The 144,179-nt window shown below is 36.4% G+C and overlaps 1 protein-coding gene across 5 annotated transcripts; it reads left to right on the forward strand.

The window, feature by feature from the left end:
* The first annotated feature begins 28,057 nt into the window (after positions 1-28,057).
* On the forward strand, positions 28,058-112,620 carry LOC148650461 (glutamate receptor 1-like). Of its 5 annotated transcripts, none has more exons than XM_088604282.1 (16): positions 28,058-28,533; positions 28,774-28,908; positions 45,324-45,563; positions 57,752-57,936; positions 60,974-61,027; positions 71,138-71,296; positions 72,025-72,192; positions 73,554-73,658; positions 74,571-74,681; positions 77,661-77,867; positions 81,034-81,443; positions 97,221-97,419; positions 99,709-99,956; positions 102,904-103,018; positions 104,878-105,125; positions 106,508-106,715. In XM_088604282.1, exons 1-15 carry the CDS (start codon positions 28,452-28,454, stop codon positions 105,121-105,123), a joined length of 2,664 nt encoding a protein of 887 aa, XP_088460408.1. In that variant the 5' UTR covers positions 28,058-28,451; the 3' UTR covers positions 105,124-105,125; positions 106,508-106,715. The 5 variants fall into 5 exon arrangements, 4 of the variants coding, with proteins under 4 accessions (XP_088460408.1, XP_088460406.1, XP_088460405.1 ...); XM_088604280.1 differs by having other exon boundaries at positions 28,059-28,533; positions 104,878-105,012; positions 106,508-112,620; XR_015926136.1 differs by lacking the exon at positions 106,508-106,715 and adding an exon at positions 102,233-102,347 and having other exon boundaries at positions 28,060-28,533; positions 104,878-105,012.
* The last annotated feature ends 31,559 nt before the right edge of the window (positions 112,621-144,179 follow it).

Here is a 144,179-nt window from a genome sequence, read left to right on the forward strand (position 1 = left end):
CTTGATTTGGAGACGATTGTACCGATAAATGGAACTTTTACTTGTTAACTCATGTTGGAACATTTCTGCTGTGAAATGTCTACTGCACAACCTGTACTTATTCGCTCATATACTGTACATCCCAGTACATTAGTCATTACAGGGACTAGTGAACAGGAAGGGTCGGTTTTATGACACAATTCGCACAAACTCTCACGCTTGCCCATGGTGAGCCAGTGGTGGGTGACAACATGGCAACCATACCATGTTGACATATGGCTTTATTAGTTTTGTGATACTGTCAATTGATTTATTTGGTTACTGAAATTTGATAACCGGTCTGAGAAATTGGGACTGCAGTTCCCCTTTAATTCAATTATATAAAGCCTTAATAAGGCAATGTCAAAGTCAGTCCAAAGGACTGCATCAGGATGTACAGCAGTGGCATATTTTATTTGGGATGGCATGAGGGTGGCAGGGACACCTATGGGGGTGGCATTTTTAAATGATAAATCAAATCAAATCAAATCAAAGTTTATTTATCAAATGCACGACAATACAGCGTGCAGCAGTAGTTGCTGGCAATGAAATGTCTTTTCTGCGAGCTCACAAAAATCACAAGAATCCCAAAAACGCAGAAACATAAAAATCACAAATTTGAGATTATACTGTATCATTTGCTTTCTTAAATAAAATGTGCTACTATTCCTCTCTGTATCATAATTTAATTATAATTAAAATAAAAGAACAAACACTCATATGACACAATGAGGACTGTCATTTGGCCGATTATGGTTACCCATGGTCATGATGTCATCATAGCCCCGAGCAGCATGGGAACAGTCTGCTGGCAACACTGACCATTTATAATCTCGTCTACGTGGACACACTTAAAAAAAGGAATTGAAGACTCATCTGAGTTGTTTCCTATAGTACATTTATGCTTTCTTTAGCTGGTAAATTTAAGACAATTTGGGATTTTAGGTCATGCCTAAAACGGGGGAGGGGGCAGCTGGGGTGACAAAGCCATATTTAGGTGCGACAACTGCCACCCTGTGTCCCCCTCTGGCTACACCCCTGATCTACAGTTAAATCAGAAACCAGAGAGCTCAAGTGGAAACTAAGAGGAAGTCGACTGAAAGAATAAGAGGCACTTCTTTCCACAAAATGTCGTTGGAGTTGGGATAATGTTGCTGGAGCTGATATCCTGGTTTCTTTCAAGAAACAACTTGCCGAGAGTCTCAGATCAACAAGTTTTAATAGCAACAAAATAAGACACATTATGATTGTCTGACCTCCTTAGATCATATATTTTTAGGAGCTGTATGTTGTGCCTTAAATTTAAAATGTCATGGCTGAACGGGGATAGATACACAGACAGGCAGAAGGCTATTTTTTATTGTTATATTATTCTATATTGCAGCTATATAGCATTTAATTTTCATCCCTTGCTGTTTGATATTTAACCATTAAGAAGACTGATTATCACATTTCGGTTCTTGGTAATGCTAAAAACCATTGTAGATAATGTGTTTTTTTTTCCCCCTAAATCCCGTAATGGTATAATTAAAGAATATGGGGTTTCAGCTTCAGGGATAATTGTCAGAAATACATTACCAGGCTATTAGACAGTGAGCAGTCAGAGTCAGAAATTCAGGAATGTGAAAGTGCATCAGTGAGCCAGTTCTGCAAAAGACTCCAGCAGATCCAAGTACATTCTGTATTCATATTGAGCAGAGCAATCTATTTGCAATTGTTAGGCAATATCCCATCATGCCAGTTAATGACATCCCTTTTCTTTCAGTGCAGTAATGAATGTATCTGGCATTCCTGTACAAAACAGGCCCCAGCTACAAGTTTAACTTTTTTTAGATTGCTTAGTGGGGAAATGGGATTTAGTACAGACCCACAAGTACAGCCCAGATTCATGGCAATAACGATCAAAGGTGCTGTTAAAAGGCAATGAACGTATAAAGTGCTAATATAATGCTACCAATGTGTGCATTTTAACCGCACAGTTCAATGTGCGACTTTCAAGATTTTTTTCAGCTGAAATGTGACGTTTCAGAGACGTATGCTTTCACAAAGTGTTTTTTTTAATTCATTAAATAACAAAGAAACACAAGCTGAGTTCAACCACTTACTGTACTGTACAGTACATGGTGACATGGATACAGGAAGTAGTTATTTATTCAGGTTACATATCAGTATTTCTGTTTCATTTATTAGAAACAGAAATGATTGATATCAGTCCCTTTAGCTTATCAATTCATTAATTTCACCCCAAAATACTACAGTGGTGCACTGTTGTGTTGCAGTCTGTTTATAAAACCGAAGAGCATGACACCAGCCCCCTAGAGTGCTGAAATCTGTAATGGCTTCAAATCGGAATGCAGTTTCCATAGAAACCAAATAAAAGCAATTAAATGTAGTGCAGGAAAGAGCTGATGAGCCATAATACTAGAATGGCCCTTGAAATACCAAGTGAAAGTGGCTCTTTTTTCCTCTTTACTACATTTACAAATTCCCAAAACTTTAAACAGAATATTGGCATCAGTATCCCATTGCTTAGCATGTGCTGTCTTATTTAACTTCCTCTTTGTTTCAGGAGTCTTACTTAATTCCTTACAAAATTGTTCTCACAGAAATTGTTATACCGACCCAACTATATTCTTAAAATGAATAATAAGTGTGGAATAATTCTGCCCATTATGTACAGACCATTAAAAATTATTTATATAATTCTACAGTTGCTTGAAAGCACGTGTCAAAGCATTTAATTCATTCATACACTGTAAATTCCCTTCATATACAAGCATAGAGGAAGTTTGGACATAATTTGGCTTCCTAAATGAATTAGTTTTCACTTACCTTAAAAGACCGTATTCATGCAAGTCTTTGATTTTCATGGCATATATTCTGCTCACATGTGATCATTATTTAATTGATTCAATTATATATTTTCAGATTACAGGCATTTGCATCAAATACATTGTATTAGAGATACATTCCCATCTAATAATGCATGAAAGTAGACATGCTCAACTTTACAGCAAATGTTTCAGTCACTTTTTTATTTTAGTGAAGAGTGACAATGAAGGGGTTTAATTAACAACTCTTATCAATGTCCTTAATTACTGCTAATATTCACATGTTCATTTGTACGCAATTGTCTCCTGTAGCTAGTCAATAAAACTTGTGCAGTCTCTGACGCTTGGTGTGCATGCTCTTTTGATCAAAATTAAGTCTCATCTAATTAGAATTGTTTTAGAAAAGGGGTGTCAGGTTTGGACATAGACACAAAAATTAACATTCTAAAATATTTAAACAAATCTTGTTTTACTCATTGAGCTATTTGACAGAAAATGTACCAACCTCTGGATATACTGTACAGTATTTTACTACTTTTGTATAGTGTGCACACAGCACATAAAAATAATGAAAAAGTAATATTTTCCTCTCGGTGCTATCAGTCATCAGAGTCTGACTTTCTCTCTCAGCTTTCTTCACTATATCTGGTATTCATTTATTAAAGTAATTTTCTCCTGTAGTCTGTTCCCTTGGACTTCAAAACATCTGAGCAACATTACAGCAAATGACATTCATATGGCTGCCTTTATTACTGACTTTTTCCTCATTCATCTGAAAAAAGGCAAAGAGACCCCTCTTTAACAGATGGCCCTGTCTCAATGTGTTTACAACAGAAGCCTAAACTGGTAATAGATTAACTCTGTTGGCAATTAAGAACCTATCCATAGGCGATTCAAAGTGATATTTAATAGCAAAAGAGATACATTTGCATCTAATAATGCATGAAATTTGCAAAGGCAATGTGAGTTCAATTAACACATCTCAATGTAGAATAAAGAAATTAAATTAAATATGGATGCTAACAACGAGAAGTTGTTGTATGTGACTGCTTTTTTAATTTAAACAGATATTTATGTAACATATTTTCCTATGTACAATGTGTGATGTTAGCTGGTGTACTGGGGTCACACACACTGTCTCATAAAGGAAACATGGATGGAATTATGAAATAAGTAGATGAATTCCTACACCCTGGATTGGTAAGGCTGCCAGATAAAGGAAAATGTGGCATTATTACTTTATTTGTATATAGTGCCTCTAAAAGTGGCTTCTCAAAGCGCTTTAAAGAACAACAGTAAAATAAAACAAAAATACACAAAATATACACGTTTAATATATACAATGAGAGGAGACAGTAGAAGGTGGTACAGAATACAGTAGACACAAAGAGGTACACAGAACCAGTTAAATAAAAGCCCTGTAAAACAAGAAATGACACTATTACACCACAGGCAGGACGTGTCGAAATTTCTTTGTGCTTTAATTTTGTAACAGCTCACTTTAAAGTCTCAAGGAGTAAATGTCGTCGCAAGAAGCAAATCCTGCGCTAACTGATCTGCACTGCCGGTGTAAGTGGGTTCGGTTTGGCAGAAAGCACTTTGCTCTGGGTGCTTCATGTTGTTTCTGGGACCATTAAAGACAAGCATCAGGAGAGGCAGTCGTAGCAGCGCCAGTACGCAGTTGCCTTAAGAGTTCATCCCCAGTTAGATGATGTTATCTTTGTAAAAAAAACACACACACAGACACACACACACACACACAGCATCTGTGTGTAATGCCTGAAGACAATTGTGCTTCCAAGCAGAGGTTTGTCATATTTCAGTTGCTATCACCAAAGCTCTGTCACCATGAAGGATACTGCAGATGAGTAACTACCATTTGTAGACAAACAGTCTTTCTGTCGATGAATATGCAAGTGCTTTGTACTGTATATATATAGCAATACATTTAGAACACTATTTCCTTTTTCACTGACAGCACACTCTGTGGAGGTACAAACATGATTCACGCAACAGATTAATCCTTCTTAGATACCCTCTGTGCCCACCCACGTCCTCTTTCACAGAGTCTTGATTTTGTTAGCTATGAGACTTGTGCTGTTGCAAGTTATTGATTATTCCTGATATCAGCCTATCAAAGCAATAGAAGGCTTCTGCTAATCACACTTCAGTCACAATAAAGGCACTCTGCAGAATAATACCTTCATAACAATTGTATTGTTTGCCCTCATTTTGACACTGCTAAATGTGCTGCATTATAAACTGCACATTCCTACCTTCTAAATTAAATTCTGATATTGGTACCTTTCTTTGACAGGCATTTTATTTTTTTCTTGAAAAATAAGGTTTGCGGTATGACCCTGGCAATAGTGGTGTGCATAAAAAGCTTTTTTTTAAATAATAATAAAAAGGAAAGATATTCTGAGAACGCTTTCCATTCAGGAAGGAAAGGAAAGGCAGAGGATTGTTACACATATGCTAGTAGTAAAAACCTTATGAAGTGGTCTTCAAAAAATGCAGCTTCTTCTGATTAACTCCAAAAAACAAAGTGGAAATTTTACATTTTTAGAAACATCTTTCTTTCTAATTGGACCTAAAGCGTTGTAATGACAAGAGAACTGCCACCAGGGGCCGACAAAACAGCGTCTCTACGTTACAAGATTCTAATATTTTTAAAACGATGTCGTTTTTATTTTTATTTAATTATTTTCAGCATGCACGTTCCTTCTTGATGAAAATATAACGGAAGAAGAACCAAAAAAGCAATACAATTGCTAATGTAAACCAAATATACTGTATACCAATGTGTTAATTTACTTAGCCAGAATAAAACTAAATTACACATGAAAACCTTGAGTAAACACAGTCTCTAAGCAACTTTTTGAAGTTTTGTTGCAGAATATCTCATGGATTTGAGCAATGAGTACAGGGCATGGTTATATTGTCGTGCGATACAAGACTTTTTCACGCATTGTATGGTGAATGTGTATTGTGTTTAGACAGGGTAGGGTCAGTCGTCAATAGGGAACCAAGTATTCTTTCTGCACTTTTGATTGATTGTGTTATCAACATAATGAGGCCAGGATGCTTCCTTGAAATTTTTTGTTTTGAGGAGTGTTTTATGTGGTAAGACCCCTAAGATGTCACCCAGAACAGTATATCAGCTGTTCTGCCACACATCTTCTTATTTTACCTCTATACATGAACATATTTAGAGTCAATAATGTGTCCTACAGACTAGGGTAAATACTATAATTGAACTGCGGACTTTGTATTCACAATATTCCTGGATATTCCAAACACATGTCAAAGTTTGTGGGGGGGTCAAACTAATAATTGCAATTTAACAATTTCAGTGTATCCTGTACTGTATATTCAGTGATTCTTACAAGACATAATGATGGGAATAGCAGACTGTTATGGCTCTTTGGTTCCTTATTGTCCTCTGTCTCTGTCACTATGACATACTGTACAACAGGCCAGCATAAGATAAGCACACAAGCACGCATACCGTAAATAATTAGCCTTATTTGAAACTAAGATGTAATGTTCAGGGAGGCACACAGGCCGGCAAGCAGTATTTAGCATTGCTGTCTTGAAGCTGTGTGGCCCTGGGTTCAGGTCTGGACCTACAGAACCTGTAAGCTGTTATCTGTTGTCTGTGTGAAGTTTGTATCATCTCCTCATGTTCATATGGGTTTGCTCCGGGTGCTCCAGTTTCCTCCCAGAGGCCTCAAGACCTACTGGTAGGTTAACTGGCTTCTGGGAAAATTGGTCCAGGTGTGAGTGTGTGTCTGTGGCTGTGATGGACTGGCATCCTGTCCAAGGTGTACCCTACTTTCTGCCCGTTGCTTGCCTGAATTGGATGAAGAAGCTAAAAAATGGATGGATGGATGTAGTGTTCAGACATGTAAACCTTCCACAAAAAAGCTGAATTAAAAAGGCATGAATTATGCATTGCAAATTGTATGGCACAGGGCCTTTTCTTTGTAAATGGAAAGTTCTCTAGTATCTTACCAAGTAAAGCAAAAACCAAAGTTCAGGAAGAAGTGGGAGTTTATTTGCAATGATAGACCTTCATAGCACCTTCAAGTGCTTCCAGCAGTTTGCTTTCTTGTGCACAGCAGTCACTTTTGATAACAGAAAACAAATTCGCTTGGAAAGATGAAATGCAATTGCACACTATAGCACAGGTCTACTCGTCTCTTCAGTCAGGCAGCAGATGAATTCTCCAGTGGGGTGGGGTTGCACAGTCTGCCTATATACAGTCCAGATCATTTGGCTTCATGTTTAGAGCTCTTTAGGTGCCAGGTGGGTGAAAGTAAGGATTTTCAGTGCATCTTTAATACGTTGCAAACCGGTGATTTGTTTCATATACATTCCATAATTATACACATTTAAAATAGGATATAAATATAACTACCTAGATTCATACAACAATGAAATAAGTCTCTAATCAACAAAAAACAAAACAAAAATCGTTTATCTACAGATAAATCCTGCCTGATGGTGTCATGAATTTGTTAGTGAAAGCCCCTCCTGTCTGTGCTCCACCACAGCCTATTTCAATCATCATTTGAATTAAGGAGAATTGGGACCCTATATCAGTTATCCTAGAGCCTTTTGTGAACATGTCTGAAAAACTGAATTGTATTAGTATTGGCTTTAGATGTATTAAGGCTTCACTATTAACATGTAATAAATAAGTATGTGTGTTTTTATACAGTATGTACTGTCTCAGAGAGGGCAGGTTAAGAAAATACCTCTCTAGCTAAAGGCTATATGGCTACTATACTGTATGTTAGCATAAAGACTACTTTATATTAACATGTAGTCTAAGGTTATTAGCCACAGACTACACCACCTGGTGGCAGGTAATGGGACCCCAGACTACAGAAGGGACTCTATTAGATGACTAGATTTAGCCTTTAGCCTTTTGTGTAAGCAAGAACTTTAATACAGTCACATTTGTTTAGACTTAACACGTCTTAATGCATTGAAATATTAAAACGAACATCAAAACTACAAAACCAGCTGGTCAGCCCATGTTCCTCTCTCCTCAAAAAGAAATGTCTCACATTTCCCACAAACAAAATAAGACAGTATCCCTGCCAAGAAGAACAGTATCTTTGTCTTCAGTGAAAAAAAAAACTTTTACATGCTACAAAAAATATAACACTGAGGACAAAACCTCTCTCCATCTCTCCACCTATACACCTGGGATCCACGGAAAACAAGCCAGCGAAAAAATCGTTTACAGGGGAGTTAGAACAATGCAAGTGAGACTCACCTCAAGCCTTTCCTTATTTCACATTTCAGCTGAGACATTGCATATATTTGCAGCCTGTTCTCACATTGGCATAGGTGACTATTCAGACATGTTTCTGTGCTTTTCACTATCAAATTATTTAAAACCCACACTGAGCACCTGTGCCGCGCTGTTGTCAGCAACTCTCCGTCCTCTGTCTCCTTTTATTCCTTCCTTTCCTCTGCACACTAGAAGTGTGTACAGTATATATACAGTTCACTATTATACTGTATATTTTTAGTCATATACTGTATAATATATTCACCTACAGTAAATGTAGGCTGATTACACTAGAACATCTGAACAGAGAGGACCGCTCCTGAGGTTTAATTGAATGCAAAATATAGTGTGAGCATCTGCCAGGGTCTTGTTGAACAATTCCCATCAATTGACCATTAAATGAATTTCCTCTATAGCTTTATTTCCTACTAACTACCTTTCCAGGCATTGGATATCAGGTGTTATTCCTGGTAAGGGCTGCAGTTGTCCAAATTACATTTTACTCCAGGTTACAGAACACAGATTAGGATTACACCCTAGATGTGACACCAGTCTGATTACAGTGTACTCACACATACTGAAAAATTCAAAATCCTTGATTAATCAACCAAGACTTCTACTTGAAGGTAGAAGGAAATTGGACCACATGGATACAGGATGCAGATTCACACATAAGGCCCCTGTGATGGAACAAGGTCAGTCTTAGTTAAAGCCTCTTCCTTCCACTAAAGTAAATTGGACACCCCTGGTCTGATTGACTGATTGGACTCCTGGGGATTGGAATTCCATGGGCAGGTAAGTGATCATCTGATTGGCCCTGTGCTTAACTGGGAAATTCTTTAGGAGTAACAGCAGTCACTATAACAGCACTCAGGTGCAGAGAGCAGGGAGCTGCATCTAAACTCCTACAGCTTGGGGAGGGTGAGTGTGTTAGTTGTATTCTGAATTGTAGAGAATCTAGATTGTATGGGAATGTTTATCTCCTGTTTTAACATCAGCCAGCCAGCTATCTGGCAGTCCTAAATCCAGTTTAGGCTTGAGAAATTGGAACCCTTGCAAGGATTTTGGTATGGTTGGGGTTTGGTCAAGAAAGGTGGATCAGCATTTGTTATGCTTTCCTCAGTGGAATAGAGGACAGAGGATTTGAAGATCTTTTGGGAATTTATATTTCTGCAAAGGAGTGTTTTTGGGGACTGAGTAGGCTTCCCGAAAATGAGACCAGTGGTACATCTTAGGATCCCAGAGGGGTTCGGCAAGCTAACTGTGTCGGATCACTGAAACTCCAACTATTAAAGCAAATGATATGCTGCCTCAGGGCTACAGTTGGTGGGCTGGGGGTCAGTATTCATCATGGCACCCCATTCCAGAATCAAACCCTGAACTCCAGGATTGTGAGGCAGTAGTTCTGACCCCCATCCCACTATGTCAGTCCCTGACTATGCATTTGATATTTATCTGCTCTGGCACAGCAAGTTACATTTCTCTTAAGTCAAGTAAAAATAAAGTGCACATAAATCACACAAACAGTCTGTATTACAGTGGTGTTCACTGTGCTTCAATAATGAAATTTTGCGCACTGTCAAGAATGTATTACCAGGAGAAATTAAATATTTGGCAAGTCTAAATTTTCTGAAGAACTGCTGTAAAATGCTTTGTACTCCCAGAAATGGAATAACATTAAAATAATCGTTTCCATTCCACTTATTGCTATATAAATATTCTGGAAACTGCCATTTGTTAAATTGCTGTATCAAATCTTTCAAAACTCTTATTTTATAGCCTTATTGGAAAACATAACTGTCGTCATACCTTTAGCTATTTAGAAGCTGAAAGGTACTGTATGTTAAAATAATTCCCTAATGTGATACTTACCTTTAAAAAAGAAGACATTTAAAAAACATAAAATTAAATCTCAGCTTAGTTTTTCTGTCCTTTTTTTGACAGTTTTTTTCTCTGTACTTCAGAAGTGAGATAAGAAAACCGGAGAATGTGGTATCCTCTAGAATTTATGCTGTTTTCGAACCAGAACAGAGCTTATGTGCCAAGTAGAGGAATGACACATTTTAAATGAAAAGTCGTTCTCAATTTGACTTATCGAGTTGCATAAAGGATTTTAAAAATAAGCCAGTTCTATAGGTTACTGCAGTTCAACCATTAACTGTGCTGAATTACAAATTTATCATTATCCAATAATTTAATTACAAACATAATTTTATGTAGCAGATGTACAGTATATGCATTTTAAAATTTTATTCTTTTCACTTACTGTACATTCCATTCTGAGCACAAGATGAGTTTGTCTGTAAAGAAACACTTTTGCAGTTTTTATTCCATACTTTATCATTTTTTATCATTGCATTCAGTTTGAATGCATTTGTAATCAAGGTGTGTTTTGATGTGTGTATATATATATGTATAATCTCATGTACTTCTGAAGTATATGAGATTTCTGAAAACACAAGCAGTGGATAAATGGAGACAGACAAAACAAAAGTTATAACAAAAGTTCAGGAGGGATGACAAGAGCCAAGTTCAATCAGCCTCAGCTGTCAGTATTTCACAATCACTCCTGATGCCATTTCCTCACCTATAGTATACGCTATAAATACCGTACGTGATCCTCCTTCTCTCCTCGCATGCGTCATTCTGCATCCCACCTCCACCCCGCCTCCACTCTGCAGCTGCTCCCCGGTCACCCCTCACTTGGGGGTCCCAGACTCCTTGTCCCATGGCCAGGAGGTGAGCCCTCAGCCAAGCGGGTTCGGACAAATTTTATTGTGACTAAAACACTCCATAGGCCTTTCAGTATGCTTAATTCTTGGGTGTTGTTAATCCTAGTGAATTAGTACTACAGTATGTGAGTGCTGTAGACATTACATCTGAAACTCTGATCGGTGGGCACAAAAATACTTTGTTGGGCCGTTTCTCAAACTAGACTCAGCATTGTTTTCTGGAGGACAGCGTGTCTGTCTTTCCTGCACTTTTAAGTCTATCTTATATGAAAAGTTTCAGGTTTGATTTTTGCTCCTGTCTGAATTTGTGGAGCAAATAAAGAGAACAATATTCCCCTAAAGAAAAATAAACAACACAAAATTACAGGAGGAGCAACTTTAGGAAGCTTCACAAAATGAGAGATGAGCTACAGTGACAAAAAAGACCCTACATAATATTTAATTAAACTGAAGATCCCTTGCACTTTCATGAAAGAGCCGCAGGGTGTGCCATTGAGAGAAAAGGACCACAGGGGTTTTTACAGTCACATCACCATAGTAACAACAGGAACATACTGTATAGTATGTCAAGGGTGCCTTATGAAGCACATACTGTACAGTACTCACTTTAGAGAAAACTAAGCTAACATCAATGTTTATGAAAGTATTCTATGTTTTGAATTTTTTGTCTTTCATACGATTCCAGCTCTAATGTCAAAAGGGGGAAGAACGCCCTTTTAAACTATTCATTGCCTGAACAAACTGTGGTTTGTGGTCATTTTGTGTTTTTGTTGGGTTTGGGTGTCTTAAATTTTGAATTGGACTTCGAAATCACATAAAAATGTATTCCCTCACTTTGGAAAGGTACAGCTCTCACATACCATGTGATTGTTTTCTCCTGCTTCAGGAGGTTAAAAAATAAAAGTGCAACTAAAACAGAAATATTCAAACCAAAAATAACATGTAATGGTTATTTGATAAAACACCCAACAAAGAACCAAGCTCAAGTTTGGAATTACTGTAAACCGAAGTCAAAAGCTTCACTCCTGCACTGATTTAAGAAAATCTGTGGGAGTATGAGAATGTACTTATGATAAAAAATTGGCTGAATTAAATACGCCCACGCATTGCACTGTGCGTTCTGTACTTCTATCCCCACCACACCTGAACGTGTAATGTTCTTAATATGGAGTTTCAGCGTTTCTATTCTGTATCTGAAGCAACCCAGCATTTCATGTGGAATACCAGAGGGGTTGGTTTTGTGTTATCACCATGCCTGTGTACGTCTGAGTAGTAGACCCGATTCTGAACAACATACGGTACGAGAGGACTGCTTTGAGTAATGTAGAGGATGAATTAAAATATTTAATTTGAGCTTTATCATTTATTTTAAATGGTCTTCATCAATGTAATTTCAAATGCAGTATGAGCAAAAGTGAGACTCCACTCACTCTTGAAGGCGGACAAAGGTTTTGTTCACTTGATTTTACAGGGCTCTTAAAAAGAGTACGAAATCTACTTAGCTCTGTTAAGTTTCATATAAGATCAAATGCTTTGTTCATAAGGCATTTTGTCAATTACCTTTTGTAACTGTCATTTTAATCCTGTATGTATTACGTATACTGTAGCTGCACTGCTGTACAGTTTATTCATTTCATAAATATCTGCGTGGCCTGATCACCAGACATACCTCATAAAAATGTACTGTGATGTGCAGCATTAAGACAGTTAACAGCCACCGGAGCTGTCCTGCAAGTGACACTGTGGAGAAACTCAAGAGGCCATTGTACAGGAGTGAGTGCTGATGTTTCATATTGGACATTTGCAACGGGATGCCCTCAGTGTTAACTAGTGTCTTTATAATCTCTCCATTCATTTACTGATTGATTCCTTCCACACTTGCCCTTGAAGTAGACTCTTCAAGCACCTTCCCCACCCCATAAATGCTCTTACGTGTTCTTTCTGTCATCGGCATCTCCTCCTTCAGTTTGACCTCTGTATTCCCTGCTTTTCTCCCCCACCTGAAGCAGACTCCACATTCTAAATGTTTTTCTAATTCCTTTTTTCTTCAGAGCATGGAATTAACCTCTGCTTCTGCCTTCGTTACCCACAGTACACATTCTTAGTGGGAAGAGGTTACAGAATGGCTGAGCCATAAAAGGCAGGTGTGAAAGAGCTCAAACAGAACGCTTCCCTTTTTGTTGAATGCAGTGAGAAAAGCACCATGGCTGGATCACTGGACTGACAATTTATTACCGAAAAAGAAACTAGAATGAAATATTTCACTGGACAAAATCTATAACAACTTCCATAGATTTTCCAGCTGGTTCTATTGATCTTACACTGTCAGGAAATCTTTTTTTTTTCCTACAACAGAGATGGCTTTGAGAATAACACAAAAAAAAACATTCAGAGGAACAAAATGATGTTAGAAGGCACTTCCATGAATAATAAACAGCATGAATGTACTGCCAAAATCACACATATGACATGGGTGTCAAGTGGATATAAAATGCAGGAGTAAGTAAGTGGCAATTGACTTTCCTTGTGGAAGCATGATGTTCTGAAATTGCTATTACAATTCTTCTTTTCAACTAGTAACATACAGGATTCTGTCGAACAGCTTATGCCTCCCACAGACAGAATAATGATCATAACATTGATTTAGTTCTACTCTGTTGAAAGACAGCATAAATGCATCTGATGAGACTTTCAGCCAGAATCTATTATTTTAGTTCATAGTGTTCTTTGCAGCTTTATGATACTGTATGTAAAGTAACTATTGCACATATGTTGTGAACACATTACTACATTACAGGAAGCTGGGAAAAGTTACCGGTAGTTTGAAACGCATCTTACGTTGTGAAAGTAGCACTTTCTAATGGAATGCTTAGGTGCCCAGCTGAGCCTTTGTTTGGTATTTTCCCAAAGAATCATTACATTTTATGTTGGCTTCTTCAAACCCATTCATATTTCCGTCTAGATAGCAGTTTATTAATTAAATCCTGAAGCAGCTGAACAAAACCAGTTAATTGATAGCTGCCCATTTCCATAGCAGGTACATTTTATGTGGTTTGGAAATATAGTTAATAATTTATCCAAAAACGAAAGTCACAAAACCATAACCACCTCTACCCACTGTAGGGACATAAAAAAATATCAGAGCTTACAGTATAGTCCTTTTTGCCCAGGGAATGCATGCTTAAAAGAGGGTTCTTCCTCTTTTTCACATTAAAGAATTAGAGTGGGATTCCTTTGCATATTTTAGAGTGAAGAATCTTCAAAGCATTCTATTAATTCATTTGCATTTAGAGTGCTAATGACGGTGCCTAACCCACAGTTCCTTGCTACTCCCACACTCATCTTAAACAGATTCATGCAGTACAGGAACTCTATTTTCTTTTCACTTCCTATGGGTACCACTATTTTATCAACACAATTCAGAGTTTGAAAGAGCCTCTTGAATACCAGCAGAGTTACTTTCTCACACTGAATTTCAATAGCACTGGGCTTTGGTTAATTGGAATGAACACAAAGGACATCTCTCTTTAATAATGAACTTGGTTGTGGGAGGTGCAGGTTCAGAGAGATTGTAATTCATAAAATATGTATTTTCAAGGCAAAATACTATGTACTTTTTACCCTCTGTAACTTATACACAGTATACAGTATATGTTTAGATTTGACCCAATGTATTAACCATTTTGTTTTCCTGCTGCTTTTATTATCTACATAAAGCCTTTGGACTCTATGCTGAGGAGAGTGAATACAGGAAGAGTTTTCTCTCTTCCGTTGCTATAGTTGCATTTCACTCATACAAAAGACTCGTCTGCATGAGTCAGTTCAAATTCAGGAGAACTTGCAACAAGATGGGAGACAAACAAGTGCTGATTATCTGCAGGGAGAGTGTCCCTTGGATTCCTTTCTTTTAACCCAAAAACACTGAATGTAGATAAGCAGGTGCCAAACAGTAAGACATCGTTTTATTAACTATTTTTATTTTTCATACAGTATTTGTGGGATTTATACCATAGAAGAACCTGTAATCTCCCATTCATTTTTGGAGTACGAGGAATAAGAAATCTTTACACTGCTGCATAAGTCATAGTACACCCGGTGCCCTGCATTTATTTATTATGATATTTCCCCTGTGATTTCTTCGTTATAAATGTTTGTGTCACATTATTTTCTGGCAAAATTGCAAATGAATATAAAGGGAATGGTGTATTTCTCTTCTTTATAATCATTGTGGTACATTTCAAGGGAAAATGGAAAGGACTCTCAAGGTTATGTACAGTGAAATGTCCCCTTGATTCATTCATACCCCTGCAGGAAGAGTAACAATTAACAGCAAAAACAGTAGCACTAATGTTATACTGTCATCATAACAGCACTGCAATGAGAAAATCCATATTTGTTTTATATAATTAACTGCATTCCAGAAACCAAGGGGGATTTACAAGAGTAAATCCGAAACTAATAATATGAGATCTAAAGTAAGCATCTTCAGGACACAAAGTGTCTATGACAAGGCCTCAAAGTCACCTGTATTTATGTACCATTGATATCTGGGTTGCAAGAAAGAAGCCTTTTCTGGGGACAAATCACAAAAAGAGGCACGTAAAACATGCTAGACATTTGAATGACAGTGGGAACGATATCTTATGGTCAGATGAAATGCAAATTGAGCCTTTTGGACACGTTGATGTATGTTAAGATTAAGCTCATGTTGAGAAAACACTCAGGTCCACTGTGAGGTTTTGTGGGGAGGTGTATTTTCCTGTTTTTGTTTCTCTGCAGGGCCTGGAGCCCTTGTCAAGATAATAGAAATCATTAACTCCAATATGATCTAGGACATTTTGGCCAGATTCATGATTCTTTCTGCCAAGACGCTCAAGCTCTGCTGAAATTGAACATTTAAGCTTGACAACGTCCCAGATCATAGAGTACCTCCAGATCAACAAACAAATACTGAACTGCAAGCTAAATGAATGTTCCTGACTGACCGTCTTAATATTCAGACCTCAGTTCAGTTGAGTTACTGCAATCCAAGCTCAGGATGACAGTTTACAAGTGGAAAACTGTCTGAAGGATTATTTCTACATGGAAGAATGTTCCTAAATTTTCTTTCTGAAGTGCCAGAAGAGGTGGCACCTACTCAGTGTCATCCCTGCCAGAGAAGGGCTTACAAAATGCGTAATTAGCGAATGCATGTGGCCCTCATGCTTAAGAACTTAAATTATTAATGAGAATTACTTTGACTTTGCTCTGCATTGTACTAATAAGATTACTGTATAACATTTTTAAATACAAAATATTATCCAATCTGTAAATCTTTCTGTTATTTGATATTTGGTAGTCTTTTAACTAACCCCTTAAATCTCTATTACATTTTTTATTTCATTTTGTGCTTTATTTTACTTTCAGAATTGTAAGAGCCTTTTATGATCTGTAAAATACATATATATTAAAATTCCTATCACCTGAGCGTTCATAAAATGGGAGGGGGTTGTTTGAGCAGAACTTTTGAAAAAGAGTTTAATTGGAATATCCCTCTATCAAATAGAGGAATCACAACAGGCATGTCGGAATCATGAAGGAGGGATCTTGTGCTTTGTCTGAATTGGAAGGATTCTTAGTTCACCTTCCTACATTACACTGTAATCACATAACAGCAGTAATTTCCTGCTTCCCTTTTGTGTGTTAGTGGCTTGATGTCTACCGACCTGCCAAAGATGCATGAGCATGCTGAGGTGAACCTGGGCAGAGGCAAAATAAAAAAGATCGATAACTTGCCATGTAGCTTAAACTGCAGATGATCACTTTAGGAACAGTGCAGAGTAGCTCAGGATATGCATACCAGCAGGTAGAATATTGATCTGTTGTATTCCTGTGTGACTACAACAGCAAACGCTGGAATTCTGCCACAAAAACATTTTCACTTGACATTGGTATTTTCACAGAAAATGTTCATATTATGAAATACTCTGTTATATAAAGTCCAGGCTGTCATTGTTAATACTGAAAAACTCAAGAGTGTCTTCTACGTTTTTGGCTAGCAGTATATGAATTCAACATCCATTCTTAACTTTTTCTTTCTGAAAGACAATTCTCAAAAGCTTTCCTTCATTTCGCCTTCACAGAGGTTGAGATGCTATTTTGTATTGCTTTGGATCCCCGCAATGCTGTCTTCATGACCTTTAAGTCGTTCATTTTCCTGTTTCACATTCTACCATTTCCTGGTTCAGCACAATTGCAGAATTTCCTGTGCTTCTTTTGCTCTCATATGGTGTACCTCCCAAAATAATAATTTTCTGCAAACTCTGCAAATGACGAGAAAAGTCCTAATCTGAAGTTACAATTCCATTTTCGGATGTATGCCTGAGTTTTTCCCTTTCTATTTTATTGCAATAAGTTGAGCAACATCAATCTGGTCATCTGATATGTGAGGGCTCTCTTCTGGCTTTTGGCTTTTTCAAAATTGGCATTCCTGAACACAGGCTGCAACGTTGCCTAGGTTACATGTATAAATATTGAAAGAAAGATGGGTGGATTGATCGTTCACCAGTACGTTTGGGACATTCAGGCATTTGGTGAACCCAGACGTTATTCACTGCAAAAGCTTAGGCAAACAACAGTCAAGCAGAAAAGGAGAAAGTGCCTTGAGGCATTGCAACCACTGACTTCATGGTTGACTGATCCAGGTTGTACTTAGTCTGGGGTAAGAAACGGGATGTGCTCATTTAAAAAATGCATGTCGAATGCATGTAGTTGGAAAGATGGTATTTGGTCTCTGCAGTGGTGATGGTCTGTGATGGTGTTTGCTTCATTCATTACCAACAGATGTATTAGCAAGGAAAAAGGAGCTGGTCATTGACGCTTGTGCTTGTGCATACGTTGCAGAAATAGTATACAGTAGGTGGCTGAGGTACTGAAATGGGAGCTGCAGAAATATCAATCAATTTGAGCCAGTCGAACAAGGCCAAGAAATCAAGTCACGAAACTAAAAATCATCCTTTCAAACAGGGAGATAGAAGGTAAAAGTGGTACTTGCATACTGTACCTCCACTATGTAATATGCAATACACTTTAATATTTGTTCATATTATGAAAGATATAATTATTATAGATTTCTCACTCCTAAATCTCGAGGTGGTATACCGAATAGCAATAACAACAACTATTTTATTATGATATATTATAATTTATTATTATTATTATTGTTGTTGTTGTTCAGGCTGATTGTGTTCTTTAAACTTAACACTCAGAATAGCTGCTGTGTAACCAAGTCAGAAATCGGTTCTGGCACAGCAGAATGAAAAGAATTGTCAAGAATTCTTTTGCCCCTGCTGTGGTTTAAAGATGTGTGATGTTTGCTGTGCACTGCAGATGACTTTGGTCTCCAGAAACATTTGTGGGGGCTCTGTGGTACGTAGCATGATGACATAAATAGGACACGGAAGTGTACAGCTTCTATCTAAAAGTAAAATTTCTGCTGACATCTTGTTTCATTTTGCTCAGGATGTTGGTCATCATTCAATTTTATATCACAGTTCATCAAACATTACCTTGGTTGGTGTCTCATGTCACTCTGTTTTTAAGCTTACTGCCATCTGTTGTCATTTGCTAAAACATGCAAGTTACTGACTTCTAGAGGGGTCTGCAATCAGTTCTTTACTTTCTAATGTCACTCTGCCTTTGTGCTTTATATTACTAAGATTACATCAAACCGGAAAGCTATCAAGATTAAGTTCCTTTACACAAGAAATAACAAGAATTCTCCATCGTTGTTGAAAAGCAAGCATTGTATCCACATTAAACAAGTAATATGTTGATTTTGCAGGTACAGATTTTCCCTGGTGTACAGTATGTATGACAAACATACAGTATCTGGCTAAGTAATGCAAAAAGACTGCTAACTCATATTCTTCTGCACTTTTCAGGATCGAATTGTTCAAAATAAAAAATAGATTCAAATCAATATTGTGATTATATTTAATAATAAAAATGGCATTGACTTAAAAAATATGCAGTACTTGCCCTGTGCTGTAGGAATCTGGCCCATTGCTATTTAACTGTAGCACTAAGGAATCTGAACAGTTTTTACTTAATCCCATCAAAAGCGAACCATAAAAGAAAACACATGGTTCTGTGCCCCAGGTGTTTAGAAGTGTCACAAAATGTACTATTCTACTATTGATTGAGCCAGGCCATGCATTTGACAAAGTTCAGACATTCAAAACCTTAGCCTTGGGTGCATCTGGAAAAATACTTCCAAATTTGCATGTTATGTTAAAAAAGATTGAAAATCCAGATGTGGTGTACAAATCCTTTTTATTGCCATTTATATTTTGTCTGCATCACATGAAATCATATTAGCTTTGATATTTTAATGAGATTAAAAGGAAATCCCCTGGAAAAAAAAAGAATTACAACATAAGAATTTCTTTAGGCTGTTTTTCTATTCTTTTCAATTTCTTTGTTACTGTCTGTGGAGTCTTATTATCCATTTTGCCAGCTACAGTACACTTCCCCTCAATACAGCAGCTCTCCAACAATCAGGAATTATCTCAGTTATCCTGATGATAATGTGTTGTATTTCCTGCTGTGTCCAAAGAATTTCTGCAAAGGACAAAACTGTACAAAACGCTGGGAAAAGCAGGAAAATGTCTTCTTATCTTTTAACTGTATCTGTTGTCTGCTCTGTAAAGATTTAAGATAAAGTATCTAATCACAGGCATCGGTTCTCTCCCATTCCCTGAAAGGCTTTAATTCCTCCTATAAAGATGATGAATCACATTTTATTGGTGTACTCAGAATTGGCTTCTACAACAAATAACCTTTTCATGGCCTTAGATTATTTGGAGATTTAGAATTCCTATTGCTGCCTGTTAAGAAGGTTTCTGCAGGACAATCTCAGAAATCAGTGGTTGTGATAAGAAATAATAACTTTTTATACCTTCTCATCTGTAAGCACTGATGTTCACAAAATTTGATTTTCAAAAAGGTTTTTGCTCTTTAATGTTTTATACTCCATAAAAGCACAAATAATAGATCAGCAAAGGTCTATCTCATCTTTCTTACACTGATGGTTTATTTTGTAGTCAGATCTTATCCGGAGACATTAATATCTTACCTTGATATGTACATTTTTCTGTGTCACAGGTCAGAGTTACAGTAGCTATGCCACACCGATAAGCCCTGATAAGGGCAAAGCAACTGTCCGTGGCTACTAACTGTGACTTTGTATGTGCAAATCCAAAGACTAAGAAGCTGTAAGACAGTTATGTCTCCTGTAGCATTGTGACTGGATAAAGAACTAAGCACATTTCATACTCCTAATATATTGATAGACCTAAAATCCTATTTCCACACCCAACCTCTATTACTGTACCTAGAGTGATGGCACTTCTGTTGCGATGGTGATTCATTTCACAGTACAACTATGTGAAAGGTCATGATTCAAGTTGGGAAATGGGTTGCTTGATACCTGTGTGTATCAGTTCCCACTATAAGCTGGTAGAGTGCCAGTAGAGGACCCAGACACATAAACCCCCATTACCAAGGTTAAAAAATGGACCAGTGCTGAGGTCGATTTCTGGAGTTATCAACCTTCCCAGCCCAGAGTTGGCCCACAGCCTGATGTCCTTCAATTTTCCATGGTGATTGAAACTGTATCCTTGCCGGCTGATGCTGTACTTACACTTTGATGGAGCGGTTTTGTGCATTTGTACACTTTTGATTTATGGTTTCAATCTCTTTCAAGTCCCTTGCATCTTGATTTTTTTTACACTGTTGTAGCTGCTTTAATGCAGCGTGTATTTTATCTCTGGCTTCAGTCGCTCCCTGACAAAGTCTCTGGACTGCTATGCAAAATTTACCTTGGTAATAAATATCTTCTCTGTTGTACATTTCATGATATTACCAGTGTTACAAGAAGAGGGGCTTGCCGTTTTAACGGTTTAGATTGGGCGCTCGGTCAAAAAAAAAGCATAAACAAAGAACGAAAATTGAAATTAAACTGATGCATCCTCCACATTTCCAAAACGTGAAAGCCAAGTGTAGGGTGTGTCATATTCTTCACGCCTTGTAACACTTAGCGGAATAAAAATGATAGCATGACAAATATATGTGAAATGGACTTTTGAATTAAAGCCTTAAAAATGAGGAAAAATATCATGGAAAGCTCTCTATTTGTGGAGATTGTTACACTCAAAAAAGATGCTTCCAATCCACTATTCATGATAACATAAATGGCTTCAATTAAATGGAAATTAATACATTTGTTGATTTTAAAGTGAGATTTCTGTGGTTTGTTAGGAATGCCTGTTCTTAAGTATAATCAAGATGAAATTGCTGTCTCCACCATTTATTCTCAACTGAAAAGCTTGCTGGTCTGGCACTAGTTTAGTATAGAGTCCATCAATCAGTATTACTATAGATGTGCTTTGAACACCTATGATTCCCTAGTGGAGGCAGTGAATTGAAAATGCAATTATGCAGTGAGCACGCAAGTGAGGCCAAACAGTGCAAAAGTGCTTCCAAAGATTAGACACCTGATCTCTAGGAGGAATTGGTAAAAATATAGTTTGTGTTCTCCAGTCAAAAAATCTCATGACTAAAATATGAGTTTTTAAGAAGTAAATGTGCATGTTAGGATGAAATTCTACTGCTTCTTAAGGCTGAATAAGGTGACTTTGTGTAAAGTATTCATAAACTAATATTTAAAGGGTAAGGGGTAGAGTTAGGAGAGTTAAGAGTTTAAAATGTGAAATTTGGAATGTACAGAAAAGCAATGATTTTGAAAATTTATGAGTTATATTTGATCATTTCTAACTAATATATGTAACATTAAAAATAGTAATATTGCGTGACTGAATAATCTGTGACTTCCCTGCTTCTCCAGATATTATATTGCTTTTAAACTGGTGCATTATTTGATGATAATGAATTGGTAAGGTAGTGGGATATTCTTTCTCTCAGAATCATTACTGTGTTGAACCACAAAGGAAATAGAGGAAAAATAATTACTTTCGACTAGGGCACAATGAAAATGAAACAGTTATAAGTGCAGATGGGAACCAAATCCAGCAACAGACTTGCGTATTGTCAGCATACTGTACACCAAAGGCTTTGCTGAAATTGAAAAGCAAATCAACAACAGAAAAATAGTTTGTGTTTTTGTAATAAAATATTTTGTAATAATGCTGAATCTGATAAACAGAGACAAATCCAAGAATGAAACACATTACCTATATTACAGAAATGTAAAATGTTTGTATTTTTCTGATATTCCATCCCTCTTTTAACTGCTTCTTTCAATTCAGGGCCACAAGGGAGCCACAGCCTAACAACTGCAACAAAACCAAACGAGGAAACACCTTGAACAAGATGTCAATCCAGCACAGGACACACTCATAGTCCCATATTTCCCAGAAGACCAGAATTTCCCAGAATTAACCTCCCAGTAGGTCTTTTCACTGTGGGAGAAAAAACGCACAAACACAGGAAGAACATGCAAGCTCCATATAGACAGCATCCCAGATCCAGAATTAAACCCAGGGCCCCAGTGTTGCAAGGTGAACCACTGCACCACCATGCCACCCTTCTGATACTCCATTTTAGTTTATTGTTCTTTCTTAATGACTTTAAAGAAATTCAGCATGAATAGGCTTTTACTTTATGGTATTTTCCTGAATAGGCCAAGACACCCTGCAGGATCTGTGGTTGCTGTGCTTGGCTATTCAAGAGTCACACTGCCAGATCTATCCAGCCCCATTACCTGCAGTCACCATGAAGACTCAGAGCAGCCACTGGGAACTCACCAAGCAGCCTGGAACTGAGCCAGCATTCCTCGGCATTCACCCAGTACAGCAGGCACAGGCTGCATGCATCACCCGAGTGCTCCTATACGATACCACTAAATCTAATGTTACATTGACAAATTTAAAAATGAACATTTCTGGTTTATGTATATAAAATGTTTTAAAAGTGTGTTAACATTTTATTATATAATACCTCACATATTGGTATAAAACATACTTAAGTGGTATTATTCTTCAAAACATCATATGTGCTGCGAAACACTTCAGCTTTGGGAAGAAGATTTATTTTCAACTGACATTCAGCCATGTTTGTAAACTGTAACAATTCACGATTTACATTTTCAAACTCCAGAGGTCTTACTGCTAGTTTAGCTTTTGTTCCTTCCACTGCATATTCTCCATTTCTTTCTGTTGGCAATGTTTTTCCTGTACAGTCAATCTGCTGCACTCGTTTAAAGCTCTCAAAGCTAGTAGATGCATTTGTGACAAAGGCAGACTTGAAATCACCTTTTCTCTTCTGGAAACCTGATTGTATTTCTTTTGTAAGACTCACACTTGCTCATATCATTCCTAAAACCCAGACTCTGTTTTCTGTAATGTCTTCAGTGTGTTTAAGGAGAATTCATGCAGATACCTGTATAATGCATTTCAGCATCAGGGTAAAACAAAATATATCGAATACCAATGTGTGCTGTATGTACTTTTAGGCAGTGGAGAATTATCTGCACTCTGTTGCGTTTAGCCAAAAGGTGGAAAATACAGTATCTCTGGTCCAGAAATAACTGCTTACTTTGATTATACAGCACATCATTAAATGACAACCCTGTCCTTGGCCTTTAAAAACTGTGGTGTGAATAATAAATTAGTTTCAGTATTTCTGAGAGATGCTGGTCCTGGAATCAACACCTGCCTGGTGTGCCTTCTGGGTGGAGTTTGTATGTTCCTTCTCCACGGGGCCACCGGTTTCCTCCCTTCCTCCAACAAATAGGACAAAAGCAGACTCGATAACACCTTTTTCTATTCTAGAACTCTGCTTCCATGCCTAGCCTTTTGTAAGACTAATACTTGCTTATATTATTCCCTGCAGCAGAGACAGGGCAGAGAAGTCAAGCCTCTATTTCCTATAATGCCATCCAGGTTGATTGGAGTATTGAGTTTGTGAACTATACGGGACATGGACTTCCTTGCACTCTATACTTCCAGGATAGGCACTGTGCTGCTATGATTCTTACCAGGTTAAGCTGCTTCCTGATATTTGATAGAAGGATTGATATTACAGAGTGTAATATCTGGTTTCCACCTGTAGCCTTTTAATACTGTTCTTATACAATGTTAATATTGGCATTAAAAATATTTTTTAATAGATTATTCATGTAAATGTGTCTTGTACAGCTTGTGTTTGCTGTGTTCTGAATCTGCTCCAATGCCATGTGGACATTTAATTTTTAGGAACAAGTAATAGGTTTATTCCATGCTGAAAAAAAAGAAGAAAGAAAACGCAACGTTTCGGCCTTGGAGCCTTCTTCAGGTGTGAGGTGTTTTTCAGCCTACGCATGCTGACGCAGCTACCCACCTGAATATTTAACTTTTAGGTCTTGGTTACTTTTTAGGCTTTTTGTCATAATTCTGTCAAAGCTAAATTCCATGTAAGGTTTAATCGTCAGAAAAAAAGATTTAATAAAACTTTTTTTTTTTGCTCAAAACAATGAATAAAAAAAACATATTATAGTTCAAGCCTGAAAAATCAATCGTCAAGTGTCTGATAAATGAGCTTATCCTTAATCCTTAGTGAATCTAAGTATTATAGTTAAGGATTTAGAACGTTATTCTAACAAATAACTGCAACAATAAATGAATAATAGCCTGGATTGTAATCATCCATGTGTAGAAGTCAAATGTGTTACATAACCTAATACTGTAATTACAATAATAATCAAATAAAAAATGTATGAAATTCCTGTGGTATACAAAGATATAGGTCCAGATTGGATACAGTAGGTACAGGTACAGATAAATTCAGAGACTACTTTGTGTTTTCAACTTAGTTTTTTAGTTTATTTAATTATTATTATCACTAAAATTATATTAATATTTTATTTTTAAACTAAACAATTTTATCTGAGGCTCTGTTGTTAATACTCAAAACTTGCTTGCTTAAACTGAACACTTTTATGGGACAAGAAGTTAAATGTCAGCAGAAACTACAAAGAAATGTCCAAAACTAAAATACATTGAGTGCATAGGTATTCACCCTCCTGAATTAATATTTGGTGGATATACCTCTGGCAGCAACTACAGCTGTGAGTGTTTCTGGATCTACCAGCTTTGCTCATCCAAATGGTACAAATTGTCCCCCTTCTACTTTGCAAGCCTGCTCAAACTCTGTGAAACTGTTCTGGCGATCATTGCTGGACGGCGATTCTTAAGTTTGCTGCAGATGTTCTGTTGGATTCAAGTCAGACTGAATCACGAGGACATTCACTTTCTTCTTGTTAAGCCACTCCACTGTAGCCCAGGTTTGTGTTTTGGGTCTGTGTTCTGCTGAAAATTGAATTTTCAATCAATAAATCATCTTATTTGATACAGTTCCCTTTGCAACACTTTGCCACACGATGCTTCACAGACTTCTATAGCAGTTAACGATATAATAACAATTGACCGTTGGGTGTGGAGGCGAGGCAAAACTAAAACTATCAAAAAAGACCTCTGGGCCTCGCAGGCCCAACAGTTTCCCTCATACCATGTCATGGTACAATAATTATGATAGATTGTGATTCAGTTTTGTCTCTTTATATCTTTAACAGACATAATCGGGGTTTTCTCCAATATTTGCCTTTACTTTCCTCTATAGTTTTCCCCCTCAATCTTGACAAGCTTCCCAGTCCTAGCAGAGGAGAATCAGCCCCATAATGCAATGCTGCCACCACCATGCCACCATGCTTGACAGTAGGGGTGGTGTTGACTGGTTGACTCAGAGAGTTGGGATCATGCTACAGTAGATGTAACACTTTGCAGTTAGATTAAAAAGTTCCAATGTTGCCTTTAGCTACATGTTTGCAGTGTCACTTTAACGTCACATTCCGATATTTTACACAGTTGTTCTCAGCAAAGAAGAAAACGGCAGGTACACTTTCACACATGGTAGTCAGGTACAGCTTTGCATTGAAAATACCATTTTTACCTAATCATTTCTTGAGGGCTGCTGTTCTTTCATGTGAGTGTTACTTCAGACTTCATCTTAAAAGGCTAAGGTCTACAGTAGTTCAGATTCACTCAAAAGCTATATTTTGTGTCTGAGGGCTATTCTTCTCCTTACTAGACCAATTAGTGACTGTATTACTAACACTTCATTGTCAGATACCAGAACATTACCTTTCCATCCAAAACAGACCTAGAGCTGTGGGGTTTCTCTGTCTCTTTCTTTTTAGTCAGTTCAGGCAGAGAACATTTGTCCTATAGTAATGTGACAATGGAAATTTCCTTTCTATCATTAATAAAAAACAGAACAAAACCCATAAAAGCAGATAGGAGGTATTTGCATGACAGTAGAATTACAAGGACACTTTCCTGTGATATTAAGAATGGAAACACCAGCTTTGTAAGACATATTGTGCATCAGTGTTTTTCAGTTTTGCTTTACAAGCAAAATCACAAGAGTAAAATGGAAATATCAATGTTGCAATACCCCGTGTTTTACAGAATTGAATTCTTCTTCTTAAATAATTTAGGTCAAAATGGTAGGTAATACCAAATACATCCATACTGCAGAGACATTATATGCAACTGCCTCCTATACTCATTGAAACTCACATTTTTAATCAATGTAATTACTTCATAATGCAAGCTTCTCTGTCCTCTTGACATGAATACGCAGTGACAGTGCAGACTGGGATAGACTGGGAATATTTAAAGGTGCTATTATTACAGTATACTGTATGTGTGTTCATCTTTTCTTATTGTAAAATACATGTATTTACCATGCATTACTTGGATATAGAGTATTTAGTACATTTTCTATGCGTACTAATTCAAATGACACATCTTGACATCTCCCTTTAAATTTTAGGTTCATGTGTGGAGTTTACTGGTGGTGGGGATTTAATCCATCAACTCTCAGGATTCTCCCTTTACTCAAAGCCTCACAGCAAAGAACCAGATGAACAGGCCCAGTCAGCCAAAAGTCCAGTCATGTGGCAAGACCAAAGGGGTTATGTCACCATAAAAAAATAGCATATACCATTTTTCCCACAATTGTCATTTATTCATGGCAGTTTTTGTATGTATCTTAACCCCTTGTCTTACGCAGATTTCTGAGGATAAGTCATGTTTTGAAAACTTTGTTTCTTAACTAGGGTCTTGCTTTGCAGCTGTGAGAGAGAGAACTGGATAAAGGGAGTCTACAACAGTTTATTCAGTTTATGGTTATCTATCCATCCATTTTCTAATCACTTTATCCAATACAGGGTCACAGGGGAATTCAAGCAAAATCTAAAAAGCAGCATTCACAGACTCAAGTTTAATTGTTAAAAGGCTATTGTATGGCATAAATATTTAATGGCAAAAACCCAGGGTGTAAAACATGTGAGTGGTAGATTTATTGAATAATTGATTTGAAGCCTAATGTGACCTTAAAGAACAGCAATATTGTGCCTTTTCTGGTGAACATTTCAAACCAATGGCATGGAAAATCACAGTTATAAGACAGAGGCAGGAGAAAGTGTGGGGGCTGTGAATTTACTGGGTCTTTCTAACTTGGACAAGCAATGAACAGATCCTGCTCAATGAATGTCCATTTAATTATTGTTTGCATGCTCTATTGACCTGAGAACAACAGTCGTCCGAAAATGACTAAAAATAACTTGAAATATTACTTGAATATGACAAAAATGACTTGAAATAACACTTATTTAAAGACACTTTAGCTCAAAGCTGAAGCACCTGCTTTGCTGTTTAAGTTTTGAAACGTCGACTTTTTTGTTTAATCTTTGAAACCCCGACTTTCCTTTTTGTCCCCTCACTAGAGATACAATATGATGACGATGACTTGCCATAACCAGCTGTGACAGCAGTACACTACAGTGGCTGATTCCATCATCACCATCATTATCAGGAGTAACTCCAAAGCCAACCTTTGTCGAGCAAGATATTAACTCAACTTCCTCCTTCACGGCCATGTGGTTACCTCAATCAAAATTCACTCCAGTCTAATTTAAACTTTGCCTTTCCGGTGTTCTCTTGACCAATACGGACATTTGCTTGAGTGACAGCTCTTTGATGCAATTCCCGAGGGAAAAAAAAAAAGACGACTACAGTCATTCATATTGCAAATGGTTTGGTCTGCAGGGGTTAAAACACTGTGTTCTCGTCCTCGAACAGCTTGTTAGCATATACTGTGCTGTGGCATTTCTTACAGGATTATTTTAACAGAGATGTCACAGAAAGTTACAGACGGCAAAAGATTGTTTATGAAGGAAAAACAATTGTGAAGGGATCCCCCACCTGTAAATAATAGACACCCACGATCATCTCTCCCTCTGGGAATCGCAGTTAGGGCTCCCAGCCACGGCTCTTAGTAGCCAAGGATATTAGCATTAACTGCTCACCGAGAGTGAAGAGGGTTTCACTGAGAGCTCAGCTAATCCTGCTGTCATTTGCTGTTTAGGCAGCATTGTAAGTACACCGAGACCCGAAGAGCGAAAAAAAAGAGATCTATCTATGGTTGGAATTCAGCTTTTTCTTCGCCAATGCAAAAGGAAATATGCAGCGCAGTTTTACTCTCTTCTACACCAGCTTTCTGGGGGTGTGTTTAGGTTCAAGTTTTCCAAGTAATATCAATATAGGTGAGTAAAGAAATGGTGATGTCGGATTTTAACATCTTTGTTTTTTCTTTATTGGAAGTGGTATTGATGCCTATGCCGTTTTTACTTTTTGACAAATTAGGCAGGCTTAGGGGAAGACAGTAAATGTTTATATTTGTTACGAGTAATGAAAAACGGGCTATTCCAAATTAGTTCGAAGTTATCGATATCGAGTTTTTTTTCTCTCTTGTAACATTTTGTATTTTCCTTTTTGTTATTCAGGGGGATTGTTTCCCACAAATTCACACGAATATGAAGTGTTTCGATTTGCACTATCGCATCATCAAGACATCCCCAAACTGGTACCCCAGGTGGATATGGTGCATATTGGGAATAGCTTTGCAATGACATACGCTTGTAAGTATAACTGCTTGACGAGATGCGTCAAGTTGGTAAATGCTACAATTCGTTGTCTGAGCTGTTTTGTTAGTTTTAATCGGAGTGGCCAACAGGTCTTGAATTGTTTTTAAATGACGATTTATTATAACACCCAGCCCACCAAGAATTGCGATTGATCTCTCCTTTTGGTTTTTGGTGGGGGATGCAGTGCTTTGGTCTGTGAATCTACAGTACCTGCGTGTGATGGTAGTGTTTGAAAAACTGCATTTCTGAAATTATAAACCTTACAGACGTGGGTGTTCAAACAACCGCAAGCCTAAGTGTTCTCAAAGGCTCGTGTATTTATTTCCAGTGCGAAGTAGATATTTTAATAGCGATTGTTAGTAAATTGAGCTAAAATGTATCCTTTGTTACAGTCAAGCAGTATATGACTCTATACCTACAGTACTGTATGTTTGAAAGACCTCGGTAGCTGGCTCGAATAAAAATGCGTTCTTTTTTTCTTTGGGCAAATTGATCAGCAAGGAATCGTAATTGTCTGTAGATTGGCATGCAATTTGCTTCCGCTTCTGACGGCTATTTTATTACAGTTCTAGCACTTAGCTATGATTCCCTTTGTACTAGAACAATCATTTCGACGCTGAAGCGCATTGCTGATCTGAAATATAGTATTGCAGTCTTAATACTGTATTGCAGTCTGCCCACGATATCTTGCCTTCGGTTATTTCTGTGGCAGAAGTGGCATCCTAAAATTCACCTTTTTATGTTTGGCGCACTACATTCAGCCTTATTTTTTTATTGTTACTTGCTGTATGTTCCTTTGTGTGACACGTTGTTAAAAAAGCGAATGTGATGCCCCAGTGGCAGCGAAAGTGGGCAACGTGTATTGTTCACGGTAAGGAAGACCGATCAATGCATTCATACTGTTAGAAGCTTTCGGGTCTTAACATACAGTAGCCATCGGTTTCGAATAGGTTCTCATCAATCATATGCTAAAATGCGTTTGGCTTCTGCCACAAAGTGGAAACAACGGAAAAAAGCGGTTTTCATACATTATATAATGTTGGTATAATTTCGTTGCCGTACTACACTCTTGCACGAACAAGAGGAGATGAATTTGTATGCAGGCTGCACTTGAAACGTGATCAAGCGGGGATTTTAAGTCTCCCTTTTCTTGTCTTCAGTTACAATGAAGTGACTAATATTACCTACAGTACTTTATGTATCCAAAGAAAGTACAAGTATCTTGGCTCTTGTATGTATGTTATGTAATAAGAAATGGCTACGTCTACACTAAATGCAACACGTACTGTATGGTTAATTGATTGAAAGATTTAAAACTGATTAAATCTTCTAGGCAGACAGTTGTAACCCCTGTAATGGACTTCCCAGCTAATATTATTGCTACTGTATTCCACTTGGCTGTCTTTCCTTAAAGAGAAGATGGAATTGTTCAATATACTCACTGTAACGGCATCATTTTTAAATATAATTGTTGAAGCACTTAAGCACAGTGCATACTGTATGGTATTTGTCTTATTTGTCAATGCATTGTACTAGTCAGCAACCACGGTCTTTACATACTTTCCTCAAGGCTTAGTGTGGTAATGTTTTCCAAAGTAAAGCCTCTGTCTCCATTACGTGCACTCTTAATACAGGTCAGCAAAGAGATAAACTGAAACAGAGTACCTGTTGTAGCATAGACTTACTGTGCTGCTTCATTAACTTTAATGCGTGCAGTTAATACTAAATATTCTACTGTGTAGTGTAGTGTCTATGCAACATCACTGAAGAAATGTGCTCGTGAAAAGAGATAATGCTTACAATGTCCGTCTGATTTGTTAGCTTCTAGAATCAGAGGCTTTGCAATGTGGTGCAGGCTGATTCTGTGTGTGATTCAACACTAGGTTGTTGTTAGATTCTAATACCTGGATACACACACTGAGAATCCTTAGAAACTGCAAGTACCAATGTCGTGAAATTCAAAAGTGACTGCAGTCAATGATAGATGCATAATGAAAAGTGACGTGTTTGTGTTATGCAGCTACACTGCATTCCGTACAAACTTGTGTTTCAGCCGTAGAATGAAGCCTTTCAAGCCAATGTAAGAAAACTGATAAATCTTATCACCTAATTTCACTGAATTGTCACTGCATTAATATTTTAAATCTTTATTGCACTTACAGTTAGTACCCAATTGAACAGAATCAGATTTTGAATACTATGTGAACAACACAGTAGAGGGTAATACTGAGACATGATTTCAAGATTTTCATTCAGGAATTTAAGTAGACATCAAGAATATTAGGATTTTTAATTCCCTATTTGATTTCAGAACTAAATTAAGATGAGTTCTGCTTTTTTAGCTTAATCCAAAGACGCATTAAAATAAAATATGTGCAAAGTACTACAGTATCAAGGCATATGAGGAAAACTGCTTCCAATAATTGTACAGTAAGTGAACTAATCATTAAGTCTAATCCTGCAATCCTCAGAATCTGCCATGATGTGTCAGAACAATATGAGGGAGTTCACCTCCCACTTACCTGCTCTGTAGTTACAAATTACTCAGATTTCTAGTCCAATAATCTAGATAAAATGATAATTAAATTAAAATGCAAATTTGTGTAAACTCACCAGTGATTCTACACAGTGCATCTTTCCATTTGAGTCTAACAGACTTTCTTAAGAAGAATAATCTGGTGTTATATCCGACTCTGTCAGAGTTGATTGAATTAACATTGCAGGATTTGTTGTGTATGAATGTATTGTCAAAATACAGTATGCCGTGGTTTATACTGAAAGATGTGCAGCAATACTTAAACACGTCTTTCTGGGAAGACGTTTATGAACCATGCTGTAGTGATTTATAACCATACAAACAGTAGTTTTTGCATTTCAAAGCCATTCAAGTATTTTTTCTATTGTTTTTTTAACTTAGTTAAAGTTGTTCATTTCATGCTGTGAATTTATTACTGATGGATGTGATTATTATTTACCCAGTACAGTCCTGAACAGCCTACGCTGTGTGTTTCAATTTCTTGGCTTCTTGTTCATGTTTACAAATTATAGGATGATTAAAACCATCACAAAATGTCACTGTCAAAATTCATTGGATAGGTTTGTAAGTGATAGTCACCAATATGCCCCTTAATAATTTTGGTAGTAAGTTGCATGTGCTTAAATAGTTGAAAGAACTACAGTAGTTTTAATTACTGAAATAATCATTTATTTTGATTAAAAGGTCTCTGGCAACCATTCTACATATTCATTTCTAAATATTTGTTTTTGCCTGAATTTGTGTACTTTGTTCATGTGAAAGCAGCTCTATTTGTGGGTGTTATACCATTAGATGGCAATATTGGTTGCTGAAATAAAATTGCAGACAGTAGACTGGAAATCTGTTGCTTTTCACTGGCTGTATGAGAAGAAATTGTCACCACATACTGTACACCTAAGATGGGATGCCTATGAAGGTTTATATCATTATGATTTGTTCATGTACTGTATATGTGTTTGTTTATAGTAAGTTGCACTCAAGTGCCAATTACTGAGCCTGCTTTTGAGAAATACAAGAACTTAAGGGAACTAAAATAACATCTGCAGAAAAATAATAACATGTAAATGTACTGTAGTATTGAATAAAATATTAATTCCGAATCTGTGTTTTGCACAAGAGATTTGTGGACTGTTCTAATATATTTAATGAAGAATTTAATTTTAAACCTTTCACCTCGTGTGAAATACACTGAACGGATTACTCCATGATTATTATAAGTTTGGATGTTGAAACGGTTCAGTGCTCTTGCATTTGTTATGCTGCATTGTACACTCATGACTTAATAAAAAAGCAATATCTTGCCTGTTATTTAGCTGGTTGTCTTAAAAATTAGCTTAAATAATCTTTAAGCTGCCATCAGGTAATTGTCTCCTGGAACGAGGAGTTGATTGATCAGGTTACAGGGAAAGCAGTTCGCGGAGATAAATGGTAAAGATAGTTTGTACATAGTTTGTAGATAGTGTGCTACTGTGAATATTATGTTGTTTTTATTATGTTGTTTTTGCAGTAATGTTACATTTTAGTAACAGAGTATTCACTGAAATTAAGTCTTTATTAAGAACACTTTCAAAATGTAGAGTGTCATGGGAAATGACATAGGATAATCACTTTGAACTTAATGTTCTGAGGCAATAGATTTGCTCACAAAGTGATCCCCTAAATGAGATGAGGATGAGGGAATACAGTATAAGGCTTTTGAAGAATTATTAGATGGGTTGCATTTTCAGAGGTTAAAGATATGAATAGAGTTCTTTCTGTAAGTTATTGTTTATGTGCTTAATACTGATGTCACAATTATTTTTTAGAACTAGGTCTCAGTAGTATGTCTAGCCCCAGCTTAAATTTTTCATAGAGGACAGTTAGGATGCAGAATTGAAAATACAGAAAAAATTATTGTTTTAAGACTAGGAAATGTCTTGTTTTATTGAAAGGGATGTAGTTCCTCAGCATTAAACTAGTATTTGCTCTAAATGCGTGGAATTTATACAGGAAGAACCATACACTTAAGATGGGAGAGACTCGTTCATACCTTTAAAAAGTACGAATGTACTTACTCCTGCAGTACCAATGCTGTGCCATAATATTCTATCATTAAAGTGATGCAACTGGATTTGGAATGAGTCCCACATATTTACAGTAACTTCTACATTTAGCTCCTCAATAATAAAAGTGTTTGGAAAACACTATACAAGCACCATGATGATATCCGTTTCAACAGAGAATTGCTCTATATGCTTTTATGATGTCCTAGTCTAGTTTTGGCATATTAGACATGGCTGAGCACTACAGGACATTTCCCTTAATTGGAATTGCTTTTCAAACCCCTGCAAGTGTAATACAACTACTAACAAGAAACCTGAAGGTCCATTTAAACAATGTGTACACGAGTGTGTATACTTTCAGTTTGTCAGAAATCTTGAGGAAAATATATTTGCTATTCTTTTCCTGTTATATTTGCTGTAATCCAAAAAATAAACCTTCTCAAAAGAGTTTTAAAAATAATTATTTGTGTAGTCAAATAAGAAGTGTGTGCCATTGAAAAGAAGCAAGAGACTGTTCTAAATAGAAATCACTCTGAACTTGATCCTTCCTTCTGAAGTTTCATTACATTTTATCCTTTCTAAACTTGATTTTCAGGCTTTACATTCACCACTAAATGGAGATAGCATGGTAGCTTTTAAGTAAACATGAATATCAGTTACAATATCCTCAAGCACCAAAATTACATTAACATAATCTACTATTGAACATACTGTAATTAAAAAGAAGGGGAAAATACTTTGTTACAGTCAGAAATTGAATAATTTCCAGCTTACTATTCTCTTGATATGCAAGTAAAACAAAAAAGAAATCTTAATACAATTGTGTTGCGTTTCTGGCTTTTAAACAAATGCCGTGTGTTGTCAAGAGATAGTTACCTTAGTAATATGGTAGATCACTGGTCTCTAACACATAAACAAACATCACTAACCTTGTCCCACTAGATTTTAAGGCCTTTATGACTATTTCTCAAAGACAGCAGTGCTGCAGTGCTTGAGAATGTTCTGTAGTGTGCAGCTGTAGTGTTTTCTATTCCAATTCACAATTTAATTGTTAATGGAAGAGCTACTGTACAGTATACAGTATGTAGGAACAGTCATTCTATCCTTTTCACAATGTTACAGATACAGTTTTGTGGGGGCAGTGCAGTTTTTCTTTTGAATAGTTTTTCCCCCTACAAACTGTATTTTGTACTTCTGCCTACCTCTGTCCTTTCTATACATTTCTTTTGTGGATCCCACAATACTACATTTACTTTATGCCATGTCTGTGCCTATTATAATAAATACATTAGTTGAACAAAAATAATGCTCAAATTTGAATCACCTTCGATTATCTTGTGTATTATGTTTATTTTTCGTTCTACTTTTAAGTGGTTTAAAAAGTCTTAGAGAACCAGAGTTACTAGGACTGTACAGCTGGAAATAAACAAAAGCCGTTTAGTGTACCTGAAGTAAATGTAGCCCCTAAACACTTGGTTTATTTTTGATATGCCTTGAACTGACAGCACTCTGGTTGAGTGAAGCTAGACTAATCATGACAATCAGCCTGGATCAGGACTAATAATATGCAGTGATTAATGAAATGAATTCTACAGGGGAGGTCGTTGCATTTGTCTTTCATCACTGGGAGGTCTCTTTAGGATCAGGTCAGAAGTGATCTGAGTTTTAAATTACAGTGTTGATGATGAACAGTGCATCACCACTGAAAAAAACTGAACCGAAAACAGGGTGGACGTTATTGAAAGCTAGGACCTACTGTTTATTCAATATGGTGGTCAATGTGTGCCCGGAATGACCAAAATCCTGAATTACTTTGGAACATTTGCACGGTATCTTGTAGTTTATTGGAAAAGCATAACTGATGTCTTCATGTTGATTGTCACAAAAAATATGGCATCTTTTATACCACGATTACAGTTAATAATCTAGTACTGTATATTATGCAATTTACAAAATCTGTTTATCTTTTTCCCTTCTCTTTTAAAACTGTTTTATATTTTTATCATATATTATACAGTGGCCTTTTTTGGCAGGTGAAGCTTGTGATAATTTTTGCTAGCGTGCAGATTTGTGCATGTTTTTTTTGTCATCCTGCTTAATCGAAAGCATTTAATCTATTATTTATTATCTTATAGCTTAAATCATTAGTCTCTGGAGTTTGATTTATAAATATTTATTACAGTCCTGGGAAAAGACATTATATTTAAAATTCTTTTTCAGCGTGAGGGAATTGACAGCATTTAGTGAGAGCAAGACAGGTTTCCTGGAGAGAAGCTAGCTTTTAAATATTGATATTGTGCTGTGAAAAGGTGTGTGAATGATATGTTTCAGCAGGGATTAATTTAGCATTGGGAATGGAGGAAAAAATAAAGAATTTGCCAACCACAGCACTCTTCATTGACCATAGACAACTGGCTTTTTTTTCCACACTGCAAATGAAAGTATACTGTATATCATACAACAGGTTACTGTTCTGGATACAGAAATCTCCCAACTATTTAAGCTTACATATCACTAAGATATAATCTTAGATGTAATGACAAGATGTAATCTTCTGGTGGTCTTTGTTTTGTCCCTGATGAGCATTATTCTACATCACTACACCACAGAATATTCCAAAATGCTACAAAGGGACTGTTTGAATGGCAGTAGATATTTTATGATCGCTCTTAAGGTAGGATTTGAGCACAGGGAGCGAACGTTGTCATGTAACTTCAAGGGCATCATTTAGCTTTTCGAGCATTAGTGGAGCACTACCTTAATGACAGAGGCATTATTCATTTTCGTGACATTCTGAATGTATACAGTCTAAGTTGACAGCATTTTTTTTGACATTTCTCGTTTATCCCAGGGATGCCATATAGAGACTTAGCGATTAGTCTGTCAAGTGATTAATAAGATGATAATTAGAGTGGTGGTCGGTGTGTGAGTCTGAGGGGGGGATCTGTGCCAGCTAGCCCAGAGCTTATTTTCAGATAATTAGCAGGCCTTGGAACATTGTAAGAAACAACTAATTGTCAGTGTGCTTGCTGTTGTTGGATAGCCACATCTTTGATGAGCTATGGTTTAAAGCTTACAGTATTGAATGGGGAGTAAAACTAAATACACCATGTATGAAGACAAAGATATCTGATTTATGCACCTTGTATCTGAAATAAATTATGGTTCATCAGTGCTGTTGAATTAATTTCAAAATCCATGTACTTCATATACAGTACTGTACTCGCATTTCTTTTATACTAAATCGCTGTGTTATGTGAATACTGACAATACTTGTTGCATTTTAGTTCCTCTCATACTGTATATACCTGTAGCATGTAAGTACAGTAGTAGAGTATATATCTTCATACATTTGTATGTATCTGTGTATGCTATACATACTGTAGATTCAGAATCTAAAGAAATATTCCTGTAAAGCCTTGCACAGCATGTTTGTAGTACAATTCAGTGTATAGATTTTAGTTGATAGTTTTTGTTGTTAAAATCACTTTCTAATTCATTATTCATGGCTTAATACACTGTGATGCCCACGTACTGCTTAACTTAAATGATGAAAACTGATTAGGGCAGAAGTGATGAGGTGATTGTCAAGCCTGGTGAAAATCGATAAATAAAAACACAGGAACAAAGATGTATTCTCTGCCTGAAGAGAGTAATTCCTGGTATATTGGAGAAGCTGCTCAGGGTAGGCTAGCCAGCACTGGGGCCAAGTCATCTTTAGTGATAAATCCAGGTCTGTGTGTAAAGCATCCGGCTGGACACCAACAGGTATGCTGCAGATATGAAGAATGGTATGTTAATTGTTAATTGTACAACAGACCCAAGTGTGGAGGTCTGTACTCTACTGAACTTGTCGTTGTAGTGAGTCATAGCAGCCTAACTACATGGTGCTACTGTACAGTACATTGATCCAGTCCTGGGATCTCACTTCCTGTCCTTCCTACAGGCCCAGGTACAGTACAACACCATTCCAGCAGGACCCCACATGTCCTCACACAGCTCATATACAGTAGCTTCTGTTCAAGATGAGAATGCCCTGTGTATCAGAGCCCTGTTGAGCACGAGCTTGACGCTTGATTGTCTGGGCTCTATGAGAGGAATGAGACACAATCCTCCAAGAGAGAATCTGCAGCTTAATGCAAAGCATGTACAGCATTGCAGATGCACAGACTGGTACTGTTCCCAGCTGTGGCCACACATGCTACTCTCCTGAAACCTCCTCAACAGTAGACACCCTGCTGATGATAAATGTTAATCGGCATAATGAATTTACCTTCATTTAATGTCACGTCTATGCAATAAAATGCCAGTGCTGATAATAATGTTGTGAATTTGTTGCAGTAATAAGTGATAATTAATAATTTACTTTTGATGCTCAATATGGACAGTTCATACAGTAGATCGAACAGCAGCGTGCAAATAGACTGAAAAAGAAAAGGAGGTATTTATGTTGTACACAAGGTTTAACCAATTAGATGTCATTTGTTGCAGGACGTTTCTGAGAAAATGTAACCACAATTTAGTGAGCTAGTTCTGTCTAGATAAACTGCTGAAATGTCTGTTCTTGTCTATCTATACTGTAATAATTATAGCTGCAATAAAATCTGATGGAGAAAACACATTCACTGTTTCTCTGCCTGATTGTTCTTCTATAGCCATCTTCATGTAGAGCCGCCTTCAGTATCATTCTCCTCTTTCAGTTAAAATAAATTTGCCGAAGGAATTTTTCCGTTAATTAATTACTAAGGGACATGGGCACCAAAGTACAGCTTCACAGTGACTCTTATTGCCTGTAATGGACTAGATGTACAGCATTACTTTGATGCCAGAGACATGAGATCCGTACACTGGCAAAATAAAAGTTAATTGTTATTAGTGCATGAATATATTATAGATATGGGTTTCCAATTGGAAATCAGGCAATTAAGATCGGGCTCATTTGTCATGTGCAGTGATAGGCAAGAAGCAATTTGGAATGTATGTTTTCGAGCTTCTGTACATACAGCATTATTACACGATGGAAGACTTGTGTCGTATTGTAGAGGAGCTGGAGTAAAACATTGCGAAGTTGACTGCCTAAGACTGTGAATTATGTGACTAATTATCAATACAGCAAATGTAAATACATTGTTCTGTGGTAAATGAGTCACAATTTTTAAAATATTATTAAGGAATGTTTTTTAACAGTTATCTCACCTTCCCTAAATAAGAAATGGAAAATATTTTTTTTTCTCGTTAATCATGACATGTTTTGGTTGTCAGGACTACCTTTGCGGTGTCATCCACCTGAGTCTTTGAATTTCTTCACTCTGCAAATTTTAGCAGTTGAGATTATTTATTTGAAAACTTCAGGTGTTGATTTGTCTCAGAAATCTACTGACCTTGCAATGCAATGTGTTCTTCCTTTCGGCTGTTAAGCACCTATCATTTGGGTGAAATGAAAAACAAAGTTTCTCAGGTTTTTTTGCATTGTCAATCACTGTTTTTTAGGGAAACAAAGCTGCAGGTTTTTGTTTTCCATGGATTGTGTCAGGTCTAATTTTCATGTCCTCTATTCACATACAGTAGGTCTTGGAACACACACCACAAGTTTAAAAAAAACAAATGTAGTGCAGTTCTGTTTATTTGTACGGTTCCCAATGGGAAATGGATAAACAAGCAGGAAACCAGTATTCAATGAGCATAAAAGGGTATTTTGCTATAAGGGCAGAAAATATCCAGGTGGATTGAAACCCAGTCTGTGGCTTAAGCTGAGCCCAGATCTTAAGAGATTGTGTTCCTAATGGGCAGGTGGTGGACTGAGAACAGGAGAGAGATAATGGGGCACAAAGCAGAGACACAACAACAGACGAAGACGGCTGCTACAGGCTTAAGAGACTCACCAGGGCCCTCTCCAGACGCTGCAGGGGCATCCAAAGGTTTCAAGTCCCTTGTCAAACTGGCTTAATTTAGCCTTGGACATCTTGTAAGCAAATCTCCATCTGTTATTGAGCTCCGGTTCAACCCAAAATATTAATAAACATGAAATGTTGGGCTCTTAAATCGGGAAAAAATTGAACACATTGTAGGAGCAAGGGGAGTGACTCACTGCTCCATTTAGTGGTCAACAGGACGTTCTAAAATATCATTTTAACTGTGCCAGTAAGTTCAAGGGTGTTTCATTTGTTTCTGCCCGATACTGAGCAGGGCTCACTGAGGATATTGGTAGGATTTCGGATGGAAGTGGGGAGGCAGCCTACACAGTTGTTCCATTTGGCTTTTGGCGTATTAATACTTCCTTATGATTGCTCAAAACAAGTCCTCTCCTGGTCCTTAGTCAGCAGCTACAGTAGGTCAGTTTGGGGACTGATTTGCATACGATTAATGCATGTTCTGCTATCTTGTCTAAGACAGAAACTATAAGTTTGCTATACGTTTTCTCATTGACTGTTTTCTTTCAAGTAACTTGCAGTGAACTTGTGAGAACATTGTAGATAATATGAACATTCTCGAAGGCAGCTTTTTCTAGGCATAGATTGCTGAAAAAACCTTTAATCAGGCTTTCATACTTTTTTCATTAAGCTTCAGTTTGATAATTCTGCTGCACAGAAACTCACTATCACTGAACTGATAACCATGACTGCCATGATTTCAGGACTTGCTCTGAGGTGTTTTTTCGATCAGTTTAGTCTTTAGTTGGCCAGCAAGGTCATAGAGATTAGGCTTGCCAACAAAGAGTGGAAAATAACACTTTTATCACTTTCTCCGCTTATAATATATGTATCCTTTTCAATTTTGTACATAAATCCCACCACAGAACCTTTAATTCAATGTTTAAATCTCTGATGTGGAAAATGATAGGTCTTTTACATTACCTTTTGTCAACAAAATGGAGGTTATTCATAAAAACAGACATCCATATCACCCTGTTAAACCACCATAAAGGCATTTACCTCATTTATAAATCCTTTGCCACTGTAACATGACAGTAATGTTGTACTAACAAGTTTAAAGTGCCAAAAGCTTATCTGTATGTGTCAGGACAGTCAGTAGAGGTCAGTATGAAAATAAGTAAGTGCCTAAGTCTGACTACTATGGTCATTGTAAACTGTTGTGGAAATGGGGTTTAAAATTGAAATTAATTGTGACAAGAAGGCAACAATAACGAAATTCTGCACTCAGTAATTTCTTATTCTGAGAGGGGAGTTAGTGGAAAAGGAGCTAAAACACATTTGTTATGATCCGTGTTGAGATAGTCACAGCTGGTCTACACATGATTTGTAATACAGTAGGTGAGTGAAATGGGTATTAATGTTGAAGCGTCATAATTCTCCTTACTCACTACATGGACATATACAGTAGGAGATTAGGTGTTTCTTTTGGAAACTGTATTTTTGCACTTTTGTTGGCATACACAATGTGTGCAAAAAACAACTTAGCAGCATATTATGGTAATGGAGTGGTAAACTGTTTCATTTTGTGGCCAAAATAGAATTAATTTCAGTTATGTGAATAGAAGTAATTTCAGTTATTTTAAAATATTTTTCAATTGCAGTAGGACTTTGTAAGAAAGGTTCTGAACAAGAGGGTTCTGTTGTAACAAGATTCTGCTCCTCTAGCTTGTTTTATTGTTATCAGTTATGTGATTCCGGGACCTCATTCACATATTTCCTAAAAAAGGAAACACATTGTAGGAAACATTGCTGTAACTGAAATAGAAAGACTTATTGTGCTGTGTATAAAACTAGGCAGGAATACAGGCTACAGAAGATAATCTGGTCTTTTTAACAGACTTGGACTCTTTATGAAAGGTAATTTCTGAGATTATTCAGTATTCTGAGATTATAATGATAGGTAATGTTATAAAATAATGATCAATAAAATGGAAAATTGACAAATGTAGCTAATTGTCAAATTAATAAAAAATGTGTAGTTCACAAGGAATGACAAACACCCAAAGTGAAATTGTGGCTTAACCTGCTTGGCTGAGGGCTGGCCTCCTGGCCAGAGGACAAGAAGACCAGGACCCCCATGCAGGGTGACCAAGGGGCAGTTGCAGAGGTGGAGAACGGGTGCAAGAGAGAGATAGGGATCTCGTAGGTATTTATAGCGTTTGGGAGAGGTATGGATTGTCGGAGCGATTGCTAATTACTGACAGCTGAGTCCGATTGAGCTTGGTTGTTGTCATCCCTCCCGAACTTTTGTTATAAACTCTATAAAAAGGCCGTGGAAAAAGTTATATAAACAACAGAAATGTAAAATCTTATCTAAAAATTGACAATAGAATAAATTCCATAATGTGATTGCACACCACAATACTGCAATGATCAGTAAACAAATAAAGACAATTTTACCGTCACAGGATCTGCACAAACTGTAAAAGCTTTTTTAAAATCTGACAAGGACTGTCTCTTGACTGGGAAATCTGTGTTTTGAGTCACAATTAGAAAGACAAATAATCATTTTGTGGTTTTAAACTACTGCCTAACAAAATAGATATTGGAAGTTCAGATACCCCCCTCGCCCTTTTGACAATCTTATCTATCTCAGTCAAGTGGTTTTGTACCTACAGTATATGTCATCAACAGAAATTATATTTGTGGGTAGCCGTAGAAACTTTGAGTTCTATTTTGTCTTTTTGGATCTTTTCTTTTCAGCAGTAATATCAACACATCTCTGCGTTCTCTACTTTATTTATTGGAATTGTTAGACCAATAAATGTGTTTGCATGGAGGAAGACTGTCTATTGCACATGTGAGCCCAAGCATGTTATGTGTATTTAGTCGAATGCTCCATTAAATGTGATCTTTTTCCTTGGTTGACCCGAAGTCCCACTGCGGATCCAGTTCAGACACCATGAAATGGACTGAGCATAGTCTTTGTTGATTCAAAAACCCCCGAACAGTATGTTAAATAATGCAATATGGTTCCCATGGGTAGCTGGATTCTCAAGGGAGTATGCAGGCAATTTAGAATGTGAAATACAGTCCGCAGTTGAGTTTAGTGTTCTGTGTAATATGCAAATGACTTCAATTCATGAAACAGATTAGCTTACATCAGCATGCATCAGGAAAATGACTTTAAAGACCACCTGGGGTCTAGGAAAATTTCCAAGGATTCATATTTATAAAATCGGAAATTGACAACCTTTGTCTCTGTATAAATATTTTAAATTTATAGTACAGGGACATAAGGACACACAGGTGAAAGCAGAATTTCATTGAAAGCGGGATTTCAAATCCCTGCACCCCAAAATCATTCCATACTTTGTGACACAGCAGTCTACTATATACAGTAGTATGTTTGAAGAAGCCCCAAATAAAAAAAGTGAAGAAGTGAAAAATCAATTCCTGACTGTGCTAAATGCAGTTGTCTAAACTAAAACAAACACCTATTATGTTATACATCATCCTGACAGCAGGTAGGATTTAACGTCTTTGCAGATGGGGTTCATTGTTGTAATTGCTTGTTTCACAGTTTTAAGTTTGATTAATTCACTTTCTTTTTGAGTAATTTAATTGCACTAAAAGCCCCAATCAGAACTGTTTTGCTATCCTGAGTATCGTATTATACCATCGGTCATTTTATATTGATGCTGGAAGTTATTTCAGTATTAACTCAATTAGTCTCAGAGGCCATGCTACACTAGATGAACTATTGGATTTGACATTGCACAGAAGAAGAGGTAAACTGTAAATTAGTCTCAGTTTGCGATTGGACGTGATACCCCTGGCACAAGAAATATCACAGATACAAACGTTTCTCGATACACAATCAAAACATTTAACAGGAATTCCAGTAGGCTTGAAAGTGAGTAAGTATCACGCAGAGAAAGTAAATGGCTGGCGCAGTCATGTTGGTACAGGATGCTCCTCTCAGAGAACAGATCAGAAACGGAAATGGTAAGGGAGAATAATATTGCCAAGAAAGACAGCTGTTGCTGAAGTCATTTACTGTTGGACTGCAGAAATTGCATAGTTAGGGAGGCTTGTTGACTCTGACCCCCATGATCCAACCCCAGAGAAAATGAAAAATCTTTGAGGCAGGACAACATAGATCGATCTGCATAAATGGTCTAATTGCTAATAAAAGGTGAAGCACCTCAGATTAAAGACCGCTAGGCCTGGAGATTGATGCAATTTCTCTACTGCCAGAATCAGGTTAGCCTGATCGGTCGCCTGCACCTCACTCCATTTCAATGTTCTACACGGACAATCGGCGAACTGCTTGCGTCCTGACCTCCAGTCGAGCTCAGTGTTTGGATTATTTTCATCTGTCTGTCTTCCTCTCGCGGCATGAAAGTGCGCTTCACACTGTGACTTGGGCAGAGGTCAGAGAACAGACTGGAATTTCAATCTGTTTAGTAAATACCGGGCTGCGAGTTCCACCGCAAAAACCAGGCGGAATGAAGAGGGCAAAGGAAATACCAGGACAAAATCACTAAAAAGGGAAAACAGATGGCAGATATTTTGGCTTTACAGGAAGTTCCCGCTCTTAAATACAGCAGAGTGGACCATAAAAAAACCATTGCAGTGTGAGATCCAGCCGCTAATAATAACCTCAATTAAACATCTGAAAGCAAAGTTTAGTTGCATTGATTAACCTTTGTTTACACATCTTTTAGACAACTTGTGATTTCTGTGTTTTCTCTGAATTAGAAGTTTGCTCTAGTATTACTACAATTGTAATTTTGATTAAAAAAATTTTACCACAGAAAACAAATAATACAGTACATTGTTAGCCCTAAATAAACATATTTGTGTTTTTGCTTTATTCTGATTTTGATCAAGATGTTATTAATGTACCAGCATTTTGACTAACAGATTTCAGTAGCAATTTTCCAATTTCTGTTGAGACAATTCTACAATTTCTCTTCAGAAATTCTACAGACTTTGGAGACTTTTATAACAAAAGAAACACAATCTTGGAATGACATTATAGGAAATGTATAAATTAATAATAACAACAAAAACATCATAAATAATGCCATGAAATTATAAAACACTGGAATAGTTCTGAAGTAAAATATCCTGTTTAATTATACTGTAGCTAATGAACGACAATAAATTAAATCTGTGATGTACAATCACAATGTGACCCAAAAAATTCTCAAGATTATAGGTTGTGTTCTGCTTATTCTGCTATATCATTAAGAGTCAATGACAATTGCATTGCACCTGTGTTTTTCTCCTTCCCTCCTAAAGTGTGAATAACACAGAAAAGACCCATCACTATGTCAGCTTAAACTGGCATTTAAATTTAAGAAGATATAGCAATGGAAATGACTGGATGAGAATGACACTATTCCTGTTCAATTACGCCTGTCAGACCACTTAAACCATTAGCCAGTTAGTGCTGTACTGTATTTCCTCCCTGCTCTAGTGCAGTTTCAGTTCCTCAGCTGGAATGTAAAAATAAAAATAGATCATTTGGTTTATATTTTTGTTGAAATATTATTTCTGGATTTGAAACTTTTTTTTATTTTTCAGTGTTACTTAAATTATATTTTGGAAGTTTGCTTGCCCCAGAATTTTAATGCACAAATTCACCCGGCTAATCCATAGAGAATGTCATTGTTCTGCTGATGTTATGCTGTATGAAACGCCATAAATGCTTGGACAAACTAGGTCCATTTTGAATAGAAAAATGTGGTTTTCGAATTTTAAAATAATTCAAACATGCACTGGGTGTTTCTTTTTCATAGGAAATCCTGATTAGCAATAGTCCTAAATGAACAGCATGGATTTCAACTTTAGGTACTGGTTTCACAGACCCTAGTTAACGTTTTTCACTGCGTATTACCAGGTTGAATGTTTTCTAATCATCTAATAACCTCTCTCTTTTTTTTGCAGTTTGTTCACAGTTTTCTAAAGGAGTCTATGCCATCATTGGTTTGTATGACAAAAAGACTGTAAACATGCTGATGTCTTTTTGTGGGGCTCTCCATGTTTGCTTTGTGACCCCGAGTTTTCCCATTGAAACCTCGAACCAGTTCGTCATACAGCTGCGGCCGGAGTTACAGGATGCTCTTGTCAGCGTAATCGACCACTACAAATGGACGAAATTTGTATACATATACAGCTCAGATTCAGGTAAGAACAGCGGTTTTATTATCAGGCACTGCTTTTGTTTCATGTGGTTAAAATCCCTTATCCTTGGCTTTATCTGGAAGGAACCAAATATTTTTTTCTGGTACTGTATGAATATGGTGTGAATATTTGTCCTTTATTCTTAACAGCCATTTGTCAATTCTTAGTATAAGATGACAGACAGAATAACATATTTCTGAATTCAGTCATTCTGCCTGCTTTGCTTGTACAGTCTTTCCCTTAATGGTCTATGCCTATAGGCTATTTTCCTAAAGGCATGTTTCTTGATCTGGTCAGGTGCACCTGAGGTGTAATAAATGCCAACTCCCTACAATTTGCCCTCCAATTTTTAAAGTACTTGAGCTTGCTAGAGTAATCTAAAATAGCTGTTTTCTTTCTATGTTGTCCTTTCTTTTCTAATTTTATCTTGTACAGAACACGCTTTTTACAGTTACACGCTAAGCCCTTTAACATTCTGTATACAGTAGGGGGGACTGAATTTTTTAAAAGCATACTTTTCAGATCCAAAACTATGTGTTTCCATGTGTCAGGCACTCTGCATGAAAACACAGCGGACAGAATTCAAGAATCTAATATGCAATGTCATCTGGTATAGCCCTGTTGAAGTCATTATACAGTTTTAGAATGACAATAGCAAATGTCAGGCCATGGGGATAGACAAATGTAATTTCTATTTGAACAAAGGCAATTAGAACAGAGAAAGGTACTGTATATCACAGCTACAGCTTTGTCCAAACACTCGTTTCAAGCGATGACTCATATTTAGAATCTCCCTATCTTTTTTTCTCTGAATGTGAAACTTTGGTTAGAGATTCTTACAGAAATAGAACATGTGCATATTTTGCATTGCTTGCAAATGCCATTTTGAGAATGAGATTATATTCGTAATATATATAGTTTTCCTGTCCATTTCTGCTTGCTTCCAAACCTGTTCACCTGGTTAGTAGTGCTATACAAAAATGTACTCTTACATTAGCTGTTTTTTTTTGTTAGATATAATAACTAAACCTGCTAAATTATGTATTATTCAGATTAAATTATTAGGTCAGTGAAAATAGGTTTCGAATTGTTGATTGTGAAGGAGATACAAACCTGTTTTCAACAGGAAGGGTACCCAGCTACAGAATCCTTGCCTCAATTTAGGTGGCCACTTTCCTACCTATTACACCGAAACGGAGCGAAATTGAGTTATTAGGCTGCCTTTGTTCATGTGTAGCGTAATGAATCTCTTAGACCCATCCCTAGGGATCAAAGGAAGATGGGGGAAAAAAACATACTTCATTGTTAGTTTTTCTCAGCTTATTTAGCCTTATTTATTGTGACTGTTAGCGGGGGGTTTTTTTCCAGAGAAGCTGTGCTGATTCAGTTGCTGGTAGATGATGAATGATGAAAGCTGTTGCCTTAGCTTAGGAAGTGACAAAGGTCGATATCCATGGAAGGAATGTTCAAGCGCATCAGTGGTCAGAGCAATCAATCTCCATAACCACTGCAATAAAATACAATATAGGACGAAGATCAAACGATTGCTCTGTAGGATCCTTCATCTCTTCAAAAGAAGAAACATTATTTCTTCCACTCCCTGTTAAATATTTGATATTTTATGAGAGTACATGAGCTGTAACAAAGATGTTTGGCATGTTTCTGACACATATTACAATGTTCATCTTGTATATATTTTTAAAGACAGGGCAGTCCAGAATTATTATCCGTTTTCTAGGTTGCTATCATGTGCCTAGGAAGGTAAAGCCAATTAGTTGTCTTAATTGAGGCTTATCACACCATCCATTCCATTTTTCCTGCTGTTGTCGAACTTGACTTTTCCCTCAGCCTGTAAAATAAGTTATTGTTTTATTATCTCCAGCAAACTAGTTTTCTTCAGGAGGGTCTGTGCACGTCCTTATAGGAGGGTGCTGCAAAGGACAGAATGCTGTATCCAGTACAAATAATATTTCTTATTTTGAAAAACATTTCAAACAGTTTAATGTAGTATCAGGGAACCACAGGGTCTCATTCACTGAAAGGAATAATATGTCTCTCATGCAGTAAGCTTGCTGTGTATTCAATACCCCTCCAGTGATTACTAACAGCATCATTGCTAGCCTAGCACACAGATAAGAGACAGTGAAACGACACGTGGTTTCATTTTTGAGTAATTTACATGCGCCTACTAAAGGTGTTTTGCGCCTACTGTTCCAAGGAGATGAGTAAGACACAAAGGTTTTCACGAAAGCGTGCTAAATACACTGTGGAAATTGTTAAACTGGAATGTACTGTGGCTGGTTAAGGCCCATCCATTCCTGATGAGCTCAAGACAGAGGTGCTATTGTATCCCCAAAAAATGAGCAGAAGAGCAGACTGACAATGGTTATGTTTTTGTCTCTTTTTATTTCTTTCTTGGTTATTTTCTAAGTTTATCTTAGGTATTGCTTTTATATATTGTGCTGTTGCTTGTATTTTATCTGAAAAAAGGAGAGGAAAGAACTCAGGAAGACAATTATGGGCATAATGTAGGGAACAAAAGAAATAAATAGGGCACATATTCTTAGAATTAAATACCAATTTAATTTATAAAACATTTACCCTATGCATTTCATTTATAAAACAATCAGCATATTCATGAAGTCAAATACCACTTTTGCATACAAACCGTTTGATAAATGAGTAGGGTTAAAACTACAGCTCCTGATAAAAAACAAATACTGTTTTTAAATATAATAACATTTTCATTAGTGCAAATGAAGGTGGGATATGTATGTATGAGTATGCTATCCTTAAAATGTGCAAGGGTTTAAAAAATCAACGTGGATAAAGTAAATGAACATATCCTGCACTGACTTGCAATGAAAATCACAAGCATGAAAAGTGAATCATATTCCATTTAATCATTGATATCTTACAAAATGGAAATGGAAGTAAAGATGTACTGTAACTCATCACTAAAAGAGCATTTGCTAAAAAAAAATGATAAGAGGGAATTTAAATGGAGCAAACAAAATATTTATAGGATTTTACTGATGTTTAACCAGTGGATATAAATTCCATGAACAACTGTTTTCTCTGTTTTCACTGTGCGGCTGCACAAGATCATCTCTTTCACACTACACACTATTGTACATGAAAGATTTAGTATTGATTCCTATTGTAGTATATGTGTACTGTACCTTGGTGGATGTCAGTGCGTTGTGTAATCTTCAAACACAATACAACTGTCCACTGTAGAGTATATCTGGCAAATCAGCAAATTCACAAAAGCAAGCTTCTGTATCATGTAGAGTGTTTCTCACCTTATGGATTTCTCAAATCTTTTCAATTTTAGCATTTACTATAAAAAGTCATTATTTTACAAGTTTAGGATTTATACACTAAACTTTAAAATCTGTGATTTTCTGTGCCTTTATATATATATATTATATACTGTATACAGTATGTACATTATATACTGTATTGTGTTTTTTGGTCAGTTTGTCATTTGGTTTTCAATCACAGGGTATAGGAAATACTCTTAGCTTAGATTTTGATGGTGCAAGCCATTATAAATCGAATAACCTTTTCTGGTGCTTTGGGAGAGTAGTGTTGTGTCTGGTAAAAGGAGCAGTGCTGTATTCAATACACTTCCTGGTTTCTCAACTATATTTTACCTCCCATCACCTTTGTATAATGTTGTAGTCTACAAACTGTATTTTCTGCATGGTTGTAATATAGAAATTACACCTTTAGCACATGTTACTGGTGCATTTCATGCTCCTTTTGAACACAGGAACATTTATTTCATGTTTGTATTGGTGTGTCTGTGCTTTACCATTTGGTAACAATTCAAAATAACTACCCTTTAGTAACACAGCGTCTTGTATTTATGTTTTGGAGTTGGACTGATTGTTTGCTTATTTAGCAAACTGCACTAATTGGTGGAATGTAAGATACTAAGGTACAGTACCTTAAGAAAATCCAAGAACTAAGAATTTTTAAGAACCAAGAACTACCCATTATTAAGCTTTGTGTAATTAGGGTAGACACTGAGACTACTAAAATACAGAAACTGTCAACTAACGTTTCCTCATTTGCTATAATGCACGTCTAATCCTAAATTTGAACCACAGTTCTATGAGACTTTTTGTGACACATTTCAAACAGTCTTGTTGCACACTACTAACCTAGGAACATGTGCACCTCCTATGATGAACTAGTGTGTTCATCGACTAATCATTAATTAGCGTGGTGGAACCTTCCGGGGGAATTAGAGGGTCCCACACAAACATCTCAAAGTGGCATCTCCTTGCGTTTCAACAGTGTTCAGGCCTGTTGTCCTGGGAGAATTTTGCAGCTTGAATCCCAGGATGTCTGTCAGAGACACGAGGCGAGTCTGACATCTAGCATGAAGCACGTGTTTGAAATAAAGAAGCTTCTAACATTGTTACTCTAATTTAATACTGCTGAACTGCCTCTGAGCTGTGCATATCTAAGTCTGTAAGGCAGCCGCGTACCACAGGATTTTCAGTTCTGCCAACTAAATATGCTTTGCAGTGTACAAGGTCATATGTTTTCTGCGACAGTAGTCACTGGGTTTTTAAAGCTGCTTATGAAAACTGCAGGACTGGTTGCTCAGAGCCAGGGTTCTAAGACTTCTTTATATGGCACTTTCCTACAATAAGCATTTTCAGACGTGTCTTCAAATTTCAGTATCAGCAGTCACTTTGTGTTAGAGCCTTGCCGTTTATAGAGTATGTATAACTCTCTTTTGGGATGACAGGTTGTTTGTCAATCTGATGTTACTATGGTGCAAGCAAGATGGAAGATAGATTGATTTATTAGTTTTCCTGTTTGTACCCTTTTTATATGCCTTCGTTGGCTTAACATGGAGTTATTGAATCATTTCTAAAGCATTTATGGTTAATGTTGGAGGCCAAAATATAGCACACACAGAAGGTGTTACTGTAAAAGGAAGACATTACACAGGCGAATTGTGGGTCTTGCTGGGTTTAATAAGGAGAGTTATCAGTGTTCTCAATGTACATTAATGACAACTGACCTGTCATTCAATGAGGTATTTAAAAAATAAAATGCAGAACGATCAAGGCCCACTCCACCCGCCTCTTAAAAGAAAGCCCTGCAAAAATATGACCCTTGTATCCTTGAGAGCTTACATTATTTAAATTGTATCCAGTATTACATTTAGTAGATGTGCATTAATTACAATAATATCAAGTTCACGGAAATAATAATTGCTTTGCGATAATATCTGCAAATCCTTTCTCCCCATGGTATTACTGTAAAAATGGGGATGTGTTTTTTGTTGCATTTTATATTTTTGGCAAAGGCTGTTTTCGTTTCTGCTATTTTATTTCAATACATAGGAGTCTGATTTGGAAAGCAAAATCTATTGTTATCCTTAAGAGTTTTGTCTAATACTGTGTTCTGAAGAATTAGGGCTATCCTTGGGTTGGACATGTACATACAGTAAAATTACAATGGAATACCAACAGAATATAGTCATTAATGGCATGGGAATTTTAAGAATCAGGCTTTAACCCACTTTCTGTTCAGGAATTTAAACAACAAATATGTTACTTACCAACCCGTGCTCTGCACAAAGATAGTGTTTTTTTCTTCTTTTAAGAATTTAATATTAAATACACAGAAAGTAACAGAATAGTTACTGAACACATTCCATTGGTTTTACATACAGTAGCTCACAAATTGTAGTGTCCGTGTTGTCTGGACTACTGTAAGTGAATATACATTGGTCATAAGGAACAAGTAATATGTTTATTCCATGCTGAAAAGAGAAGAAAGAGAAAACAACGTTTCGTCTGTGGAGCCTTGTTAGGGTGTTCTTACTTGATCCTACGCATGCTGACGCAGCTACAGTACCCACCTGAATGACATTGGTCATATGACAGATTTGAGAAGTACCAGTACCACCTCATTCAATACCATAAAATTGCCTTCAAAGGTGCTGTAATTTATGGCTCATTTTCTAAATTAGGGCAGATAGGATAGGCATATATATAATATATACATGTTGAGCCATGGATCTATGGATGAATATCCAGAAAGGGATCGCCTTCCACTCACCATTTAGTAGGGTAGTGAACAGCAAACTTCTTATGACCTTAGAAGAAAGCTTGCAGGCGATGAATGGATTGTGAAGAGATGGAAGCAAAGGAAACACTAGTTCTGAAATAAAGCCCCCCTGGGAGGTGAAAACAATAAAATACACAGAATACCTGACTGTTGCACAGGAGCCCTAGGCAGTCTTTTCAGTGGCAGGAGGTTAGGGCGCACAGCATAATAACATTTAGACTTGCAAGAGGAGTGATGTCTAACCCCAAAAAAAAAACATTCCTTTTCTTTCTGCTGACGCAGTGATGCAAAAACCCAGGCAAGGGACTAATTTCCTTTACCAAAACCATCCTGGTGCTGGATAAAGACATGCACTGAGTACTGTATATGAGATGACATGAGCTGCTTTCATATACAGTGCCTTGCGAAAGTATTCGGCCCCCTTGAACTTTTCAACCTTTTGCCACATTTCAGGCTTCAAACATAAAGATATAAATTTTTTATTTTATGTGAAGAATCACCAACAAGTGGGACACAATTGTGAAGTGGAACGAAATCTATTGGATTTTTGAAACTTTTTTAACTAATAAAAAAATGAAAAGTGGGGCGTGCAAAATTATTCGGCCCCCTTGCGTTAATACTTTGTAGAGCCACCTTTTGCTGCGATTACAGCTGCAAGTCGCTTGGGGTATGTCTCTATCAGTTTTGCACATCGAGAGACTGAAATTCTTGCCCATTCTTCCTTGCAAAACAGCTCAAGCTCAGTGAGGTTGGATGGAGAGCGTTTGTGAACAGCAGTTTTCAGCTCTTTCCACAGATTCTCGATTGGATTCAGGTCTGGACTTTGACTTGGCCATTCAAACACCTGGATACGTTTATTTGTGAACCATTCCTTTGTAGATTTTGCTGTATGTTTGGGATCATTGTCTTGTTGGAAGATAAATCTCCGTCCCAGTTTCAGGTCTTTTGCAGACTCCAACAGGTTTTCATCCAGAATGGTCCTGCATTTGGCTGCATCCATCTTCCCCTCAATTTTAACCATCTTCCCTGTCCCTGCTGAAGAAAAGCAGGCCCAAACCATGATGCTGCCACCACCATGTTTGACAGTGGGGATGGTGTGTTGAGGGTGATGAGCTGTGTTGCTTTTACGCCAAACATATCGTTTTGCATTGTGGCCAAAAAGTTCGATTTTGGTTTCATCTGACCAGAGCACCTTCTTCCACATGTTTGGGGTGTCTCCCAGGTGGCTTGTGGCAAACTTTAGACGAGACTTTTTATTGATATCTTTGAGAAATGGCTTTCTTCTTGCCACTCTTCCATAAAGGCCAGATTTGTGCAGTGTAAGACTGATTGTTGTCCTATGGACAGACTCTCCCACCTCAGCTGTAGTTCTCTGCAGTTCATCCAGAGTGATCATGGGCCTCTTGGCTGCATCTCTGATCAGTCTTCTCCTTGTCTGAGCTGAAAGTTTAGAGGGACGGCCAGGTCTTGGTAGATTTGCAGTGGTCTGATACTCCTTCCATTTCAAGATGATCGCTTGCACAGTGCTCCTTGGGATGTTTGAAGCTTGGGAAATCTTTTTGTATCCAAATCCGGCTTTAAACTTCTCCACAACAGAATTACGGACCTGCCTGGTGTGTTCCTTGGTCTTCATGATGCTCTCTGCGCTTTCAACAGAACCTTGAGACTATCACAGAGCAGGTGCATTTATACAGAGACTTGATTACACACAGATGGATTCTATTTATCACCATCAGTCATTTAGGACAACATTGGATCATTCAGAGATCCTCGCTGAACTTCTGGAGTGAGTTTGCTGCACTGAAAGTAAAGGGGCCGAATAATTTTGCACGCCCCACTTTTCATTTTTTTATTAGTTAAAAAAGTTTAAAAAATCCAATAGATTTCGTTCCACTTCACAATTGTGTCCCACTTGTTGGTGATTCTTCACATAAAATAAAAAATTTATATCTTTATGTTTGAAGCCTGAAATGTGGCAAAAGGTTGAAAAGTTCAAGGGGGCCGAATACTTTCGCAAGGCACTGTACTTACAGAATATATGGCAATTTTTTGATAAAATATGATGGCAATAAAGTGGAGAAGGCTGAAATCCTGATTTAGCAATTGAATTAGGTACTGTGTGAGTTTAATAACCTGAATTTCAAAATTGCGTCACAGGTTTTCCGAAGATATGGCTTGAGCTTAGGTTCTTATTCTAGGAATAATAAAAATGAGTTATCATCGTTTTCTTTTTTAAATTGAATTTACTGGTACTGTATATTAAATGTGAATAATGAACATTTAGAATAGCCTTTTGCTGATTGATTTGCAACTGGTTCTTTAATAAACACGGTTATGCTAGCTGAACAGTACTTTTCGTGCATAATACAAGCAAGTGTATTTATGGTCCTCCTCTTCTGTCTTGTTTTTTGGATCTCTGTTTTCTCCTTTGTTTCTTGTTTCTGTGAGAACAAGTGGTGTAGAAAGCACCAAAATATGATCAAGATCATGAGTAAAAAGGGTCTTTTTTAAATGTCAGGCTTTACTGCAGAAGAAGTGGAGCTCTTCCATAGAAGTCTTTTTTTTTAAGTTTTAGCTGACTTTACCTAGGACCTGCTTAGAGGGTAATTGTGATGAAGATGAACACACAACTGTTGTCATTTCCATTAAGACAAACAATATCATGGCACCCAACTGGACTGGGAAACAATTAAAGCCCAGCAATTCGTATTAACCCAGTTCAGCCTGAAACAGTGACACTTCCCTAAAATACATAAAACAGTCAGTATTAATGAGGTAATTAAAACGTTTCTGGGAACAAACAAAGCTGTGGACATAATGAATTTCAATTGAGGCACTAAATTCACTTCATCGCCTGAGAATTAATGAAGAATGAATGCCGGTAAGGTTTACTCTGCTTGCATTGGGGCGTAAATCTCTTTGAATATGTTTGGCAGAGAGGCAAACAATTATACCAGATGCGATAATGTTTATATAGTGGGTTAATGGCTTGGTATTTATTAGCATAACCTCAAATGGCGAGGTTAAGTTCCTTCTTATTATAAAGACCTATCAATATGAACTATATAGGTTCCATTACTAAGCTACTTTCATTCTTAGAAAATGCGTTGATCCATGTAATATAACCTGAATGAGATTTTGTTTGCGCTATAAATCTGTCTGCCAGGATCAATGGCTTCTAAGCAGCGCTCGTTTTCCTCTTTTATGCAGAGCCAGGCAAATCATTTAATGTTTTCCCTTCATGAATGTAAAAAGTAGCTGGAAGACATGCTTCACTTCTTGGTGGAAAAAGAAGACTTAATTATCTTTGCCTGTGCTAATGACTTGTAGAACTGACATGTTTAACCGAGTTAAAAGATATGTTTTGACTTGGAGCAATAGATTTTATTTTCTTTTTTTGAAGTCGTCGTTGATTTCATTTTCACTCCCGTCCAATAAATGCTTTCACCGGCAGGAATATGTTAACAAGCCAGTACTTTGTGAACACAGTACTGTGTTTGTAACATTTCTTCCCAGCAGCAGGTAAATATGTCTATGTCACAGGGCCAGCCTGAAGCCACTGGGGGTTACGTCACCATAATAGTTTTATGTTACACCAAGACGCTATTACACTCTTCTAGTTTCACGCACATAATGTACGTTTCTCATGATAAACCCACTATTATCAATGTACTTCACGGTTCGTTTTTTGGCCTCCATTAGTTCACTGTCAATGGTTTCCTTCTATACAGTCCTCCCTACAGTACTCTTCTTCCTAAACAAAATACAATATGTAAAATATGGAAATGGTGGGCTCCTTTTTGGAAAAAATACCAACGGAAAACATCCAAGCAAGGATCCCTTGAGTCCTTTCTGGCTCCTAAAGTATTACGGCTGAGCTGCTTATTATCACAAAAGACGTTTCAGAGAATCAATCATGATTTCTTGTCTGCATAGAGAGTAATTCCTAAATTAAATCTGGCACCATGGGCTTTTATAAAGGGCATTGTGCTACAATATATCTGAGCATGCAAAATGTACCAGTATTGTAACACTGCAATGAAAGGGCACAAAATACAAATAAGTAAACTGCAGAAGTTCTTGTTCAGTTTTAACAATATGATTTATTGCCGTCAAGTCATAATTCTAAAATGGAACTTGTGTGAGGCATTTTAAGTTACTTTAATTATGTCAGTTGAAAACAAGTAAGTATCCAGTCAAGATGTAGCGCTCGTAATTTTACCCAAAAGGGATTATATTTCAGGAAAACTTGCGCATTAAATGTTTTTTTTTTCCTATAAGTAATGCCATAACTTTCACTGGCGTAAGCAAAATGGAAAGCTTGCCTGTCAGTCCTTTGGCTTGGAAGAAGCATATTCACAGTTTAAAACGTTCTGAAAAACAGCCAAGATTTGTCTAAGCCTAAGCCTTTTGACAGGTTTTTGATATATCATTTATAAAGAAATTATTACCATCTCATTACAGTAGAAGATACAGGTGTTTGTTTATGGAAACAGATTAATATTGCCATTGAATCAATGGCATTTGTACAAGTACAGTCACAAGACTGTAACTCATTCACTTTATATAACATTAACAGTAAATCAAAAACTATTACAATTAAAGGTAAAGTACATACTGTAAGCAGTAGGCAATGACTTATAAGATAAGATATATTGCACAGTACATCAGAGTCTTCACTTTCTCTTCTTAGTAGTGCTGTTTTTACAATTGGAATTATTTTTCAGTGTTCAGATATTGTTAGCTTTTCCAGCTGTTCTTCATGTACAGTTGTATTGTGGTTGTGTTTGTATAAACACCTTTTAACTTAATGTTACCTTGTTCTAAATTCACGCAATGGTTGCAAGAGAAGTGTAGTCCCTATGTTGTTTGCTTGCAAGAGAACATGTAGCCCCTTCTGATCAAATTAGTGGTGACTAGAGGAGCTGGACTCATGCCATTGACTGTGAAACAACAATGTTGAAGACCTCAGCTGTTCACTTTAGTCTACAGTACTGTATATCTCTTGTGGATGATTTGTGTTCGAAATTAGAAGGGAACTTTTCCTCTTTGTTTTTGGCATTGAGTTAAAGAATGGAAGTTCCAAATCTTTTTGGAGCCCTCAGTTCTTTGAAAAGGATGCATATTTTAATCCTGTTGAGTTGATAAACTGGTTACATGTAGTGTTAACTACTGTATTAACTGGTTTATTTCATGCACCTGTAAAGTAGTGTACAGTTCTAAAGGCCTATACCTGCCGTAGTTCCAGAATATGGAAGATCAGATAACATATATCGAAGAGTAAGTGTTGTTTACGTTGTGAAAAATAATCTGTATGCACGCAAAACAACATTGGGTGCTACACAAACAAGTGGACGTGGTAAGGAATGCTATTAGGCAGAGTAGAGATTGGAGGTAATTAGCAGGAAAACAAAGGAAACGGTTTGTCAAAGCTGAGGGTGTTGAGGAAAAGTTGTGGAAAAACAGATGAGGAGGCTCCACAATACCCCCAATTGTAATGGATCACAATTTCAGCAATTCAAAAGCAAATGAAAAGTGACTGTATATAAAGACCATGTGGCTTTATTTGACTATTTCTTTGCCTTTTTTATCATACCTTATATACATTGGTTGTGGTTTCCTGTGATAAAAAACAAAGAAAATGGTAAAAAAGCAAAGTAGGACCATTAAAAACCCTGAGTAGTAAAATGTAGTAAACTATTACACAAACTATAGGTATATTACATTCCATGCATGTTATAAGCATTAGTGTGTGTGTGGAAGGACTACACAAAAACTGAACATTTACAGAGGTAAACCTTCATAAGGAATAAACTCCTGAAAGCAGTTTCAGGAAGCCTTAGTTGAACTAACTTTTCAGGAGCAGAAATCCAGTGTGTTGAAGTAGAGATGGAATTTGCAAGGGACTTGTAATACTACATGCCGTGTTAAAAAAAAAAGTTTTTTAATTTATGAATTTCTGTATTTTTTTAATGAATTTAATATATTTTGAATTTGAGATTTATGAATCTTAGTAAAATAAAAGTTAATATGCTGCAGCTGTGCACATTTGTTTATGTCTGTCTCTTTTCTTTGTCTCTGTTGTTTAGGACTGACAGTGCTGCAGAAAGTTCTAGACACTGCGCCTGAAAAGAACTGGTTTGTTACCTCAGTGAACTTGGAAACTATGACAGAAGCTGCCTTTTTGAAAGTCTTTCAGGATCTGGACAAGAAAAAAGAGGGGCAGATTGTTATTGACTGCGAGACAGACAAGCTGAATTCCATACTGAAACTGGTAAATGTCGTGTTTTGTATTCCTTACACCATCTTTATTCATGGAGCTTAGTATCACCACTTAACCTAATTACCCCCACTAAACAAAGCGATCTACACTGTGCATAGGACTTCCAGGTCAATTCTGTAGAGCGTCAGACAACTGCTCAAACCCTGGCTGTTTGCTTGGCTGCATTCGGTGAACCACTCAAATATTTTCAACCGAAAACAACACAAATTAAAACAATTAAAAATGGAGACACTAATTGCTAATATGATCCAACTGAGAATTGTTTAACCCTAACCACCATAACCACATTTAAACAAATGCTGTTCTCATTTCTGCAGTGAGGGATTGGTTTGGGCATTGCCAGAAATAACATAATTTCCTAAACAGATCTCTGTGTGGCCCTCTCTTGCCCCTGATGCTTGCTGGGATACGCTCCGGCTCCCCCATAAGGAAATGGATAGAGGGTTCTCTGTGTGGCACGAAAAATGATTGCACACTGTGAAACACTTTAGCAGATACTTTATAAATCTGAGAAGTTCCGATTGCAATGAAGCTCATCTGCAATTATGCAGTAATTTAAATGAACAGCTTTAAAGCACATGTTCCTCTCATTATTGTTAACCTTCCCTTAATCTGTACTACTTACCAGCAATGAAGAGTTAAGTTATGTTAAATACATTTAAACAATTATGAGCAGCTCCTTCAAATGAAAAAGATGATCTGAAATTAAATGTCATTTCAAATTTCACAATTTCCTACACACTGCAAGAGACAATGCTCTGGAGCTTTAGCTGTTTTTGAAACTATCCTTGCTCTCCTGCTGCTGCAGCTGAACTCAGTGTAGCTGGTAAGCAAGGAGACTTTCAAAAGCATACAGTATGAGCTCAGTACAACAGTACATTGCATGAATAATTGAAAAAAAAAGAGTCTTTAAGATATTCAATGAACAAAATTGTGATGGCGATGATTTTTCATTGTTAGTTATGTTCTGGAGTTTGGCATGTGATGTGGCACACGGAGACACCAGGCTACCTGTCTCTGCAGCTCTGCCCCTGCCGGGATTCGATCAATGTAGTCTGGAATATTTCTGCACAGAAAAGAATAGAGCTGCACAGACCACACCACGCCCCTGTCCAGGCAGCTGTGAAATCCCCCTAAGCCAAAAGGCTGGGTCTCCTGCCACAGATTCAGTGTCTCCCAGGTTACTACGATATTACATCTCCTTAACTTGCTTAAAACCCATTAAATGAGAAATCCATTTAAAAACATTCAAAAAAAATTCAACAGCTATTTTCAAACGTTCTCTGCAATCTGGTGAATTTGTGATACAATTTCTTTAATGTCAAACTAATAAATGCTGATCAAAAAAGTTGAAATCATGCTAAGTTGAATACTGAGTCATCGGCAGTTGAAAATGTCATTGTATGAAGGCTTGTGTGATGTTTAGTTCTTTTCTACATATCTTCCTGGCCCTAGGGTTAACCCTGAGACATTAGGGCTTTTGGAATAGATTTAATTATGACTCATCTTGTCTTTTTTGCTCAAAAACTTCTGTTGTACAGAATACATTTCTTTGGTAGAACATATTTCACATACAGGTAAATTCCCCCTTCCCCCTTAATTGTTACTGATTTGTTACTCAGATTCAACAATTAAAAATGTCTAAGGATAATAGCCTGGATTCATGAGATATGCGAGAAATAAAAAAACAATAATAGTAGTAAAAATTATAATTATGCCTTTAGAATAATAATAATAATTGCTTACACTTATATAGCGCTTTTTCTGGACACTCCACTCAAAGTATTAGAATTCAAAACATAAATGTCAATTTAGAAATGTATATTGTTTTAATTTTTTTAGGAATGGTAGGGTAATTTGAAAGGTAATTTGAGTCAGTGAAAAAGTCAATTTTCTCAATTTGGTTTAGAGTAAGAAATGAGAAAATTAGATTATTACTGTTCAATGTGAATGATATCATTGAACCTGTTTGAAGCTTATGGCCTACTTACCACATCAGAAGAAAATAGCCCAGTGAAACTTTGTGGAGTGTGTGTCAAGCCATAAAGCCAAAATCTTTTCAGTTTCAACGAAAGATCAGATACGGTGGAGAAAAAAACATTTTGCAGGTTACTTTTTGTGTTAAATGTTAGTTTTATCCTGTACGGTACACAACATGCTATTTTTTTATGATTTTCTAAATACTACATATCCCCAGTGTCCCTGGATATAATTAATTCATTCTCTGGTTAATTAGTAAATGTGTGAGCAAATATGTAGAGTTGTGACTAAGAGCTGTAATGCTTGATCATTTCCTTTCCTGTTTGCGCTGTTGAGTTTACAATCTTCAGTCATAAAAAGCTGTGCTCTTGTTACTGTATGTCTTTTGCCAAAATGGCTGAGTGTGCTGACAGCCCTGACTGTTGCATTTACCTATCATTCCTTCTTAAGATCATCCCATGCTGTAATGCCTGCTTAACTTAAATTATGGACTCTAGTCTATATGATGAATACAGTATATCAAACACATCACACTTACTTATTCAACATTTGACTAACCAGAAAACCAAAGTAAATGCTCTATTTACACAAAAAAATAGATAACACATTTCAGAGTGTTTTCAAATTAATTTGTTAAAATGATCTCCTGGAATTTAAAAGAGCTGTCTTTGTCATTGAGTAATGACCACAAAAATCTGAGGACAGGGTCTTCAGGTCTTTATCTAATCAGTAGTTACAGGTACATACCGGAGAGTGGCTTGTTAAACATTCGAATGTGTCAGACAAGCTGTTCAGTCTAGGTTGTGATTCCATACCAATTGATTAGAGTTCAGTTTTATAACATATAATATAAACCCATCTGAAGACCAAAGGATATCGTGGATGACAAAGTGGCACACGCATGGTGATGAATATAATGGGAAACATAGCAATTGAGCAGTTGAACTCAATCTGTTTATATCCAGAATACTGATTTAAATGTTAAGTAAGGACTTTTACAATTAGAGAAACACATACAGTACATGTGACTTTGTGCTCTGTTTTGCAGATTGCCAGCCATGGAAAGAATGTGAAAAGTTATCATTACATACTAGCCAACCTGGTAAGGAACTGTTTTTATTTCCATTCTGCTCATCAATACTGTATATGATGAGCACTTTCCCATGCTTTCTTTAGCATCTCCAGCTAAAGAAAGAGCATGCAATAAAGTTGAAAGAAATAATTGAAAAATTGAAAATATAACATAGGGACAAGCAGTTATTACTACTTAATAAGTTGTTGCTTCTGACCAACAACTGTAAAACTAGTTAATATACGTAATTTATAAGTATTGATATTTAACAGGTAACTCCTTGTCCTGCAATGGTCATACTGTGTTGCACTGGATTCACACTGGCACTTCATTAACATGACATGATGAAAGATTGATTGATTGATGTGGTTGTGAATTAATATTGTACATTTTGACAACTAATGTGTAAAAGACAAAATTTAAAAAATGAAAAAAGTTTTATCAAATAAAATATGCATATACTGTATGTTTAAATAACTTCACATTTTCACAGGTCACACATATGTGAGCAAGATGCTTGTATTAAACTGTATACTAAGATACAGTAATAGTGTTTGAGTCTTACTCATATGGTTTGAGTTTCCAAGTAGTTTTTTTATTTGAAAAACTTTAATTTTTTATTTGAAGTACCTTTAATAACAGGAAGATGTTAGGCGCAATTAGGCATCTAAGCTTTACAGTTGTTGTAATTTCTTTTAAAGAGAAAAAATATGGTGACATTTCAAGGTGTCATGCAGATTGTGTCAAAGGTTTTGACTCCTATATTTCCTGGATTAAGTCTGATTAGTGGTTTGTGTCAGAACTCAACAAATAATGTATTTACATCAATAAAATGTATGCAATCAGCAGTTGGAATGCAGTGATTAATGTGAATGCAATCAGTGTGCGAGAAAAACACAGCTGGAGGAAAATATCAGTATGCAAAAGAAGTACAGAGGTTGTATCAAAACAAGATTAAACATTTTCTGAAATCTGAGAGCGGGGATAAATTCTTAATTATTTTTCCTAAATCATTACTGTGTCAATAAGCTAAACAATTAAGGCATATTAAAGTACATAAGGTGTTGAATATGTTGAATGTGCTGATAGTAGGCTCTGGTATACATTTCAATTTAGTACTGTATGAGAGCAACTGGTTTTTTAATGGCTGACATAAAATAAGCCATTTTTAAACATGAAGTACAGTTTATGGGTTATAAAGATGCTTATTTGCTTGCTGCGATACTTTTTATAATTCAGTAATATATAAAATGTGTGTCATAAAAAGGTTTTTATTTTGGACATATGCACAATACTAGGCCTTTGAGTCTTATGATTGCTTGTTTCTATAGTAACCCGTTCAATCCACTGCACTGAACTGTACTGGCAGCAAGACAGCAGAATATACTGAGCGACTCTGTCTGTTCTCCTTGTTGAGTCTATAGAGAACTAGATTTGAAAGGTATAACGGAGAAGAATACTTAATAATGGAAAGAAGGAAATGCAATAAAATTACTTTCTACAAACAGCCTAGATCCTCTTACAGTATGTATTTGTTCAGAAATCAAATCTATGCTAATGTCACTGAGTTACAGTATAAGTGCTTTGTAACTGTATTAAGATCATGTTTTTTGCTCGTTTTTTTGGAAAACAAATTAAAGTGAAGTGTAAGTGGTCTTGGGTACAAATTTGGTCCCACAAAGGTAATAGAAAGGAAACATGTCTTTGTTCTGTTAGAATGCTGTGACATAAGGGTGAGCCTGCAGGAAGTGAGGTCACAGGACTTGAACGATGTAGCACTGTGCAATCAGGTTGTAATCAGTCCTAGACAGTCTTGCCCATCAGTGTGTCTACAATGAATTGGAGTGTCTAAACTATAATACTTGGGTCTCATCATTGCCCCTGGAGTGGTGTCTTGACTCATGATGTCCTCTAGGTCTTGATTGACTGTCTTGATGTCCTGTGATTGACAGACTACAAGGTCTTCTGAAGGTTACAAGTTGCTGGCTGTGAGCACCCTGAGAGACAATTTCATAAAGGCTTTTTTTAGGCATATAGGTTTTCTTTCCTTGTTTTCGCCATTCAACTTGACATTCAACAGGTAAAGTCACCCCACCACCAATTAGCTCTTTGTACAAATAAGATGATTTTATGATTATGCAACAGTTAAAGTCACTCAAGTGCAGGACAGGCAGGCATGAATAACGAATTGAACAACAAAATGTAAAAAAACTAATGAGTATCCAAAACCTTACAGTTTATTTCTTTAAAAAGAAAAGTGATAAGTTGATTTTAATGTGAAGGTTTAATGTTCTAAATGGGCAGAATGGCCTTCTCTCATCTGTAACCTTTCTCTTGTTTTTCTGACATCAATAAATGTGACCCTGTGATATTTTCCCTTGACAAATTGATGTGAAGATCGTGCGTTTTTAATGTCCATGCCATGCCGACCTACAGCACTGTAAAACTGTTACCAATCTTGACTGGAAGCACATAAAGAAACAATATCGTTGCAAGATTCACCAGGGTTCTGGGCTGATTTTTCCCTGTGTTGCCCTTAGAAGAGTGACACATGATGATGATTAGAGTACCATTCTGGTGGTCCTGAGGAACTATGTGAGGCTGGAATGGGGGTTTTATGCAGGTCTTCACTGGATCAGTGATTTGGCCGGGAAGATTATACCCTGTTACAGTCAAAAATGTACTCCAGAATAAAGAGTAAATCTCTTCTCCACTCCCAAGTTTTCACATCTATTTTATCGCATAGCCTTTAAGCATAAAGTAATATTTGCAAAATATGAAAGTGAAAGTGTTTTTTTTTTTTTTGCTCCTACGCACTTGTAAGTCTGTGATCTGGTGAGCAGATGTTTCAGCTTATTATGCTGAGTCCGATATACACTTCACAGCCCCATAGGGACACTCTTCTGACACGAGATGATATTCATCAGTGCTCATCCTTGTGGCAAACATACACAGAATTACTGTGGCAGCTGCAGTGAATGCAGCCTGTGGCATCACACCTGTGCAACTGCCCAACACTGCAGTATAAACAGCTATTTTAAGAATCTTCATTTGTCTTTTTTTCGAGACTTTTAAGCGATTATGAAAAACATGAGACAGATTTTATTGCCGCACTCTGTTATGTTTAGAGTTTCACATGTTCAGGGACACTCTCACACTCTGGGCTAGTCACACTCACTGTAGTCATCAGATCCAGGGATGGTGAAAAAATTGAGTTGTCTGTGTTCTGGCTTGGGAGATAAACTGTGGACTAGAAGGACTAGATCTTGCAGAAAGTAACAATTGCTGTGTAAAGCGTTGTACACTCAACTAAACAACTTTTGCCGTCTCAAATTCCCCCAAAAGCCTGTGCTACCTATTTACTTCACTTTGTTGTCCAAGGTGGGAAATGTTCTTTGCAAGGAAGGTAACACAATACAAAACACATTTAACACAACACGGAGCCTTTAAAATATAGGAAACATGCATGTACGATGAGATAAATAAAATAATCAGTTGTCCAAATTAAGCAGGTTAACAGTCATGGAAATAAAAGATAGCTTAGATCTATTGCACTTGAATCTAAGCCGTCTTAATCGACACCCAGATGGAAAGAGCTTGAAATCACTGTGCAAGGGGTACTTTCTTTTTGATGTATTTGTCTGAAAGCTGTAGCTATTGCGCACCAGTTGTTTTGCTGGCTACCATCACAGATCTGCTCCGTCTGCTTTTATAGCATTTATTAAGGTTACCGAACCAGGCTACCACAGGGAATGAATGGACAGATGGACAGTTAATCCAGCTGGATTAACAAAAAACAAACAAAAGTTCCCAGTGTTTTTGCATTACCTGCTCAAGCAAAGAAGCTATACAAATATAGAACATGTTAATGTCCGTGAAGCCTGTGGGGGATAGATAAGATGAAGGGGGGAAAGTGTCATACATCATCTGGTGCGGTGATTTCCAAATCGTCTTCTCCATTCTGAGAAGCAATTGCTCAGCAAGATCATTACATAATTTTTATTTTACCTGAACGTGACTCTGGCTTGACTTGACCCTTATAGGTGGTACTTCGGAGCATTGTCATCTACTGTATACCCTGGAAGTTAAAAGACCCTTGTGCTTGTTTTACTTCCTGACTAATTCCTTGTGATGCCTGACTAAGCGGTCACTTGCAAAAGGTGATAGTTCGAGTCTGTTTGGTATGATGGTGGCACTGCTTCCAGCAATACACCTGCCCTGTTACAGAACAGTCACTGCAGGAAATGTTGGTGGGGAGAGATGTGTAAATATATAGAGGCTTGTCAAGATTGTTCTTTCAGGAAAATAATTCACTTTATTGGGCAAAATGTCCAACTTAATAACCAATAACACTAGCTGTAAACCTGCATTCTTATGCTCAAAACATGGGATTCATCAAAGTGTATGTCTTGTATGTTATTAAAAAAAAAGCAATTCACTATTCATATTTAGTCCTGTATGTTAAATACAGTTAACCCTTAAATGTTATAAACAATAATATTGTGGCATCAAAGAATAAAGACCAGTTCTTACTGTATGTTTAAATTCTGGAGTTTGTGATGTCTGCCAAATATTCAAATGTTTGTTTTGTTCTAAAAAAATATCCTCCGTTTTGAACAATATGATACAGTTTGGGTATTTAATTTTTCAAAGCAATGTGACAAACGACAAACAAGCACTGTGACTGTATTGTAACATTTTGCATGGCTTGTCAGAGTAATTTAGGTGCAGCATTATTCAAAAGCAGTTTTCTTTCTTAATTTTACATTTGAAATTAGTTATGAATTGTTCACTATAAAAGAAACAGCTTTTCCGAACATTCAGGCAATCAAAAACATGATTGTTTCATGTACACCTGCTAATCTATCTTTCTGTCTTCTTCCTCGGTAACTCTCTTCAGTTTTTTGCTTTTTGTAATAAAATATGTTAAGCTGGTCCAATTACACCAATAATGAGCTAATTAAGGTAGATACTGTAAGTGCCCAGCTGGGCTAAAAAAAATCATGAACACAGCCGTCCTCCAATACCAGAGCTCGGGACCCATGATTTAAACTTTTATCTCCAAAACTATTGAATTTGATTTTATACTGAGAAGCACCACAAGTTGAAATGTTTTGACAGCTTATTGTTGTATGAGACGCTCTATTCCTGTGAAAAGAAGTGAAAAAAGTGAAAGCAGTGTGCTGAATTCTGGTGCACTACCGTGAGTGTGTGTGGCTGTATCAGGATGATATAATATTGTATGAGTTGGAAGCAGTTCCCAACAAACACTTTTAAGGTCAGAAAAAGTTTTTGTGTATTTGATAAATCACCATAAATCTTCTTAACAGCCATCTTCTAGTAATATAATGCACTTTTCTTAGATGACTAAATGCATACTGTACAGTATGTTTTACAGTAATGGAAATAGATTGCATATATAAGTATGCAATTTCTAAGGAATATAGAGAGAATTTTAGGCACAAATCCGGATTGTGTTTTTTCTACACATTAAATTTGTGTATGGCAGACATTTCCTTTCTGAATTTAGTAGAAACCTTACTAAAAGAACATACTGCAGCTTCAAATTTGCAGTTGTTGTGGTGGTGTAAGCTTTGAGCCCTTAGTTAGTACCTGACTAAATTCTGTAAACCCAGCCAATTTAATGTTCTATTTAATTTAGTTCTAAAAATGTGCCATCACAGAAAAAAATATGCATGCTTTTTACTTGAAAACAAGGTTTGTGGTGGTTCTTTGTTTGGCAGCTCCTTAGATCAAAACCAAATGAGCTAGAAAGCCTACAAATGAGAGGAAGGCATTCAGCCTTTTTTGTGTTCTTACAGTATGTTCTCTGTTCTTCCTCCTCCATAGTAAGCATTTGAGTGAGGCACATTTTTACCTTTCTTCAGAGGTCTAGACTTATGCACTTTCCACTAGAAGAATAAATGAGACATGAAAGCCCTTTAAATTGTGTTTTCTTTAACACAATATTCACTTATTGCAAGGAATATAGATTTGTACGCAAGGAGGACCCCAGGGAATCAACGGTGATATGTGGAAGTCAATAACACATAGACAGCCTAAATTCCTGTTGATCATCTGTGGATAATAATCCTCATCTTAATCTCCCACTTTATTACTAATTTTACGCACTTGTGGCCTCTCTATTAAACATTCTTTAAAAAGAAGGCTGTGACATCATGTTTATACCTACATAATGTGTCCTGGGCCTCATTTATATTGATATACTGTAAATGGGCTACTTCTTTATGCACACAATGTATGAATAATAAACTGGGGGCTCCTAAGTGTCTCAACTAATGCAAGTGCTCATTCAGTCGCTGTTAGGAGTGTGGGTTAGTGAGATATGGGGATGAACGTACAGTGCACTGCTACCTGGCCAGGTGAACCCCTTCTCCTCCACCTGCTAATGCCTCCCTTCCCAACCCTGGTTCACCTGGCCAGCACTGTTGAGCCTGACAAACTAACTATCACGCAGCCCTCCTCTCCAGCACATCTGGTGAACCTCTGTATGCAACTATTGCTCATTGAGTGGCCACAAGGCTACAGGTCAGCTGAGCCCATGGCTTCCTTGCATGCTGCAGTCTAGATGCAGACTTAAATGCTTTTCTTCCTGGCTTTTGAGTATCCTCCTTCCTACTAGTCCAGGAGAGCCGCCAGTTCAACACAGAGCCTATCCTATCTGCCCCTCTCTCTCATGTGGAATCTCACTCCCTCTGGATGACAATTAATCAGTCCCCTTGTGCCCTTAAAGGGTGGCAGAGCCCCTCTGACTCCATCAAAGGGTCATATTGCCAACCACACCTGGCTGGGCACTGCCAGGGCTACATGAGTTATATTGGGCTAAGTACCGAGGATGTAGTGGCGAGGTGATTTAGTTAACAATGTGAAATGAAAAGGTTTTAAAATTACAATGCTTACAGTAATTGGCATGCCTGTTTAGTAGTTTGAAACTGTATGCAGTAGAGGCAGTTCATGAATGGTTTAATTAGAATAAAGACAATGCACAGAAGAAAGAAAAAAAGCCTGAGTTGTTTTGGTGTGTCTTGTAGGGAGGCATAGCTATAAAAGAGTCCATTTTCACATCAAACCTGAGGAATTTTAGTATGTATTTTTATATTATATTAAAGAACCTTACTTTCCACTACTTAGATGTGGAATGCATAGATATTTATCTCATATCACATTTGATTTTGTGGAAAAAACACAATTATACTCTATTATTGTTGTGTGATATTAATAATACAACTAAAATCTAATTTTGTTAATTAGCTAGTAGTAAAAACATTAAATACAGGCTGATTTCATCCTGACTGGGGCACATTTGTGCTATGTAGCATGTACTCTTGTTATTTTGTGCATTTCTGTATGCTATTCATATTAAAATAAGACTATATTTTAAGACGAGGTACAACCAGTCACCACAGATATTATGAGTAAAATACAGTAACTATGTTATTGTTCAGTGTACCCCGATTTTTTTAATCTCTCAACTATAACAATCTAAAATGGGGATTTAAATTTCAATCTAATAATCTCTCAAAAATCCTGATGAAAGCTGTTCCTATTTCTTATTCAAACATATAAAGTACAAAACCTAATCCAATTTGGGTGTAAAAATCCCATTGCCCAAAGTTTGAAAGTGCATTGTAGGATGTAGCTCCATAGCAAAGCATGGATTTAAGAGGTTTAAATGGCAATGCACTGTAGTATAATGATGCTTATTTGCTATTGTGGAGACCTTCACAAAACGAGCCCAGTTTAGAACGTAGAAGCTGTGGAAATCATGTTTCACATTAGTCTTGAGAATAGTGTGAAGGCATAGTGAAAGGTAGCGCTCCATAGTGGAAAGAAAATGAAAATTTATTTTACATAAAATAATTATGTATTATTTGGTAAATACCGTATGTATATCACTTGCTGTAGTTTCAGTGAAGTTCCTAAGTGCTGTTATTAAATCCCCAACAACTACAAAATGGGGAAGCATTTCCTGCAACAGTGCTTCACTAAACTGTTAACAGGACATTTTGCTAGAATCTGCAATTTAAGGAAATCTGTGGACATCTCTGATTGCCTATATGAATTACAGAGAAGAATGCTTCACAGTTAGACAGGACTGCAACCTAGTGGCAGTCCATAAATACACAGCACATTAAAATGAAACAAATCTCTGAGATTGCTCATTTATATTTACATTCAGTCTCCAACGTGTTTTAGATTTAATGATTTTTACAAAGTAATTGTTAACTGTTAATCTGCTGTGAGGGCAATGTTATAGATGACGTTTTTGCTAGTCAACTAAATATAAGGTTTTCAAATAGTTACCTGCATTTTATATGTTTTCTAAAATAGTATGCTACATCTTGTATGTATACTTCATTTCTGTATTGTTTCTGAATTTGGCAGATGTTAAATGTGTAGCCTGCAGGTGTTTTTAGAAGAGTTCATATTCTCTTTGGAACATCCTTCCTCGTGCCTCTTGCATTCTATGAAAATCAGCAATATCACTTGTGTTGCATTATCTCCGATTCTCTCAAAGTCCGAGTAAGAAGTCCTACCATATGTGCACTTGCCATAAGGCTCAGGTGGCAAGGGAACAAAGGAGATGGGAGATCTCTTAAAGTCAACAAGGAAAGCACACAAAACAAATCCGGAGAATGTGATAGCAGAAGGCCATACAGAGCTTCAGGAGAAACTAGGAGTGCAGACAGTTGGTGTAAGGAAAAAGAAATGTAGAATAGAAAAAGTAAAAGAGAAAATAACATCTTTGGAGAATAAAGTCAAATCCTTTCAAACATCTGGTTTAATTTTTAAATTGTTAAACATGTTTTGGTTTAACTCGCAACCTTCCTCCCACATTACATTTCTCACAAATCCCTGTCAGCGAGTTCACTGTGCAATCTGTCCTATAGAGAGTGTGTGGGGTGAAGATTGAAATGGGATCATTAGTCTGCCTTCGCCTATTGATGAGCAAGCAGCAGTGGGGAATAATCTACTTACACCCCCGGCTGTGCAGACCTCATATTTAGCAATACATCGCAGCTTTAGGCTAGTGAGAACTCACTAGGATTCATTAGGATGCAAAGCAGTAGCATCTTGAAGGATTACACAGACAGAGCTTATATGATATATACGCAAGAACAGCATAACTTACCAATGTGTGAAAGGTTATCTAGTTAAGACAGTATATTGGATAGGATGACAACATAACTTCATCTCCACTTAATGTGTCTTGTATACAAAAGAGCAAAACAACTTTGTGGTATGAAACATTCAGGCATAGGTAAGATTATAGATACAAGGGAAAAATATTTTAGTGAAAGATGTATGGATTTGATTACTTATTGGCATTTGCTACAGCAAAACCAGACATTGTAAGGATAGTCACATTGACTAAATACAGGATGCTTCTGGAAATGAACATTCTTTTTTTTTTTAGTTTTGTAAAAAGGGGCTGTTAGCAAAAACATAGATCTGTGCTGATCATAACAGACAAAAGCTTTCGAAGGCGATAATATTTGAAAACCTAATCTCAGAAATTTTAAGAACCATTAAGTAGCATTTTCAAGGTGCTATGTCAAAATGCTGCTCTTTTTAAATTCCACACAGCATTTGTCCTTGTTTTCTGAGTGTTCATCTTTAGAATGCTGAACTGATATCGCTATTGATTCCAAAATGCTTCAGGGAATTAACTGCAATTATGTCTCAGTGGAGGTGTTGTACTCAGCGCAGCAATGCATCCCACACAGAAAAGAAGTTCTGATGGCCTGGGGTTCTTTGCTGAAATTTCCTGAACACTTTGTTTATACATTTCACCATCAAATGCATTTTGCAATGATCTACAGAGGAATTGGTCAAACAGGTGGTGGGGGCAGCTTATGTCATTCTCATGTTGGCATTAGAAAAGCGATGTTAACAGTAGCTGGGTTATTGAAAAGTGCAAATTTCATAGCTGAAAAAAAATGAGTCTGTGCTGCCAAAAATGAGCTTTGTGAACTGCGACAAAGCATTGACATGTGTAAAATCTCTCTGGATTGCTTACATACATTTTTCCATTGGACAAAAAATAACTTTCTTCAAGGTAACCCTTTTTTTAAGTTTAATGTGTCCATGTTTATCTTCCTTTTCCGTGTTACACAGGGATTTCTGGATATCGATCTGACTGAATTCAGAAATGGAGGAGCCAATGTGACTGGCTTTCAGCTGGTGAACTACACAGACCAAAATGTCAGCAGAATCGTTCAGCAATGGATGGATTTTGATAGCAAAGATACAAAGAGTCCCAAGAAAAGGCTGAAGGCAAGGAGGAGTTCTGTGACCTTTTCAGTGTGAACAAAGCCTGTGGGGAAAAGTCCATAAGAGAGTGTTGTTACCCATCAGCCAGCTGGTCCTGCTCTTTGACAGGAAACAAGCAACGTGCTGACATTATTCTGCTTTGCAAAAGTGTTCTTCAAATCTTTTCATAGAGGACTACACACATACCCTTTCTTTTCTGAAACAGCATTTCTAAAAAAAGAACACAAAAATTAATTGATTTATAAAGGTTATAAGGATAAGATTTAGATTTTTTTATTCAGTATTGAAAGTAAAATGCAGCTAATCATACAACATGTATGATCTCCCAAATAGTAGCCAAAAAGGAACCCATAATAATACATTTTTAATTATAACAGTTTTATTTTTAAGATTAAACTATAATGCATCATGTACAGTATGTCTTTACATTCTTAAATATATTCATTTTTACTCTTGTTTTAAGTGGAATTGAGCAATCTCAGTGTTTCCATGTGCTAGAAGGGGACAATATTTGTACGGTGAAATTATAATTGTTTATTTAACAAGCTGTGACTATATTTTACATGTCATCTTTGATAACGATGTAAAGTAAGTACATAATAGCAAATAACTAACACACAGCGAACTCAGGGCCTCTTCCTCAAGACACTTGGCATAAATTGATTTATATCATGTTCTATTTATTGATATTTATTAATCTTTATCAATGTCCAACACGTGGTGTTTTACAGTACACAGGAGCTCTTACGTATGATGGTGTGAGTGTCATGTCAGCTGCCTTTCAAAACCTGCGGAAGCAGCGGATTGATATTTCTCGGAGAGGGAACGCTGGCGACTGTCTAGCCAATCCCCCGGCTCCATGGGGACAAGGGATTGACATCCAGCGAGCACTGCAACAGGTAGAGGCACCTCCTCACTGTCTCACTGTCTCACTGCTGAAAGACCAGACGTAAACGTCTTTCACTCTCCCTGCCATCCATTTGCTTACCGCTTCATCCAGTTCAGGGTGGTGGGGGAGCCGGGGCCTATCTTGGTAAGCATGGCAGGGTACATCCTGGACGCCAGTCCGTCGCAGGACGCAGATACAGACATTCACCAGGACATTCCTGCCAGTACAGCTGTGGACTGTGGGAGGACACTAGACCACTCAGAGGAAACCCTCAAGAACACAGCGAGAACAGACAAATTCCACACAGACAGCCCCCCCCCACCCCCACCCCCCAGGTCTGGAATTGAACCCAGGGCCCCAGGATGGCAGAGGCTGCCCATTGCTTGCTGGGATGGGCTCCGGCTCCCTGAATTGGAGAAAGTGGTTCCGGAAATGGATGGATGCATGGAAATGTGAAACAGTTTTTCACAGAACTTGTTTCAATAGTGACCAATTGCATTTATAATAACATCATAATAATAATTCCTTACACTTATATAGTGTTTCTCCACACTCCACTCAAAGCACTTATTATCAGCTCTTATTGACAATATTAATGGAAATGGAACAAATGAAATGCCCATTTGCCTGGGATAGCAACACATGGTAGTTGAGACCTGAAATATTTCATAAAAAAGACTGCAATATACAGTATATAACTACAGAATAATTCCAGAATATGGGAACAGATTCAGAGTTGCCCTCTAATTCTGAAAGACTTTGTTCCCAAAGCAATGCACTAAATGCATTAAAGTGTGAATCAAAGTGAATTTGTGTCAGCTTTGCCTTTTCCCTGCAAGACCTCCCACAGTCGTACTGACCCAGTGTAACCTTTTGAAAAGGCAAATGGCTATGTATACTTTCATGTCGAAAGCACTATAAGCAACACAAATATTCACAATGCAAAATGAAGGATTTTCATTCTGTTTCGCTGGCTATTTTTTAGTGATGTTTTCTCATTTGGAATTATTTGTGGAGCAAAATGGTGGTGTGAGCGATTCCAGTCTGGGGCACCTCCTGTGTTCTCTCCAGGTGCTTTAGTTTATTCCAACAGTCCAAAGACACACCATCCAAGTTAATTAGCAACTCTAAATTACCCTGTGTGAGCCATGCGATGGATTAACGCCTTCTCTGGTACAGGACTTTCCATTGCGCTGAAATGCACTGATATCCCATCTAGAATCTCACCAATCCAATCCTATAGCAGGATATGTACAGTACTTGAAGCAATCCTCACCAGGAAATGGGGGGATGGACTGTGATTGCATCGGCTGTTTTAATGCACAGACATGAAATGTGAATAGTAGTCTTGTATTCCGCCTCTAATTGCAGGTTAGACTAGAGGGCATGACTGGTCACGTTCAGTTCAATGAGAAAGGACGTCGCACTAATTATACCGTTGGTGTAATGGAACTAGGACCAAATCGACCCAAGAAAGTAAGTATTGAAACCATGGTGGCAGTATTTTTATTCCTGAGCTTTCATTGATAAGGGAGATATTGGACTCTAAAGCATATCCTGCGCACACTAAAGAATTCAAAGGAAAAGAAATAAAGCTGTATATCTTGCATAATTTCAAATTTACATGTACACTGTAAGTAAGTAGAATGTTACATTACCCTGAGAGTGCTTTTATGGGCCAAAAGCTTTATTGTTCTGCTCTGTCTGTAATGTGGGTGAAATACCCAAAAGATTTCTGATGATGCTTGGCTTGTATCTACCGAAGGGCCTTGTTGGATCACTTGCTTCACTAATGGCTGAGATTCACTCAGCACTGGTCTTTCGGGAGTTGTTTCCTGGCCTGCCAAAGATGCTCACATGAAAGAAATCCAAAATGTCAAAGCTGTTTGTGCTATTGCAGAAGGGTTTGAGTGGTGTGTGTGATTGAAGCATGCGTACCGGTGATGAATTAATGCTTTGTTGTGAAGTGACTGGATATGGAACAGTTACAAAATCAGAATTCGGTGGCTAGCTGTAAATACAGTATGTGGTGTGCAAATGTGGAAAGCAGATGTTTTTATACGGAGGTGAACATGAACCAGTAGTAGTGTGATGAGTAATGGTACTAAAAGATATATATATATGCAAATTTAACTCTGGAGTTATATGGAAAGTAATAATCATCTATTCATTATCAGCCTATCACAGAAGTATAGGTATCAGATACTGTAGGATGTCAGTCCATCTCAGCATAAACTAATAATATACAGTGCAGTCAGACATGTACTGTAGATCATATAATGATTTCTACTGTAAAAGTAGATCCTGAATATTTTAGCAGTCTTATCATAAATGGACTAAAGAGAAGTTTAATTACAAGCAAGCTGGTTCCTGTTTTTCTGTCTGCAGGTTGGTTACTGGAATGAAGATGAAGGTTATGTGAGCACTGCTTCATATTCCCACGCGGGAAATGATACTACAGGATTGCAAAACAGGACTTATATAGTGACTACAATTCTGGTAAGTTTTTATCAAGATATTAATTTGCCATTTTGTGTAATATTCTAAACGTGAAGCTTTAAAAACTCATGCATCCAAAAACACAATAAAAAAAAATGTTACTAGTCCATTCTTCTTACTTGTTAATTGTGGATTCTTTTGGTTTGCTGCAAAGTTTTAGGTTCAACAGTACTGTGGTGCTACGTTAACCGATTGTAAAATTAACCTACTGTATGATACTTAAAACTAATGAGATTGTACTGAGGAATACATTAATATTACTGTATATTCTTTCATGTAAAGCTCTAACTTATCAATGTACTCATATTTTAAAAAGTTAGATTATTCTATTCTTAATGCAGAAGTATAATAATAATACACTTCCATTTTCTAAATGTTTTTTGTACATACAATTGGCAATAATTAGCTATACGTCCCAGAAATACAGTATGCTACACTGTATTATTAAATACCTAAAAGTACCTATTTGTTTTCCTACTATATTTTGAAACATATGTTCTGTATACAGTATATTTTATATTCCTAAGGGATTAAACAAAATTTAGAGTTGTTATTACCACATTCAAATGTTTCTGAAGGTCAGGTGGACATTTTGTTTAAAATAAAAACTTCTACTGCCCACTCCTCCTGTTATGAAGGAACGTGAAAAGCTTAATGTTGGCGTTTTTAACCCAGTAATAGTCAGCAGCTGTGGTTCACTCAGTGCCGTGAAATGCGCCTGCTGATTTAATGACGTTGCTTGTCTGCAGTTGCAGTGTGCTTCTTTCAGGAACAGAATGACCTGCATGCTTAGAATCAAAACAGGTGCGAAAACTATTGGAAAGAAGCAAATGTTATCATTGCTCAGGAATCTAACCCCAAGTAATCTTCATTGCTGTTAAAACCTGTGGTCTCTTTTGAAAGGTCAAAAAGATTTTGTGACTGTTGCTTGATCCAGCATTATTCTTTTCTTCTGGTCTTTGGTAGTGAGCTATAAATGATTGTAGATATGTATGGGTTCACATAAATGGGGACCAGTGGTACTATTCATGAACCAGTTATTGTCATGGCCTTGTAAATACTTATTTCTTTTCCGAATACGTTTTTCGTAAGATACAGGATTCTACAGCGCTTGGTGTGAGCCCTTCTGTGGAGAAATCTACCTTATTGAATGCCTGTCGATAGAAGTAACCTAATACTAAAGCATCGCAGGATATTTGCTCCCCTCTGTCCTTGTGAACTCTCACAGGGTAAAAAATAAATAAATCAGCACATCTTGAGGTCGGCAGCAGTGTGTGTTGATGGGCTATGAAGTACCCCTGCAGTAACTGAAGTGGCAGGTGTTCTTCATATCACCATTAAGTTTCAGCGATTTCTCCATTGGGATCCCATTTAGAGCTGGCTTGCCTGGGGATAGATATTGAGCTCGTGCCTGTAGTAGTGACCTTTTCTGCAGCTTCATAGTCCTCTTGCCGCTGAGCGCAAGCAAGAGTTTCCATCGACTGCAAAGCCTGATGCTATATTTGAAGCAATAAAAAGCGACATTTTCTAATAAAAAAATAAAACAAAGAAGCCTTCTACTACTTTTGATCTTCAGCCATTGATGCATTGAATCTGTGTGATTGATGAAACAAAGGATGTTCTTCTACAATTTGAATTGAACATACAGTTACAAGTGTGAATCTTGTGTTACTGGATCATCAGCACTGCATTCTGTTCAGTCAGAACTTTTTCTGCTGACATTTCCAAAGTCTCCATCACTTTCTGTTACCCTTTTTTACTGAACAGCATCGATGTCTGCCCTGGTGAAGGGAAAGCCTGGTGGGGTTAGGGTTTGGGAAAGACATACATTTTATTGGCTAAATAAAATTTTCCAAAAGGAAGGTATTTGAATGCCCATTGCTTCTAAATATGGCTGTGTCTTGCCGAGACAGATTAAATAACTTACTGATAGATACAATCGTGTGGTTACATCTGTGTGATGTAGTGGGAGTTGTCCTTGGTTTTAAATGTTAAGTGGTAACCTGTAGTATGAGGCACAGGTGGTCTGAGTGGATCTTTGTTAGTCAGAGGCAGTGGCATTCCACATGAGGGAAATGAAGTCAAGATAGACTCTACATGGAATTAGCCTCTTTTCTGGGCTGATTAAAAGGCTTCTAGGACGATTTAGGAGGAAGAGGGTTTCAGTCGACATCTAGTCTCCAGGCTAGAAGGAGAGAGAGTGAGAGATCCAGGGGACTAGGTTACAATACCAGGACTGGCATACAAGCCTGTGGGGACTCAGCAAGCTGAGAAGGCTTCAGGAAGATACAGCTTACGCTATCCTGAGGGATTGCAGTGTGTCTTCACCTCACAGCTGAGAGAGGAATCTAGATAGCACAGGTCATCAGAGTCTTGAGTCTCAAGAGCAGCAGATGGATGGGCCATCTCCAAAAGAGAGGAAAGAGAAGGTGTGCTTTGTATAGAGAGGTGTCTCTGGCCAAACAGGATTAGCCAGGAGAGTTATGAAAGCTGGTAATGAAGAGCTACTGAAAGATCAGAATGGTCTGCTAACTATGTGAAAGGAGTCTTGAAGAGAAAGAATGTGTTATAGTTTTAGAATTAGTGAGAAAATTTAGAAAGAGAACTGGGTGACACAGAGGTAGTCGAGTTGAATGCCCAAGTGCAGTCGTGAGTCAAGACAGATGCGTGGGAGTCGAGACTCCCGTGGAGACCACTGAAAGGGGGTTAATGAGTAAGAATTAGGATCCTGAAGGGGGTCCAAAAGAATATATAGGAGGAGGGACGGGCCACTTAAAATTATAATATGGCATGCTGACAGTGCATTTGAAATAATTGAAATAACATGAAATAATGAAATCATCCCAAGATGTCCACTGTCAACAGATATCAAGACAGAGAACTCAAACTGCAATCTGTAAACAAAGGCAAGATTTACTCCCATAAAAGTTCTCATTATTTTGTATGTTTTCATTTTGTCTGTCTTTCTCTTTTGCTTAGGAATCTCCATATGTGATGCTGAAGAAAAACCATGACCAGTTAACAGGCAATGAGAAGTATGAAGGCTACTGTGTTGAGCTGGCAGCTGAAATTGCGAAACATGTGGGGTACAGGTACAAACTGGAGATTGTATCAGATGGAAAATATGGAGCAAGAGACCCGGAAACAAAAATGTGGAATGGAATGGTGGGAGAGTTAGTCTATGGTGTAAGTGTCTTCTTTTATTCTGTGTAACTTTACTTCAGGCATATTTATTTGACAAGAATTCAGTTTCTTGCTGCTGTACAGAATGAGGAGTCGAGATCCTACAGGATTCTGTCCATACTGTAGGCAGGTCACATTTGTATGTCTGTGCTGCCAGGATTGTGTTAATGCTTGAGGTTGTTGATACCTGACATCATTTTACTGTTATTGTGTCAGCATTTATATTGAAAATTTATCATGACCCTTTAATCTATGTTTTTGTTTTTCACATTTTATTGGTTTGAAATCTGTTTAAAATAAGTAAACCTGGTTATCTTTGTTGGTGTTTCGTTAGTGAACCAGTGTAGCAAAATACTGTATAAAGAATTTCACACATTTTTGGTATTGATTGCAATACCATTGAAGTAAGCCTTCATTTTCAAGCAGTGTGTTAGAAATCCTTGTTTTAAAGGCTTGGCAATTTAGCTTTAAACAAAGAAGATGGATGTACAGTGAGAATACATATTCCAAACAGCAAGGGTCTTTCTAATTAAATGGCATGGAATATTTTTAGTATGACTGCGCAACACAGTCCAGGGAAATGAAGAATACTTTTGAAGATAAAAATTAAATTTTTGATAGCCGTCTACAAAGCAGAGCTTAAAAAATTTGCAGGAGCTCTTTGCTACAGTATATTCTACCGTATATATGAAATGATATTAATAACATAATTAAACCCAAATTTAATTGAACACAGATCATTTCCACGAGCAATTGAATTATCTCCCATGCATGCAAGATATATAGTGGGGAAATAAAGCTTCTGAAAGATCAAGGGAAAACAATAAAAAACCCTAGAAGAGGATTTTGTGTTGATTAGAAATCTATTCTGGTTTTTCAAAAAAATATACACCAAAAAGGAAGTCCTGAATGTCCTTGATGAAATATATTTAGAGAACAAATTCAGTGTGCCTGTCAGATACAGTATCTCACAGCTAAACTGCGGACAAGTTGAAACATGTCAAAATCATAAAACACTTGTGTTGATAAAAGACCTTCCTATAGTCATGTAGAGATTGCAGTATGTGAAAATATATGTCAAACATTATTAGAAAAGCCTTTGTGTGGTGTAACTAAGTCCAGGACCTTTAGAGTTTGTCAGCAAATGTTACTGTTAAGAAAAAGTACATTGGTCACAAATTCTGCACTAATATCAAGGTTTCACAACACCGACATAGAATAACATTGTATATTTTGTGTATAGTAGGTAATGGATACAGTATATGGATTGTACAAAATGTTGCTCATGCACACTCTTTCAAAGCTACCTGTACAAATCAAATTCAAGCCTGCATCTGTTTGCTATTTGGGACTGGATATGGGCACAAGTTTGAGGACAGAATTAGTAGATGATCATCTGAGCATGACAGGGATGAGGTAGTAGACTGGTTGTCTTGGCTCTCTTGCAAACAGCGACTCCTGAGACTTCCCTGGCACCTGCGGTCTCACAGTGAAGGCAGTGAGAGAGGCGCCAGTCCTCCAGTTGGCACAAACTGCCCGATCTCTGGTCAAGCACAGCAGAGGCTGCATTGCATCAAAAGATGAATGGCTCTCTGAGTGGGCAAGGCAGAGGAGGATTTCTGTCCATGCTTCTTCTTCTCTTCCCCTGTATAGCTTTTTGTAAAGGAACAGTTGGCTATCGTAAGTTAGACAGAAAAAAGACTAAATAAATGGAACGAAAAAAGCTAAAAAAAAATTAAAATCGTAATAAATTGTTACAATTAATAAATAAATTGCTACACAATATTAGACAGATAAGCATATAGAAGTCATTTACATTGTTGGAAACAGATTGATTTCAGAAATTATGTACTGTATTACAATAAGTCCCATAATTCCAAACCATGCATAAAAAAATTATAATGATATGAATGTAGCCAATGAAGTGTAAACATGATCAAGTGGAAATTTTCAGATTTCTTTGGAAGCACATCCACTTCTGCTTTTTATTTTACAATAACTCCATCGTTCTTGTAGATAGCATTCATGTTTCAATTTCATGTTTGATGGAAGCAGGCATTCAAAGGCAGGATATACTGAATACTGAATCATTCAGTCAGCTCAATGCCATTGATGTTCATTTGGTAAATCATTCATTCTGTTACAGTGATCATTATGCTTTAATATTTTATTTGGAAAATATTGAAATACTTACAGATTACTAGCTCCGATGCTGCATGCTCATGTCTGATTAGTAAAAATACTAATTTGTCCTGTGTTTTGTGAAGCGTAGTCACTATGGGAACATTCTCTCAGTTATGACAGATGACCTTTATAATCTTACACATTTTGCATATTAGAAGGGCAGTTAAACTAGAAATTTTAATTCCTAGTCTTTGCAGTTGCAATAAATTAATAATGAAATAAAACATTAATTCAACAAACAGAGCTACTATGATGATAAAAAAAGCACTTCAAATAATGAAGTATTCAAGAACAAAATATAAATATCAACAAACATCATAACATTTATTATCTAGAGCCTGTCTGACTTCAGTGAATTGAGAGGGGACATTAAATGTCTGTATTAATGTGCTATATAAATGTATAAAACAAAACTTTGGGTTGTTTTTTAATTTTGCCTAAAATATGAAATGTATTTGTCAACATGAAGATTAGTGTTAACTTTTATTTCAGGTCTTAAATATAATAAGTCTTAGAACAAAGAATATTAAAGTAAAATATACAGTGGTGGGGAATGATTGAAAGGACCATATTATTTTTTCAGAATTTCTATCAATTACAATTTTGATAGTTTGCACAGCTATTATTAATGTAAAGTAGTTAAAATTACAGGACTTCAGAACAAAATCTATCTGTAGTATAGGATGTTCTTACGGCATACATTTTTCCAAGTGGGTTAGAATTTTAGTGGGATTTGAAGCATTTGTCCACAGCTGTAAATGGTTATATTCCTGATTTTACCACAAAGTTGTTATTCAAATTGTTTCCAGAGAACAGAATCTCAGCAGGAAATGAAATAATCAATACACATATTGTTAATGCTGATATACTTTCTATTATCTGCTGTGCTGTTATACAGTATACCCAACTTTCAAGTTTGCTGAGTACTGAGCACCTACAGTACATGTGACTTTGTTGACAGTTCTGATTTTGTTTTGCCCTCCAGAAAGCAGATGTGGCTGTGGCGCCCCTGACGATTACATTAGTCAGGGAAGAGGTCATTGACTTCTCCAAGCCTTTCATGAGCCTGGGCATTTCAATCATGATCAAGAAGCCTCAGAAATCCAAGCCTGGAGTATTTTCGTTCCTGGATCCCTTGGCCTACGAGATCTGGATGTGTATCGTGTTCGCCTACATTGGTGTCAGCGTTGTGCTCTTCCTGGTGAGCCGGTTTAGCCCATATGAGTGGCATGCAGAGGACTTTGAAGACGGACAGGACACGCCACAACAACAACAGCAACAGCACCAACAACAGCAGCAGCAGAATCAGGAGCAAACCAACGAGTTTGGGATTTTTAACAGTCTCTGGTTCTCCCTGGGGGCCTTTATGCAGCAAGGATGCGATATTTCTCCAAGGTTGGTTTCCACCCCTAGTACCTTTAACTTTGTGCATTTTCGGTCTCAGACTGATGCCATGGTGCATATATTTCTGTTTTTTATTTGTTTTCTTGTTTGTTTTTTCCCATACCTGTTTTCTGTTGTCTTTTTTCTGTCTCAGAAGCCATACTGAATGAGAGCTTAAGAATCTCAAACTATTCAGAGTTTTCCATTATTTATGTTGGGTAAACACAAAGAAATGCATGAATGATGGGAAATTACTTTGTTGATGCATTTCTACAGAAAGTGTATATACACCATGCCGAGGCCATAAAATGCATCGAGTTGGTGTAGCTGTTACCCCCTTGGTGGGGTACCGTGTTTTTGCTGCATATTCCCATTTTACGGTCAACGGTCCATGTGTATATACTGTATATCTCTTCACCTTGGCATACAGTTTGATGAGGACAGCAGAACTTAATGGCAATGCATGCCTTTCTTTGACCACAATTTTTTGTGAGGTTACAAACAGCAACCATTTCCTTCTGAACTATACAACGGATGCTCAGATCTTCCCCCTCAAATGTCAATAAGTTAGAAATTGTGACGGTGCAAGAGAGTAAATTCTTCCTTACTTTATTAGTAGATTCACTTTTTGAATATTTGAATCATCAGATGACTTGATATCAGATAACTCACCGCTGAAACAGTAATGCACATAAAGTAACCGTTTGGAATCCAGAGTATATTAAAGTGGGAGATCTTGTTTTATTTTCTTTTGTTTTTTAACACAAGATAATTGGTTTCTTTCATTGTTTTGAGAGGTACCTTGACATTTATTTATCTCATTCAATAAATAAGGATAAATAAATAAATACATTCTGCAGGAATTTTTAATAAATGTATTGCCTTCTTTGAGTTTAAAAGGATTTTTTTCTTATTCGAATTCTTAATATCAACCATGATAAGTTTAAACATTCTAGGTCTGCTTGTGATAATTGTGCATCTGCTTTCTTTTGAAAAGAATAGTTGTCTTAGTGTTCTCCTGCTGACAAAGATAATTGTTCAGCCATCTGCTGGATATATGAATACACTTAAAGATGAATCAACTAAAACACAAAATCACAAACTAAACAGGCTCAAGAATTGATGGTGAATATCAACTGAAAAAAATCTGCTTGAGGGACTAATGAGGTAGAATGCTTATCAATTAAGTGAAAATAATCTCACCTTCTTTAATTTAACAGATTTTAGTGTTTGAATTTGGAAATTCACTCAGCTGGAGGTGACTTTCAAAGGACATCACATGATGGAAAGTAAAATGAAAATGTGGAACCCTGTGGAGATCAGGGAGTGTCCTGGGGGGGTCAGTGACTCTTCTTCAAGTTCAGCTTAATGATCTAAACCAGCTCATTATTTGCTTAATTGCACAAATGTTACAGCTCTTCTTGTGCATTAAAAACCCGAGGAAACCTGCAGACAACTCCAGCCTTCTAGGACCAGGACTGAGCACCCCTGCCTAAGTCTAATTGAGCAATGATCTGTTAATCTACTGGGTAATGATCAAATATAACATAATAATATGGGACAGTTCTATCCATTTTTCAATCAGAAGGTTGAGCTTAAAGGTTACGGGCCAAAGACTAACATAAAAAAACAGAAACCAAAAGAGTAAGAGCTTTGACAGGCTCTTACTCTTAAACGACCACTGCAGTTTCTTCTCTTTTCAGTGCTCCTCAAGTGATTCATAATTAAAATAATAAACAGTCTGATTTACAATTCTGCTGCATGCTCTCAATAAGGGCTTATCTACCACAGTACACAACATCTGGTTATCCTGTCACCAGCCCCTCCTCCTAGTCATTGGCCAGCAGTAGTGTGAGGGTGGAGTGCAGGCGTAGTTCTGTGCTCTGCATTTCACTGACCATCTGAAGTAACCATCTGGGGAGATTTGTTTGTTTATTTGCAGATTAATCATTACTGCACTTTAATTAAACACATGGCCTGGGATAAATAGAGGAACCAAAATTAGAAAGAAGATAAAATGCCCATTGTGGTATTTTACAGGTGGCCTTTCAAAATTTGAAACCAGAATTATAAAAAATGATATTTCGTATTGATTTTGTTAGATTGCTTTTCTCTGTTCAACATTGTTAGCTTGTGAAGAATTTAACAGGTGAAAGAGTCACGTAAATCTGGAAATACTATAAATTATTCAGAGTTAGCAGGACTAAATAAGAGAAAGGACAAAGTAAGGACAAAATTCTGCTTTGTTACTTAAGAGGACAGCTTTGGTCATCCATTTTTGTTAGGTGGCATTTAATTATAAACAAAATAGGTTACATTAATAATGTTCACCCTTCTTGATGAATAGCTTGAATTTGTAATTCTGTGCATTATTATACAAAGTGATCAGGCTATTCATAATTTACATAACATTGCCTTACAAGAAAATAAGATAATGAAATGTAAGTAAGGAACAAATTAAAAGGCCAAATTCAGTGCTCAGGTTTGCCGCACCTGTCATAGTCCTGTCAGTCGTGAGAGTATCATTAATTAAGCCAAAAATGAATCTGGTGTAGCAAGGGAATTCACATTGCTGTTTTATTATTTAAAATCTTTTTTTTTTCCTCTCAAATATTCTCTCCTCTGGGCAGCACAGTGGTTGACATTGCTGCCTCAGTGGGCTGGGGTGCTGGGTTCAATTTCTGGGCCTGCTGTCTCCATGGAGTTTGTATGTTCTCCCTATGTTCTCCTGGGTTTCCTTCAAGCGCCCCAGTTGCTTCCCACAGTATGAAAAAATTCATACTGGTGGGTTAATTGGAAAACAGGCCCCGGTGTGAGTGTGTGCGTGTCCGGTGTGTACCCTGCCTTGTGCCTTGCTCCCCTGCAGCCCTGAAATAGATGAAATGATTAGAAAATGGATGGATGCATAAATAAGTCATTTTCATTATAGAGCTGTTTTATCTTGTAGAGATGTAATACATTGAATAAAATATATTTAGCGGTTCATTGCTCTGTAAGCCACTGCATATATAGTTTTATTTAATTGCATTAGTTTTATCAGAATAGATATTTCATCATCTTACAAAGTAAAAAAAAAACTATCTTTATACTGTTTTTGTTAAAGGGAGCTTTCATTGCTGGTGCTCAATGTTATACTTTTTAAGTGGAATATTGGTTATTAGCCAATTATTAGCCTGATCTGTCGATGAACTGAAGAGGGAAAAGTTTACCTGCAAAGACAGTTTTTATAGTCCTTAAAAAGTCTAATTTCTTGTTCTGTTTTTAATGAGAAAAAAGACTCCATTGTCTCCGTAGTTTTGTGGTAAAAATGCTATACCTGCTGAGTTCATTATTTTGGAATATAATGAAATCGTGGTTTTATAAACAGGATTTACCCTCTGAAGATATGGTTGTGTTAAGTGCTATCAGAATTACATTATGCATTTTAAAAAACTGCAAGTCAGCACAAACACATAGAGCCAGGGACCAATAGATTATATATTAGATAGAATCTATTACAATACTGCACAGCACATATTTTTAAGACACCTGTAAGAATTGCACATCATATATTCTCTCAAGTAATGCATGTACAGTTCAAAACTATAATGAGCTACAGTGGCATAATAGTTGAAATATGATATTGAATAAAATTCAAATCACATCAATTTCATCATACTAAATTGTATTTACAGACTGTACTCCACTTTAGCAACAAGACACAGACTTATATTATCCACGGTATTCTGAAAGACCACATCTAATTAACATTAACACTTGTGAACAGTGTAGGGTGTGTTCTAACGATCTTGAAAAGATGAGTGATATGTACTGCAGTAGTGATTAGCCTTTAGCTCTTTTGTCAAAATCTAATATTGCTTTCTCTGAACTACTCTAAGAAATGGTCCACATTGTCACTTGCACTGCCACCTGTCAACTAGACAGTAAAAAGCATGCAATTACTGGAACTCTTCATTACCTGTAAGATAAAATGTGGTACATTGTTTCCAGATGTTATCATTTGTTATGTATTTATCTACTTATTACATTTATGCTACTTGCATTTCCCATGCTAAATATTCAAGCTGATGCAAAGGGATTCTGGCAAATCTCGCAGCTAAATGTAAGGAGGTATCCAAGTGCTCGACCATAATGCTATGCTAGTGAGCAAAGCTAATGCCCTACCCCTTTATTACACTTCTGGGCAGAATTCTGGGTAAATTAAAGACATATTTTCTTCAGTAGCTTTTCCTAGAATAGTTAAGTATTTGTAACGACAGTTCTGAAGCGTAGTTCAGGACCCTATGAAGACGGTATAATCCGGAAGTAAGTGGAGAAGGACAACAGGAAAGAGACATAGAGGATCAGGGCGGATTGACAGACAGGGGGGCGTGATGACGGTGATCCGGTGCGCAGTGGCCAAGGCTAACTGATCCAGACAGTCCAAGGGGGAAATCCGGGGCGCAGTGATCCATCCAAGACAAGACAAACGAGGTTAAGATCCGGAACAGGGACAGGGAATGAAACCAGGGTAACGAGGCCAGGCGCTCTGAGCCCCAAACTCAGATGGTCAGGACACTGTGATGAAGCCTATGCCATCGGGTCTCTCCTGGACTTCCGGGCGTCCATCTCTATGCTGAGCCAGGCATAGCGGGAGTGCCCGTCCTAAATAAAGACGGACAAACAGGACAGGTGCATGAAATCAACTAAAATACGAAAGGGTCGGAGCGCCCTTAAGAGGAGGGATGAGGATCGTGACAATATTATGGCAAGGATATAACTATTAAGGGAGACCACATAACAGAAAAAAGTGCAAAGTGTGAGCTTTGGCTGCTCATTCTGTAAACTCAAAAGTATAATCTATCCGTAAAATGGAATATCCGAATGCAAGAGAATGCTCTTCCTGTAAATCTTAGGAAGGGCCTATCCACTCTTTTATCCACTCCTAGATGCCTTTCAAATAGCCTTACTTAAAGCATTTTATCTCAGACACATTACATGGTTTAGCAAAGTCTCTGTTACTGACCTTTTAAGTAGAATGGTTGATTTAAATGTATCCCCGACCTACAATCTTATTAGCCTTCGGGACTCCAGTGCATCCAAGAAAGTGCAAATTTGAATAGATGCAGAAGCTATGCAATTTTTTGTTGGAAGATAATGTGGTTCCCAAAGGTTAAGTTCCCAGCAAACTCATTGACTTTTGCTTTAGCGTGTTTGTTGGTTTTGCAGACATCTTAATTGGCAATTTGATTTTCATTTTCTGTGGTTAATCAACTGACACACAACAATGTACTGTATGCATAGTTGTGATCTGTCTGTTCATAAGTAAATTACACATTTTTCTGTTACTGTGTGGTCATAAATAATTTTAAGAACTTATAGTTGTACAGTAATTACAGAGTGATGACTTTGCTTTCATAAATTATACTGACCTTAGTAAGAATTGTGACTAGAGAGTAATCCTTTTTAGATTTCTGAATAACCACTATTATGGACTCTTTGGAATGTGATTTATTGTTTCTGTGCACACGATTGAGGATACAGCATGTGTGTCCAGTGAGTTTCATGTCAGGTGATTGGCCAGGTCCTGTGCCTGTTATAATTTTTCTTTTTGATTATTTTATATAAATTAAAATAATCTAATAATTTGTAAGCTGTTTTTAAGAGTGCTGTATTAATGTGCAAGCAAGGCACATTTGAAAGCTCAAATGAAGATATTAATTTAAGATATTAAGAAATATTGTCTTCACTCCCAGCCCTGAGTTGTCCTGTTAATCTAAAATACAACAGTGAAGCACATTGAACCACATTATTATTTAAACTGCACTAACCTGAATACTGCCTTCAACAGTCCAGGAGATACAGTACCAATTGCAAATGGTAAAGTACAAACTGTGCTTAACTGCTGTCTTATTTCTTTTTTGTACAGGTGCCAAAATCGTTTGTATTACCATTTACTATGTACAGTTGAACTGTTGTGTTTTTATGGTTTTACAGTATGTGTTAGTATAAGGAAATACTGAGACCTGAATACTTGAATGAATGCTTTTATTCCCCTTTGTGAGATGAAAATATGGTACTTTCACATAGCCACGTAGAATGGATTGATCTGTTATCACATGGCTTCCCTTGTCTATGGCTTATACTGTACAGTATATGCATAAGTAATTTTGAGAAAAACATTATTTAAACTTGAGACATTTTACATTAAGAAGCGTTGTTTGTATAATTACAAAATAGACTCACCCAGTGGGGGTTTTACTTCAGCTAAATAAACATTATAGTTGGGTTTAAACAAGGCCTGAAGAAATGTTAATCATGTTTCCTTAAAATGATATGGAAAAAAATTGCTTGTAGTGGAGAGATGTGCTTCAGGCAACCATTGTTGTCTTATTTAGTCGTGAAGACAACCAGCTCTCCTACAGCTAAGGTCTGTCAAATCTGCTCTAGAGTCAAAGATGACTAGTTGCTGTTTTCACCCTTAACTAGAAGGCATTGGGTTCCTAGAGGGAGAAGGTGACCCTGCTATGAAGACTGGGAGATTCAATTTACTTTGCTCGAGATTATAGTTCATTTTGAATGTGGTGTGTGAATGCAAAAAGCAACTACATTAATTGGATGTTTTTTATTTGAAGGGTAACAGTAAATAATTTCTTAGAATGTTTTTTTTTGTTGTTGCTGTTCTGTCTGTCAAAGTAGGAAAGCACTAGTTATTTTGCTGTTGTCTTTAGGGAAGTATTGAATAAGACAGGGCTGTTTGTTAGCATCGCTATTTAGGTATTTATGTATACCAGTAAATAAATTCATTTGTGCTGCAACTTGCACCAGGAAAAGTGGATTGAAAATGGGTGGATAGATATAAATAGTTAATTTTTATGTTCTCGCTATTCCTCCTAATAATGTGATTGTGCACAATGTGGCCCATCTGAGCATAACATGTATCACATAACCTTGATATCAATTTAATGGATTTTAGGATTTTAATTTTCATTTTTTAATATGTTATTTTTTTCATTTTTTGTTCTGTTTTACTGTATCATGCATTCAGTATGATTGGCAAAACTGCGAATTATGCAGTATTCTATTTTTTTAGATTTTTAAAGAGTGTTCTGGCAATATTCACTCTATTTGCTCTTGTATGCAAATATATCTTACTATATTAAATATCTTGTATACACCTTTCTACTGTACATCTTTGTTATCAAAACAGCAGTAGCATCTCAACAACACCCTGAAATTTAGTGAAAAATTCGTTTTTGATAGAAATTACCATGTTTTTTTTAATTTCATGTTCTTGCTTTGATTTGTAGCCCACAGAATAAATTCACCCACATGTTATAGAGAGCACACAAAGGAGCTGAATAACAAGAACGCCTGGTGATAAACCTTTCTATTTGGTGAGGAGCACATGCTACTATGGCAACACGAGAAGTTATGAGTAATTTTCTCGAGTTGAAAAGGGAAGAGCACTAAAGCCACCGCTTCAGATATGACAGGATTACGAAATAAGTTCATATCGCATGCTAAAATATTAAATGGTACTTGGCTGACCCACATTAGGAAAAAATGACATCATTAGAAGTGCTAAATATCATCTTTTCCTGAGCTTTCAAAAATGTACCCTCAATGGTAGTTTCACCTTATGCCTCAGTATTCACCAGAAGTGCTGTAATGATCAAAGTCTTCTCATAATACAAATGTGTATTAGTAAAAACGCCACATAGCATAGCTCTAGTGCCAATCATAATCATCTATTTTATGTACAGTATAGTTGAACTGTCACATGAAATACCAATATTATATTAGCCCTATTGCTTTTGGCACTGTGCATAGCATAGAAATTTCTAAAAATGCATGGAATAAGAAAGAAATACATATGTAAAAATGTCATCTCCTCTTTAAAGCGGGCAATTATCAACCTTTGCCTGGGGCATCATTTGGTGGAGATGGCATTAGCATAATTACTTGTTTCTTCATGAGCGGAATGTAAATACTGACCTTTTGTAAGCAACAGAACAATTTGTACGATTTTGAATCTTAAAAAAAGATATAACCGCAATCCAATTATTTTATCTATATCAACATTCAATGTTAACACATGCTGAGCTGAATTACTATTGATGATTTCTGGGCAAAATAACATTATTTTTTATGCTTTTTGTTTTGCATTTGTCTAACTTTTTTTAACATTTTCAGTCTCATATTATTTTTTATGCATGACATGTGCTGCAGCATACAGACCTTCTCATTACAAATGAAATCCTAATTTAATTTAGAACTGAATTTAGTAAATATGGGAGACTCACCAGTAACTGCTTGAAAAAAGGCTACAGATGTACTGCTAAAGCAAAACATCCAGGACCAAAACAATAGTTCAATAGTAAACTTACTGAACTTCTTAATAAATCTGTCTGGCTTAGTCCCTGATGGAACAATTATAAACTAACACAATTGGATGCACTAGCTTTTGCCTCATTGTTAGACCAACACTTAACATTTCCCCCATCCCATATACAATAAGCCAAAGGGGTACTGCTACTGTAGATACAGTAAGTTAGGTGTACTTTACAAGGTCTACTTTAACATGGCATGATGTTAATAATGCCTGTCTCTTATATTATTTCAGCACTTTTTTCTCCTTTTATGTATGTCTCTAAGACACTGCTGGAGCTACTTTTCTGAGATACAGTACCCTCAATACCCCATCAGTAGTTCTCAATATTTTGGCCCAGAAACCTCAGCTATTGCTTGTAGCTTCAAACCAAGTCCATTAATCTCACTTTATTTTATATAGTGCTTTTCAAAGAACAAATCTATCAGAAAGTGTTACACATTAAAACAATTCCAGTTAAAAAAAAAAACAAAAAATAAATTCATTGAATGAAAAGAACAGCAAATTGGGAATACACTGCAGCTGTATTCCCCAAAACAGAAATGGCTCAGAAAAATGCAAATCCTATGCCATTTTTGGATACCCATCAAAAAGATCTGTCTAGCTGTAAGCCTAATTTAAGTCTTCAGATACCACTGATTACAAAAAAATTGTTAACAGTTTTCTCCATCTGGAGAAATGAATGATTTTGAAATTAAGTACATGGCGCAGATTCTGCTGCTGCATCTCATCTCCTTGTTCTTTTTCTGCTCTCGACAAGCAGTTCGTTGATAATTGCATTGACTGATGGGTGGAAAACGCTGTTGTGCATATTTAAAGCCCGTTATCAAGTACAGATACAGGGAGATAGTGCATTTGTAAAGCAAATAATTGAATTTCATTGTTTTCTTTTTATATTTGCACGTATCATTTGTGGTGGCTTGGAAAAGAGACAAAGACAAGTATTCAGACACATACAGCACACGTTTTTCTTAAAGCTGAAAAAGAATTTCCTATCCGTGTTGCCATTTTTTTGTGTCAGGATATTACAAAAATGTTTCAGGTACAGTATGTCCGTGAATTTTATGTAGTGACTGATATGACTATGTGAATTCAATGCATAAATGAAAGGAATATTTTTTATAGCAGTCAAATAGAGGAAAAGGTAATGTAGCTTTTTACATAAATTATCATAACCAAAAACTGATTAAAGATGAGTACAGTATGAAAATCCTCTTTGGCTATGTATCTCTCTTTTTTTACTTTTTAAATTACTAATTTGGAGTAATGTCTCACTTAATGCCTAATTTTTCACACTAAGTACAATTGTTAAATTAGCATATTGTATTAAACATGATAATCTGGGGTAATACAATATAATTAAGATGCTGACTTTGTGCCTCTCAAAAGATTCTGATTTTTATGTCAGTTTTTTTTTACTATGAATTGCTAAAAAATGTGCCACATTTCTTGAAAAGAATAATATTCATTCAAACCAAAGTTGTATTATTGACAAGTGGTGTAACAAAACATATAATATAGAGAATAAGACTTTGAAACATTAATTTAATTTTACCCTGAACATAACAAGTGAAAGTAAGTAGATTTAGTTGGATACCGGAAGGTTCTTTTACCTTTTGTGTTTATTTTTAATTTAAAATTGTTGTGACCCATAAGACATTTTTTAACTATATGTCATTTGGGTTTGAATCAAAACACAACTTTTTCACAGATTTACGTAATTAATTGCCTGCTACTTTTCCACTGTCATAGTTTAAGCCATGTACACTTTGTTGGAAATTTTCTGACTGAGCCTGGCTTTTTTATTGGCATATGAGATCATTCTTAGAACAGGGCATAACTCCTTTCCCTGCAGGTGTTAAGGTCTCTTTATATGTCCATATAAACTTAAGAAATACATTTATCTGGTTAAGATTATGTTGAATAAGTAGATAACATGTCAGGAGGCATCAAAGGTCTGCAGACACTGGAGCTATGCACTCCAGCTTCAGAGACTTGAGAAATATGTAGTAATTACTGGATTTATTTGCACTATATGTATGAATATGCTTGCATGGCAATTAATGACTACTGTATTTAAATAACTATGTTCTTTACTCTTGTCACTTCAGAGGGGATTGGCTGTGCTTAAAGAGGGTTCTGAAAATGTTTGGGTGAATTTCAATGTATTGCAATGTACTGATCAACTTTTAGTCAGAATACTGAAGTTGTCAGTTGAGCTGTTATGCTGAAACTGATCTGAATAATAATTAAGTACTCAACACAATCATCTGCTAATTATAAAATGCTCCTTAATAAAGAGGAAGAGTCATAGTCAACTGACAATTAATGCAATGATTGACAACTCTTAGCTGTAATACACTGAAACATTTTCACACAATTCAGGCTTGACCCTGGATTTTCAGGAAGTATTTTCAGATTTATCACTATTTTGACTGTAAAAATAGGAATACATAAATAATAAATCTTTGCTGGCATGTGTAGAATGTAGGACCTATACTGTATATTTTTTCTGAGATGTATCATGTGATGCATTAGGTTAGTGCCTGGTTTCTTATGGTGTGTTGCAAGAGTTTGATTTGATCTATCTCTGCAAATTAAAAAAACGATTGTATTACGTGAGAGAGAGATAGAAGCAATAGTAAGTAAATAAAGTTCGCATTCTATTTTATTTATTGCAACTAAGGAAAACAACTTTTATTGTTTTTAAGTTTTGGTAAGGGGCTAGATTCTTTTACTGTCATTTCATACTCGCTTCTTTTCCAGGGAGTCTGGAGAATTGTTTTTTTACTTGTGCAAAACAGTGGCATTGCATTTTCATAGAGCTTGGTTCTGGGGTGGGGTAGCAAATATCTTTTTTTTCTTTCCTCTGCGTTTGAAATGGTAGCATGTAAATTTCAGGACCTTGAAATATGATAATTATAATCATAAATGTGTGCTTGTAAGATATATAATATTCTATAAAATATTCATTTTAGGGCTACAGATTCCATTGCAAAATCCTTTATAACCTGCAATATATTAACACAGAGCTAACACCTTTGTAATAACTGACCATCCACTTATTAATAACACAGTTATTAACAAATGTACGCTTATTTTCTATTTTAAAAAATGCTTTACTGATAGATGTTTCATTGTAAATAACTGTTTTTCTTATTTATTCATAAAGTGTGATTTGCAGTATATTAGCTAGCCAATATCTCTAATAAAGTAGCAGTTAAATACTGTATCTACATGAGCCAACCATAACTCTTAGGGTAAAGAATGTAAGAAAAGGAAGTTGTAAACACCCTTTTATACTAACAGGCTTCTCTTTTCTCAAGTACTGAAAAATGCTTTCTGCACACTGCTCCCATCTCTTGAAGGAATAATACAGCAGGCACACCACAATTGGCTGGAGGCCGTCTGAGGACAGGACAATTCTTCCTAAAGCTTCCTTTGTTTGTAGCATATCAGATCTGACACACAGAAGCTCAAAGGCTCTGATTAAGAGAAGATGTACCTTGACACCCATTTTAATGATGTGATGTATTGTCATAGCAACGGCACAGCTAGGCCTTTAATGTATGACTTTTCTGCTTATGATTCTTTTGGAGATGTAATTATTTATTTCTCCCCTTCCTGAACACACACGCTTTGTGCAGACAATGCGTTTTGCTTCACAGGATCCCCCATGATCACACTGGTGTAGCATCTTAAAATACCAAAAAGGAAAAAAAAAACTGCAAAGCAGAAGCTGGAAGAATTGTATCCAGGGGCAAAGGCAATCATTCCAGCCCTTGTACACACCACACAAGGATTTACAAAAGGAAATAATATATATTAAACTCTTGCCTGTATACTCATCCGGGGGTTGAAATATTCACTATAGGCTGTCATTATTTTCTGTGGGAAAATATGAAGTCGTACATTTTGATCCGAGAAGTGTCAGGGAAGTGTCAGTAGGGTTTTTGCACAGTCTAACTTCTGTTTCCATCTGTGACAGTTGAAAGGCTAATGTTACAGCATATTAGCAGAAATGGGATCGAAACTGATTCATTTATACAAAAGAAACTTCATTCTAACTTAATTTACAATTATGTAATTGATACCATAAACAATAGGGATGATAAGTGGATATTCACCCAGTCACAACTGTTTACTTTTTCTTACACTGCTTGTAGCTTATTGATTTTTATCATTATCAAAGAAATGTCAAGATCGGTTCTTGAAACACAAATCAACGGCGACAGTATGCCACTGTATTTTTAGATTTTAAGTTGCTGTTACCCACCCTACTAAATGCTGTATCAGTTTATTTCTTTATATGCCCTCTAGTATTATTTTTTAGATGAAATCTGTGTGATTTTATGTCCCTGCAGATCACAAAAGAAATCAAGCAAATCCACAGGAAAAGCTTCAGAATCTTTCATTACAAGGCAATTCTAAAATGCTCATAGCTGCCGTAATGAAGTATAAGAAATTATAAAACACAAAAACACAATGTGTGTTTCATGTACATGGTAATAGTTGATAAAGACTGCTTTCAGCATTAATATTGGTAAGGTTTTTGGAAAAAACCTTTGAGGAAACCTATGCTGATTAACACTCTTCAGTTTTTGCATCTGCTGCTTTTATCATTGAGCTTTACTAAGAGGTCCATTACAATCTGAAATCAATACAAATTTCTCAAAACAATCTAAATAAATGCTTTACATTGCTTTGTTTTGCATTCTTTTGACTATTTAGAATGTGTTGATATTTTGTAAATATATCTGTAACTGAAGACATAAAAATCTGTGAGTTTGTTACTGGTTTGCAATCAAATTATAAATGAAGATACTGTATAAAATGTGGCTCTACAGAACCACAAATTATACTGTTTAGTGACAGGAAGACATGTTTAAATGTTAATAAAAATAATATCTTGTTTAAATTATACAGAAATGGATTGTATGTTAGAAGAGTACTCACCCACCTGAATATAATTGAATATATGCAGTATATTGTTAGCTGAGCACTTATATGAATGAGGTACTGTAAACCTAATGTCTATGAGGGAAGGGGTCTTTCTTCACTCTTACTATTAATTTGGGTAGTAGTTTTTCACTGCTCCAGGTTATGCTGGGCTGTTCTGTTCACTACAACCATAAGGGGATTGATATAACTCTTTTTATTCAGTGGATTTCAGCAATTAAGAATATACATTTAAAAATAAATTGTATATTTCTGTTATATTACTAAACGTTCAAAATGCCAAGCATAATTATCCCCTTCGAGACAAGTTAACAGCTTGAAGGAAGCCCCAAATTGTAAATGGTATAGAGAGTCCCTTATTAAAATTATTACAGCCTTTGTCTCATTATTACTGACTTGGTTCTTAATTCACACAGCTGGGGTATGGCTTGTGTTTTAAAAAATAATGTGCAAAAAATAGTTACTTGACCAAGAGAAAGAGAAAGGTCTTGTTGTGATGAAACTGCTTTTTATTTGTAAATACAATCATATCATTGCCAAAAAAAAGGGGGTTTGCATAAAATTCCCAAACTTAGTTTGCAATTATTTTCTTTGTTAAGGAAATGTTAGGATAGTTCTGGTGCAGAATGGTTTGTATTTAAGTGCGAGTTGCTGTGGCTCATTTTCTCAATTTTTGTTCCTCAGCAATTTGAAATGTCAGATTCATTACTTCACACCTGCTCTGCAATCCATGTGTAACACTCTTGGAATGAAGATCCATGAACGTGTCTCACGGAACAGAACCTGTGGCAATTAATTACAATTTTAAAAAGGAAACAAAAAGTAATAATCAATCTAGGTGGAACCTGGCTATACTGTATATGGTCAAATAGATCATTTTCACTGTAGATTTTGTTCAAACTAAAAGTGCGGAAATTTTGAAATCAAACCAAAACTGATGTCTAATTTATGAAGAGATTAGTTTTTTTTTCCTTAAGTTCCTAAAAAGTAATAATATATTTTAAAGAGAGTTATACTTTTCCCACCTACCACTTCCTTTAAGTGTAAGCAAGTTCTAACATGTGGGAGACTCTAAACACACTACACAGGAATTTTATTGTGGTGTCGGTCAATATACTTACTTTATTAGGAAGGAAATAATATACCTATTTTTTGTGAATTTCAGATATGCATTTCACTTCTGAGTTGTGTTTTTTTTTCTTTCAATTTTTCATATATCTGGTCCTTCTTGTTTAAGGGACTACTCTTATATACTGTTGATAGCTCATCTTAACTGGATGGCTCATCAAATGTTCTGGTACAAACATTCTTCACTAAATTTATGGTTCAAATCATCCATGGTCTGATTATTTTCCTTAGAAAAAAGGTTTTCCACAATGTAATACCTCCTTTTCTTGCCGTTTCTTTTGATAGATTTGTATTTTTTTCGGAGAACCTACCCTCGAAATACAGTATTTAACTCATCTGAACACTTAGCCAATTTGCAAACTCCTTGTTTGCAGAGAATGCTATTCTCTCTAGTTACCTTGCAAGCGTCATTGTCATGTACTGTACTGTATTGGTACTTAATTCTTTCTATTTAATAATGAAAGAGGCTGACATCTATTTTTCCTCAATTTCCTCATCAAGAATTTCCTCATTTCTTCCAAGCTTTTGTTGTGATGTGCCGGTAAATGTCTAGCCCAGAATCTTGAGCATTAGCTGTTCAATGGTTTTGAAGGTTTGCAAGTTCTGAGCTTCTCCTCTCTCACCAATTCATATCAATCAGTGTCATTCATCGCAGAGAAGAATGAGCCGAAGTCAAATAAAAGTAGGGAGGAGGTCATCTGAAGCTTGTTTTACTTTGTACAGAACTCCAACATAAGAAAAATGCAAGGGATATTTTTCAGGTGGGCTTTCCAGAAAAGCTTCATCAGCTGAAGTATTATTTATGGCAGACAAGGTTAAGGTATTCAGTCTTGTGATTGTTTTTTTACATATGGTTATAGAGGGTTAGGTCCCGACCAGCTCTGTTGGTAGAGCCTGAGACTCATAATCCCAGGGAAGTGGGTTTGTGTCAAACGTTGACCCGCCAGGTCCTCCATGTTGGAGGTTGGGCACAAGGCTAACAACCCTCTCCTGTAAAAAAACAATGTTACAGTAACAGCAAGAGGATGTTACTGCCCCTACATGCCAGAAGCCATAACGGCCAAACATCCATCCATAGAGGGTTAGGTAGTAAAATCTAAATAGAAAATAATAATTAATTTTTACATGGGCATTGAAAATATTTTTCATAGGTTGGTAGAAACTGGAAACAAATTCAACTTATGGCACCAACATAAATTGCCAAAAACGTATATGTCCAGCATTGCTGTTGCACATGGCAAAGGAATGTGAAAGATTTTCACCATACTGTACGTACTGTAGTACTTCAGTACTTCATCAGATCTTGTTTAACTTCTACGTTCTATGTTCAGATCTCTCTCGGGCCGCATTGTTGGAGGTGTGTGGTGGTTCTTCACCTTGATCATAATCTCGTCCTACACCGCGAATCTGGCTGCCTTTCTGACTGTGGAGAGGATGGTCTCCCCCATTGAGAGTGCGGAAGATCTGGCCAAGCAGACGGAGATCGCTTATGGAACTCTGGACGCTGGATCAACAAAGGAGTTCTTCCGGGTAAGGTCTTCAGGAACCTTTACTCAAGCTACTGCCTTCTTAAGGAGAAGTTTGCAACAGCGTTGTAACATGTCCTTCCTGTGACAGGATTGTGCTGTTTTCAAGGAGCTTGCTTTTCAGAAAAATTAGGACAGGTAATGCCTTTTATGTCCGTCCCTGATTCCAAGACAGATTGCAATATACTGTATCAATGAAAGGAACAGCTTGAGTTTTGTGGCAGCTTTTTAATGATTCTGCAAGAAATTCTGAAACTTTTTCATTTTGTGTGTAGTGAAAAGAAACATAAGGCTAAATAGTATTCACACAGAAGTGTATTAAAGAAAGAAATATAATTCCTTTATTAAAAATGGTTCCTATTCTAGCTCTAAACACCAATATTTAATAAAATAATGAATTAATAATGCACAATGCACAGGAGCAGGCACTTCATTTCCTATAATACAAGAACAGCTTCTATTACGCGTATTACGCTTTGTACAAGTGAAAGACAAAAGATGGACCCTATGCGGGAGACTAGAAAACAAGAAGCCAAAAACCAGGAAGCAGAGATCTGTAGCCAAAAGAGTATCAAGTCCAAAAAAACAGGAAGTCAATCCAAAAGGCCAATCAGAGAACAAGATCCAAAAACCAAAGTCGAGTAAACAAACCAGACGTCTAGAAAATCCAGGAAGATGGCAAACAGCTCTGAAGTGTCTCATGTGAGGTTCAACCCAATACTAAGGAAAGGAAGAAGCAGACAGGTAAGTTCAAATAGAGAGGAGGGGAGGCGTGGTTATGGCTTAACAAGATCTGTTTAACCCACGCCTCCCCAGAGTGGGTGGAAAACGCAGAGAGCGTGAAGGGGCCCTCTGGTGACTGGAAGCTGGAACTGTAGCACTGCGGTGTGCATCCTCAACAGCTCACTGCAGTGCCTAAATACACATCTGCGCTATGTACTTTTTGCATGGTCTACCATGTTTTTTTTTCCTCTACAAATTTTTCTGTCAGTCTCTGACAACAAATGAGATTGTGTGGACATGTTTCAGCCAGCAATTGTGCAAACCTTTAAATGGAAATTCAGAATCATTATTTTTCTCATCTTTAGTTTCAATTACAGGACAACATTTCCTGAACTTCAACACTGTTTACTGTAGACTTTGGTAATGATACTGAACTACTTTGCTTTGGTCTTTTGCTGCATTATTTATCTGTAGGTAGTTCTGAAACATTCATGCCTGAAGATCTTACACAAGCAGTTCACAGGTGCCAAGGTGCAAGCCTGCGTGGAAGAAAGGAAAATGCGATTGTTGTTTGTGTGGGCTTCTGCAGCAAGTAGTGTGGTTGCCATGGAATTCTGCAACCAAATAAGAAGCCTGCACTAATTTGTGGACCTGGAATACTGGAGTGCCTGAGTTTTACATTTAATGTATTATTTCACAGCTGAGCACAATCACGGCTAATGTTTTTGTAACACACCAGGGTAGCTTTCTGCCCTTAGCAATTGGTGCAACAAAACGTAATAGACCATTCTCGCATATATATTATCTATAATCTGTTTCTCTAACATGGATCAAAGTTTCTAGTCCTTTTTCAGGGAATTCTAACTGTAAGCGTAAAAAAAGGTAATTATTCTGGCTAATGAGTCTATGCGTACAGTATGTAGTAAGATGTAATAATGAAAGAAAGTCCCCAGACAGATCATATTATAGCAAAAGTATGGTATAAAACTGGATAAAGTTGCAATAAAGCAGCTTTCATTGCATGCTTGCATCATGAAAATCTGCATACAACACTGGACGTTAATTTGATCTAATGAATGATACAGTATTACATCTTAGTTTGGAAGGGTTTTAAAGAGTTTTAAAGTGGATTTAAAGTTGTCTGCAAAATACAGACAGGACTCACTGTAATTTATCAATGACTATTCGTGTACTGTAGATGACAACATTTTCATCATTAAAAAAGATAAGTACTAGGAAACATTTTTGGAATTTCTCCTCAGGAAATCTAGCTTCAGTAAAAAAGAAATGACAGGCAAAATTCAATTAAGTCGTCACCCCTAATAACGAAGCTGTAATATAAATGGATAATTGTGTGAAATTAGGGGTTTAAATTTGAGGTTGTATGAGGAGGCGAAGGCTACTCATTCTGTTTTAACCAGTAATAATTGGTATTATTCATGCAAAAGAAGTGTGCAAAGAAATCGCAGCTGCAGCAGGATATGGGATGTTCAGTGAATTCTGCCATGTGGCGCTCATTCTTTCAGTCCCTTTCCGCTTAATCACCCCTTCCTTTCGATTGCCCCATCAGAGATCCAAAATAGCCGTTTTTGAAAAGATGTGGTCATACATGAAATCAGCCGATCCGTCGGTTTTTGTGAAGACGACTGATGAGGGTGTCTTCAGAGTACGGAAATCGAAAGGGAAATATGCCTACCTGTTAGAGTCGACCATGAACGAGTACATCGAGCAGCGGAGACCCTGTGATACCATGAAGGTGGGAGGAAACCTGGATTCAAAAGGATATGGAATTGCAACACCGAAGGGATCCCCTTTAAGGTAGGTATCAGTGTTCTGTCCCACTACTGCAGTGTATATTGTCACAGAGTAACCTGCTTTTGCTAGAGTGTAATATTTCTTTAGTCAGTTTTTTCTTCTACAGAAATAAGAACCTAAGTTGCACCTCCAAGGTGATATTCAAAGCTTTTTATGCACAGGGCAAAATCCTTCCTTCCATCCTTTTTCCTAACGCTTGCCCCTGGTGAGGGTCACAGTGCAAAGGCACAGTTTTTTCATAGAGTGAACTGTAATAGTTTAAACATGCAAATTTAATAGAAAAAAGAATAGAAAAAAGGAGAACAAAATGGCTTTTGCTATCTATCTGTCAGTCGGTCTTATTTAAGCATAATGTGGTTAGCTTTTACAGTATGTCAAAACATCCTGAAAGTCTTGCACAGGGATAAAAAGCTTTGAAGGTTGTCTTGTGGGTTTTATTTCTGTAACTGAATGCCAGGGGTGTATCCATTTACATTGGCAGGACTGAAAAAACCACTGCCAAAGTAAAAGTGGATTTTGACTAATTGAATGATATAACTATTGTTTGAAGGAATTGTTAGAAATGTTGTATCACATCATGTTTTTTACATGACTAAGGAGTCATGTCTCTATACTTTTTAGTTACCCATCTTGCAAATACAGCACTATCATATTTTATGATCATTGAAGTCCTTCAAATAAGGGTGAATTCTTAATCACCTGATAATTGACTGATTTAATTTGCCCATCTTTAATAATGAACAAAAGTTGCCTTGGGAACCACAAATGAAAAAGATATGTTAATATACGAGTCATATGAAAAAACCTCTATTAGGAGAAGAGGCTGTTTCTTGTTATAGCCGTATATGACTGAACTCAAACAGACTACTGTGGACAGCATTCACGTTGAGTTTAATACTCATACCACAGCCGAATAATCATTGAAAGAGCTGTATTTTTTATGTGAATGACATTTGAATGTCTTGAGTAGCCATTCAGGAAAATGGCTAACGAGTGTTAATGTATTGTTAATTCTATTTTATCTTAGGACTCAAATGAGAACAACTAAAAATTTGTGTCTAAGATGTTTCAAGTATTTTAAAAAGAAGAATGATACAAGGTGCATTATATAATTGTTAGGCTTAAGAGGAAAGGGGTCTCCTTTGTTTTTTTCCAATTAAATATATTTTTCAAGCGTTGCAGTATTCTAGATAGAAATCTATTAATACTGTATGTGTTGTTAAGATCCAAGATGATGCTCCTGCTCACACTATCAGAGTTACTTCTGAAAAACTGACATCTTACTAGACAGTCTTTGAGAATTCCTTGTGCATACAATTCACACACATACACAGCCCTACATATATTAAGTACATAATATATAGGATTTTGGGGGGATTTTGACTTTTAGTTGCAAAAGATTGAAAAATGATTTAATGTTATACTGTATGAAGATAAGATATTTTAAAAGGGTAATTACGATTGTTTTGGCAAGAGTGGGTATTTCTTTCTTTGTTAGCCATTTTTAACATGTTTTTTTTTGTTTTCGTATCGCATTCATACTTCTGTTGGTTTGCAGAACTCATCTCACCAGAGCACTGCCGCCTCAGAAACTCCCATTCGTTTTTCGAAAACTGAATTCAGATTCGGTCTTCATCGTCCATGCCCTCTCTCCGACTTCTTTCTTTCTAAGTATTCTGAGATAAGAAAGAATTCAGGACTTTTGTCACGGAAAGCGTCCCGCAGGGGCAGAGCAGGAAAGGGAGGGGGCGATCATTCGATAATGCTTTTGATCCAGTGGTTTATATCGGCACGATTTCCTCTTCGACCATGCACGAGTGCTTAATAATCGTTGGGAACATGGGGAACAGAAGCATGACGTGTTGAAGTCTGCCGTTATAATGTCTAATGTTCACCACCTGCGCAGATCCATGCTGAACTCACGGGTGTTGAACGGGAAAATCCCTAGATGTCCCAATGAGTTATTCCCCATTCATGCAGGAACTGAAAGGAAACAATGCTTCAGGGGGCATCACTGAATCAGAAGCATTACCGATATCTGCCCTTCCTTCCGAGCGTGCCGACTGCGTGTCTTGCCTGGCAAACTCTTTGTCATGGTTTGGAAAAGCATTATTTTCCACCTTACTCTACTTCCTCATGAGAACACGCCTTTGCATTCTACTAATGACCTCAACTTACCAACCAGTCACCAGTGTTGCAAATCTGAACAGTCTGTTTTCATAGCACTGTGTTGCGCTGGACGCTCTCGGTACTGACCAGTATTATTTTATCATTTCAAGAAACCCAGTAAACCTGGCAGTGTTAAAACTGAACGAGCAGGGGCTCTTGGACAAATTGAAAAACAAATGGTGGTACGACAAAGGAGAGTGCGGCAGCGGGGGAGGTGATTCCAAGGTCAGCCTCAGTATGAGTATACCAGCGGGTAACGACAAAGTGGAGGGTAACCAGCAAGTGGAGGAGGCAAACGCTTGGATGATGCATTGACCAGACGCAGTGTTTCTGGGCCAAGGGAGCGCTGGATTATCATGGCTGGACCCTGACAGAGATTTGTTTTGGGGGGGAGTAAAACTTTTGGAGTATGCTATAGTTGCCTCTAACATCCTGTTTCATCAACAGTGATGGCGGAGCTACCATGGCATTTTTTGCATTTCAGCATTTGATATTCCATGAGCTTTGTTCACGGGAGAGAGAGTGGGGAGGTGGGGGGGGGGAATGTCCTGCATTACCAAGCGTTTGCCGTTGCTCGTTACCCAAAGTGATATTGTAATACACATCTCGCAGTAGGGAGAAAGACAAAGGCTAGATGGAGTATTAAAGCATATCACTTTGAAACTGCAGTTTCAAAATATGATTGCGATATTATATATATATATATGGGTGTATGTTTGACATGTACTGAATAACATAAAATAACATTATCAATGTTATTTATGTTATTTCCCTGGTGAAGAATCCCTGTAAACCTAGCGGTATTGAAACTCAGTGAGCAAGCCGTCTTAGACAAGCTGAAAAACAAATGGTGGTACGATAAAGGGGAATGTGGAAGCAAGGACTCCGGAAGAAAGGTTAGTCCACAAGTTGGTCGTACTTAACAAAAACAACCACAGCAACAACAACAAAATGAAATTAACAGGGTCTCTTCAGAAGCCCTGGTCACATTTCTGCAAATTTCTTTCCCTCCAACCTGTAATTTATTCCTGCTCGTTTTTTAAAAGAAAAAATATATCAAACTTGCAAAGGACAAACGTTAAAAAACCCTTAACCTTGTCAACTAGGACTGTCAAGTATAACCAGTGATGTAGCTAACATCAGCTAAACATGTAGCTAAAGGTCAAATCCCTATTATATTCTGCCTAATTACGCAGAGTGCAGAGCAAGTTTTTAAATTGTTTTAAAAACACATCTGAAGTCCTTACAAAGCTTGTTAAATTATCTATAAGAGGTTCTAATTAACATAAGCAATTATAAGCACTTTCCTTCACTGTGTTAGTCAATCAGAAAATTTTCCTTACATGAGTACGTTCTGTTTTTTTAACTTCTGATTTCACTAATTCTGTTTAGGAAAAAGCCATCAGAAATTATTGTAGTTTATTCAACTTTAAACATGTTTATGCGAATTAAAAAGAAATAATTCTCTTATCTACTTTATAGCCAGATAAATATCAGATGAATAAACAATTATCTCTTAGACTGCATACTCGTATGAGCATATAACAAATATTCTAAGCTCCTTGTCAAATAGTTTTAGTGAAAAAGCTGTGCCTTATCCTTATCATTAATTAAAAATGACATAAGGCTAAAAAGCAAAATTCTCCTAAAGTGGAAAGAACATCTTGAACATCAGTAACTTACTGTATGTACTAACTGTAAGTTAGCAAGTGTCGCTGGTTATATTTTAACACTAAATTTAATTCTGGAACATATATCCTACAGCCTTTCAAAACAATATGTCAGTAATACAGGGATTACATTCATCAATGAACTTTAAAGTTTAATTCCATAATTTGGTGCAAAAAGAAATAAATTTCAGTGTGGAGTGAAATACATTGATATTATATAGCCTTACTAAGTTCAGTAATTTACAGATTATTAATTTATTTACTGTAACCTTCTTTTGTAAAAGCATTTGATTTGCATGCTTTAGGGCTCACCCCATAAAATTACCTTTAGACAAGGTCATTGAAGAAAAATACATAAGACTGACTACCTTCTCTTCTTTGTGATATCTTACAAATAATATAACAATGAGGATGGATAGCAAAGGAGTAAGCTCTAACCATTTACTCATTCATTAAAATAGTATTAAAACAAAAACTCTGAAAAAGATAATCAGTTGGTTTTCTATTCCTTCTCACATGATATTAACCAGTAAAACTGGACTAAATGCACAATTTTAAATTAAATTCAAATGGAACCATATGATATATGGCCATTTAAAAAAACAATTTGTAACAGATACATTTTTACTGAACTTACTTGATAGATTGAAGGCTTATGACATGAAGAGAATACTCTAGTCAGATAAATCCCCTCACAGATGGAAATGGGAATATTACACTGTTGGACAAAGGGCCTGTAATTTGAGCATGTCTGCGCATGTCTTATTTCTCTATACACAATTATAAAGTTTTAGGTAAGCTTGGAGAACATGTTAGAATATGCCTATTAACTACTGTTTTCTTACCTACTGTCTTTTTTGTTAAAAAGATAGAGAAATGGGCTAGATTATATTTTTTACTGCCTATGTCTACTTATTTAATTGTTTTCTTAATTAAAAAGCTAGTATTACAAGGTATGCAGTGTATATCGTAAATGTACTGCATATTTATTTAGGCATTTGCAAGCAACCTCTATCATGAAGATTTATTTTTCATCAGACGTGATGCCTTCTTCGTGTTTCTTATGCTATTTCTTTGTCTTTTAGGACAAGACAAGTGCACTGAGCCTTAGTAATGTGGCTGGGGTCTTCTACATCCTGATTGGCGGGCTTGGATTGGCCATGCTCGTCGCCTTGGTTGAATTCTGTTACAAGTCGAGAACTGAGTCAAGACGAATGAAGGTGGCAAAGAATACACAGGCTTTTAACTCCACTTCATTAGAGAACACAGGCTCTAATGCTACCTATAAAGAACGTTACAACGTATATGGGATGGAAAGTGTTAAGATATAGGGGTAGGAATGATTGTCCTGTGGTGCGTCATTCTTGACATCAACGCAAGCAGTGGGATACTCCCAGTTTTGTTGCATTTTTTCTGTGTTGTCTGTCCACAGAGTGGCCATTAGGTCGATCTCTTGACCTGTGTATCTTTCTGACCATAGGTAACACCAATTAGGTGCAGATCAAATACTTTTAAAAAAAACTGAAATCAAACATTATGTTTTATGCTTTTTTAAAACTTTCAAATAATTTTTGAAACCAGATACTAGTTAGCAATAATCATTAACAAAGAGAGGAATTCCAATCTAAAACTGTTCATTTCTGTTTCCGACATTTCGGAATGAATTTGATCTTTTGTTCTGTTGGCCATTTTTGTTTTGTTCTGCATTTTCCTCAAAAGTTTTGTGCCGTGACAGTTTACATGTGGCTAATGCCAACTTTCACACATCCTCTCACTTTTTATGTACTTTATGTTCTTGAAATATTCAATAATTTTGCTGTTACACTCACAGAACAAACTTTAAACTTTAATAATTTGGTGTAAATTAGTTAATTACCTTGAGGCTCCCAGTATAGATGATTTTCAGAAAAGTACTCTGGTGTTCAGAAAAGGCGTTTATAACAAGGCTAGGCAACTCCTGTCCTCAGTTGCTGCAGTCTTTAGATGTACTTTCATTCAGCATTGGATTAAGACCGAGAACTGATGTGTCTTCTTTCATCCACTATTTCAAACGTCTGAGATGGAATGAAAAAAAGAAACAAACACAGAACTCCAGGACTGGAGCTGCCTACCCCTGGTTCATAAACTGCAAGTGCACAACAGAATATGGGGATTGTTAACTCCCATTTCAAGCCCACAGGCTTTCATTAATGCCAGCTGCCTGTAGATGGAAAGATAGGCGAGAAGGTTTGCTGTTGTTACTGTTCAGTGTTATTTCCTCCCCTGCTTCACACTGATACATAGTAATATGGTATTCCTCTCAGTCCCAGCCTTGTCAACCAAAACAGTAGATAACACATTATACTATTGGAAAGCGAATGGTTTTTCATTTGCTGAAAACATGCCTCTCGATATTTTATTTGGACAAAATTGTTTTTTAAGACATCCTGAATTTATTTATTTTTTTCAAACTAAACATCCCTAAAGGGCAGATAGTGCACACTAGGGGTACAGGAGGTCGGTGTGGATGTAAACAGAGCGTTTTTTGTGATTAATTGAAAAGCTGGCTTGATTTTTTTAAAAACCCCATTCATCCGCCCATTTTCAAACATGCTCAAATCCCAGAATAGAATGCAGCTGGTTATCAGACTCGTAATCAGGTTTTACTGTAAGTTGCTAGAAAAGACAAAAGGCATATGCATCTGATTTTGTTTATTGTGTTTTGTGCCCTGCCAGCAATCCATTAATGACGCCATGAGGACTTCCACATTAACCAGAATGAGTGGCAATGGGAGTGGAGGAGAGAATGGAAGAATAGTGACCCATGACTTCCCTAAATCCATGCAGACTCTGCCCTGCATGAGCCATGCTGCTGGCTTGGGACTGAGTGCCACTGGGATGTGATGGAATCAGCCACGCCCATGGGAATTCACTTTCTGGAAAACATACTGCCAAAAGGACAATGAACTAACTACTAAAATTTGAAAAAAAAAATACTTTTCTTAAAGAAATTCTTTTAAAAAATGATCATGAGCTGCAATAAAGGAGACAACGGGACTCTGTAAGAGTGTAGATTTATGTAAGGAAAAGGATCCCATATGACAGTGACACTTGCGCTGTGCCAGTTATACTGACTCATTTACTTCAAGTCTTGGTGTGCAATATTTTGGTTATCGGTGTTCGGCAATGTCGTCTGCCTTATGAAATAGTTTTTTGTTAAGATTATGAAAATCCCACGCACACAAAACTGTTCGACCCTCTCCCCTGCCCCAAACAAAATCCACCACCCTCCGCATTCCTTGTTGCTCTAGTCAATGTGATCTTCCTTCAAACCATCAAGCAAGTAATTTCCTTTACTTTATTTTTGTATGTGAAAACAAACAGAGGGACTGTGTTGGATGGCAGCAGTGCACTGTACTGCAATATGTCACTGAAAACTCAGAATGATTGGTAGCCTGAAAAAGAAGAAGGGAATTTACATTTTCCTGGTAAAAAAAACTAACCTTTTCACAAATTGGTATCAGATTAACTCACTCCACAATTAAACACATGTTCAATTAAAGTTTTTAAAGGACACAATAGCCAGTGAGATTAATTATCCCACAGAATTAAGTTTAAATGTTTATGCTGTCTTTGTTGCACAATTATGGACATTTTATGAAAGATGCATTAAATCAGTATTTTGTATAATTCTACAACATTGCCATGTCTCTTGCTACAGAAGCAAAGAACATAAATAGTGCCTAAGAAACAGCACTCAGTGTTATTGAACACACCTGAGACAGATCGTAAAGCCTTTACTTGCCTCATGAACAGAAGAATAGACAAATATATCCCAGCTGTTTTCTAATTAGCTCTGTGACACTTCTCAGACTTTGCATGGGTCAGAAAAGGAATGAGATTACTGAGATTAGGTTTACTATATCCTACTACAAGTGAAACAGACCTGTTTTCCTGAGTCTTAAGCTCCTCTCAAGCTCTGTGTGTATAAAAACAGCATAAGTTTGGAAAACAAAACACAAGAAGACTCTCTAGGTCAAATGTTTGCAGGAAAACTGTGGCTTAAGGAAGATCATTTTCAATTTTTTTGACTGAGAGGTAAGTAACTCTTTTTTTTTCTATCTGTTGATATAACATTAGAGGGCTGCATTCAATATTTTCTTAAACTGATATTTTTCAGCTAGTCACTATTTGTGGCATTTGTACTTTATGCTTTGTGTGAAAATCAGCACAAAACAGGCTGTAGACCTACAGTAGATGAACTGCTTTTGTGTTAAAGGCCTTGCAAGATAAAGGTGTCAGAAAAAGTGGTCAGATTAGCAAACACAAGATAGTATCTAGACAGAAAATATTATGCACAGCTACAATATCTAGTACTATAATTATTTTACAGTATAAAATGATCAGTAGTTGTATGTTATTCCAAATGTTCTCTGCTTCTGCATTAAGCAAAAACAGTGTGGTCAATGGAGTGCAAAGTATTTGATGGAGGGCTAGGAAATATTTGGTTGCATAGTGACAGATATATTGTTCACAATAAGTAGTGGTGTTCTCATGAACAACTGGTTATAAACAGTCTGCATCGTTCTTCCAACTGAACAACTGGAACTCTTGACATCAGCATTATACTGGACACAGATTTGCTTTTGTTTTCACTTCTGCCTGAAGTTAACTATTCATCTAGTCACCTTTTTTTCTCCTATTACTATTAGTTGTAATGGAAAATAAAAAAAAATGCTACATTTTTATGATGCAGTCAGGGTTATTGGGAAGATGTGATGGATGGAAAACCAAATAAAAAGATTTTGCTGCAATAACTTGATAATCAGTGGAATTATTCAAGGAAGTGATGTCCGTTTGACAACAACAAGTCTACATTTGGGTTGTAAAGTGCATGAGCAACAAAGACTTAAGGAAGAGTTTTATATATTCGCCAATTAATAGCTGATTATTGAAAGAATCATTATGCACAAAACAGATATTTTCAAACTTTTTTGGTTTATATCTTTCCAGCACTGAGAATGTGCAGTCAGATATGACATTTTGAATCTAGTTTTCTAGTTGAGATGCCTTTATGCTAGCCTTGCATTGCTTCTATTTGAAGGTTATTTCTTACAGAGCGATAGCATTTGTGGAAAGAATAATATAAATATAGCGTTTTAAATCAAGATTTGTTCTTCAATTAACTATTTAAAGGGTCATTTGTCAATAATTTCAGAAATTGTAATGTGAGTATGAAAACAAAGATCTTTACCATGCATAGCTGTATGTGTTCATTAGGCTTTCCTAAGCAAATACCATATTTACAGCATTTGTCATGTTTTTGTATATACATTTTCTTCTACAATTTCTAACAAGAATGAGTTTTTTTTAATCGATTGAACCATTATTAAAATAGAAAACAATGATGAAATATGTCGATAAGAATACTTTGCAATAAAAGAGTGTTTTATCAACGTTACGGTACCAGCTCCAACATTCCTGTTGTCAGGATTGTATTAAATACACAAGTGCTAAATGCTGACGATAGATAAAAGTTGCAGGAGGGATTAATAATAGGATCCCTGACCTGTTACAAGGCTTAATGTCTGAATGATTCTATTACACATTGGACAAAGTGAATTATAAATTATAATAGCCAACAAGGTCATAGGAGAAGGCAAGATTGTGTACAGGTTAGCATTGTTGCCTTGCAGTGCTGAGTTTGAGTTCTGGTCTTGGTGTGCTGTCAGTGTGGAGTTTGTATGGAGTGTTTATGTGGGTTTCCTTCCACAGTCTAAAGACCTACAGGTAGGTTAGTTGGCGTTTGGGGAATATTGGCCCTAGACGTGAGTGTGTGTCTGTGTCTGTGTATGCCCTGTGATGTACGTGTACCACAGCCACAGCCAAGTTGAGAGGCCGCAAAATGTGAAGAAAAGTAAAAATCAGTCATTTAGTGAGTCTGTAGATCCCATGGCTAGTTCAGTTTTTATTAAAGCTTAATTCAGAATACTAAATGACTTGTTTGGCGGATTTATCGTCAATGCAATCCCTAAGGATAATTCATTGTGGAACATTGATGAATAGGGTATTCCTGGATATTCATTTACAGACAACAAATAATAAACCAAGTTTGTGTGCATTAGGCTAATCTTTCATTTCTACTTTAATGTTTATAGAAGTACGTGGCTCAGGAAGTTGTGCCCTGTATGTCTACTTTAGGTCTACCTGCAATCAGACTGTTTGCCTTCATTGTGCTCAAGGAGGTTTTGTTTTAATTCACCACTTCTTTGCCTTTATACTGTAGATTGACTATAAAGTCAGCAAATTCTTGTACAACATAGAGGTCAAAGTAAAGATCCACTTCCTCTCTGGGGGGGAAAAAAATGCTTGATGCATTGCAGCATCACAAAGAGTGAGGCCTGCCTGCAGATTGGCAGGCATTGAGTCATCGAAGCATCCTCAGTGCAGACTACCTCTAATTAGTCTAAACCATGGCAACTGTTGCTAAGCAACTCCTTTTTTTCCCCATCTGATGAAAATAAGAATCCCATCAAATGCAAAGACATTAGCATTTCAAAAAACAAGCTTATAGACCATTTTGACAGTAGAGTATTATTTCTTTTTTGAGAGCTGCTTTGTTGGGTTAAAAGGATATAATACTGGCGTGATTTTAGAAACTAATTTAAACTTGGGTCTTGATGTCTTCTTTAAGGCAATATTTACATTGATACTTTCACAGCTTCTTTAATAAATGTGTAGGAGAGTTTAAGTTCTACAAATCTAATTTTGAATTTTGTTACATTGTAAAAAATGTAATCCTATGTGTATTTCTTCTGTACATTTGAAGGAAAAAACTGTATTAAATTAGTACGATAAAGTGGACACAAAGAGTTGGTTGGAGGAAAAATTTGCATTGGTTGCTGTTGAATTTTGTGAAATTCTAGGGAAATCCATTTTTGAAACATAATGTACAAATTATGTTTATACATTATAACAACGTAAAATTACAGATATGTTTTAGTAAATGTTTCTCTGTTTACGTTTAGGTGGTGAGAAGCATATACAGTAGTTAGGTTTTTGACTAGGAGAAGCAAAATCATAAAAAAGTAAAAAATCATACTACTGCCAATATAATGATAAATCCTTCAGAAAATTAACCTTTCAAAAAAGCATGTTTTTATGGACAGATTACAAAACATTTACGTTTACAAAATGGAACTTTTCCTGGGATTTGCAATGTATGAATATCATGAACATGGTTTTGCCCTGCTTTTGCTGTTTGGTCTGTTTTACAGTATTTAGAAAGCTGCGTTTTAAAAAAAAAAAAAAGCTAATTTTAAGGCAATCCGGTGAGAGACATTTCATGCAGTGCACTGTGAAAATGTTATCCATCCAACATAATCGCATGTTATTGGGACAAAGCTGTGGATAATGAAGGTCTTTTCCTTCTCATGAATAATGTGGCATAGCTTAAAAGGGATAGCCCTTCAAGAAGGAAATGCATTATTCAACTTGAAATACAAATAACTTTTTTATATAAATAGATTTGTAAAAAATATATACATTAACATTTTTAATGTATGCTGATGTTCACATTTCTGTTAGACAAATCAAGACATGAATGCAATGAGTGCTATATAAATAGATTGTGTGCCCATTGCTTTAACCAGTTAGTTGGATTTGAGTTTGATCTCTTGCTGATTTTTGTGGCATTTAAGGGAACCTGTTGAATATGGTTCTTTTTTGTTCATTTCTACACTGTAATTTGTTTTCTTAAAAAAATTTTAACTTCAAGAATATGGTCATCTAAAGTGTTCACCTTCGCTTCACCATAGTGTCAAGTATTATAGACCATGAAAGCAAGGTGTGACCTGAGGTTATGTCTGGTGAGGGAAAAGAAAAAAAAAACAATGTTCATAAATAAATTAAACTTTTTCTAACCAATGGTCTTTTGAGTTTGGAATATCATTTTGCTGCCATTTTGTTCAAAGACATTAGTCAGGAGGGCTCTTTTTTTTCTTTTGTTGAAATGTGGGTTGTGTGTGAGACAGAGTGTTTCCCTGTGTGTATGAAATTATTACATCTGTGAACTGAAGAGGGTAATTGTTTTAAGATTGCCTCTGGGTTTTTAAATCCCTAGTTAGAGGCTAGATAGAGCTGTTTTGTGGGGCGTTATCAAGTGCATCTAATCTCATTTAACAGCCATTGAGCGCAAACTAGGCCACTTTTTTTGCGCAGAGCCTCATTTAATACATAAGTGCATAATGTGACTTTATTTAAATGCATCTCTTTCAGTTGTAGAAAACTTTCCTGTTTTTTTAACCATTAAGAAATCTTAACATTTTGGAGACTGTGAGGAGGAGAGGTAACTGGATCCTACCACATGTGAAGAGGTTTCGCAGATCAAACCTGTGTTTGTTCTGTACAGTGTGGTACTGCTGATGATGTCAAGTTCATTTGAGGGTGATCTGTGGCATGGTGGTCTCTCATTCCCCTATGGCTGTCTATTGCAAAAACTTAAAAAGCTTGAAGGTTACTTTCATCAACATTTGTTTTAAAAGGAAAAAAGGTGCCTTGTCTCCTCTTTGTTTCAATTAATTCTAAGCGGCACTGTTTTCAAATTGTGAACTGTGACTTTCACCAAATTAAGAGCAACTGAGACCATTGAGGTTAACAGTGGCCTGTTGAAGTGTCTGTTGGCAGAATTACCCTTTCTAAAGTTCTATTGCAAAGCGTGTTCTTTTCGTTCATCTTAGAACATGCAAAAGATTAATGTCAGTAGTGTCAAAAATGATCAATTCATTTCATATCTCTATATTAGATGATTGTTATTGTTTTGACATTTTGAATAAAGTTTTTCATATTAACTTCCCTGATTCTTATGGTTTGTTTGTTGCCTTTCTGAATTAAACCTTGTAAAAGAAGAAACATAATCTCACAAAGCAAGTTAGGTCTATTTGTGCATGAAGTGTGTTTCTTCCAAATCTTTTTTTTTTTATAAAGAGTCATTTAGAACCTCATGAAATCACTTTTCTCCTGTGGCTTCTTAGTATAGTTTTGTTGTTTTCAGTGTACTGTATGGCTACACAGTCTTCTTTTTTCCCATTGATTACAAATGGAGTGATTATTTCTTAAAGCTTCTTTTTTTGACCACTTCTGCCAGGTATTCAAAATGCATTAAAGAATGATTAACCAACCTTTATTCAAAACGTTAATTAATTAACACTAAACCAATGCTCCCCTTGGGCTCATTGATATACAGTACGAGTGTGAAGAAGTCAGTACAAGAAGCTTCAGGCCATTCAGTATATGAAAAAATATTCCACATCATACTTTACCTCTTCAAAGAAATGTTATACAATGGGTAAATACAGTAACTAAGAAAACATTCAACAGTAACTGTAAATAACTGAAAAATAAAATATATACTTTATTTTACTTTAAATAAAATACTTTAAAGACCCGTCAGTCAAGGCAATGTTCTTAAGGTTGAGGAAACTATTCAAAAAGAGCAGATATTAATAATAACATATTAATAATATTCAGCCAAAGTGATGAGTTGCCTCTGCTTGAATTTTGGTTGCTTTTATTTTACAAAAAGCTCCTGGGGAAAGCTGACCCTGGTGTGAGTGTGTGCTCTGTGATGGACTGGCATCCTATTCAGAGTCTATTCCCCCCTTGTGCTCAGCGTAGTCTCCCACTCCTGCTGACCTGAATTGGATGCAGCGGTTGGAAAATGGATGGATTATTTCACAAAAATACGCCTTAAGATGTACACTATTAGCACAGTATTGCACAGAACATACTCTAGTGTCTTTCTCAGGCAGTGATTGGGGGCACCGAGCGGACAAGCAGTGGGGCTAGTGATGTCTGCCCCAGGAGAGCATGCTGGGATAGGTAGGAATTTGTCTGGGATGGGGGGGGAGGCTTGGGGAACAGAGGTTTGTGACGTGGTATGTGAGTGTACGCATGTGGCTGTCCCATGTTTCCCTGTCCGGGTAAGTTAATATTGGTGTATCCATTGAAGAAGAAATTAGCTGAATTTTGAAACTGCAATCCAGGCTGTAGCTCCAAAGCATGATAATTATATGATCTAAACCATCCTGTCCAATGTTGTGGCATCTCCAGGGAAGAACCCATCGACTCTGCATATCCTGCACTTTCAAGTCTTGTCATTTGTTTTGGTGCATACCATTATACAATTAATAATCCTTCGCAGTTAGGTGGTTCTTTTCACCCCCAAAACATCGGGCTTCACTTACAAGACATGACCCACTTCATCCTCCACTGGAAGTGCAGCACCCACATGAGTGACACATGGCCACCACTGTGCACCAATAGTCCCACGACACAGTAGATCAATTAACACAGGATAATAGGTTTTGTTTTTTCACGCCAGATTTTCATTATAATAAAGCATTTACTTTTGACTTAGCAAAAAACATTCTGACTTTTGTTAAAAACCATGCAATTAATCATTAGTAGTACTATTAATCTGTTACAGGTTATACAGTATACAGTACTGTAGTACATGTATAGAATATGCAGTCCAATTAATTAGATCTGTAATGCTTAATATGAATCAACCAGAAAGGTATTTAAGCAAATCACTGTAATTATTGTTTATGATTTGACTATAGTTGGCTTTCAATTTCTATTTAAGTTTTTACTGCATACTGTGTGTCAGGTTATGGGGATTGTAGCAAAAAGATACTGTTTCACTGAATCACATCATCTAGCTCTCTAAAGCCACTGAGAAGCAACTGCTTTAATCAGATGTTGTGTGATTAACTTTAAAGAGGTCATCTAATGGGATGCATACTACCAATTTTAAAAATCTACTGATTTCACCTTTAACCAATAAAGCAGTAATTAAGAATAAGTTAACAGAAAAAATAAGGTTTTTGCAAACCCTTGCTCTTTCCTGAGCCTATTGAAGAAAGCATCAATTTTTCCAGTTCTTAATGTTTGCAAATTATTCAGGGGAACTAGGAATTATTTGTTTTTCAATAATAGCTGTAAAGATTAATGGATGAGTTTGGGCCCATGAGCAATAACGGTAAACATAAAGGCCAAAAATAAATGAGCAGACATTAAAAGTACATTACATTCAATTGAGGCCTTGCTTTTGGCATTAAGAAAATCTCAATTTATCAAGATTTACCCTGATGTTTTAGCTTCTTGATAAAGCATCTTGAATCATCCACTATGTTTCTTCCTGTTTTCGTCTATTATAAAATAGCATAGTTCTAGAAAACTGATGTTGAGGATTTTGCTCTTTAAAAATTATGAATTCCAAAACTGATCTGCTTTTTTATCATAGAAAAGAAAAGTAATTTTCAACAACTGGATAGGTAAAACATATGACTGTGGCAAATTTAAATATGGACTTGTTTTTTTGTGAAAGTGGTTCTGTTGATGTGACACATCACCAGCTGTCTCACCAAGGATCAAGCAGTCACCACAGTGGCCTAAGACCTTTTCAGATTATTCAAAAGGCCAACAAACTTCAAAAACCAGTTAGGATTTGATGACATTACACACAAGCTGTGCATTTAATTGCTTACCCTTGACAGCTGAATCAATCTTTTATGTTAACTTGCTTCACATTCTTGTCTACTATAAAATATCATACAAAATATACACATCCTCTGCATCAAAATTATTTTTTTAACCTTTTCGCCCTCTCTTGATAATGTATTCTCTCTGATCTCGGAGAAAGCACTGATCCAGGGTTGAGACTAAAAGGGGTCTTGCGAACGTCAGCAGTCTATACAAAGACCTGTTGAAAGATAGTTAAAAGACGTTTCAGGGGGTTTTAGTTTGGTTCTTCAAAAGTCTTTGTATTTAAACCATGAATATTTTACGTGCTATGTGCATGTGTCTATATCAATAACCTTGTGCACTTCAGCATGAAATTGTGCTGCTTAATTAGCAGCTTATTTATATTTGGCTTTGAAAACCTCAGCAAACATGTTTTTTTAAAAGCAGCTAATGGATAATCCATTATATCCTGCAGCCAAGCTGTAGCTATGCTGTCAAACCAGAGCATCCACAAGCGTCTGATCTATAACCAGCACTTCCTGCAGAAAGAAGAAAATCAGCTGTGAAAAGCTTTGGAAAATCACAGGAAAAGTACATCTGCCGTTTCATTTTTGTTCACATTCAACTTTGATAAGAATTTGTTGCTAAACCAACATTTTTTTTTCCTTCCCTGACTGCATAAAGTAAAATAAAAAAAACAATTGTTCTGCTATACCTTTATCCAATGTAATCGGGGGTCTAGCAGCATTCGGAAACGCTTTCATCCTCTCCAGAGGAACATAGGCTTAGGCATACATTGCTGAATATGTTGAGTGCCTTTCAGTCAGTTCAGTAGAGAATGGATGATGTTTAAGGCAGCGGATTATCCAATAACACTCCATATTTACTAGTGTTTAACATTAAGTTAATCGGTGGAAATCAAGTGTCGGACAATAGTGCTCGTCGGCATGGGGAATACCACACTCTGAAATCAGTTCGACATGTGGATAAGAATGTGTGTGTATATATATAAGGCATTTAGGAATGCTGTGGGGATGGGTGACTGCAAGGCCAAATATTGTGGTGCGAACGCCACCTGCCTGAAAGTCTGTAGGTGCTCTGGCTGGTTAAAAAAAAAAGTTTCCCCAGTGTTGCAAGGTGGTTTTAAGCCTACTGGCATAAAGTAACATGATCAGAACAGATCTTTTAATCAACGCCGTAATGCACAAGAAAGTAAAAATGGACACGGATACATTCTGCTTTTGCAATTTGAGGAGGGTGTTAAACACCCACTAGAATCGCCAATTGCAATTTGAACAGGAAATCTGCATTCTCAGAAGGAACTTGTATCATACCTTTGCCATAGGTTGAGAGGGGCCTGCAATTTAGCTGGGAATTGTTTTCTAAGCCATTTATCATTAACACCTAAACATTGCTGTCTTTTGAGAATTAGAAAGAGGGGGGGAAAGAGGTATTTAATAACACCCTCCTGCACTGGTGTCCCCCGTTAAATCAATAGCAAACAGCACTTGAAACCTCACTGACGGTGCTGATGACACAGGGTGATTAGTACAGAAACTACCAAATCACTAAAGGTGCAGAGCATGACTGATGAGAACAACACCAACTTGGGTTACACACAAAGTATGCTCAACTGTGTTGTTCCAACCCATTCAGGTTTCATGTAAATTAAAATCCTATTTCTAGAGTGACACGGTATCACAAGATTTAAATATTCTATATACTGTACTATTTCAATTTCTGAATCCCCACACTTCAGGCTGTTCTTGGAAACAAATAGACCTGCAAGCAAATCTGAATGCTTCCAAGCAAATTTCCCCATCATGAAATAAAATAATAAAATGATGCATCAGTAAGATTGTTATAGCTGTAGCGAAAGAAGAATATACAAAAGCTTTAACACAGAAATGCTTCCTTTATTTAACACTTTATATTGAGGCAATATCGATGGACATTGTTTTAAAAAAAATTGTTTGTGTTGGTGGCAATTGCCATTTTCTGATTCATTCCGCCAGTGCATCTAATCAATCTGGCTTCAGCTTCAGGAATGAAATGATGTACAGGATGCCCACTGAGAAATGTGCCTGCTTATAAACAAGGACACTAACCGAGTCTTCACACAAACGAACCGCAGTATTGTACTCAGTGCTCTAATTGTGGCAGAAATGGGGAAATTGGTTGAGAGGGCCCTGTAATTTAGTTAAGAATTGTTTTCTAAGCCATGTATCATTAACATCTAAACACTGCTGTGTTTTGAGAATTAGAAAGAGAAAGGCCAGCCTTGGAAAAGAAAAGGTGGCTCTGTATACCGACTAGTGAAACGCATTTAATAAGTCCTTGCCCTCCCGGACTGGTGTCCCCAGTTAAATGCATTTGCTGAAAGAGGTATTGTCCGTTACAAGTGATGATCCCTTTGGGAAATACCAGTATGTGTATTCCCCTGTGGGAAAAAAGCGTATTATTCCCCTATGGAAATATCGTCCCACATTTTCACAAATGGTTGTTTACTTTTTTCAAAGGCTACATTGCTTCAATTTAATGAGCACCAGAGGGCAATACCAAGATGCTTTTGAAAGGTTTACAGTTGCATGGCTCAAGCCATTATCTTGAGTGGTGCAGAGTACACGTTTAACCACAAATGAAATGAATTGCAAACAACTTTTTCGGCATTATTCCCTAGATGGTGCTTTACACCTGGTATAGACCTCTGATCAATTTTGACACTTTCCAAAGTTTCAAAGCAATACACTAATCAGATGCAAGAATGGAGTCCATGTGTGTTTGAAATTTATTACATGAACTGATAAAACAGGAATTGTAGGAATGGGATTAAATCTGAGGATTTAATGGAGCGCAGGTGCAGTTTGTGAGGAATTACAGGCTTTATTAATGTTAAGTCAAAATCTAATACCATTGAGCGGGGCCACCTGTGTGTGAACTGACTGTCAAGATTATTTCCTTTCCTGTCAGTTTCACTATTGCCACCTGGGATAAGTCTTACTGAGATGCAATAATATCTTGCATGTGCAGCCTTGACTGGAGCATCACGCTAAGGGCCTTTAATCGAATTCAGAGCTCACCATCTCTTCCAATGTTTCCCACAGCATCTGCTGTGCAGATTGGCGGAGGATACTGAGAGAGAAATTGAAGAGCAAAGCACTTCAAGCAAAAGTATGCTAATCATATTGACACTACCAGACACAAGTGGCAATATAAAGATACAATGAAGGTCTAAACTGAATGCAGACTAATTTTACTTTTATGTTTTAGAATTGTAGCGGAAAGTGGAAATGACAGAGAATGTTTACAATAGTAATTAGGTACAGTGAACGGGAAACTCATTCACTCAGAAAGCAGGCACTGGAGTGTGATGTTGCTACATTATTTGTTCTATCTGGAAAGTCCTGATTGGAAATAAGCTTTAGTTTAAAGCATTTTCTTTATAATTCCCACTATAAAAAGGGTTTAAAGACTAAGTTATTTGCTTCAAAGTAAAAACAAAGTAAAAACTTTAATTAAAAAAAACTTTGATTTTGAAATGTATTCAAGCTTTGGGAACACATCATGAAGGTTAGATATGTGGGGTTGTTCAGTTTTTCAGTGCTCAGGCAGAAGACCTCAGTCAATGGTGAAGAACTGTAACTTAGGAACATTTGACAAACCTTACCTTATTTCTCAAGTCCAGTTGCAGCTACAGTATCTTCTTTTCTCCAGTTCCCACTTTTATCCCCTAGTCCTGGTCAAAAGATGCTTTCCAGCACTTAGTGAATCCTCATTGCAGAAACTAATTCAAATATGTAATGTCCAATATTAATGCATAAAGCAAAAAGAAATGCATAGTTCCCCCCTCTGTAATCACCCAAGTCTACCTCTTGGAACAATGTTAGAATTGCTGTCCGAGCTATTTAATTAGCTTAAGTTATTTCAAGCATGGTGAACATCCAAATCAGACCTTTTCATTTGAATTAATATGGTTTCTTACTTCTCAATACATGTATATGCAGACATGAAATAGAAGTTACCTCACAATTACATTAGTTTAATATTTCATTGTTTAATTTATCATCTGAAATAGAATCGATTGTTTAGTAAAGTTGTTATAAAGGATGAGTATTAAAATCAGTATTAATCATTCTCTATGTCAAAAAAACAGTCAAAATAAAATTGCATCTTACTGATTTCTGCAGGTTTTGCTATTTTCAATTTCATGTTCAAGCATGCTGTTCTTTGTTGACTGTCAAATTAAGCTGCCTTCCTGGTTATTAAGAGTGACAGAATAAAATGAGTTATCTGACCAGTGGAAAATAGTAAGGAGTTATACAGTAAGAAAGCGAATATTGTAACCATACAATATTTCCATCTAATAGTGACTGTAAATTAGGCTAGATCCTAATTTGCAGTCACTGTAGCTTGCTCCATAAAATATTTTACCTAATCAGAAATCTTTTTTTAATACAAAGCTGAACATTTTACATGATTAAGGTTCAACTCATCAGCTTCCGTTAAGAGCCTGGCTGTCTGTCTTTGACACATGGCACAAAAGGAACTTCTTCACTCTGCATGTTGCCTGTTTATGCAATGAAGAGCTATTTAAACAGCTTCAGAGACATGTAAAGAATCAACATTTAATTAACAGACAATATTTTATTTTAAAATATTTTATTTTGTTTTATTAGATTACGAGCAGTCACTCGCATATATACTTATAATTAATAACTTATAATTTGTTTGTATTCATTGTGCAGGATGAAGAAACTGTTGTGAAAGCAGATATTTTTGGTTAAGCATGCATCATTTATTGTGCATTTCTTTTAAATACGGGATGACAAATCTCTTTAGCACACCTGAAGTACAGTATATCTGAATTATACCCAAACACTCTATTCATATTAAAAGGAAAATGGCATATTCTACTACATATTGTAGATCTTTCAAAGCACTTTTGTTATTCTGTATTTTATCTTTTGTGGCTTTCTTAAAATTAATCTTTTCTTCCTCCTTTTTGTGCATGTCTTATAGTAAGTTACTAAGACCTGTTTTTATACTGGCTTCCTGTCCATTACAAGCATCATGAATAAGATTAATTTCCTTCTGGAAGGGCTTATAAACCATATTGGGTTTTATCATGCTAACATCTCCCTTGTGTTGTCAGAAGCAAATATTCCTGTGTCGTATCTGCCCACCCAGGGTCAATAAATATTCATGACCTGGGTAAATAAATATTAATGACCTGTGGTTTTACCAGATGTTTCTGTGGAGAAGAGTTTAAAACTGGGAAGAAAGAAAATACAGCTTGTAAACGTAAAAGGGGAGTTAGGGATTTGACCTTGCATTTGCCTCATTCTCTGTTATGAAAATTATAGGTCATTCATATGCATTATTGCTCAAGGTTGTGACAATCATCCAATTTTCTGGAACTTCAGACTCCAACAGAATAAAATATTGCTTAATTTCTGTTGACATTCAGTGGAATAGTCAAGTGCGCAATCCCTGGGTTTTGTACAGTATAGCCAATCTGTGTCCTCAGAATAGATTCATTTTATTTTTGCTTTCAGTGTTGGGATAAATATGCTGGTTTTGTGCCATCCTAGTTAACAAACAAATAGCAGTGGTTTTGAAATTCAGTTTTCAAGGGGTTTTTATGTACATACAGTACATACTAGTTCTATCGCATGCAAATTATTCTGTTAGTTGTGATTTTCAGTCTAGCTAAAGCTACTGTATATTTTAGCCCTAAAACTTTCATTGGCCTTGGGCTATCTGACATATGAAATCACAGTGTTGTACCAACACCCTGTTTTCATAGTAGGCAAAATAATATACATTACAATAATTGTGCCAGTTTTCATCTTCTCACTAGGCCTATAAACACAGCTGACATTACGATCTTGCAAAACCTAGAACCAGAACAAATTTGATGTAAATTGCAGGTGAATCTTTCAGACCTACACAACATAAACAATTGAAAAAATATATACCACAAGTGCAACTTGAATTCTGTAGATAATAAGAAAAAAGGGTAGTTAAAAGGTAAATTTATAAAGCTCTTCTAACAGTAAAACTAGTTTTGCAACACAGTCAGTGGAACAAAATACCATTTCACTTCGAAAGATGAGAAGAATTGCTGTTTTTCTTTCTTTGTGTGTTGCAAACATCTCTAATATCTTTGTGCATAATCTGATGAGGTCTCTTGTTTCTATGAAACTCTATGATATAGTGAAAAGCACAGTATATCAGGGACTGAGCAATTTAATTTTAAAAATATCCTTTTGTAAGATGTGCGGTCACAACATGTTGATATGTGTGTAAATTAATGTGTTTGAATATTACTCTATTCACATCTAAAAATCACAGTGACAATAGAGAAAGTGCCCAGTATGTATAAAATCGTAAATGTAAACTAATTTCTTAGCATGTTGGGTTTACTGAATATGTCACCAGTCCCTAAGGAAGTAAAGGTGTGTGCTTGTTCCCGGTCTCTTATAGGATTAACCTGGCTTTGTGGATCCTGAAGCCAAAATCTGTCCACATTGTCTATTTTTGCAGTGTTCCCTGACCTTCATGTCATTTAAAACTTTTAGAGATTTGGCATTGAATATTAAATTAGAACTCTCTGGCATTCACTTATTCTATGTAAATATAGTTGGACACTTTGCACTCAATTCAATATCTGTTCACGTTCCTGCTTCGTAATGCAATGGACAAATGGATAGACAAAGCATTTTTACCTGACACAATCAGTCTTATGATACTTACAGCACGGTTTTGAATTTCGTTAAACGTTGTAATGAAAGAACATTTTCTTAAGGCATTGTTAATGGTGAAAATATTTTGAATGTACCTTCTAAATCATACAACCATTTTTAGGAAATGGAGCAACGGTTTGAATGAAAAATGTATTTTCCCCTCTGTTTTTATGCACTGGCTAAAGTGTGGTTGGGGTTATCTGATTAGCCCAGAGCACCAGAGAGGAAGAGTAATGTCTTTGCTACAGCCAAATGCAAATGCATCAACACGTGAAGTCCATCTGCCCCAATTTAATTTCTTTTCCATCTTTAAAACATACAGTATGTGGGTTTTTTTTAATGCCATTGAAGTACTGATTGAACTGCTTGGAATGTGTCCTCTTCATCTGCACAGGTTATGTAGTTATTGTTCTTAAGTAAAAGGAGATTTGGGTTTTTATCATGTTATTAAATAATACCCAGTGCAATGTGGCAGATGTATTTGAAATGTGTAGCCATAGCAGAACAGCTGAAAGAAATGTATCACATTTAAAGAATGAAAATAAAGATGAATAGAATTACTCTTAGAAGAAGCCAGCACACATATAATCTTTTTGATTAATTTATTTTTATATTCCACAGTGTACTCAAGACAAACCCATTGATCATTGTACACAAGATTGGAAGTATCACACGTCCTGGTAATAGGGCTGATGTACTATTTATGTTCCAGTGTAAAGGTAGTCTGAAAGTCAAAAGGCTTAACAAGAGGGAAAAAATAATCCAGTCTCAAGAGAAAAAGAATAAATGCAGGCTTTTTAAAGTGCATCCAAGATTGGATTATAGAGTGTGAACTAGCAGAACCAAATAGACATGCCTTTTCTTAGTTTTTTTTTTTTAAACGGTACCGTTGTGCGGTACAATGCGTCTTAAGTATTTTGTTCTCTTTTGAAACAGATAAAATAACATGGGGCAAAGGGTTGTAGGTTAGGAGGTTTTTTTACTGCACCAAATTGTATTAATTAGTAGTCTTAGGTTATGCTAAACGCTCAGTAGCTCCGAAGTAATTTGTGTAGAGAAGGTTCCTAAAATAATTTTAAAACTTTTTCTAACGATTGCCTTGTGACTATTTGGCATTGTCTTGGTATGCTATTAGATGATGAGGTAGGAATTAGGAATCTGTCTTAGAAATGGGAGCACCATTCTGTTAAGAGCATAGGTCTGGGTTGTTTTTTTACTTCTGATCTTCTAAATAAACTTCTTTTATGATACAAAAACTGTTTATAGTACCACTGTCATCTTTTAATACCCCTCCACAGCCACAGGGCACATTTTAAACTGGATCATGTTCTGTCCTACTAGTTTTCTGTACTTTCACTAGCCTATAATGTGGCCTCCTGTCTTTGCACAGGATCATCTGGTATTTTACCATTACAAAGCACAGCGGTAAAGTCCAGACCAGAGCCACTGCAACTCATCCAGCTAGGGTTCGTCCTGATCTTTATAGTTTTAAGCAAACTAGAGAGCAAGTAAGCGCCCAGATGGAATAATGGGCAAAACGCATAAAACCCTGAAGATTACACAGGAGTGAGTCGTTTTTGCCTATTTCACTTGTTTGTGAGTGAATCACTCAGTGACCCAAGAATTGTCATTTCTTGAAAGATCCTGGGGATTCAGCTTCAGCCATAAAGGTTAACAAGTGGGTTCCACACTTACAAGACTCTCTATGTAAAGAAATAAATCACATTTATGCTTTCAGGACTCCTGGCCTTAATCTCGGCTTTTCAGCAGGTTCTTATATTGCTGTTAATCTTAACCCTAATCTTAAAGATGCCCCCTGGGAAGACTTGATTAATGCCTTGTACTGTAGGATTTTAAGTACTTTTTTGCAATGTGTTGCATGCAGCATTATGGTCTGCTCCCAGCCTTTTATTCACAACCTGAGTTAGTGAATAAGATAATACCAGTAGATTGCAGTTTTACTGAAACACTAACAGAATCTAACTTTATAACCCTAGAATCTTCTTAAGAACTTTACTCTGAGGGACTATATGGGGAATTTATGTTTCAAATTAAAACCTCTCCTGAGTAGTCTTTCTCATGCCTAGAGCAAAGGTCAGCTTGCTCAGCTTCTCATAACCTAAATCAGATTGTTCCAATTATTGAGTTGGTTGGACCAATTTACTTCTTTCCCAGCTCCTCAGCTGCTCCTGTAGGTCTCTGTACAGTATGTGATGTGGTGAACACAGTAGAGACACCAGTTCTCTGGTGATGAGATTGCCTTAGCCTAGACCAATACAAATCCTTCTGGGTCTATTGCGAGTACAGTTTAATGGTACTCCTGAAGCTTTACAAAAGCATAGCATAATTCAAAGGACTGATCAATCTTTCTAATATCTATTACAAACTAGTGGAGAAAATGTAACTTGAGGACTTGCTGCCAGTGATTACCCAATAATTAAAGTGACTTAAAACATGAGAGGTTATAAATGAAATGGGCCACTCATCATATTCTTCCCATTTGATTGTCAGTAGCTTAATGATCTAATAACTCCATTTAAACTGTGTCTTAAAGGATATCATCTTCTACAACTCAAAAGTTGGTCACAGTCTTCAACAGTCCTCTCCAGAACAAAATTCATAGTCTTCTGTTCCAAATGCTCCTTAACATTATTTCCACATGTGTCCTTAGGTCCTTGTGTTTTTATTGATTTTGCAGAAGCTCCAAGGATTGACCTTGTCAATGTCTTTCAGAGAATTTTGAATACCGCAATCAAATCTCCATGTTATAGTCCTGTTATCCACATAATGTATTCTTTGTCTAATAATATTTAAGTTATTCCATTTCCTTTCAAAGTTAATGTGAGTGTGAATAGCCATTTTGTGTTACTGTCGTGTAGCAAGTCACTGACTTTCAAATAAAATCCAAACTTTTTTGAAGAAATTGTTGTGGTGATAAGCTTCATTTAGACCATAAATGATAAAGATTAATAACAAAACGTAAAGCCTTAAGATAAGATTAATATACCAACATTTATTATTCCCTTAGTCTGTTTTATGATAGTTAATTCCATCAGTATATAAAGATATATATTTTAATAATCTCATATAAATTAGCTTTCTTTTAGAACAGTGATTACAATCAATAATTAAGTAACCCGTGGTAAGCTCTAGGAAACACACAGGGCTGAATTTATTACTTTGTAGCTGACACACCAAAGAATTAGCACAGAAGCCCCTGCCTTCAAAGTTAATTTCTTAAAAACTAATTGATTTATTTGTGCATGCTCTGTGGACAAACAAGATCCCTTGGTTCATTATACAACAGCAAAACTCTAGATCTTTAACATTGGGTCTGGTTTCTGATTTGTAGACTTATTGCATCAGCTGCATTTCAAAATATGTAAACATTTTGAGAACATAAGGTGGTTTGTATTGATGTTGCATTGTGCCCTTCTAAAAGCTCATGTACAGTAAAATACTACAGACACTGTTTTTTATATTACAAAGCATCTGTAGGAGCAATGGGAATATTCCAGGAAAAATCCTAAACTTGACTTAAGAGGACAAATGTATTGTTAGCATAAGACATACTGTATGAGGATCAATTGGCGATATTCTGTAAAATTAGTTACAACAACTAAGATACCGGAAATTGTATTACCAGAAATATCAATGGTGATATTGAAATGATTATGTTTATAGGTTAATTTCTGATAAGGAAATTAATAGCTGAAAAGGATGCAGTCTCATGTAAAGGTATACTGTATCCTATTCTCAAAATTCACCTCAGGAATTGAAAACAATCATAATCCATTTTAATACCCTTATAAATTAATATATGTATTAAGATATTTTGTACCACTTTATAAAAGACTTGAATAAATTATATTTTAGGTGTAGTTTTTTTAATGAAAGTAATTGGCTTAATTATATTGACTGATAAATTAATTATATAAATATTCAAGGGAGGCTGAGGAAAAATAAAGCTAAATGAAAGCTTACCTTGGGTGGTAATTAAACACAGTCAAAGAGTATGTTGAACAAATTGTTAGGAGAGAGTACTACAGCAAACCAAAAAATTAAAGTAGCCTAAATTTTAGTTTTGAGGTATTGAAGTTGTGTGTGGCTTCTGTTGTTGAAAATGTTGCATATTATTAACAACATTGTAGTCTTGAGATGAAAACAATTAGTTTCAAAAACCCTCTTTCATAAATGTTTCATAATGTTTTTCAACTAGCCTTTTTGTTGTACTGCTATCAAACTATTTTAAGAAAGAACAAAAATATGCAGAGTTTCGTAGTCTTTCCAAGTTAATGAATTAAGAAAACAAACGCTAGAACTTCAACTGCAGATTTGGTTAAAGTGGTTGCAAATCCACCTACTTGAATGCAGCTCAAATTTAATTACTCCCACTGTAAATCTGGCATTTGTATTATAATTAGTTTTCACTATATAGCACACCTTTGCTTTTTTTTCTAGTCTGTCAAATGCCAGAACTTTAAATAAATTTTAAATTCAAAAGCACCCAGTGAACCATTAAAATGTAATGCAAATTGATTGCCTTCCAAGAGGAATTGTAGCTCTGAGTGATGTTTCATTGTGATTTTTTTAAAGACATGGCATTTTTGATGATTATTTTAATCCCCACCAAGGACCTCACAGCTTGAACCTTGTGTTATCGCTCCTTCACAGTCATTCTCTCATTAATAGGCAATCACAGGCCACCAACTTTAATAAATGTGAAAGTGCCCCATAAAAATATTCTGCAATTGCAGTTATACAACCGGACCTTCTAAAAAATGCTTTGTTTCCTAATAACACTTTGGCGCTTAACTGACTGCATTTTTGGGGGATTCCAAAAAATATTCTGAGAAAATGTAAAGCGTTTCATTCAATCATGTGCGGCTCCCCTAAAGAACATAGATTTCTCATTATTTCAATGTTTGCTCCCAAGTTGTTGTGCCTATATGTTTATGCAGTTGCTAGATTTCTTTCTGTTGAAATACCACTTATGTCTGATTAACAGCTATACATTGCAAGGAGAGACCGAGCAAGAGCCATTTCTGGAAACCTTCAGAGACACTTTAAATTCTCTTGTCAGGGGCAGGAAATCTACTGGGTTTTGTATTTCAATGCAGCTGCCATGCTGAGCTTTTAAGTACAAACCTTTAGTTATATCCATATTATATTCAACACACCAGGAGAGCAACTATTTTTATTTACAGTGCTTCGGATCTATTTATAAGGATATTTCACTAATTCAGGAAACAATCTTGGGTAAAAGAAACAATCAAAGCATAGTTTTTTTTAATTTAACAAAATATGATGAAACTAGTCTGCAAAATCAAGAAAAAATGTCACAAATGCCAAAAACAAACAAATCCCCTTGACATGGACATTGGAAGTCTTCCTAGAGGAATTAGAAAGCCCAGATAGCAAATACAGCAAAGGTATAACTAAAGGTGTCGGGCAACATAATGTTTGATAAACAATGAATTCATATCATGATGAGCTAAAATAAAATAAACAAGATGTGTCTAGATTTATTTGCTGTGCTACAAAAAGGACCTCAGAGGTTTATAATTCTTGGAATAAAAGTGTTGTACATTGAATCAAAGATGTAACATCAAAGATTTGGAGAGAGATTTGTCAAAATCTTGAAAGTAGTTGACAAAGTCAAATCACTCCATGCTGCATGAAGAATCTTGCGTCCCAGTACTGTACTGGGTTAGGTGGAGACAAGGTGGAGCTTCGTGGCTTCGCCGTATTCCCCAGGGAGCAAAGATGAATGACCTGCCATCCTCAGTCAGCTGATCAATTGCTGGAAGACAAGTGGTTGGGTGCCATTTTAAACCAAGAAGGCTGAGGCCTCCAGGTGGCCATTGGCTTCTGCTGGCTGGGAAACTAACAGAACATCTGTTATCCGCTGCACCAGAGGAAAAGGGAACAGAATTAAGGGACTGACCGATGACGAGCTCAGGGACGAGAGTTTTCACGAAGTGAGCGAAACGGCTTGGAGAGAGATTTTGAAAAAGTTTCAGGAGATGAACTTGTTTACAGCCAGTAAGCCTCTTGCTTGCCTGGCTATACTGTACTTTGGAGAGGGACTGAAAAAGTTTTGTTAGGAGCTCAAAGTAGAATTTAGGTTTTGCTTTGTGTTTGCATCTTGTTTTCCTCATACCATCAAGGAACCCTAGTTAATTTCACTGTATGGCTACATTTTGTGTGCCTGGTTTACCTATTTAAAGATCCCTCTGAGAAATTCCAAAGTATATTTATGACTGAAAATATCAATGTGGCTCAGCATTCCAATAATATACAGTAGATCTCCTTTATATAAATTCTATCATAATTAGATAACACCTCGTTCCTTTCATGTTGGTATTTCATCCACTGTTGAGCATTAACTGGGTTCCATCATTGGATATAGTGCTCTAATTATTGTTTTGTTTTCTATAAAGAAGAGTGTACTACATACAGAGATTTCATCAAAACTGTCTTTTGTAAAATATTACTACCATACATCAAAAGCACTACTGGATACATTCATACCGCCTGTCATAAAAATACAAAATGCATAAAACATACTGTATTCACTGTCATTGCAAAAAATCAAAAAGTGATGTCAAGAGAAAATGTGATCCTCATGTTCATCTATTATTCATAAAAAGCCCTGTGAGGTAGCCATAAATTATTTGTCTAGGGGATTTACTATTGTTTATATGTACTCCTTCAACTGTCAGACAAGGAAAGTTTTTTAAGCTGTAGGGTTTGTTCAGAGAGCCTTCATCCATCAACAGTTTTCCAATTTTATATACATAATTTTCCTGAAATTAAATTTAAATGTTTTTCAAACACCAATAAGCACCAATAAATCATTTCAACTGATAAGCTGTTCACTCCCTATCTCATCACTTCTCTCCTGCATTTTTGTCAAGGAAGATAGATCTGACTTTTTTAGCAGAATTCTCATTAATGAAATTAAAATCTGACTTAAGGCTGATTTCAAAAGAACTCTGTCATTTATTTATTTAAATATCCAACAAAACTTTTTGATGCTTTATTCATAACTGTAATTGTTATAAATCTTTCCTTTTAATATACTATTATGTATATTGCTCTGATTTAAGGTTAACAACTGGCTGGACAATGTACAGTGAATATGCAGATAGCTTAAATGTGTGACCAATCAAGTCAGCATTTACATAACCACCTCATCATACTGTGGATGAGAACTTAAACGTTTTGAATGACAAAATAGGAGAGATTTTGAGCAATTGTAGCAAACAACACTGTAGGATGTGAAGGTTATGCAGTATTACTGTTCTACATGACCAATAAATCATGATATTTTATCAGACATACTCAAAAATGAGGAATATTATTCATAGATCCCTACATAGGATATTTCATCTCACACTTAAAATTAGGGGTACCCCATGCAGAACCCCATTAAGAGTGCATTTCTCACAGATTCTACAACTGTAATTGTATCAACCAATTCATTCTGTCTTGTGCTAGTACATACAGTATTCTACTCATATACAGTAACTGTATGGTTATGGAAATGATTGTTAGTACTCAATTTAAACAATACTTTAAACAAATGGTATTTAAGACCACCAACATCGATTGAGGAAGGGAAAGATCTTGTTTAACCTGCAAAAATGATTTTTTTTTTCAACCAAGCAAGAAAGTAATTGGATTTTTGACAGTAGATAAACTGAACTATAAGACATGATATATTTAGATTTCCAGACAGCTTTTAATAAGCTCCCTTGTAAAAGGTTTATTCTCAAACAAAAGTTCTAGGAATTCAAGGTAATGTACACACATGAGTAGAGAAGAGGAAGAGCATACTGTACCATTTTAAGGAGCACAATCTCTGATTGGGCTGGTGTAAGCGGTGGTTTCACAGGAATACATTTTAGACTGCTTTATCTACTGTATGTCAGATTTTGAGTTTCTGATATAGCTAGCAAACTGCATTTTAAGTTAACACTAAAGTTTGGCAAATGTGAAATCAAGGCCATGGCAGAGTCATAGTAAATGAAATATAACATTGGTACAGTAAATGCACATGCATTTGCAATACATTAGTAAGAACATGTTCAGAATATCATATCTGGCTTTGGTCATCATATCATTAAAAAAAAATTCTCAGAAGTGTAAGAAAAACTATTCGTGGTCTCAAGGAAGTTGCCAGATACAGGCAGCATAGATGCTAAATCTCTCTATTGTAGAACAAATACATAAAATGGAATAATGTTCTCAGTTAGGCTCAGGGTTGAGGTCCACATTCTGGGCACTTAAGAAATACCTGAACAAAATTTTAGATTCACTTGTCTGCTAAACTACCTAGCAAGCAAGTTGGGTTTTATGGCTCACTATTGACTGTTAAACCATTTTCCATCCCTTATTTGGAAGTGCAAATTTACATTCAAGCACTTATACGGTTCGGATGTACTGTATTCACAGTTCATTCATGAAACTTCTCTAGTTTCATAGTTTTTTAACTGAAATCTAAAAACATAACACATACGTTCAACTTTCTAGCCTTAGCAAATCATGGTCATCACAAGAAAAATTAATCCCCTTTAAAGAGTAAAGGGCTGTTTCTTACAAAAAAACAGAGGCATTGAGTCTAAAGAGCATAATTCTATTAACCTAATGAAAGTGAAGGTTGTGTTTCACTTCTTATTCACTTAGTTTTACATATTTTAACTCCTTACACTTCTGTTGCGCTTTTCTGGACACTCCACTCAAAGCGCTTTCCAGGTAATGGGGACTCCCCTCCACCACCACCAGTGTGCAGCCCCCACCTGGATGATGTGACGGCAGCCATAGTGAACCAGAATGTTCATCACACACCAACTATCAGTAGGATGGAAAACAGATTGATGAAGCCAATTCATATATGGGGATAATTAGGAGGCCAATGGGAATGGGATTGGTAAGGGCCAGTGGGTAATTTGGCCAGGACTCCAAGATAACACCCCTACTCTTTTCGAGAGATGCCCTGGGATTATTAATGACCACAGAGTCAGGACCTCAGTTTTACGTCTGATCCAAAGGATGGCACCTTTTTACACTGTAGTGTCCCCGTCACTATTCTGGGGCATTAGGACCCAGACAGACCACAGGGTGTGTGCACCCTACTGGCCCCTGTAATACCTCTTCCAGCAGTAGAGGTTTTTCCTAAGAGGTCTCCTATCCAGGTATTGACCAGACTCTCAGATGCTTAGCTTCAGTGGGCTGCTGCCAGATGTGAACTGCAAGGTGATATGGTTGCTGGCTAGTTATCAAGAGTTCTGTCTTTTATAGCTTATTGAGGGATGACAATAATTTACATTCCTGTAGTTGTCCATGTTTTACAGGAAGAGATGAAGTACTGCCACTCATTGGGCAGCACAGTTTAAATCTGCACATTCAAGTTAAAAAAAAAATAACTCACTGGATTCTGCTATATTAGCATGGTTAAACACATCAGTCTTTGAGGTACACCGATAGCAATTGAAAGGCTGGAGATTATGTTACCAAGGCTGCGGTCTCTGTGTTACGCTAAGCATGCAAATGCTCTGCTTTCATTGTCTGGAATTTCATCTTTTGAAGCTCAGTGGGTGCGAAACTTGCTAATTAGATTTTTTTTTTATTCTACACCTTGCTGACAATTTAATTTCAAAGTTCTTTTGATAGCCTAATAAAAGACAGTAACTATTTAGTCTAATGGTATTACACCAATTTTTTAAAATGAAAGTACTCAAATTAAGTACTTTAAACTGATGCAGTTTTTCTTCTCCAATTTGCACTTAGTAGAGAGTAGCAGGAAACTGTTGTTTTAGGATGTTCCATTTATTTCATTTAAAGCATTTAACAGAGATCTAAACATACTACCTCAGCAGGGTTTGAATCTGTGCAGATTCTAGAATTACCTTGTTTGTAAAGTATTTTGTCAAAATAAGAATGTATGTTGCTCATATAACCCCTGGACAATAGGAGATATAAAAAGTGAAATAGCTATAGTCACAAACGGCAGCTAAGCAGAATGTTAAAACACAAAACCCCAGTCATGTACTGTACATATTTAAAGTTCAAGAAAAATGTTGGCTAACTGCTGATACAAGTTACATAATAATATATGTCATTTCTTGAAGGCTCTGTAAATAAAGTGCATTGTAACTAGAGGCAGAATATCGAAGCCAAACAAAACAGCTGTCATCCGTTTTGATAAAACAGCTAAAAAACATGCCTCGTTTCTTAATAACTTATATAACTTGTCAGTGCTTACATTTGCATTGAGCTGCTGACACTTCTGAATTTTAACATAAGTCCTGAACAATTCAGCTTTAAACCTCCACTTGGGAAAAATGAATACTGATGAGGTCCTTTGGAATCTTTTTTTCAAAGGAGTAGAAAGAAAAGAGCACAGCTCTGACTTGATTCAACATCATAATAAATAGCCTTCTGTTTCTTGTTCAGAAATTCCTAATGGTCTTTCTCAAATGCACGAAACATCCTACATGGTGGAATATATCATTCTATGGAATAATGCTCAATTATAACTGACATTTTCTTAAGATGTTCGACTTTTGTGTTGTTGGTTTATACAGTACATTTTACCCCCACACTTTGTCACAATGGACTCAGAATGAGCTTATTAAGGTGAAGAAGGTGTCACACAGTAGCTGACAAGATGATACGTCAGTAGGTTATTTTTCAAGGGATGCTGAATTAAAACTCTTATAATTGAATATAAAGAATATTGCCTGTACTTTATTGTTCATTTTTTCATCTGTCTGAGTGGGAAAACTCTTCAGTCACAAGCTTTCCTCTGGCGTGTCTCTAATTATAGTTCAGCCTGTGAATGGGACAAATTCTTACCCTGCTAACGTGAAACAAGTAGGACTACTTTTCACTGTTTACTGAGCCTTGGATGTCTATTTATTGTAATTTCTTAAACTAAAACACTGTGGAACATCATGGGCATTTTGGACTCTGTGGATACCATTGATCTACCATTGATTTTAAGTGTCTCAGAACCCCCTTTCTTTTTAAATGAATATCTTTCTCATTACCTGAAATGTATTTCCTTTTATTGCATTTTTATGCATGGCACTGTTTTCTCTCATCTCCAATCTCTCATGTGGTATCTACATTGCCCTGTATATTTAACATCTTTCAAGTTTTTGTTATTGATCTCTCTCTATATACTGCATATATAATTTCCCCTCCCTCAATAAAAGCACATTTCTCTACACTGATCTTACATTTTGAATGTAGAAAAGAACAGCATTGGATGAAGAAGCAGCCACAGATTCCCTTTCCATGTAATTGACAGGTGAGACTGATCTTACAGGAATATAATTTCATTTCCAGGGCTTCAGTGGTAGAAGGGAGTCACAGTGTGCCAGTGCAATTTCAGACTTATTTATCAGCGTTGCTCGCTCCTCTGTTTTGATATGTCATGCACAATCCTGCACCAAACTGACATACAGTATGAGGATCAACGTTTATTGCTAATTTTTTTACAGTTTGCACTTTGTCACCAAAGATTTCATAGTGAATTAACTGACTGTCATTTCTAAATATTGGGATTAACAGTTTAATATTTTTTTTTCCTTCTACTAAAGATCTTCGGAACAAGTCTGAAAGGGTTTATTGTGTTCCAGTGATGACCCCATTCAGTTTAACATGACTGTATATCTGCATAAGCTTTGTCAACAGGGGGAAATTGCCTTTGATACCAAAACCAAATTTTGATATTACAGTAAGTAGAGGGGATAGAGATCTTAACATTAATTGGTACATACAGTACCCTCCTTGACGATTTTAAGGGTGACTGACAAAATAGGCTTATTTGTAAGGTAGATGGTATTATCACCACCCTTTACTATTACCGCTGTTCTTATGAACTTTGTTTAGTCTTCTATAGTTTAACTTTGACTCTTGTTTATGCCCACAGACTAAATGCCCACATTTAGTCTGCCCACATTCTGTCATTTCCCTCACGGGATCAATACAGTATTTATCTTAACTAGGTATTGGAACAAATGAGTAGGTTTCTCATTTCACATTATTAGTGTTTTTTCTTTTATTGAGGAATTTAAAAACCCACATTTATTTACACTGAGGTGTATTTGCAAATGATTTTTTCTATATGCAGAGATGCTCATACAGTAGGCTGCAAATTAGGTGTTTGCACAGCAGGTGCAATTGTGGATTTAAACACTAGACAGTATATGACACAGGCAGATTCGTCTTCAACGGTGCATAGTATTGGCTCATCTCAAAATGGGGATCCCTGTGGGGATCTGCCAATTACATCACCCCAATTTGTACATTGACCCCTCATCTGTGCTCTCTGTTTTCTATCCATTAGCCAGTTATCAGTCCAAATCCATATTTCCTTTGATGCCTGCTGCCTGCAGTTTGAGAATTAATCCTAAATAAGGATCCTTATGAGAACATAAATGTTGTGATAAATCCAAATATAACATTGTATGCTTTATTTGTACCCATTACTGGTTTTGTTTTTTTAAAACTTGTTAATTTTAGCACATTAGTTAAGCAAGACCTACCTTCTCTCAATTCATTCTGATGATTATCCAGCATACTATTGCCATACTAATGAAGGTCTAGTATAGTTCCAGTTCTCATTTCCATAACCTTACATGCAGTAGAAGTAAGATTAATTGGTCTTTTATTACTTGGCTCAGTGTTTTTTTATGAATTATTGCAACTTTAGCAGTTTTAATGAGTGACTGTTAGAAGAGGTGTGCTCACTGTCTACAAACAGCTTTTCCTATTTCCTTAAGTACAGTGCATGTCTTAAGGAAGCAAGATGAGTTGGTTGTGGATGCTTACAAAACAGAGTGCTTGAAATGGATGTTTATCGGGTTTTTGTAACATCAGTGTAAATGTATCCCCTCATCAGCTACATAAGTATGACAATGATCTGCTACCACGATAGCCTTCAGAAATAAAAGATTCACAAATGTCATATGTCGACGTTTTGCAATATGCGATTCACTGGGAACATTCTTTCATACCACAAATCTGGTTTGCAAGATTGGAATGATGTTCCAAGTGTGCTGAAATCCTCAATTCAAGAAATCACACTTTAAGAGAAGAACATTTGTGTTTGTTTTACTAAGATTCCATGCTTAATCCTTTCATAACTTATTTTTTGTGTGTTGAATGTTTATTGAATGCTCACTAATACAGTAAGGCATGTAAGTTACGTATGACTGATGTATTAATATATACGTCAGTAGATGTATAATGATGTATAATAGAATATACTTCAGTATTTTCTATTAATACACTATCGATAACTTCTGTATAAAGGTTTCTTAGGTACTTTTATCAGGGACTACCACTACATGTTATAAATTAATATCAAGGCCTATGATAGGCATTTACTAGGTCAGTAACCTACTTTTCCCCAATAAACTACAGTAGCAATACCATCATATACTGTAAATGGGATCTATTCTGAAATAATACTGAAAATAGTGTTGATCTTCTACATTAAATGATGTACATTATAATGCTCCAAAATCTAAACCCCTTTTATGTTGTCTTTTCATAACATGTTGCACACCAGTATTTAACCTCTGAATATTATTTTCAGTATTTCATTAGTTGGTGTATTTTTCCAGTACAACTAAAACTCATGAGGCAAAACAGGAGGTACTGTGGGCACATATTTCAAACACATTTGTTTTCTATTCAGTTATTATAAAGGGAGAGAGGGTTAACAGCTCTTTTCCCTTTAACTTCACAATGAATAAAGTGCAATGGCTCAATTTTATGGCAATATAATCGGAGCCTGCCTGGTCCAGTGTCTCATAAAATACAAGCTTAACCAGCATTGACAGATCAATTTTTCCAGCTCCATCAAATCAAAATGATATTTTGAGATCTTCACCGCTCTTAAAAAATAAATGACAACTTTCATATCAGTCAAAGCAAGTTAGCACTTGACAAAAAAACAGACAAGCAGCAAAATGACTGTCTTTGTTAATGTGTTATTTTAAATGAGTGAAGATCTGAGTGACACTTCAGAATCATTATAGTTGTTTTGGGATGTGTTGCATTGATTCTCGCTGATAGGTTTTTTTTTTTTTTGCACGATTCAGAAGTCTGCTTTTTTTAAAAGAGATACATAAAATCCGATGGTTTTTCTCCTACCAGAGGTAAATTAGAGGTCATATTTTTCTCCCTCTCCTTCTCCTAAAGATCTTTCAAATTGTATCAATGTTTAAATGTCATAATAAGTTACATGTGAGTCATTTGCTTTCATTTATTCATTTTAGTTGAAGGCATAAGGGTTGGTATCTGTCAAAGATGTCAGTGACATTCTGCTGATTGAAAGGCGATTGCATTGATTATTAATTGTATTACATCATGCCTACTACTCCCATTATGACATGTTATCATCTGTGTAAACACCAAACCCTGTCTTATCTTAGAGGCCTTGAAACACTTGACCTACTTTTTTGACACACCCCTTTCATCTGTCTGGGTTGAGAAGAGTTCATGGTCTTCTAACCTCTGACTTGTTTATGTCTAACTTCTGTCATGGGCCAGGTTGCGTCAGTGGCTCCTCTTGGATGAAGGGGTCAAACCTACAAAGTCCTATGCCGCATGGCATGTTCATCTGAAATTTCCACTCACCCCTCTTAACTAACTGTTTAATAATTAAGTAGTTGATTCTTAATTCGTTGTAAAGTGGAAGTGATAAGTAAGAGGTTTATTACTCTTTGAAAAGAGAAGAAAGAAAACGCAACATTTTGGCTGTGGAGCCTTGTTCGGGTGCAAGCTTGATCCTTTGCAGCCTATGCATGCTGACGCAGCTCCAGTCCCCACCTGAACCAAGTAGAAGTGATTACACATTCAGATTGTAACAATAAGATCAAAGCCGTTCACAATACTTTGAATACATTTTTTTATAGACTGTTAATAAAGTAGTGTGGGTACTAACGCTAATTGAGACCTACAGTAAATCTAACCTCGTGGCATTTGAAGATGTTTTGACATTTTTCATAACTGTATACAAGTATTATTGTATGCTAGATTAAGGTTAGGCTAAGGGTTGGGTTAAGGTTAATGTCATCAATGCTGTGTATCTATGGATGCTTTATTAACATTAAGCGGAACCTTCATTTTCTGTAAATTGGCCATTATTAGAATATCAATTAAACCCTTGATTGTACAGTTTAGTTTCTGATGCATGACTGTTTTTGCATCCCCAACGCCTAACAAAAATAGGTATATGAAAGGCATTAAAAACACTACAAACACTATCCATTCCAATTATTTGCGTTGCTCATGCCATTCACTATAATTGCATTTTCCTGCATAATTCCAATCTTACTTGTACCATAAGGTAACTGGACAGTTGTAAAAAAATATATTTTACTTTATATATATTACTTCATCTGTGCTGGAGTTTAATCATTCCTTCCTGTCATATTATCCTAGATGTATATGCCAGCATTGACAGATGTTTCTTGAAAGCACTACACTTTGAAGTATTACCTTACAATAAAGCAGACAAAATCAGAAAGCTCATTAATAAATGTTTATGAATAACCACTGGGTCTTTAAATGTAATTATTCTATGCTTCTCTTATCTTTTCAACCACCTTTCCATTTGGAAGATTTAAACCTCAAATCCTAAATTCAAGCAGTCTTATATCTAGTCTGCAGGAGGACTGCATAAATAGTGCGCTGATCCTCACCGATTCATAAAAATATAAGCTCAAATAAAGATTAATATCAAGAATATTTTCCCATTTTTGTCAAAATTTAAACCATTTCGGATATGCTTGTGGTAAAGCCTCTGTGATGGTATAAACATCTCCTGATACCTTCCTTATGCACAATAAGAGCACAACTTATTCTTTGAATTTATGAACATGCACATCATTACCCCCCAAAGGGAAACAGCCTTATTAATAACGGAGTTAAACCAAGAACTTGTCATGGCAATACAAATAATAATACCTAATCTACTTCTTAAAGCTTTCCGCTTCTTTCAATGTCTTTAATGTATAATTCATGTTAATGAAATACTACAACAAGGACAAAGACTTTTCATCACCATTGAATAAACCAGCAAAAGCTAAACCATTTTTTGTTGTATTGTTTCAGCAAACTAGGGTATCCTACAGTAAATGCTATTCACATCAACATGTAAAGCAATGGAGGTCATTTAAGCACTCACTGTGCAGTCCTGAAAGTAACTCAACCAAACTTACATCAAGTACAACTTTAGACTCATTGCAGATAAGAGACTGGGTCACTGACGTGGTAATGATACAGAAGAACATTAAAAACACTGATGCGGCATAGGTTTTACAGACTGCAGTGATCATACAGTACAAATAAATTACCTGCCATTCTCTAGAGCTGGATTGTAGAAACCTTCAAAAGACTGACTTGATGGTTTGTGGAAATGAATCATTGTGAGGCCATAAATACGTAGGAGGAGCAGAATGATGGCCTCTCTTTTGGAAACTTTTATTATGTCCTTGTGTACCTTTCAAAATTCTATTTAAATCAAATTTAGTAGGTGGGATTTTGCAGTAGTCACTGCATTCTATCTTGGATTTACAAGCTCAAAATACATTCTGACACAGAAGCTTAATGCGCTTCTGTATTATCCCTTCCAGTTAGCACCCCAATCAGAATTGTGCAATTTTCTTCAGTTAAACTGGATTTAGTTTTTGGCTGGCAAGTGCATTGTGCTTGTTCAAGTATGAAGTGGGTGGTGCAAAGGAGCAGTAAGATTGTATTACCAATATTATGATCTGGATAGGTGGTTCTAACCATTGGAATGCAAGAACTGATAGACATTTCTTGAAAGCCATACACTTGGAAGCATTGCCTAAGGCAATAAAGCATGTCTAAGTAATATAGAATTTTAATAATATAGTATGGGGAATGTCATTAAATAATATAGCAGATAGTTCAGGACATGGATAAACATGTAAAAGATGAGGTAAATCATTTCAGGAATAAAGTGAATTCAGATTTTTGGCAGGATCCTAAGACATCAGCAGTTTCTCTAAGGGTCCAAAACATTATTCATGCAGCAGTTTCTCTAGTTTTGATTAAACTGATGCCGTTCACTGACATTTCTATGTTTAACATCAATTTTCACATCCAAATTATTGTCTTTCCATGTCACGTACCTTCTCTGATGTCTCCCAGTGGTCAGCTTCCTCACTCCAGCCTCCGTCTTCCCCTCTCTCAGTGCCACTGTCCTTTCGCAACTCATAACTCTTCAAGGAGCTAACCCCTTCTTCAAGCCATTATTAATTTAATTTAATGAATAATCTTCTATATGACATTCCTGATTGTTTTCTTAGGAACCCATAGCATAGTTGAGATTCCTGGTGCTTTGTACTTTTCTATTTTCCATCCATCCATTTTCTAACTGCTTAATACACTTAAGGAATGGTAGGAAGCCCATAGCCTATCCCAGCAAGCAACAGGCTCAAGGCAGGATCCAACCTGGACAGCCCATCACCGTGTACACACAGACACACACTCTCATTCCAGGGCCAGTTTTCCCAGAATCCAATTAGCCTACCAGTATGGAGGGACTTTGTGGCACAATCCAGGCTTAACGACCACTTGGCAAATGGATCGATTGACACTAGACAGTCATTTTTTTAAGTAAGGGTGCTGCGTCAGGAACAAGTAAAGGCTTATTCCATGATGAAAAGAGAAGAAAAGAAACACAACATTTCACTGTGGAGCCTGATACCTGAAGAAGGCTCCACAGCTGAAATGTTGTTTCTCTTTTGAGCATGAAATAAACCTTTACTTGTTCCCTTGCAGACATTAAGACTTTTTAATCCTAGAGGTTTTAAGTTAGTTGTGCTCATTGTAAGAATTTTATGCATTGTGGAAATGCAATTTAATTTCATTTAAAAAAAGAATCAGTGTATCTTTGGACTGTGGGAGAAAGCAGGAGTACCTGGAATGCAAACATGAGGAGAACATACAAAACTCCACCCAGCTAGAACCCCTGGTCCAGAACTGAACCCTGGACCCCACTCTGCAAAGCAGCAATCCTAACCCCTAGGCCACTACGCCACCCCTTTTCTAATTGCAATGTGATTTATTTTTCAAAATCTGCGTGACTCTCCATCCAAAATTTCATCTGACATGCTCCTCTGTGTTGTTAGTGTTCCAAGTGATCCAAGAAGCTCATGCAGCAACATCTAGTTGGGATGAGCAGAAGAGTTAGACCATAGCGTCATGGGTGGGTGGATTGTTCCAGGCAGTAATTACATCCCTATAATTTTATGGGTCAAAGGTGCCAGATAGTTCCATTATAATTTTTATGCTTTGTCACTTCTCAGTTCAAACATAGACCTAGGATATACATTTCCTCTCAGGGCTTTAAGGAAACTTGTTTCCTGCTGAACTAATCATTTAGTCATTTAACTAACTGGTGTTTTAATATAGATGTTAGGAATGCAGTCATAAAATGGACCTTTGTCACATCATGGGCAGTTCATAACATACCATAGATGGATTATTATTCTAATACTTTCAAAGATGGCAATCTTCATGACCTTTGGATCTGAATAATGAGTAATTAAGTATAAAATGCATATCATCACCACTTTGAAAAAATTAATTGGAGGGTGCTTTAAATAGATTTAGTACAGCATGTATTAGAAATCTATTTACATTTTTTAATTGTTAATTGACTTTGATATGAACAGTGAATAACAAGGGATGAGCAGCAAAGTACTAAAGAGTTTCTGACTGCTGTATCCCAGGCCATGAAAGTGTCCATCTGGAATGAGGGTCATGTGTTTTAATCATTCCAGTTCATATTCAGTATATTTCTCTTGTGAACTATATTTAGGAGCTTTTGGCAGATAGCAACTGCCGGTTTTGTAAAAAGTCCTTAGGAACATCCTGACTGTACACTGCAAGCCACTGTTCATTTGAGCTTGAGATTAATTAGTAAACAGACACAATGAAATGCATCCTGTTTGCAATCTGGGTTTTTGCTAAAATCCCAGTGAATTGGAGGGTGCATGTCCAGTATGTTAAACTGTGTCTTTAAGTGACTTAAGAAGATGGAGCCATTTGTCCCCTCTACCTTGTTAAGACCCATCAGATAATCTAATGATCTGAGGATCTTATCCAGCCATTTCTTGAAGGATCCAACAGTTTCTGCTTTAGCAAAACAGCTGAAACGTTTGTCCTTGTTCCTGACCATCAACCACTTATGCAAAGAAGCACCACCTATTTTCAGAATTCAGCCCACTTGTTCTCACTTGTGTCCAATGTTTGTGATTTTGTTTTTGTTGTTGGTCCTGATGATGTCCATAACAAAAAAATATTCAATTCTTATTTTATCAGAATTTTTCCTTCTGTTTGACCAATACTGCCAGTTATATTCAGGTTGAAAGTGTTTGAAAATCCACCTCTTTTTAAAATCGATATCAATATCAGGTTCCCACAAAGGAAATTAAACATAGCAGTTTTTCGTCTTTGTTGCTCAGCAGTTCCAGAGTTAATCAACACATCCTACAGAAATGCTGTAATTGTAAAGAGAAAATAATTATTTAATCCTGCTGTGTTTATGTATGCTATTATTTTGTGTTCAGAGCAGCAAACAAAATTCTCTTTGGTTTTTATGACTTCTAACTTTTTTCACATATTGGTAGTTGCAGTGGTACTGTAGTTATTCTCAACTGTATCAGTAGTAGGCCTTTATGCTAAATTTAAGCTTTACGAGAGGATCGTTGACATACTGAAAGCAGTTTTGAGGATTTAGAGATTTAAGATAAAACAGTGGGTGATTGGTTTGCCTGTTGTCGATCAAATGTTCCATGCAAATGCTGGAGAAAGAGCCAAGAGCAAAATCTGAGACTTGGATCTTATAAGTGCTTACTTAAAATATTGTCTCTGTAATCTGATTTGTGGTGTTATATTTTGAACTATATTTAGAATTTATATTTAGAATATAAAGTAGTCTGTGCTTTTGTCAGCTATTCCTCCTGTCTTTCTTCACACCAAAACAGAGGGAACAAAATAGAATTTCCATCGATTAATTTTGTATGAAATTCATACAGACAGCTTTGTTCCAAGTAAAACATGACTTAACGAAGTGACACCGAAAATATTTAATTGATCTCCAGATCTCTGTATTTTATTTTTCATACTTATTCCTACATATTTTCAAAAACATACATGCATAGTATTTTATAGTCAGTATACTGTATCTAAAGAGACTGGAAGACATTTGTGTGAATAAATATCAACACTCTGGCACATTCACAACAGAAGCTCCAGGACTAAAATGTTTTTTTACTGTAGCTGAAGAGTGAGTGTGTGTGTGTGGTGGGGTGGGATGGTGGGGTAGTATACATTGCTGAAGGCTCCAAAAATGGTTTGCAAGAAGTTAGGAATTAAAAATGTTATTTTTTGCAGGGGTCAGTTACTTTAAAAAATGCTGCTGCTTCTAAAATTCGCAGTGCTCCAGAACAGCCTGTTTTTAAATGTCAGAGCTATTAGTAATAACCTGTTGTCTTAGTACTGTACTGTGAAGCAGATTCAACAAGATGCTTTTAATGTATTTGGTTTCTTAAAATCACCAGCTTCTCTGACACACAGACGTGTCATTTTTTCCTCTTTGAAAATTGTTTGACGCTCTGCACGCTCCTTTCCAGCGCGTTTCTGTTTATCCGACTTTAAAGTCCAATCCGTATGTGTGATCAAGGTTGCTAGTAGACGAGAAAAACAAAAAGCAGAAGAAAGCCTCTAATCCTTCAGTCATTCTGCCTGGTTCAACCTTCGCATACCTAGAAAAATTCATTCATTTTACTTTCATTTACGAGTGCATTTGATATTCAAAGCAGCAAAGGCAGAATTATTTGACTTCACATCTGACCCTATAAAACTGTTTTTCAGTGCAAAACGGTGCAGTTTCCTTGGGAGTCACCTTCAAGTATTTTTCATCTTATTTTCCTTTTTCTTTCTAAATATAAAATAAACAGGATTTATTTAATTATATTAATTTTATTAGCATCTGCAGAAGATGACATAGAGTTGGCATTATTTACCATCACTGCTTTGATAAGTCAGAGATTTGAATATAAACTAAAATCAGATATTACTGTCTTAGGAATCCAAGAAGATTCTATATTAAGATAAAATTTATATTATTTATATTTTAAAGGTTTTCTGGTATTGTGGTTATTAAGCCTTCAGTACTGTACTTCAGTAACAATATTTATGAATATTTCTTTGTGTAAAAGTACAGGCACAAATTGACACCATTTAGTAGAATAAAATAATATATTTGAGTCTTTGATTATTTTGTTCCTTCTTCTATTACAGCCTTCATATACAGTATAAGGAACTGCTATCCACTAAAGTACCTTCAACAGTGCAGTTATTAAATACTGTTTAGCATTTTACAGCAACGTATTTTCAAGATTAAAATTCATTGAATCTCAAATGCATTTCCAAATATCTGTGTATTTTTGCTGCAGTATTTTATTACTTAGCTAAATATTTCATAGCAGATATGAATATCGTGCAAGCTGTAAATTCTTACAAATTTCCTAAAAAACAGATAGTTGACATATTTTGAAACTAAATCTGTATTTTAAGTATGGAGCGACTGATGAAAATATGATTTTAGAAGATAAACACAACAGTGAAAATTTCAGTATCATGTCTTTCTCTACAGTGTAAAATGGTTGCTGGTATTTCTTTGAATTTCCTTTGTAAGATTCAGAATTTTGTGGGATGTGACTGCATCCCATTACCCAAGTCCTCTGATAGACTACTGTAATTATTCTGAAGGACAACACACAAAAGGAAACATAAATAGAAATCTAACTCTGGGTGATTTCTGAGCACTGTATACTTAACGTTCAGAGCTCTGGATAATGATGGGTTTTCTTCATGGCAAAGAATTTTAAATCATACTCCCCTGATATTCATTTTCAGTTTTAAGAATAAAGCACATACAGTAACCTCTTGTTTATCAGGACAGGTAAGAAAAACAAATTTATATTTTCTACCATATTTAAGACCTTAATAACAGTGACTTTTGAAGAGTAACTTGGCCGAGGACGAATGAAATGTACCTTGAGAGCTGCAGT

This window comes from Lepisosteus platostomus, chromosome 13 (genome assembly GCF_059453375.1).
Source record: "Lepisosteus platostomus isolate fLepPlt1 chromosome 13, fLepPlt1.hap1, whole genome shotgun sequence".
In the NCBI taxonomy this organism is placed as follows: domain Eukaryota; kingdom Metazoa; phylum Chordata; class Actinopteri; order Semionotiformes; family Lepisosteidae; genus Lepisosteus; species Lepisosteus platostomus.

Coding starts and splice junctions, on each gene's coding strand:
- LOC148650461 (XM_088604280.1), top strand. CDS start 28,452: ATGCAGCGCAGTTTTACTCTCTTCTACACCAGCTTTCTGGGGGTGTGT. Junction 28,909..45,323: donor CTTTGCAATGACATACGCTT/GTAAGTATAACT, acceptor TTTTTTTTGCAG/TTTGTTCACAGTTTTCTAAA. Junction 97,420..99,708: donor CAACAAAGGAGTTCTTCCGG/GTAAGGTCTTCA, acceptor TTGCCCCATCAG/AGATCCAAAATAGCCGTTTT.